Here is a 101686-nt window from a genome sequence, read left to right on the forward strand (position 1 = left end):
AACCATAGAATAATCTGCGTCCAAATAAACAGTGTGTGATTTATGATTCTTCAATGCTATTCTTTAGACAGCTAAAATGTCAGTAGAGGTTGTTCTAAATGGATTAATACATCTATTTAAGTCTGTTAGACGTGACTTTTTCAGTTTTATTTTGCTGTTTAATGAGCCAGGCCTTCTTTCTGATTGTTAAGGTGAGGTTTAAGCCTCCCCTCCCCAACTGTGAGAGCAGGGCAGTGCTGAGGTTGGAGTTGTGTGGATATCCTGACAGAGCCAATCCAATGCTTCTGTTGGTGCACCCACACAACCTCAACTCGCTTTCACCCTGACCCATTCTAACCCCATCCAAGAAAGTCACAGTGGCTGGCGTTGGAAGGGAAACTCCGCCCTACCACACTGGCCACCACTAGCCAAAGATTCGGAGGCTTTTGTTTGTTTATTGACAGTGAATTGCATTGACGTGTCTTTGTAGAACATCTTGGGCGGCTTGTAAGATGTAACATTCATACTGAAAATGCAATTTTCTCCCCCAACACTGAATTCACCAGATCTGGTGATTTTTTATTTATTTTAAATCTTCTTCTTCTTCTTCTTCTTCTTCTTCTTCTTCTTCTTCTTCTTCTTCTTCTTCTTCTTCTTCTATTTTATTATTTCCCCAGCCGCTCTGGGTGGCTTCCAGCAGAGATTAAAAATACATTAAATCTCTCTCATTTGTTCCTTAAAGTATAAACATATAGAGATACCCAGCAGTATTACTGGAGATATTTTGGAGTGAGAACTCCACTCTTGAGCAACCTCAACATCATGTTCTGCATTAGAAAAACCTCAATTCTGAAGTATTAAGTACCAAAGAGAGAATAAAAATCTGTTGCCAAGCCCCCTTTTGCCTTCATTTAATGGACTTGCTGATATGAATAGTTCTTTCTAAATCGGCAAATCCTGAAATGTGAATCCATACCTCCAGACACAATGAAATATACATTCAAAAATCTGCTATGAATGTTTTTGGGTTTAGTGCTCTTTCTCTCCCCCTCCCCTTTTAATAAACCTGTTTCAATCTCATTTGAGGGGGGAAGGCATTTGGTTTCCAAGGATAAAAACAAGCTACTATGAACAATAATGGAAAAGAGGAAGATGGAATTAAGCACCACTTGCCTGATCTTCAGTGAAATAGATTCCTCTCCCATCCGCAGATAAATTGCGAAATGCCTCTAGAGAGCACAAAACAAAGCTTCAATTTGCAAGAAAACAGAAGAGTTTGTAAAACTATAGGAAAAAAGTGGTGGCTTCTAGCATATATATAACCATAATAAAACATTAAACATTAAAAAAAAAAACTTCCCCATATAGGGCTGCTTTCAGATGTCTTCTAAAGGTTGTATAATTACTTATCTCCTTGGCTACGGGGTCGCATAACTCCAAACCCTCCAACATTTCTCCAATGAAAATAGGGATGTCCTAAGGAAAAGCGGGACATTCCGGGATCAATTCAGAAACCGGGACGGCTTCTATAAAACCGGGACTGTCTCTGGAAAATAGGGACACTTGGAGGGTCTGTTATTGTGGGAGCCTTTTTTTTCAGCTGCGCCATTTTGCTTAAAGTTAATCCAGCCCTGTCTCTCTCAGACATTCTTTCTCTCTTTCTCATTTAGGTGGGCCCGCTGTGCTGTGGAAGCTCCCATCACGCCTGCCTCCACCACCTGTCTCTTCAGGTGCTTGCTTTTTTGTGGGGAGAGGGGGAGCGGCTGGCTGTAGGGCCCTGGAGTTGGGCCCTGGACTCTGACCCTAATGGAGCCACAGGCTCATTTCAAGCACCACTGAAATGAACAGAAACCATGTAAGAGGACAGCTGTTTCCCAGAGACGTTGGCCAAGTTCGTTCATGATGCTAAATCATAGTTTAGTGGCAAATGAGCCTTGGCAAGCCATGAAAGCATAAGAAGAGCCTACTGAATTGCACATCTAGTCCAGCATTTTGCTCCCGCATTGGCAGCCAGAAACCTATGAGAAGCCCACAAGTAGGACCCAGAGTGCACTAGCACTCTCACTGCCCGGAACCGGGATTCATACCAGCCTTGGGCTTGTGTGTTTCCCCTCCCCTTTTCTCCAGTTCATCCACAAGGAGGAGAATGGAAACATTCCCCTGGTTGTTGGTTTTTTTTTTTTTTTTTTAAAAAAGCAGAGTTTGCTGTCATGTCCAAGCCAGGATGTGTCATTAGTTTAAATTATGGCTTATTGAAGAAAGCTAGGATCCGAAACCATGGCTTGGTTTTGATTTCGTTTCGATAAATCATCGTTTAAACCAATGTCTGAACTGGGCCACTGTGTCAAAGGAGATAGACCAATGTGCGTGTTGTGCAAGCTACCCAGTATCTCAACCCCCGCCCCCAAAAAACCGCTACTGTGTATGAATGCCACATGCTCTCTTTGCTAGTGTTTTGTATAACGTAATGTCCACTTATGCGCGCTGCAGAAATAATTTCTGCTTGCAACATCCTTTGTGAGAAGGGGGTGGGGTGGGGAGCGTAGAAAAAGGAGCAGCTGGCCTTGTTTGTTGTTTTCTACTAGTCACAGTGAGCTAGAAGGCGATACAGAAGATGGACTCAAAAAGAGATATTCAGCCTTTGCAGTAATATAGTAAGCATCCTTTTCCTGCCTCTAGCTAAACTGCAGGCTTAAGAGACCTAGAATTCTCAGAGTAAAATGGTACATTAATGTTATGGTCTTAACTGCGATTTAATCTCCACCTCCATTTTACAGCAAGTTATAAAGGGGAAGATGCTTTTGATTTAGGTGTTATTACTGTGGATTTCCAGGGAACATGAGTAATGGTCTAACGGGCCTCTTTATTTATTTAACTATCTGTCCTCAATTCGTATTATCGATGTGCTGCCCTTTATTTCCATTTATCAGTAACCATCTCTTGAGCAAATCCCACTGGCAGCGCTTTCAAGTGTTTGAAGAAATGCATAATACGTTTTTAAACTTTTAGTAAAATACAAATAGAAAGATTGTCGTTGGATTCCCCACCCCACCCCCACTGGTTCTTATTCTTGGAATTGTGATTTCTCTTCCAATAACTTTTAAAGGAGATATATTTTATTTTCCTACCGACAATGCAAGATGCTTTTATCAAACGTGTATCATTTAAGTTGGGATTGTATTAAATTTTAGCATCTATCTTGGAAATGTACTGTGTCCTGGCAGGGAAGGGAAAATCTCCCAGGGTGAGAGGCTGAGGGAAGAGGCAAATGTTCCCAGGTGAGAGATAAGAGGGTGCATCTTTCTCTGTATGGGATAAAAGTTAGGATACATCTGTGAGAGAAGACTCTGTACTCTTCTAGCTCTTTTCTTTTCTTCTTTTCTCTTTTCTGCTGTTTTTTGCTTAGAATCAGGGGGTTTTAATTGCAATGTGAAAAGTTTTAATACAACTTTAAAAAAGAAAATGAGAAAATGAACAGTATCCTGCAGTTTGATTTCTTATTTTTGAAGGTTTCTGCCAATAAAGCTTGGAGATTTTTCTCATTGGATTTCCAGAGGTATCTGGTAAGATCCAGTCAACGGCAAAGATCACTCGCACAGCTTGAGCATTCACTTTGCTCCTACATGCTCCTGTTCTAGAGAGACAAGCCACTTTCCAGACAGTGGCTTGTTTCTTTAGCAATATACAAATTGTCCATGTGAGTTTCCCTAGGCGCCTTCCAACCTCAAATTTCAGACTAAGAGAACCTTTTAATATACTGTATACTCTGGCGTATAAGACTACTTTTTAATCCAGGGAAATCTTCTCAAAAGTCAGGGGTCGTCTTATACGCCGGGTGGAGAATCTGCGGTCGAGTATATCTCAAACTCTATATTTTAACTGGAAAAGTTGGGGGTCGTCTTATACGCCCAGTCGTCTTATACGCCGGAAAATATGGTAGGTCTTCGTGTAGCTTTCATATGTCTTCATGTCAACATCTCCCCTTATTTTGCCTCATTATTGGAAGAGTCCACTTTTGAAGGAAGGAAAGGAAAGTTTTGTGTTTGGTAATCGCAAGCCAGCTAAGGAGCTCCAGGTGTGTAAGAAGACATACATGAAACTCCCCTTATTTTAAATTGTTGGCATATGACAGATGCGCGTTTCAGATGTGTGCAATAAAGCTGTCCAGTCCCTTTGAACTGGATGTGCAATCAAATGCACATCTCATCAACATCCTTACACAAATGTCACACTTAAAGTATTGTTTGTGCATGCCTAGAGCTGGGTCAAAGCTAGAAAACAAATGTGTGAAGGTCACTCTCTGCATTGGACGTTTCCATCCTTGGATTTATTCCTACTTTAAAAATAGAAATAATAGAGATAGCTGATTTGAAGTCAGACATTCAGGTGCTTTGCCTATCTATTGAAGGCAGGCAGGCAGGCAGGCAAACAAACAAACAAACAAACAAACCATGAGGCAGTTCCTAAAAAAAAAAAACCACACACATTCACACAAATAATAAGAGCTTATACTTCACAACATGTTTTAGGGAATGGGTTGGATTGGATTGAGTATTCCATTGCTTGAATTATGCTCTATTTTACAACATTTTTTTTTTTGTCATTGCTCTATTTAAATCTACATGCCAATTATTGTTGGACTCCACCTGCCCTCAGCTCCAGTCAGCATGACTGACGGTCAGGGATGGTGGAAGCCTATAGGCCAAAGTGCATTTTCTGATTCTCAGAACATTCAGTCAGTGAGTCACTTCCCCGACAATGGATGCCAAACTACTGCATCAAATGAAAATCTTTAAAACATATTAGCAACTAAGGAAATGTTTTTATGAACATTCGTTGTGTGTAACTTACTTGCCATGGTCTCAAGACGAACCATGCAGCACACAAAATCAGGAAAGTTTATCCTCATCAAGGAGTCACCGTATCGGACGGTCATCAGCTGGAGGGATGTGTCATCGGTGAACAGACCTGAAAAAAGCAACAGGAGAAGGCAAAGGAAGAGATTATAATATATTAAAAAAGGAAACATTGTCCAGTAATGTTCAACAACTGCAGAGAATGGAGTGTTGTCGACTTCCTCAAACATTCCAATCAGGTCCGCTTCCTTTATATATATAAGAAAAGGGTTTATAAAACAGCCCAGAATCTGGAAAGTGGGTGAACAAAGAGTCACAGCTTTACAGTACAATTGCAGGAATGCCTTCTCGGCCTCATTGATTTCCAGGTAACCAGGAATAGGATGCAGCCTTAGTTTGGCAACTCAAACACTAAAGCCATGGCAAGGGGCAGTCAGGTGGGCCCCTGGCTGAAGGAACAGGACCTCAGGAGGGCTCACAATGGCAACAGGAATCCCTGGGGGTGCTAAACTGCTGCTTGGTATTTCCTTTCCTGCCTGCTTAGAAGGCAAAAGGGAAGAGAGAGAGAGAGAGAAATGAATGATATAATCCTAGGCCTGGAAACAAATGTTTGCAATTCATTTGACTTTGGCATATCAGTAATTAGATGCAGGATTTATAGGGTTGAAGGAACTTCTTCAAAGGAACCTACTTGTAAAGCAGGAAGAAGCAGCACATCTTAAAGAGGGCTATGCTTTCCCCCGAATTCTGCTCTTGGGGCAAAAGAAGCTGACTTGGCCATATTTATTATATTCCTACTACTTACAAAGACACACACACCCCTCCCTTTCTTCTGTTCAGGGCCTGTACTGTTTGCTGTTTGCCTTCAAGGACTGCACAGCATGCATTTTTCCTTCCTGTGTTACACTTTATTGCCTTTATTATCACCATACCTTCCTCGCACCTTCCTTTATGCGGCACATTAGTGATAAATTCCAGATAGCGGCATTCAGAGCATCTGCCCCCACTCCAATTGCGCACCAGGAATCATAATAGTCTCTAGAGGCCACCCAACTACCCCTCTCCTCTCCTTTCTTCTCCTGAGCAATCTCACTTAAGTTTGCGGCTGTCGTTTGATCACACTTTCTTTTTCACTCCCCGCCCAGGGGAGGGGAAAAAGAATTAATATGTTAAGGGCACAATGCAGCTTAAACAGCTATCTAAAAAATCTGAATGCTCATCACTAAGGCAGTGTTATTGGATCGTAGCTTCCTCTGCGCAGTGTGATGGATTGCATATATAAATCTACCCGCCAAAGGACTCTGCTGCAAAACATCAGGAACTGGGGAAGCTAAGGGTTAAGGTTGGAGGATCGGTTGCAATTCCAGGATTGTTCAGCAGGTGTCATTGTGAACTCAATGGATTCTTGACTTCGTGAAAGAAACAATCTTCAGCATTCTGCAGAAGGCGCCAGAATTGGAATTCGTGATAGTAAGATCTCTAGTCTATCTTCCCCACTCTTGTCTCTTCCAAGGCTCGTGACCAGGGTTGGTTTGCTTTTTTTTAAATGAACTACACCTGTCACAGCAACCTGACACACACTGCAATTTAGTAGGTGAAACTTTTTTCCATTCCTAATCTCCATATCAGGAAAAAAGCTTCACCTGCTATATTTCTGTTTCAGAAATGTTCCCACAAAGATGTATCAAATTTCAAAACTTAAATTGCCCTTAACTGAAAACACATCCAGAGTTTGTCAGCCTACCTTCTTGCTCTATTACTTTTCTCAAATTGGAAATATATAGGAATCCAGAATTATTTTCATCCTCTCTTTCAAAAATGTCCTGGAAAATATTCAAACCCAAGATAATATTTTAGTACATGGCTAGTATATCGATTCAGTCACTGCCATATGAATTATCATAGCTAGGGATGAGATTTTCTGAACATCTTGATGTTGCGTTTATACACATAGGGTTCTCCCTACCCTAATTCCCATCTCATTTCTTAATCCTTATCAGAAGCGAGTTTCTGCCTGCCCCTCTTCAGTTAAAGCTATGAGAAAGTCTCACATGTTATATCCACTATTACACACAATCTTATGTATAATATTACACATGTATGCATTATACACAGATTCTATGTGCATATACAAAATTCACAAGGGTAACCAGCACATAAACAGATACATACAAAATGCTCATATATACTACTATAAAACTATGTTGCACAAATATAGTACAACATGGACCTTGGCTCTTATATACATATGTGACGTTGTTTTATAATATAATTTTGTATATTACACATAGTGATTTGGGGGGTTAAAAAATAAAAATAAATAAAAGAAACCCAACAGTACATAAGCAGCTTGGGTATAAGCGAAGCTCAGTACAAGAGGCAACTCGGTTGCATGTAAAGTTTGATAAGGTCAGAACCACAAAAATTGTTTATAAATCCATTTAGAACAGCGTGACACAGTGCAGTGAGGGTTTCACATTATTATAGGTTGAAAACCTCTCTTCTCGGGAAAATGAGATCATTAACTATTTAAAAAGTATGAAAAGGGAAACAACAGGAAAAGGCCAAAAGAAAGAACAGGGAAGCAGCTGAGAGTCTGGATTCAGACTGCTTAGTCGTACCTTATACTTATAGAGATTTCGCCGAAGCTTTTCAAACTCTTGCAGCGTGAGTCTTCCATTACCATTGGCCTGCAGATGTGGTCAAGTTTTAAATACGTTTTGATTGGGTTGCTTGTTAAAAGATCAACTTGTGCGCTGGCTGGTGGCCCAGAGTGGGCAAACGATCAAAACATTAGTATCAATGATTTGCCTCTCTAAGCTTTACGTCTTGCCTGGCTTGAGCAGAAATATGGTGCTGTAGGGCACTTCCGGGATCGTACCAAATCAGATGACAGGCAGGGGGGTGGCATATTTGATAGTTTCCTATATTAAAAAAGGAGAAATCCTCCCCACACAGAGAGATAGGACACATCAGGAAAAGGTAGTATTGGAACCTGTCTGACATGCCCAATTTGCATTTGCAGGCTGCTGAGAAATGTCACAAGTACATCATTACTAAAATCCATTAAATTTCAAAAACCGCGAAGACTAAGAAACTACAGTCCCACTTCATCTGATGTATAAAGTGCTATCCTGAGTTATAGGTAGGCTATATACCCTAATGTTTTGTTCTTTACAGGGTGTAAGGGGAAAAGAAATGCAGAAAAGTACACTGGTACCTCAGTTTACGAACTCAATCCGTTCCTGAAGTCCGTTCTTAAACCAAAACCGTTCTTAAACCGAGGTGCGCTTTCCCTAATGAGGCCTCCTGCTGCCAGTGCCCTTCCACTGTTTGGATTCTGTTCTTAGACTGAGGGACACTACTTCCGGTTTTGCAGAGTTCGTAAACCGAATCATTCGTAAACAGGACTGTTCTTAAACCGAGGTACCGCTGTACCTAAATTTAGTGGTAGTTCACAAAACAGTTTCTGATGACACAGGTATCTTGGCATTGGTAAGCCAATTCACAAATACGATTAATTGTGATTCACATTATTGTTTCATTTGCAGTTTGAGATTCCTTTGCTTCAGAATGGCCACTTTAAAGTCACTTACAGAATATTGTAGAAGGCTTTGTTCCCCAATTTGCTTTGGAATATTGTCATTTCTGAAGTCGGATGGTGTCAATTCTTTTGTCTATTATTTTGCACAGAGATTATTCTGGATTCACCTTTTGCAATCCCCCAAATCATGTATACTCCCCTATAACTCAGGATAAAACTTCATGTAACTGACGTGGTGGAATGAGTTCCACAAAAGCTTATACCAGATTATGTTTGTTAGTCTTTAAGGTGCCACAAGATTCTGTATTGTTTTTGCTGACAAAATCTAACACAAGCAATTTTTTTATTAAAAAAAAAGTTGCTACAATAAATTTTGCTTCCTGAATGTGAAACACCTGCTTTGCTTAGACAGTAAATACATTCATTTCCTATGGTTGAATCTCCTTCTAAATTTTAACAATAACGGGAACATATATTTAGCTTGTATCTCCATATATATTTCACACTCCATTAAAAAATGTGTAAAATCTGCCACTGCTAATTAAATACACAGACCTTAGCATTCCAAGTGTGGTCTATCGGGGAGGCAGATTCAAACCAGTTTGTTTAAAGGCAATCTTTAGTTCTCTATGCATCAAGTGTTCAAAATATTAAGGGACCGGACATGAATAATTGTGGAATATTAAAAACGATTTACAGAAATAAATAACTGTCGCAATTACTTTGGAACAGAACATCTTTCAAACACTGCAATAATGCCCTTTGGGCCTTGTCATAGCCCAAGAGATAGAGATGGGAAACTGAAAACCACAAATTAAGAACCACAAAAGGGGCACGATCCCTTTATTATTTGGATTTCTCTCCCCCTAAACCCCTCTCAGGTGCCACAGGAAAGACTTCCATCATTGCCTAGGGATGGGGGAGAAATTTGATCCGTTTGCATCTTAATGCAAAAGTATCTAATTAGCACTTCTCAAAACAATACGTGAATTGAATTTTGCCCTTCCTTTAGAATGCACAATCTGTCTGAATTTTGCAATGCAGTTCTCCAACTGAAAAATGTATACAAAAACATATATACAAAATTGCAATATACTAGGCAAATATGGGGACCAAAAATGTTTTTATTAGAAGAAATGCACACCAAAAGTATGATGAACTCCTCACTGCACTCATAAATCTAGCATATCAGGAAAAGACTGGGTTAGATTCTGTCTGGCATGTTGGCTTTCCATTTGCAGGTTGTTGCTTTTTTTCAACACGGGAGAATGTTCAAGCATGCAAGTTCCCTTCTTCTGATTCATACGCAGAAGTGTAACAGTCTGGTACTTTGGCTGTGAGAGCTCACACTAGATTAACAATGTGCTTTATTGCGTACTCCTTGTCCCAAAAGGAAATAAGCAGCTATGGTGACCAGTTCTAATAGGCAACTTACTCAAAGTCAGGCAAATGTAAAAGAGAAACATGCTTCACAGGTTTTTTGTTTGTTTTTTCGGGGGATGGTTGTGGTGGTTATTGACAATCTGGTGAACTATTATTCTTCCTGTGTTACCTGCGTCTTCTATTTAGATAGTTCACGCAGTGATTTTACTGTTAACAAGACAACATTGGAAATGTAGAACAAAAGGGATCTTTGGTGTGAGCATAAATTCTATCACATTTGCCTTCCCTTTCTCCTAGACATCGGAACAAGTCTGGGCATGAAATGTAGTCTCATAGTTAGGCTCTTCTATGCAACATAAAGTCTTCTTGGATGGAAGAGTGAAGATTGAACTGTATCTAGGTTCTGATAGGAAGTGATTTACAGGAGTGGGTGATATTTCAGGTGTTTCAGGAGAGGGTTGTTTTGATCTCGCCTTTCCTACCTGACATTTAATCGAAAAGTGGACCTTAGAGGGAAGAGTTTGGCCACTTATAGATTCCCTGCATATGCAGTGGGCAGATCTCGTGGCAAATATTTACTTGCGGGGCTCCTGCAGTGGGAAGCACAGCCATAACTCAAAGCAGGGAAGGGCAGCGTAAGGAAGGTTTATTGCATTTGTTGAAAAGATACATCCATCAGAGCTAAAAGGCTCCTGCACGAATCGAAGCTGAATCCATCTCCGCTTCCCCGACTGGCCATTAGATCTATAAACGGATAAATCAGAAAGCAACAGGGACAAAGAATAAGGAGGTTAGGGGAGGAGGCAGGCATGAAGCGGTCCACTTGTAACCCTAGGGATTTGGAGTCTAGGTACCACTACTGCATGCTGTTTCACACGTCACATTTTGCAAAATATACCAGAGGGGCAATTGGAAAAGGACTAGTCCTTGCTTTGGAGTATTTAAGGTTGATTGAAGAACAAGTGTGTGTGTTTGGACTCCTGCCTCTCCAAAGACCTCCTCCTTCCTCCAAATGTTTGCAAGTTATCCTACACTACACACATTCAACACGCCAGTTTTTAACCCAATCACAAACTAATGCCTGAATGAGATTATTTGAACTTAAGGTTGGAAAAAAATGAGAAACTGCAGGAGGCTGAAGTAAACAGATTTCTTCATCCTCACACCTTGCAGGATAGGATAGACTTTCACACAACCACCACCGTGACTTCTTGTTTAGATCTGTGACTCAGCTCTCATTGCAGAGAGTGGCAGACCTAACGGTTGCTGCTCTGTGACTTCAAAATAGGCACATTCACATTCCCGCACATTCAAAATATGCCCCTCTTTGTGTGTGTTTTAGCAACTGTTCAGGACACAAGACAGAAGAAAAAAGAACTTGAAGAAATTAGTTGGCCACCAGCCACGAACTTTACCTTTCTGGACTATTTCATTCAAAATTCCTTGCAGCTGTGAGGCATCCAAGTAAGAGGCCTAATAAAGAACATATGAGAAGGGCTTACAAATGCTACAAAATATGTATATATTTTTAAAAACAACAACAACAACAACAACAACAAACTGTTTCTTCATAGATATAGAACTGAGAGGTTTTTCTGGGCAACCTGACCTTTTCTTGGTAGTGATTCTTCATTCCCAGGGCTGTTGAGCACTTATATTACCTCTACCAAAAACAGCTTGATTCTGCTTTAATTTTTATTCTTAGATAATTAGAATCATAGAATCATAGAATAGAATCATAGAATCCTAGAGTTGGAAGAGACCACAAGTGCCATCCACTCCAACCCCCTGCCAAGCAAGAAACACCATCAAAGCATTCCTGACAGATGGCTGTCAAGCCTCTGCTTAAAGACCTCCAAAGAAGGAGACTCCACCACAGTCCTTGGCAGCAAATTCCACTGTTGGACAGCTCTTACTGTCAGGAAGTTCTTCCTAATGTTTAGGTGGAATCTTCTTTCTTGTAGTTTGAATCCATTGCTCCGTGTCCGCTTCTCTGGAGCAGCAGAAAACAACCTTTCACCCTCCTCTATATGACATCCTTTTATATATTTGAACATGGCTATCATATCACCCCTTAACCTTCTCTTCTCCAGGCTAAACATACCCAGCTCCCTAAGTCGTTCCTCATAAGGCATCGTTTACAGGCCTTTCACCATTTTGGTTGCCCTCCTCTGGACACATTCCAACTTGTCAGTATCCTTCAATTCCCAGCAGCTTATGAGATTTGGGGGTGGGGTGGGGTGGGGTGGAGGTGGGAAGTATTCTTATTATTTATTTCATTTATGAATGACTTCCCAGGAGGCATCCCATGAAAGCAAGTTACAATAGAACAACCTATTTAAAAGAGTTGCATTTATTTATAAAAAAAAACAATTTTAAACAACAGCGCACACACAAAATTGATTCAAATCCAAGACAGATACCAAATATTTTCAGTGTTTTAGGTATGCTGAAAGAGAAATGGCAAGTGCCCCAAAGACAAAAGAGAAGGCACTTGCTTGCCTGATATACAATGGGAAGGAGTTCCAATGGGTGGGTTGCCACCACACGAAGGGCCTGATTCCAGTATTGTGTAGGATGGTATCTGCAGGATGTACTCCCTTGCAGAATGTAGGGAACAAAGCAATCTTTTAGGTGTCCCAACCCCAAGCTATATAGGGCTTTGTACACCAACACCAGCAACCTGAACCTAGTCCAGTAACTAATGGGATACCAGTGAAACTCTTTTCAGAAGTGCCGTAATACAATGGCAATATTCCAGCCCAAAGAGAACAATTGAGCTATCACATTTTGCACTAGCTGCAGGCAGCTTCTGGGATTGTGGCGATCGAGGTGTTCATTGGACTACAACCCCCATTTGCCTATTGCCTATTTATCTTGTGAACTGCCCTGAGATATTTCTACAAAGGACGGTATAGAAATCTAATAAATAATACAAAGTAAATAAATGTTGGGCACACTGGGACACTGAGAGATCAATACAAGCTATGAGAGGCCACAGGTTCTCCATCCCTGTTCTAAGATGCCAGTAGGAAAAGATATACCTATATAATGCTTTGCACTGTTCTTTTGGTATCCGCAGACGAGATCGCATGGAGTTGTGCCTCTGCAACGCTGCCATAACACCATGGCGTAAAAAGAGCTGAGAATCTGGCCTATTGCCCCTGCAGCTCGGAGTTGCTTGACTCACGAACCATGGAGAAACTTCCTTCGTTGCCCTCTCTGCTCCCAGAGACAAACCTTGTGCATTATTCGCAGCAGGCAGTGTCATTTTCACCTTTTATGCATTGATATAACTATTAGCTGTGAGAGGTCTATTGTGCAGAGGCTTTTGGCAGCAAATTTTTCTCTTGACTAAGTCAAGGAGTCCTTTATAACAGTTTATTAAGCTATTAACAGCATCTCCTGTGAACACATGCAGCTCAGCTCAGAAAGAATGGGAATCAATTACCCAAACATTGACTGATGTCTGCTTTCCAAACGCAGCAAGTGCAAACTGGAAGTAATTCTGATCACAGTAAAATATGATATACATACCCACATATATTTGTAGCCAAGGGTTACTGCTAATTGCTTGTTTAAGGAACACCTTTCTCCCCTCAAGCAATCAGCCCTGAGCCATCTATTATGTTTTAGCTGGGTTCCTTGCCCTATTTGTTACAGCAGCTGGCAAATCAATAGAGTTTTGAGATACCCACCCGAGATCTGCATTTGCTAAAGCTGAATAAAGAGCAAGACGGGAGACTTTTATTTCCCAATCCTACATGCCATGTTGATGCAGACAATTTTTTTTCTTCCCCATTCAACGTACCTGATTAGCATATCTTAGGAAGATATTTTCATAGGAGTTGTCTTGATTCCACTTGGGCACAACCTGGATCAAAGGAAAGTGTGTGCGTACAAAATCAGTCACAAAAATCAGTCGGCATGAGACGACATCATCTTATTTTTATTCAAACGACCCACAGATGTTTCAGGCAATTTGGAGTTAGCAACATTTGCACAAAAGGAGATTCAGTCACCACCTCAAAAGTATGAAAGCGGGAAGAAATGTGATACAACAGAACTCTGTTCTCGGGTTGTCAATTATCCCTCCTTAATTACCTGAATTCACTAAATTCCCCCCTGTGGCCCCACGTTAATTCTGGCAAATGTAAACTACATCCCTCCTATATCTAAACTCAGATTAACCACAAATAATTTGGATGTGCAAGCTCTGGGTTGGGCGGGGGACAGAGAAGGTTGCTCTGTAGTATTAATCAGGCAGGGAGCAGAGAAAGAGAAATTGGTGTTAATTTTATGAAGGTTTTGCACAACAGCAAGGCTTCAAAAATGAAAGCCCCAAGGATGACTACAATTGGCAGTCTTTCACTGGCAGAATGTGCCAGGTTTATGGAGCAAAACAAAAGACAAAATGAGACAAAAAGGGTAAGACTGGGAACTATCAAAGCTGGGAGACTTAGGGCAGAATGCTTTCCACTGGCTGAGGGGCTGTAGGGTTTAATAGAAGCCCTGCCATGCCGGTGGAGCACGAGACATGCTGTTACCACACACACACACACACACACACACACACACACACACACAACACAACACAACACCGGTTCAACACCTCACTGGCATATTGACTCAGCGCAGTTTTGGGCATTTTATGGGTGGTACAGGGGAGGGGCATACTTATGCTATAGCCTGTGCCTCTTCAAGGCCTTGCCCCCATCAACAGTGGAAAAAATTCTGCTTCCCAGCCTGTGCCAGCCTTCACCAACCTAGTATCTTTCAGACATTTTGGACTTCAACTCCCTTTGGCCCTGCTGGATAAGGCTGATGGGAATTGTAGTCCAAAGCATCTGCAGGGCACCACAATGGCAAAGTCAGCAAGCTACTGGAGGCTGCTGCCGCCAATGTGTTTTTTTGGTTTCCCTTGCTGCATGCCCTGGCTCTGGGCTGCTGGGCAGAAGAGTCTTTCCCCTTCCTCGGGTGGTCCTGAACCCTCATCCTAGAAGGACTGTGTGTTCTCTGCAGCCATCCTGCCAAGCAGTTGTGTGGGTGGCATGTTGTATAGGTTCTCCTTCCTCCCCATTGTGCTCATAAGAAGGGGAAATAAGGGGCTTTGAAGCCAGGCCATGGGGATGGCTGAGGACTTCTGGTGGTGGTTTATTGCAATTTGGGGGCTTGGTAGAGTGGGACATTTTGGTGCCATCTCCCTACACAAAGATGCCCAGATGGAGCCAGTTGTATACAGTATACGGTAGTTTCCTTTGCTTCACCTAAATTAGATCAATCATTCAGTTTACCCAATGTAAATAAGTTAATTGGCATGTTGAGAACATGAGCTGAGTGGACTCACTGAGAGTTCAGCACATTGTGAACCAGACATGTGATTAGTAGCCATGTTTGTGACTGTCTCTCCACATGCCCAGTTCACAACCCACTCCCCTTTATTTATTGTGCCACATTTATTTCCCTCTTTAGACGCTTTAGATTACAATTTTATACCCACTGACCTGGCGATAAGTTCCAGCTTCCTTAGTGGGACCTACTTCTGAATACATAGGACTGTGCTGTAAAAGGAATTTAAATATTTTTTATCTTAAACAGCCCGTCATAGAGATCTGCAGAACAGCACATTCAACTAAGAATTAGTATGGCGAGAACCTGAAAACAGTTTAAGTGATCATCCTTTGAGGGTCATTTTGCTTTGCTTCAAGACAGATAAGGGAGCTGTAAGGCAATGAGAACAATTTTGGTGGTATGGTTCCCTGAGGCGCCCTCAATAGCTAAATTATAGGCATGATGTACCCAAAGTTAAGCACACAAGACCCTGTGATTTCAACTGAAGGAATTTGAGCATGTTTCTCCCACTGAAATCAAAGGGAATTAAAGGCCATGTTCAGAAGATCATGTATTGACTTATTAAATACTTCAGAATTTAAAGAACTGTGGCCATGACTTAATATTCCGGCTTGTTCCAAAGCTGTTAACCATTGTTCTATGGTTCCATGGTTTGGATGAAATGGGACACTACATTTAACTGAAGTCTTCTTGTTTTGCATGAAGGAAAGAGGTGAAGGGGCTGCATGCACACCCAAAAGGCTCACTTATGCCCCAGTTCTCTAAGCCAAGATACGATTGTCCAAACACAGCCATCATATCCTTGTCTTTCACTACATTCTGCTCTTTGGAAGAGTCTTGCTCCACTTCTAGTGCGAATTCTCCCTGTAAAGCAGTTTAAACAGCTATTAAATCACAGTTTGAACTTCTTCTGTTGATCTTAAGTCAGCTGTTTAACCTATTTTTCTCTCAGGGGGTGTAAATGCTTCCAAAGATGAAAAAAATGGATTTATTTGACATAAATTTGGAGCAGGTCCCTTGACATTAAATGGCATAAATTAGCAAGATCCAGACACTTGTGTTTTTCAGAGCAACCCCAATAATGCCAAGAGTGTTACAATTTCTTCTTAGATACTGAGTATCACAGATGGGCCTTCAAATACATGGCATTCAGCCTGTGGCTCTCCAGATGTTTGTGGCCCTCCAGATGGCAAATGGTCGAAGATGATTGGAGGTATAGTCTACCAACATCTGCAGGGCCATAGAATCTGTTTTCCTGGACAGGCTACTTGCCTCTCCTTCACTCCTGCCAGCTGACTGCTCTACCTTTTTACTGCCCTGGTGAGGCCAACCCAACGCAGGTTGATCTAGGGCTGTCTTGAACTGAACTATCCAAATTGGGCCAGATTGAGTCAATTCAGTTCTGGATCCAGGCTTTCAATAAGTGGAAGGCACAGCGTACGTAACTGCTTCACATTTAAAGGCAACACCACTTTCTACAGCTACATACCTCTGTTACCACTGGACTCAGCTCAGTATTTGGCGCCCTAATAAACAAAAGGAAGAAGAAAAAGAGAGAACTGCATTAGGATAGAACAAGATGTCTGTGTTGCTAGTTAAACACTGAATACTGAATTCAGGTTCCCTGGCAAGGCATCTTATCCAGGCCTGCAGCAGAGATACTTTTTTCTATGGGAAGAGAAGGTTGGAGGAGTCTGGAAATTGTGTTGTATGGTGCACAGTTAACTTACCATGCCAGAATGCAACACAGGTAGGCCTACAAATTAAACCCATGATTCAAGGGCATTCTTTTTCAGATAAAGGAGATGCAGAGGACCAGTGAGGGGGGCTCCTTCTTCCCAGCCATTTGGTGGCTCAAAATCACACACACACAAACACACACACCTGCTTTTCTCCCCAAGAGTGTAAAGATTCAGTGTGTGTATATATTTTCTCTTGGAAATAAAGCAGTTGGGATGGGTGGGTTTGGGGCAGACAAATGGCTGGGATGGAAAGTGTTTAAACAACCAGCTCTCTTCCAACAGTCTTCTGCTCAGTCTGAAGCTACTGTCACATTCTTGGGCCACAATCCACAACCTAGCTGAGAGGATTCATAGAAAGAGAGCTGGGGGAGATCTGGTCTTGCCCTACTCCTTTGGCTCAGAGCACCCTTCACCACCCCCATAAAAAATAAGACAAGAGTCCTTTAAACAGCAGATACTGTTAATGAGCTCAGTTTTGGGGACATATCTGCATGCATGGTGAAAGTGATCGCCCATAAGCTGGGGAATGGAATAAAAGAAAACATTGGTAAAGAGACACTGGCTCATGACGAGAACAGGCCTGAATGCCTGTTTACATACCTGTAGTTGTTTTGGTTCTTTAGAAAGATTCGTAGAATGAATTCTGACTCTTGGCCTCCTTGTGATATTTCTGGAATAATGATGTAGTTCCCAGGGCTCAACTGAAATATCTTAGTGACATCTCGTTGTTTTATGAATCCCTTGTCGTAAATGGTGGTTCTATCCTGAGAAGCAATATATGTGAGAAGAAATGAGCAGGAATTCTGGAGTAACTATCACAGAATGCCATCCTCTAATTTTTAAAATACATTGTGCAGGTCAACCAAGGGTAGAAATGAGTTGGAGAAGGGATAACAACTTGCTGATGATAGTACTGTTCAAACTGTTAGACAGAAGAACAAACTGCCTCAGAAAGGGGAGGATTTTAAATGGAGTTTGGATGGCCGCTGATCAAAGATATTGAAGCAGAGAGGATTTCCTGCATTGGCACAGAGCTACACTAGATGACCTTCAAGGTACATTTCAACTCTGTTTTTCTAATCTTCTGCAAGATCAGAGGCACCTAACGTAGTTGTTCTCCATCCAAAAATAAACAGCAGGAGTGCTGGTGAACTGAATTCATGGTCCTATAGGGAAAACACTCAACCAGGGATGGATGATTCAGTCTTGATTTATCTCAATTTCTCATTTTTCCATTTTAAATTCAGTTGGCCACATTTCAATATCCCTTTGTGTACTTTGTTGTTGTTGTTGTTGTTGTTGTTTTGTTTTTTTAAGTCCTCAGAAATGTACCATAATTTTGATGGGCATTCCTCCTGAAATTCACAATTCCGCAAGCCATTTTTCCTAATTTGGGATTGTTATTTCACAATGCATACTTTCCCCTAATATGCATATTTTTTTTTGTACTTCTTGGGGAGGGGATTGGGGTGGTGAATTGCACTGCAAAATTCAGACAAGCGTGGATTTCAAAGGGTGACTACATTTTTAGGTGTGCATTGCTTTTGGAAGTGTGAATTGGGTAGATTTGCATTAACATGAGAAGCAACCTGACTTCTTCCTCCATTGCTGAACTCAGGAAATCTTTGGTGAACAGAGATCCTATCTCCATATTTGGAACCCACACAAACACAGATTCCATGACCATATGCTTGCTACAGCTCTGGCACAGACTATGAACCTGATATCCATTCTCATAAGAAAATGTCATATCCTGTCACATTTGTTGCTGTTCCAATATTTTCATCAAGCTGGAGCAATAAATAAAATGCAACAGCTATTATTGTGATGACACATAAAGACAGCATAATAAAAACCCTTACTAAACATATTCTTACAAATACACTGGAGTGTATAAATCCCATTTAGAGTGGTTTCACAGTGTGGCACAATAATTTATGAGCCATGCCTTTGGAAAGGGTGGGGGGAGAATATAAACTGCTGTCTTGCAAAGAGAAAGGGGGGAGCCTATTTTTTTTAAAGGGGAGCATGGCAGGCATTTGGACATCAAGGCACGATGGATTAAAACTTCAACAAACCTAAATGGGGACAGTTCTTTCAGACTAATGGAGTCATTTATATTTAAGAATTTCTTTTGTCATGGAGACATTCAGAGTGCCTTTATAATGATGTTTATAACAATGTTTTCAACCAATCGTCCCATGTCTTTGTAACACGGGCTGAAGAATCATTGCTACAAACAGAAAATCTTTTCTCCAGGTCCCCAGCACTGTGCAACTGACAGTACATGCATTATCACACCTTTGTACTTCCCCCACTAACCAAATCTGCATGTCTTAGATCTTTTAGGCAATTGGAAAGATCAAGATCTTTGTCTAGGATGAAACGTGAAATAATTATTCATTGGACACAGTGTCCAATGTCATCCATTGTGTTATTGTCATCTATAACATCGTGGAGAAAGGCAATCTTTACAGCAACTACACCATGCCATTAGTTAGGGATGTGGGTGGTGCTGTGGTCTAAACCAGTGTTTTTCAACCACTGTTCCGCAGCACACTAGTGTGCCGCGAGATGTTGCCTGGTGTGCCGTGGGAAAAAATGTAAAATTCAAGAGAATTACTTTATATATAGTCAATATAGGCACAGAGTTAATTTTTTTTAACATTTTCTAATGGTGGTGTGCCTCGTGATTTTTTTCATGAAACAAGTGTGCCTTTGCCCAAAAAAGGTTGAAAAACACTGGTCTAAACCACTGAGCCTCTTGGGTTTGCTGAGTGGAAGGTCGGTGGTTCGAATCTACGCGGCAGGGCTGAGCTCCCGTTGCTCTGTCCCAGCTTCTGCCAACCTAGCAGTTCGAAAGCATGCCAGTGCAAGTAGATAAATAGGTACTGCTGCTGTGGGAGGAAGGTAAATGGCATTTCCTTGCTCTCTGACACTTGTCATGGTGTCCTGTTGTGCCAGAAGCGGTTTAGTCATGCTGTGGATAAATGCCGGCTCCCTTGGACTGAAAGTGGAGATGAGTGCCGCACCCCATAGTCGAATTTGACTGGACTTCATTTTTTTTTTACCATGCCATTAGCATTTTTCTCTATATAAACCTGGTAAGATTTGACCCACGGCACGACTAGAAGTGTATACCACTCCTTCCAGCCCAGTTCTTAAAGGAGTCTTATTCTCACATATACTGGTCATTGTACTACCCAAAACATTGTATGCATTATGTACAAGCAGGGGTGGGAAAGCTTTTCAGCACAAGGGATGCAACCTCTTGCAGGGAATCTTTTGGGAGCCACAAACGAGGGCAAGGCCAGATGGACAAGAGGGCAGAGCAATGGATGCAAGTCTTACCTTCTTGCAGGAAGTTATATTCCAGCCATGCAAGAAGGTCAGAGGTTTCTACTCACAGACATGCCACACACCTCTTCATTCTCCTTCCAGGCAAGCAAGAGGCATTAGACAGGGACACAAAAGTGCTTAAAGAGGGCAGGTGGCCTGAGGAGAGTCCCAGTGGACAGAAAGAGCTGGTGAAGGACCATCTGAACGACGGCCTCTCCCCATATAAACCGTCCCAGACTCTATGCTCATCATTTGAGGCCCTTCTTTGTGTGCCTCCTCCATGAGAGGTCCGGAGGGTAGCAACATGAGAATAGGCCTTCTCTGTGTCTGTGGGAAGGGAGGGGTATTGTTTTTTTGTTTCTCCTGTCCACCCACATTGATTCTAGCCAGATTGGGCACATCAACAGGGTCATGTGTTCTCATGATTGAATCATAACATAGCACTTGCCTCTTTGGTAAGCATGAACTCTAAGGCAGCAGGGGTTCTTACTATGGTTCGGGAGAGGGGGTGGAAACTAAATCTACGGTAAAATGCTCCTGAGACCCCCAGACATGGAACATTTACAAGAATGCTATTAGCACTAAATATCCTTCTCAGGGATAGTCCAGTTAAAATCTAATTAAAATCCCACATTTTTAATCTGTGCTTAATGAATAAGTTAATGAAATTGATTACTCAATTAATTATTTTAGTGCTAATTATACCTCTCTTGGATCAGATAACATTTCCTGTTTACTCTGTGCTGGTTCTTGCTGTTTCCTCCCCATGACTAGCACCACGCAGACGTGTTTAATATACAAACCTACAAAATTATAGATGGATGTGCTAACACCTCACATGAGGATTTTAGAATTGTAGAGTTGGAAGGTACCCCAAGGGTCATCTAGTCCAACCCCAGGCAATGCAACAATTTTCAATTAAGCCCCCAAGACAGATGGACAAGGACTTTTGCGCAGAGATCTTAAGCTACCTCTTGGGTTCTTGAACTCATTTCTGTGTGCTGGAGACTCTCCTCAACCTTTCTTGTCCAAGCCCCTCTTCTTATGGCAGAGGATACTTCCAAGGTTCTCTCACATTTTGGAAGCACCTTATCAGCCACTGCAAGGGGCTACTTTCAAAGCAGGCCATAAGTAGGAATGAAACTGAGTTGTTCACAAACAAAGAACCTGTATTGATCCTTGGCATACCAACCCTCATGGGCTGTGTCTGGATGGTAGACTGCACACTGGAGCAGGAACAAGGGCAAGCTGCTCCCTCTCCTCTCCATGTGTGCCCCACATTTCCTCCCCAAATCTGCTACTTAGGGTTAGGGGAACTTCCAGAACAGATCTGGGGGCAGTACAGGGAGGAGGAGGAGGAGGAGGAGGAGGAGGAGGAGGAGGAGGAGGAGGAGAAGAAGAAGAAGAAGAAGAAGAAGAAGAAGAAGACGTTCCATGGTGTGGTGCAGCCAGAAGTCCTTTCACTAACAGAATTGCCTCATGGGGTACCACCCCTTGAAACTACTTGCATAGATTCAGCCACAGTAAATCCAGTTGAGAGTGCAACTGCCTGAAGACAAGAGTAATATTTTCTAAGTGAAAATAAATACCGACAGTGAAAAGTGGGAGAAGCTGGAGATGCACAACAGGAGAGACATAATTATTCTGAAAAAGATACCCCAAGAGCACTGTCAGAGGCTGATATATAATATGATCTCAAAGATAAGCTACAAACAGGCTACTTTAGTGTAATCCCAATGAGACGTGTGAAGAAAACATGCCTTTAACTGCCTTTTAAAGTCCAGCTTTGTGGAAATGTGTAGTTCAATGTCTCATGCCTGTAACCCACCATTATAGGCATGTTTTGGATTGGTTGCATATTCTAAACTAATTTTTTTCCCAACATCCTGAGCCAAGGGATGCTTACTTGGAAGCAAGCCCCACCAGTGGTCAACGAGGCCTAGTATTACAGACAAAATAAATTAGAACATTCCTATTGATTATGCTGACTGGCACTTTAAAATATTGGAAACAGGGAGTGTCAAGAAAAGCCTTTCTTCTTCTGCTTCTGCGTTGACCAAAGTTTGATTTCAGCAGGACTCCGGGTAGCAGAGAAAATTGGTTTTTGGCTCTTAGTAATGAGAATGAGATCATGGATTGACTGCAACTGTGTTATCTGGCAGTGACTAGTAGCTCAAGGTCAATATGGTGGCTTGCTTAATTAACAGCAACTGTGCAACTCTGAGAATGCCACATATTCAACTACTGGAAAGTTCCAGCCAGTTGAATTTCTGACTGGTTGGGAAATTCTGGCCTGGTTGCTTGGCCATTCCCTACAAGATTGGGTTATTATATTCCTCTATGCTTCACACATCCTCCCTAATGCCTGAGCACACATCTGTGCTGTTCAATCTTGTGGTGTGGGGTCAAGTACCTTGTAGATTAGACTAGGTTAATCTACTTAATTCCAATGTGTTGCCCTTTTGGCCAATGCCAAAAAAGGTGGTCACATATTACTTCTATTAACAAACTCAGGTGGTGAGTTCAGTCTCCATTTTAGTCAAAACCAGGACACTGAGAAGCAAGAGTCCCATGGTTTTCAGGACTTCAAACGTTCATAAACCGGGCTGTTGATTGTCTACATGCTGGCTACATGCTGTATTTATAACAATTTTGAATGCTTTAAAACAGGGGTCAGCAAACTTTTTCAGCAGGGGATCGGTCCACTGTCCATCAGACCTTGTGGGGGACCAGACTATATTTTGGGAAAGAAAAAAAAAAGAATGAATTCCTATGCCCCACAAATAATCCAGAGATGCATTTTAAATAAAAGAACACATTCTACTCATGTAAAAAGATGCTGATTCCCGGACCATCCACAGGCCAGATTTAGCAGGCGATTGGGCTGGATCCGGCCCCCTTTGCCTTAGGTTACCTAACCATGCTTTAAAATGTTTTAAATTTTGTTTTGTGGTTCTTTTAGGGGCTGTTCAATGTTACACTTTGTGTGTCACTTTCTGTGGTCTTTTATTCTAGAATGTGCCACAGTTTCCACATACAACTTCACTTTATAATTTTCAAGTTTTGTCAAACCAACAGAAACCAGAACCTCCAGCCAAATGGCTAAGGAAAGATTCTGCTCTGCCTTGCGGCTGCAGTGTATTCCTGAATTAACATTCTTAAGAGTGGAATGAAGTGCCCTCCTGAGGCTCTACACCCATCTTTCTTTGTAGGGAGAGAAATTACCTAACCTGAAGCTTCATCCACACTACGTATTTAAAACACTCTTGTACCATTTCAGCAGCCATGGCTTCCACGCAAAGAATCCTTGGAACTGTAGTTCGTTAGGAGTGCTGAGAATTGTAGTTCTATGAGGAGTAACTTCATTTCCCAGGATTCTAGGGGGCAAACCATGACTGCTAAAGTGGTATAAATGTGCTTTAAATGTGTAGTGTGAGCACCACCACTTCAAGAAAAATCCTCTCCCGAGGCAATGGTATACATTATTACTTCTGAATTCTTTAAAACTCAAGAATATATTAAACCTTCTCATGGCTGCAGAAGGGGACAGAAAGAGATAGGATGTTTGTAGCTAAGGGAAAGGGGGAGCAGATCAATGGCACCATAATTTATCAGGGTCTCTGTGTGTGTGTGTGTGTGTGTGTGTGTGTGTGTGTGTGTGCGCGCGTGTGTGTGCGTGCGTACACAATTTGTGTGATGTGTTAAGATCTCAGAAATAAAAATAATGGTATATTTCATACTAAAACTACCATCCTAAACATTTTTTACCTGAAACAAGTCCTATATTGATTAATTTAGGTAATTTCTTTTCTTTAGCATGTTTGAACCAAATCCAAACTGCGTAACTAAGTCACTACACATTGTGCAGTGGCTTGAATCCATACAAGTTATTCTAAGGATGGAAGCCGGGGGCGTGGTGGTGGTGGTTATTCTAGATTAATTAATGCAGAGTAAATGAGGCTAATCTTAGCTACATCTCCTGCCAAAATATCCAGGAGTTCTGCAGTGGGTGTCGAATGGAAGAGACAGAGCCAACAAAACAGTTCGGGTTCCAGCCTGTGAAGGACTCGAAAATGCAAAAATAGGTTTCGTTACATTTCAGAGACAGTGCTTAAACTATCATTTGAAAATAATTGGGGAAAGGCAAAGCTATCCTCAAGGGGGGAAAACAAAGAGAGAGCTGGGTGTGTGTTGCTTGTCATCTGGGAGGAAGGATGGTTTAGAACACTGGGTATGAGGAGGCAGCAATGTTCATCTCTTTCCCTCCCATTGCAGCCTGGAATTTCCCAGCCATCATGAGAAGAGTTTGGATTTGATATCCTGCTTTATCACTACCCGAAGGAGTCTCAAAGCGGCTAACATTCTCCTTTCCCTTCCTCCCCCACAACAAACACTCTGGGAGGTGAGTGGGGCTGAGAGACTTCAGAGAAGTGTGACTAGCCCAAGGTCACCCAGCAGCTGCATGTGGAGGAGCAGAGACGCGAACCTGGTTCACCAGATTACGAGTCTACCGCTCTTAACCACTACACCACACATGAGACAAAACAGGGCTGGTTTTCGGCTGAATCCAGCACATGAGGCTAGAGCAATTTATACAGCTGGCCAGGCTCAAGCATGAGCAGAACACCAGTTATTGTCCGGCGTTACTTACCTTGAGTATTACAAAACGGATGCCTGGAGGTTGTGGACTCCTTGTATCATTTACGAGTTTCTGTGTCAGTGATACCACAACATTGGAATTTTTCATGTCTGGCTCCTGCACCTGAATTAAATACCGAGGGTTTCTGGAAAAGGCACCTGTTGCAAAAAACAATGATTTTCTGTTATCAGACACATGCAACAGAGTAGTGTGGATCAAGTGAGACCTCCCTCCTTTATCTCTTCCTTTTACATCTGCCTGCTGCATGCATGCCTTCATATGCTTGTGGTCCTGTGGGAAAGGCAATTCCTTCAGCCTATCAATGTCTCTAGCAGGCACTTATCCTGCCCTGTTGCAGGTAGCTGTTGTTGTTTAGTCGTTTAGTTGTGCCCAACTCTTCGTGACCCCATGGACCAGAGCACGCCAAGTACTCCTGTCTTCCACTGCCTCCCGCAGTTTGGTCAGACTCATGTTGGTAGCTTCAAGAACACTGTCCAACCATCTCATCCCCTTCTCCTTGTGCCCTCCATCTTTCCCAACATCACGGTCCTTTTCAGGGAGTCTTCTCTTCTCACGAGGTGGCCAGAGTATTGGAGCCTTAGCTTCAGGATCTGTCCTTCCAGTGAGCACTCAGGGCTGATTTCCTTCAGAATGGATAGGTTTGATCTTCTTGCAGTCCATGGGACTCTCAATAGTTTCCTCCAGCACCATAATTCAAAAGGATCAATTCTTTGGCGATCAACCTTCTTTATGGTCCAGCTCTCATTTCCATACATCACTACTGGGAAAACCATAGCTTTAACTATACAGACCTTTGTCGGCAAGGTGATGTCTCTGCTTTTTAAGATGCTGTCTAGGTTTGTCATCGCTTTTCTCCCAAGATATAAAAAGCCCCGATCCTCAGTTCTACCAAATACAGGGAGGCAATAAATTCTCTGCATACAGTCAGAGATCACTGCTAAACAGAGATTCCTGAAGCAGTGGCATCATTGCAGGCTGCAATCCTTATCTACCAGGTGGAGGCAATCTGCATACTTGGCCTAATTCATGCAAGTGGCAAACAGGGAAAATGGGTAGGAAAAGACAACGCATTGGCAGAAAGATGTGAGAGAAAAGTCTGTGGCTCTGCCTGCAACCAGAACATGCCCCCCCAGCAGATTACACCACAAGCCTGTGCAGCATTATCTTCCACTCCTCCCCACCCTGCAGCCACCATGTGCTTACAAGATCTCCTCTGAAGGACCCCCAACTGCCCCACAGCAAATTTTGAAGAAGTAGGGGGCTCTGTGGGGCAGGGAGAGAAGCAAAGTCTTATTGTGCAATTGAACATCTATTCCACTTGCGCACAGACAACTTAGAATACAATTCTATACAACTACTGTATAAAAATAACAAGTCGCTGGATTCTTGCAAGTCTGGCGGTGGTGTAAAATAATGCTAAATTTCTGGATAGAGGAGGAACTTCACGTAAGAAAAATGAAAACATCTTATTTTTACACCACAAGTAGTAGAACTTTATTTTTTAATTTTAAAGAAGCACAACAATACAAAATAAAACACGTTATGGATAAAATATAGGCCCCAATGTATTTCTTACAAGACTGAAAATAGTATATAAAGGTTGTAAAGCATGAATATATATATATATATATATATATATATATATATATATATATACACACACACACACACACACACACACACACACACTTGGAGAGAAAATAGGAATTTGTTAGCAAGCCATAAAATTATGTTAGCAAATAGCTGAAGAAATTCTAAAGGAACACTGATTGAAGAGAAGTGTAAAGTTTCCATGGTTATGATTATGTGCAAATTAGCTGTACTGATTAAAGTGTGGTCTTTTTGAAGAACAGAGCAAATCATTCAGATTCCACAACCGAATGCATACACCAATTTTTGAAGTGACTGTTATGTTATATAAATTGTGAAGACATTTGCTGTTTCTATGTTTTCACATGCTGTATTTTAATTTTTGTTTTCATATGGTGAATAATAACGAGTTTAACGAATCTAGATTTCAGATAGAAACACTTTCACACAATTCATAGATAACATGCCCAGGCTGTAACCCTAAATTCACTTTCATGGAAAGAAGCCACATAGAGTTAATCCAAATATCCTAAAGAGAATCCATGGGCTATCATCAAATACAATTCAAAATGTGGTCAGTCTCCAGACTTGCCATATAACCAGGACATCCCTAAATAAACAGTTGACGCTGCTTACAGAAAGTGGCTGGAGATATTAGATCCTCACCGAATTAAGTACTGGGACAACTAAGCAGAAAAAGGATAGGAATATGTAAATAATATCATAAGACGTTGATTTCAGTGGGCTTAAGCATGCCTAATTCTGTGCAGAATTCTTCTGCGATGTGTATATTTCAGCTTTGAGATCAGACAAAGAAAACAAGGTCTGGGATTGAAGCTGTAGGTTCTGTTCTAAGCAGCAACTGCCCTGCAACACTGGACATTATTTGAGAATCCAATGTGGAAGAGGACATGGTAGCAGAACCTTGAGAATTGCAGTTAGTTAATTTCACAAACATGGATCAAAAACTCAATTAAACAAACTGGGTTTATTTCCAGATCAAGTGTTCTGCTGAGGCTTGATGGACCTCATGATTATAGCAGGACCGAGGTCATGGGCAATTGCCATTTACAGATGTCTGTCTCCAGAGTGTAAAATTCAAGATTTATATGTTACCACTCACTTTGAGCATGCAATATTTTGCTATGTCTTTATAATCAAGCCTGTGTTAATTAAATATTGGTGCAATATGGAGATATAAAACATTGCTATGTTTAAAATTTCACCTTTTCAGTTCAGGTCCAGATAATAAATTACTATTTTGAAACAAAATAGAAAATTCTTTTCAGTAGCACCTTAGAGACCAACTGTGTTTGTTCTTGGTATGAGCTTTCGTGTGCATGCACACTTCTTCAGATACACTGAAGAAACAGTTTGACATTTTGAAATAGTTACAGGTGGGTAGCCGTGTTGGTCTGCCATAGTCGAAACAAAATAGAAAATTCTTTCCAGTAGCACCTTAGAGACCAACTGAGTTTGTTCTTGGTATGAGCTTTCGTGTGCACGCACACTTCTTCAGGTATCTGAAGAAGTGTGCATGCACACGAAAGCTCATACCAAGAACAAACTCAGTTGGTCTCTAAGGTGCTACTGGAAAGAATTTTCTATTTTATTTTGAAACATACTGTTTGAAAAAAGAATAGGGAAATAATTTAAGGAAGAATACTTATTTTTACCTTCTGGGGAGAGCCCTTGAACCCATCTGTCGACATGCGTTTGCACAGACCACATGTTGCTTCTTTGCGCTCCAAAGTCTAGGAAGGTTGGCACATTATTGCAAACATGCAATAATAAAAAATGTTCTTGGAAATCTTCATATGACATCCTGACAGAAGATAAAATGAATTCTCAGACAGGCTTTGCATCGTTCTACTTGGTACAACAAGTACACATACATTTTCAATCCTGGTTTTCCAGCCCTGTGGACTAGAAATATTTTTGAAATGGAGAAGTGGAATTTGCATGGTTCTAGAAAACAAGAAGATCAAACCTATCAATTCTTAAAGAAATCAGCCCTGAGTGCTCACTAGAAGGACAGATCCTGAAGTTGAGGCTCCAGTACTTTGGCTACCTCATGAGAAGAGAAGACTCCCTAGAAAAGACCCTGATGTTGGGAAAGATGGAGGGCACAAGGAGAAGGGGATGACAGAGGATGAGATGGTTGGACAGTGTTTTCGAAGCTACTAACATGAGTTTGGCCAAACTGCGGGAGGCAGTGAAGGATAGGCGTGCCTGGCGTGCTCTGGTCCATGGGGTCACGAAGAGTCGGACACGACTGAACGAATGAACAACAACAACAACAGAAAACAAATTGCAAAAACAGCTTGCAGTTACCTGTGGTGAGCAGCCAATAGATTGCCAGCCCTTTTCTTAGAAAAAAAAAACACTTTACAGATTGTAGTCTTGGGTTGCATTCATCAACCTATCACTAAATAGCAGTTTGCAAGAGCGGAACAACTTCTGCATGTGCAGTTGTACTTTCCTTCCTCTCCTTTCCTCCCCAACCTGCAATCTGTTCTGAGGTTTCCCCCAACTCTCTGGAGCATTTTTGGGGATGGAATGGGCAGGGGCATAGCAAGGGGGGCGTAGGGGGCGGGGAGCCCCACGTTCCATAATGGAGGGGGTGACAAATTATCAATGAACAATTGCTGTCCTACTAGGGCGGTTCATAAAAAAATGTTTTTTAATGCCTGCTCCAAAGGTCTTATCTTACTATACTAGGGATTATATAGCTATATATGAAATTCCATGCACATCGGTTAATATCTTGACCCTCCACCACCAAAATAGCTGTTTACTTGGCTGTTTTCCTATGTCGCAAAGGCTGAAATTTCAGTTCAGTGGAGCACTTACTGTTCCCAACCCTAACCCTGTGGAAAGCCATCTAATTAGACTTGATTTTGATTTTGAGATGTTTTTAGGAGGTAATCTAATTATTGTTTGATTTTTATACCAATGTTATGTATCTGATGTTAGCCACCCTGAGCACAACTTTGGCCGGGGAGGGCAGGATATAAATTGTTGTTGTTGTTGTTGTTGTTGTTGTTGTTGTTATTCCTTTGTAAGAAAATATGAAATAATGTAAAACCATTTTTGCAGGGGAGGGATCAATGGGGGAGGGGGTTGACAAGAAATTTTCCGCACTGGGTACCACCTGACCTTCCTACACCTCTGGGCATGGGACATGTGCTGTGGGAAGAAGGGCAAAGGCCCCTTGCGCAAGTTGAAATTGTTCCACACAGACATTTATTGAGTTGAATACAGCCTCTTATATTTAATATAAGTATAGCAGGACCCTGAAAATAAGAGTGGCTCACTGCAAGAAGATTATTTATTATTAATTCAATTTTTATCCTACACTTTCTCCCAAAGCAGCCCAGATGGCAACATATGGAGATTATTATAGCTTGGGGGTCTAGAGCACAGAGAATCACAGAAAGACAAATTGTGAAAATACCAGAACTCGCCGTTATCCTTGTCTTCATACAGATATTTCTTGTATTGCTTCGGGACTCGATCCCATTCCATGGAACTATAAACGAGGACAAGACCATATGAAATATAAAAAAAGGTTCCTAATTTGCCCAAATGGATGAAATGGGTGTGACCAAGCAGGACCTGACAAGCTAGAATCCCTTTGGAAAGTTTCATTGTAAATACAGCAGCAGAAGAGCAGTGAACATATTTCAGTTTATGAAACACAGAGTCATAGAATCACAGAATTGGAAGGGACCCTGAGGTTCATCTAGTCCAACTCCCTGCAGCGCAGGAATATGCAGCTGTCCTATACAGGGATCGAACCTGCAACCTTGGCATTATCAGCACATTCTAACCAACTGAGCTCTCCACACCCACATACGAGCATAATAGAAATCAAGAGCACGTACACAAATAAGGGTTACATGCAAAACAAAATAGAATATGAATATGCAACTTAACTTTTAAACATTGCTCTAAACAATAAACAGCTAAAGAATAAACAGTTTAACCATTACTAAATCCTACATCGGCTCACCTAAACCCCACAAGCCCTCTAGTTAAAGCTTACTACATTTCCCCCAGCTGTCCTAACTACAGGGTGACTCCGTTTAAGAGACAATGTTGGTACAGTCCTGATTTAAAATTCCAAGAAGCAAGCTCCTGTGGTCTAAAACACATCTTACTAAAGATCAGTTCACAATCTTTCAGTTTGCGATTGAATCAGTTCATTTTTATTATTTTTTTATTTTTAAGAAAACTTCACGAGAACTTGCCATCCTTTTAAGGCATTTTTCTCCTAATATATACATTTTTTTGTATTCAATTCTCCCTAATGTGATGCATCCTTTTTGCTATTTTCACCAACATGTGCCTTTTTTATGCACACGTTTTCCTAACAGGCACATATTTTTATTTTATTTTTTGGTACATTGCTTGATTGGAGAACTGTAGCGCAAAATTTAGAGAAGTGCAAATTGCAAAAAGATCGTTGTGTTTTGGTTCACACGTTGCTTCAAAAAGTGTGACTGACAAAAGCTAACGGGCTGTATGTAAATTATAAACGTCTGGATCTGTATTACTGAAGCCTAATCTACAGAGCTGGACCATAAAGAAGGCTGATCGCCGAAGAATTGATGCTTTTGAATTATGGTGCTGGAGGAGACTCTTGAGGGTCCCATGGACTGCAAGAAGATCAAACCTATCCATTCTTAAAGAAATCAGCCCTGAGTGCTCACTAGAAGGACAGATCCTGAAGTTGAGGCTCCAGTACTTTGGCCACCTCATGAGAAGAGAAGACTCCCTAGAAAAGGCCCTGATGTTGGGAAAGATGGAGGGCACAAGGAGAAGGGGACGACAGAGGATGAGATGGTTGGACAGTGTTCTTGAAGCTACTAACATGAGTTTGGCCAAACTGTGAGAGGCAGTGAAGGATAGGCGTGCCTGGCGTGCTCTGGTCCATGGGGTCACGAAGAGTCGGACATGACTGAACGACTGAACAACAACAACAATCTACAGCAGTAAACCATTTTGGACTTTAAGCTGCCTCCGTGTGGTGACTGGAACTGGGAGCAACTTCCACTGTGTGGGTGTCTCACCCAGCGCTGTCTTTAGCATATGCGCCGCCGGGGTGCAAAGATCTGCCCAGTGCCCCCAAATTTAGTTTAGCCCCCAAATTAACACCACCACACTTAAACTTCTAAGTATTGTTTAGGCACCTACTTAGGAGAAACATCAGTCGTGTCAAAGGTGCTGCTGACCCCGCTGCTGCATAGCAGCTCCATACAATACGTAACATAATATTTTGATGTAAGAGTTAATTCCGTGTGCATGGCGCCGTTGAGAATGACAAGCGCCATTGTTGAGTCTGACAGGCGCCGCCGTTGTGAATGACAAGCACCGGCGCCGGCGTGGCACATCTTTGGTAAATGAGTGCACAAAGTTGAAAATCTTTTGTAGGTATACATTTCAGCAATACCTAGGTATATAAAGGTGAAACTCGAAAAATTTGAATATCGTGGAAAAGTCCGTTTATGTAAGCAATTATTTTCATTAGCTACTGGAGTTTAATATATGAGATAGACACATGACATGCAAAGCGAGATATGCCAAGCCTTTGTTTGTTGCAATTGTGATGATTATGGCATACAGCTGATGAAAACCCCAAAGTTGAAATTGTTAATTTGGGGTTCTCATCAGCTGTACGCCATAATCATCATCACAATTATAACAAATAAAGGCTTGACATATCTCGCTTAGCATGTCATGAGTTTATCTTGTATATTAGTTTCACCTTTTAAGTTGAATTACTGAAAGAAATGAACCGTTCCACGATATTCTAATTTTTCGAGTTTCACCTGTATGTACAGTATTTGTTTTTCTAGCTTGATCAAAATTATTTATTATTTCATAACAGGTAGATAGTTAAGAGCTTAGGCAGCTTCAGCGGCAGGTGCCTGGCGCCCCCCAGAATTTGGTGCCCAGGTGCCCTGTACCCCTGGCACCCCCAGGTAAAGACAGCCCTGGTCTCACCTCAGATTCCCAACATGCTTCTCCCTGCCACTCCATTTTATCCTCACAAACAGGTAAGTCAGGCTAAGACCTTAATAGCAGAGTGAAGATTTCAACTCTGGTCTCCCAGGTCCAAGCAAATTAGATTGACAGACTTGCATTGGTTTGCTATGTGTCATGCATTTGCTGTTCTTTTAGAATGTGTGATTCTATTTTGGATTAAAACTTGGCACAGATCACTTTGAACGTTCTGAATGCACCGAATCTGCTTGATGGCAGGTTGCTAAAATACGGTAAACAAATCTGAATCTGATGAACTCCTACACTGATAAAATTCTACAAAAAAAAGAAGCTTGATAGAAATGCTCAAACACATGAAGACTGCAGTATGTACATTACCATATGTATGATATTGTGATTGCTTTGGGGCAGCATTTTATCAATGTGCATATGTGTATCAGTACTGGGACGGGGGGGTCTAATGGCGGGGGGAATAAATTCATTAGTTTGTCTCCCGCCCCTGGTTCAGCTATGCATGAACGGATTGATAAAACACTGCCCCAAAAAACAATCATGTAGCTGAAAGCTGCAGTGCATGCACAGAGCTCAATATAAAATTCAGAAATTTAAAAAAAGAAAGAGAGAGTGATGGATGAGTACGTATGCATCACTTCTACTTTGGAAAGAAGACCAGAAATCCAAATTCCAAAGAGAAATTCAGATGGGGTGGATTTCAGAAGCATCACTCATTCCTTTCAATGCTTAGTTCTTCCCCCAAAGCTTTAAATTCAGCCACGAATGGGCACTCAACAAATTGCCAGGAGTAAGAAGCTACACACTTCATTCTTAACAAAATAGAAAATTCCTTCCAGTAGCACCTTAGAGACCAACTGAAACTCAGTTGGTCTCTAAGGTGCTACTGGAAGGAATTTTCTATTTTGTTTCGACTATGGCAGACCAGCACGGCTACCCACCTGTAACTTCATTCTTAGGTCCTGATCATGCACCTTTGTTGTTGGGATGCCATACAATGAAGAGAATGAAACAGTTTCTGTTGGTTTTGATAGTCTGGGCGGCACTGGGGCTGGCTGAAGGCATTTTGCTGCCAAAGTCAAAGCAAAACGCACTCAGGTGCAAGTGCTCTCTCTCTCTCTCTCTCTCTCTCTCTCTCTCTCTCTCTCACACACACACACACACACACACACACACTGCCCCCAAGTCAAAGTGCACAGTAGCCAAGACCTGTCAAATCATTTTGGTGCCTGAGGCAGAGACTCCTACAAGCACCTCTCTCCCTCTCCGAGAATAAAAATGCAACAATAATAAATAACTCAAAGTGTACTGACTTTTCAGGATACCCGAAACCAGCTGCCTGAGGTGACCATCTCACTATGCCTAATGGTACAGCTGACCCTGGGTGTACTTTAATAAAGAAATAATTCTTTGCATCTTTAGCTGCTGATATTACCTCTCCGCAATCCCACCACACAGACATTGCATTAGCTATCCAGCTGTGTTAATTCTCAAGCTGCAGTTTTATAATTAAGTGATAATTGTGATGTATGCATAGCATTAACCAAGCAGAACTCAAGAATTGTATTGATCCATGCAGTTTAAGCCTGCTCCACCAAAATTTCAACTGTATTGAGATTAGAATTAAACTTTGCAAAACCTGGGAAATTATGCTATGCTATGCTATGCTATGCTATGCTATGCTATGCTATGCTATGCTATGCTATGCTATGCTATGCTATACTTCGTAGCTGAGCTTCAGTCACACCAGCATGTAGATACTAAAGAACACTTCCCAGGAAAGATTATTTTAGTAGCCCAGAGGAAAAGAAGATGGCTATATAAAACCATAAAGCAACTAGTATACTGTTGCACGTATACTGTTCTTGTTTTTCAGTTTTCATTTGCAAATTCAATAAAGAGGGGGGAAATGAAAAATAAAGGATTATGAATACTGCACAGGAGCATATTTTCCAAATTTTTAGCTCCGTGGTAGTGGGTGAGGGCAAAATCATGGGACACCATCCAACCACTGGTAATTTCTTTTAAGTCTTATTGATCTCAATCATTTCATGCTTAAATCATTCAGTGGAATCGATGAGACATAAAAGTGCTTAATTTTGATAGACTGCACCTAGGGTAATTCGAGTGAATTGTTCTTAGGTGTGAGGAAAGAAGAAAGAGGAAACAGCATACCCAAAATGAGAGCCTGTTGGGAAGGGCCATAGCTCAGTTGCACAGCAATTGATTTTGCATACAGAAGGTTACAAGTTCCCTGGCATCTCCAGGTAGACCCGAGAGAGACCCCTGTCTGAAATTCTTGAGAGTTTTGGCTAGGGTAGGCAATACTGAGAGAGACAGTCGGATGGTTTAATTCAGGATAAAGCAGCTTCTTATGTTCCTATGACCAGAACATAAACGGTAGAAGATGAACTTTGGAGGTGTTGACCAGGGCCAACAGGGGTCCCCCAAAATGGAAAGCGGGGAGCTGACATTTTTGAAATGGTTTTGGGCAGTAGAGGCACAATAATATTACTTTGATGGCAGCCAGCAGAGGCAGCTTTTCTCCCCTTCCCTTGTTCATCTTAAAAAAAATAATAGCTTGGCCACTGCCTGTGGTGGTAGCAATAGCAGCAGCAATGAAGTCTTTCTTGATGGCAAGCGAGCAGGTGGAGTACAACTCCAGTGAGATCCAGCAGCCATCTTGCTCTGCTGCTACTTCCTACCTCACATGGATGTCACCATTTTGGCCTCAGCTGCATCAGAGGCCAAGGAAGGAAGCTGCAGCACAGCAGAACAGTCACTGGGGATCTGCCTCAGTTTGTCCTGCCTGTTCCTCTGAGGCTTGTCTGGGTCACAATCTGGGCAATCAGCAAGAGAGAGGGTGCACGGTTTGGATGCGCTTTAAGGCAAACAGGGAGGGGTTGGCGAGCAAAAGCAGCAGAGGCGGAAATAAAACATTTGAAATCATACCGATCACTCCAAGCTCCAATCCACTCCTTATGACCGTAAGGATTCCAAAGTCTAATTAGACGTTCCGTCATACCCATATAGGGAACCTATTAAGAAGAAAGAAAAAGTCACAGTGGCATCTTGTATATTGGGGGTGTTTTGGGGGGGGGGAGAGACGTGTAAAAGCTTCTTCTATTTTATTTTGGGAGGCTCACTTTAGTTCCTAACTTTGTCTGCATCTAAGGAACAAAGGATGTGACCCTCCACACAATGAAGTTGCTGAAATCATATTGCATTCAATGGCATGTAATAAGCCTTACTATGCACAAGATGGTAGGCAATGCAGCTTTAAAAAAAAACTATGTGGAAAACAAAAACTGCCTAGTAAAACATGGGAGCAAAATAAAAATAAGTCCTGGAGCACTTATTAATCACTAAATAAGTCCTGTACACTGTTGTAGCATGATTGAAACTACCATATTCACACTTATGGAAACAGTATGTGAAATGAAACACAACTATCCTTAGAAATCAGCACTTCTCTGAATTTTGTGATGCAGTACTTCAGCCAAATATGTGTATATTAGGAGAAATGTGTGTACAAAAATGTGTATATTAATAGAATTTATTGGTGAAAACAGGATATAAAAATGTGTGTATTAGGTAAAATGCGCACCAAAACAATGGTAAATTCTGTTTGTTTTTGTTTGTTTGTTTGCTTGCTTGCTTGTTTTAAATTACAAACTGATACAGAAATCAGGAGAACTGACACTAAGATTAAAGATAAACTGATAAAAACTAAAATTGACAGATTCATTCATCTATAACTGCATGTTACTTCCTTGTTAACATGGAGCATAAAGCTATTAATGGCTACTTGCCATGATGGCTATGTTCTGCCTCCAGAGGCAATAGGTCTCCGAATGCCCGTTACTAGGACTCAAATGTGTGGCAAGTGCTGTTGCACTCTGGTGCTGCTTGCAGTCTTCCCATAGGCATCTGGTTGGCCACTGTGAGAACACACTGCTGGACCAGATGGGCCATTGATCTGAATCAGCAGACTCTCCTTATGTTCTAATGATGCCCTTGATGGGAGCACTACTTTAATACACATGGAACATGAGTCAGCGAGTTTGGTCAGGTTCACAAAAGCATATATTGGCTTTGCGTATGAGCATTCAGCTTCCTAACCAGGTTTCTTCAGGCCACAAATAAAGCTGATTATAATCTACAGACACGAGCAGGAAATTAAGATCTTCACATAGCCCACATAGGAGGAAGGAAGCAGCATCAATATGTAGAAACTGTATCGTAGCTTTTTTAGGAGATGCTGCTTTCTGTGCTTCCAGTTGCAAATAAATTCGAAACACGAGAAGCTTCAATAAATCTTAGAAGGTTCTCACCTTGAAATGTAATCACTGAGTTCTGGATTCTGTTCTCAGCTAGATATTAACAAGTATTTCCGCCTCTAACAGCCAACTAAATACTATCTGTTCAGTCTTGATGTGCCTTTTCCTACTGAGACTTTACTCTTTCCCCATACATTTCATTTTCAAGTTGCCACAAAATCTTACAGCTGGTTTAAGTCACTGAACTCTCATCTATTCCCCCCCCCATAAAATGATGCCGTGCCAATGTTGTCTTATAGGGGGAAAACAGGCTAAAATTTCAGACCATTCAATAATTGGGAACAGGAATCATGAAATCCATTCTTCCTTCTTTTTTTCTTAGGGCCAAATCCGACATGCAGCCTGAATGCTCTCCTCACCCCGCTCCCTGGTTTTCTGACCTCACATTATGATATTGCATGGAGAATGTTCATGATACAAAGACAGTCTGCGGCCATTTGTGAAGTCCTGTTGGCTCTTGCTGCAGGTTTGAATGGGCTGCAGGATGTTTTCATGCATAGCCCAGGTCATGCAAAACTTTCAGTTTAATGGTCTTGAAGTTTTCCCCTGGAGGGCATTATGGAAAGTTAAAATGGCAGCTCAGACCCAGCCATCTGGTCATGGTGTGCCAGCTGTCACCACCACTCCCTTCCCCCCCCCCCAGTTAAGCCCACAAGTGTAGGAAGGGGCCTGGCACAGATCATTTAGTCGAGGGCCCTGCAAAGAGAGGCATCTGTATAGTAATGCAGGTGCTTAACAATGCACAAAGGTCTCTTGTTCAAAATAATGACCTCCAGTTTAGCTCTGCATAGGTACTCCATCACAAATCCCTTCTCTGTTTTGCAGAGTGTTGTAGTTCCCGGAAGAATTAGTGAGCATTCTCACTGCCGCCGAAGGAAGGGAAGCCAGAGGATTAGTCAAGGTCATTGTCCGCTTTGGCCATTTCTTTTGTCCTTGTTGATATGAGCATTGTAAGTGATGATTCTGGGGGATGAGCACTGCACTCACCTTGAAGGCAGACCCACTTACTGCAGTAAATCCTTTGCTTTCTTTTGCTGTTGCTGGATTATTACTTTCTGCCAAATTGATCTCCTTCCCCAGAAGATGATATTAAAATTTGGGGCAAGGGAAGGGTATACGCTCGGGAAAGATAAACGTGAAGAAAATGACTTCTTCATCCAGCTGTGAACTCTTGACCCTGCACTTTAGCATATTCTGAGCAATGTCTCTTTCACAGGGCACTTTCCCACAGCAAGTGTTTTGTGGACTTGAGGTTGCTCATGCATTTAAGTTTTGCACAACGCCACACGACACTTTCCGTATTAAAATGTTGCCCCATATTTCCTTCCTTATTTAATGTGGATTTACCATTTCCTTTTTAAAAATTATGTTTTTTCTTAACATATTGGATTATCCGCAGAAATGGTAAACTGTGTTTAATGCTATCTGGTGGTGCTCTTGCATCGATAGTTTATATCTCAGAATTAAATTAACTCCATGGATTCAACCCACAGAAGTGTCCGTTCATTTAATTTGTCTCGGCCTCTTAAAACTTGCCTGAGGCCCTTTTCCTGGTAAGTGGGTTATCTTCTGCCACATCACTGGCAGTGTTAATTATGGGCTCAGTGTTTCATCATTCTTGATAGTTCCCTTAAAAACGACTAGCTGGCTGTGTCACCTTGCTAACTTTATCATTTCTTTACTTCTACATAAAGCCACCGGGTTTCAGACATTTCAGGAAGGCAGGAATGAAATTATGTGATCTCAGTGACGCATGGAGGTCTAGATTAGATCAATGCAACGTTACCTTCTGGTCCTAAAAGCAATGAATTATGAACACAGGGATAGAGAACAGCGGGCCAGCTGCCAATTAGGAGAGAGGGCTGTGGGAAGAAGACAATTAAGAAGGACAGAAAGAAATGTTTTCTCTCTCACCTCTGCAGTCTCCACAACAGTGTAGGCATGGCCTTGAACAATTCCATTCTTCTCGTTTACGTCATTTTTCTGAATGGAGAAAGTATAGCTATAACCTCTCTAAAAGCATTAGCAAACATATTTTCATTTGATCCAATGAATGTGGTTTGTTTGATGAAGGGAGAACCAGGGCCAGGGCCAGCCAAAGACATTTTGCTGCCTGATGGCAAAGGACACAATGGTGGCCCTCACCCATTCCCATGTACAAAAGTTGACTGGAGTGGCAGTTGACTTTTATTTTCTTTCTTTCAACACTATGTCCTCCTCTGCACTTGAGGGCATCAGGCTAATTTAGTGGGTACAAGGCAGGCTGTGTGGTACATAAAGCTCAGTCATCCAGTCAAAGGAAACATTCAGGGGGGCTCAGGAGGAACAGTAATGTTCCAAACCACAGCCCTCCTAGCACCTGCCACCTGAAGCATTTGCCTGACTCTGCCAAATGGTAGGACCACCCTTGATGGAATCTCCTTTAATGGAAGGAGCTCAGTCACAACAGTTTTAGAGATGCTGCTGCTACACAACAGTCTGCACAACTTGTGACTGACATATACTCAGCTAAATGCAGACCAGTGGTCTTTTGACAGCCTCCCAGCTTTGTTGTCAAAGGCAGCAAAAACAAGAGGTTTACTGAGCTCTTCTTTTGCAGGGTCCAAGCATGGGCAGGGGTTAATGGGTACACTTTACTGAGGCCAAAGGGCTGATCCAGGGGGGAAATGTGGCTGGATTGTAGCTCACACTGTGTATCTCTGTATCTTAATGGTGCGTCTAGCTCTAGATCCCAAACAACCCAGGCCCCAAATACCTGAAAGAACGCCTCCTTCCCTACAGACCCCATTGGGTGCTCAGATCAGCAGAAAGGGACCCTCTTGCTTGTTCAACCTCCCTCAGAAGCTGGCAGGTTGGGGTGGCCCAGGAAAGGGCATTCTCTGTGGCACTCCTAGGTTGTGGAACTCCTCTCCCAGAGTGGTACGCTGGACACTTTCATTATATAGCTTTCGGCAAATGCTGAAGTCACACTTCTTTTGACACTTGAGAGATGTTTATTTTTAGGACCTACCTTATTTCTTCAATTTAAAGTTGTTCTAAGCTTTTTTGGTATTGTGTTTTAATTGCTGTAACTTGCCCTGGGACCTTGGGGGGGGGGTAACCCATATATATTGTACAGTGGTACTTCAGGTTAAGAACTTAATTCGTTCTGGAGGTCCGTTCTTAACCTGAAACTGTTCTTAACCTGAGGTACCACTTTAGCTAATGGGGCCTCCCGCTGCCGCCACATGATTTCTGTTCTCATCCTGAGGTAAACTTCTTAACCCCAGGTACTATTTCTGGGTTAGCAGAGTCTGTAACCTGAAGTGTCTGTAACCTGAAGCGTCTGTAACCCGAGGTTCCACTGTAATAATAAATTGTAATAATAATAAGAGCACCATGTTTTGTAAGAAGTGTTGCAGCCCATGACACTGAGCATTCAAACAGAGAAGGCCAGTGTGCCTGTTTCCCCGGCCCTCCTCCAGAACCATAGAAATGGGGGTGAAAATTGAGTGGCACACACTATCTGGCTTCCAGGTTTACTTAGCATGGCTGTATGACACTTTGCTTCAGGGAAAAGCATTACAGGTCTGGCCATAAACCAGCAAAGCACAGGGGTTCTGCATGCAATTTTGAGGGGAACAGGTGAAAGAGGCCGATTATTGCTGCATCTTCTTTACATTCCAGTTCCTAGGGAAAAAACAAACAAACTTCTAGCTTACCACTGGAGGAGTGACGCATCCCATGAGGCAACCTGACTTGGCAGCGGCTTTCACTACCTCATACAGATAAGAGGAAGGGCGAGCAAGGTCCAAAGATATCTGGACCCCGCCTGTGAAGTCCACTAAAGCCTCAGAAATGTAGCCCATGTGCAACTTCCGATAGGAACCGTGCAATCTGGAAGAAGAGAGAAGACTTTGAGGTTGGGCCATTACCAGGTTTAAGAAGGCCCTGGGGAAGGTGTCCTCTAAGACCAACATGCCCCCCCCCCTTTTAAGCTTGCCAAAGTTTTTTTAAAAAAAAAAAAAAATTGGGTGCACAGTGAGGTGAGGAAGTGGTCAAGACTATGGTCCGAATGCCCCTGTATTGGTGCCCAGAGGCATTCTGATGGGGAAAAGAGGTGAGCGGTTGAATACCTTCCAACATTTCTCCAATGAAAATAGGGATGTCCCATTCCATAATGATAATTTTACTATTTATACCCCACACATCATACTGGGTTGCCCCAGCCACTCTGGGCAGCTTCCAACATATATAAAAACATAATAAAACATTAAAATGACCTTCCATATACAGGATTGCCTTCAAACGGCTATGGGATCAGATAACTCCATACCCTCCAACATTTCCCCAATGAAAATGGGGATGACCTAAGGAAAAGCGGGACATTCCAGGATCAAAGCAGAAACTGGGACAGCTTCAGGGACGTCCCTGGAAGATAAGGAAACTTGGAGGATCTGTGGTTGCAGTCTCAGGTTCACTGCACTAGTTTTTTGGGTGTTTTTTTTTTTAGTTTTTAAATGAAAAGAAAATTGGCAGTACTACACACACACACACACACACACACACACACACACACACACACACCGGGACCCATTCTTTTCAATCATGGTGGGTGCTGGTGCCAGGGCTGGACAGCTGGGAAGGAAAGAAGGTTATTTCATTTTATTTATTTGTAAGGTCATAAAAGAAAGATTAGGTTTGATGGATAGAGAAGATGAGGCAGGGGGAAGATACATTTTTTACAGAGACATTTCACAGCATGTGATTTAAAGGCACAAAGGCATGAGGGAAGGGAGTATACGGCGATGGCTCCCTCCCCCCAACCATTTTTTTGTAGCATGTGAATGAGTACATCAGCAAGGTTAGTGAGTGAGGCTGTTTGAAACCTGCTAGAAAAAAATATATTCCCCGTCAGGAAATGAGTTGTAATCTAAAAATTGCAAATGGGAAAAGGACAATTTTGACATTTTCAATTTTTTTAAATAGGAAAACAGGAATGACAAAGATTTCTGGTTCAAAGCAATATTTATCATTAAATTGCCAATTTAATGCAGGCGTATTAGAAAATCTGGTTGGCAAAGGGAATATGAAGCTGCCAAAGGGAGCAGGTTGCCTGCAGCTGGTGGAAAGGAAGAAGGGGGAGAATGGGAGAAGGATTCTCTCACACAGCACCACTTTCCACAGCTGCAGAAACTCTTCAGCTACCAGATCACCATGGCTGTGTCAGTTTGCATTTCTTAGTACATAAAGTATTGATCTGATGTGTAGAGATCTTTCCTATTCTGCTATATTCAGAGGGTTCTGGAAGCTTCTCTGTGTGAAAGAAACAAGCAGAAGGCTCATGATGTTTGGGTTTTACCTTCAGAGAAGCTGAATACAGCTGGCTTGAACTGGTTCTTTTTATCTCTTCTGTCAAGGTCATGCTGAATATCAAAATAAGTCCAGAAGGAGCCTGGGCTTCACTTCTCTTTCTATCTCTTTTCCTTCTGGTGTGGTGTTCTGTATATAGTGTTAAGGTTTAGTCTTATTATAAGTTATTGTAAGTTTAAGTTAAGTCTGCTGCAACTGGATTTCTTAAGGACAGTGCCAATCCTGAATGTATTGGATTTCTGACCATTGTGCTCATTTGCCTTCAGTAGCAGTAAAGCTCTGCTGTATGAAATATAATCGCCTGTGGTCTATTTTTTTGGGAATCCTGCAATGTGTTTAAGTTTTTACTCTGCTAACTATACATCTGAGTTCTGCTCTGGACCAATATTGAGTAGAATTCTATGAGTCTGTATATCTGTGGCCACACCAGGACATATATTACATTCTCAATGGGATCATGGGTATGTGAGCAATTAAGAATGGCTCAAACTATGCTGTACAGAGGCAATATTGGCCCCATGAGCTGGCTCCCATGGAAATCTCAAATTTAGAACCAATACTTAAATTTGACACTTGCTTTTACATTTATAAATCCCTACCATTCACATTCCATATTAGTTTGTGATTATAGCATTTAAACATGCATGAAAATCCATATTTAAATGATATTGAAACAGTTTGAGATTAAATCCATTAGAAATTGTATTGTTTCTTTTTTGAGCCAAGAACTGCAAGACTGAGTGGAATTCAAAGGAAATTTGTATTCTAATCTGTGATTTTGTCTAGATTTGCGAATTTGGTTGGTTCTCTTAATAAAAATGCAAACTAAACAAAATTATCATTTCTTTGTGAATTAGGATACTAGTTGGCCTGATCCATACCTCATAGACAAATGTACGAATCAGAACATAAGTATCCTTCAGATCTCAAACTTACCGAGTAACTGAATTTTGCAGTGATTTAGCATCAAAACGCATATTTTGAGCTAAAATATGTATAAGAGAAAATAAATTTACAGATGCATATTTTGTGAGAAAGTACGTTAAAACATGCATTTAAATGAGAATTTTAAAAAAGCAGATAAATGTAGAAACTGGGACGGAATGGATTTATGAATGAACACATAGGAAAGTGACACAGAAGAAGTGTGCATGCACACGAAAGCTCATACCAAGAACAAACTTACTTGGTCTCTAAGGTGCTACTGGAAGGAATTTTTTTTATTTTTTATTTTATAAAAAAAAACCTGATCTCTTTATTTCTAACTGTTTTAAAATAACAATTCTGAAAAATGGGTAACTGGTCCTATGGTTATATAATACTATATAATACTATACTATGGTTATATAATACTTCATGAAGCATGAAGAAAGATAAAGAAAGCATCATAAAAATGGTCCTAAGATACACTGTGTTTTGTGATTGTTTTGTGTTTTGTTTTGCAGTTTAATCTTGAATTCATCCCCAGGCAGGCTTTGTACCATGCTGAAATTTTGCACACAAACTCCCCATTGCAGGCCACATTCTGAAGCAACCACCCTGGTGGCATATTTGCAATCTTCTAACTTCGAAAACCTTGATGGCAGAAAGTGAGGAGGAATTAAAGAACCTTTTAATGAGGGTGAAAGAGGAGAGCGCAAAATATGGTCTGAAGCTCAACATCAAAAAAACTAAGATCATGGCCACTGGTCCCATCACCTCCTGGCAAATAGAAGGGGAAGAAATGGAGGCAGTGAGAGATTTCACTTTCTTGGGTTCCATGATAGATGGTGACAGCAGTCATGAAATTAGAAGACGCCTGCTTCTTGGGAGAAAAGCAATGACAAACCTAGATAGCATCTTAAAAAGCAAAGACATCACCTTGCCGACAAAGGTCCGTATAGTTGAAGCTATGGTTTTCCCAGTAGTAATGTACGGAAGTGAGAGCTGGACCATAAAGAAGGCTGATCGCTGAAGAATTGATCCTGAAGTTGAGGCTCCAGTACTTTGGCCACCTCATGAGAAGAGAAGACTCCCTGGAAAAGACCCTGATGTTGGGAAAGATGGAGGGCACAAGGAGAAGGGGACGACAGAGGATGAGATGGTTGGACAGTGTTCTCAAAGCTACTAACATGAGTTTGGCCAAACTGCGAGAGGCAGTGAAGGATAGGCGTGCCTGGCGTGCTCTGGTCCATGGGGTCACGAAGAGTCGGACACGACTGAACGACTGAACAACAACAACAACTTCGAAAACAATTTGCCACTGTTGCAAGGAGATCTGATAGAGATGAGAAAGCATACAAGCAATGTTTGGAATTAAGCACGGCAGATATATGTACAACATGAGCACTGATCTCGGATTCCTTTTTGTTGTTGTTGTTCAGGTCATTGAACGTTCATCAGATAGTAACAAGTCTGGCGACCAGAAGGCATCTTTCAAGCCTTGTTGCCTTATCTTGGGCTTTTGATTGCGAACACACACAAAAAAAGAACAAAAGAACAAAAGCAAGGAAAAAGAAAGGAAAGGAAAAAGACAAATCAGAAGCGACTGTAGATAACAGGAGTACATAGCATTAAAACTCACAGTAAGCACACTATCTGAGTAACACAGAGACTCGGAATATGAAATCCATGGCTAATTGTATTTTAAAATAATGTCCTCCACCTAGACTGACAAGAAAGGAATTTACAGTATACACAGGGGAAAACTCTGTTGCTGAAAATCTCATAAACAGCATCTCTTGCCATCTTAATGAAATAGCGACCTGGAATGAAAATGCTGCTCAGCAAAGTGGTAACTGAGTCAACTCTTTCTAAAGAATGTTTCGGTCTCTCACAATCAGCATTTTAAGATCAGCTCATTACCTGACCTTCTGTGCAGCTGCCACACTCCCTGCCTTCTTGTTTTGCAGGGATGGGCTAATGGGAGCTGTAGACCAAAACCTCTGGAGAGCACCAGAGTTGGCAAAGATAGGAGATGGAGAAGGAATACAGGCATAGATTTCAAGAAAGCGATTAGGTGGTAATATAACCAGAAGCAAGGTTTTCCATCCCCATTCCAGTAACTACGGCTATAGTCCTACGCTCACATAACCTGAGATTAAGCCCCATTGAACTCAATATATTTGTAAACCACTAGACTACACCAACAACATGTGCAGCTAACTTTTGACTACAGCTTCTGCCACTTTGCGATTGTTTGTTACTTATATGAACCACAGAATAGTTATCTGTGATCCTCCTCAAGCATGGCACATTGGCACAGGTTCATTTTACCTAAAGCATCCATCGCTGGGAGGTCACAATCATTAAACAGAGCATGAAAGAGAGAAAGATTCTATGTGTATTTACTTGGCATAGGCTTTTTCAAGCAGTGGCGGCCAGAATTCATTTCTGCTCCGGGGATGAACGGATAAGTATTCTCCATTGATAAAAGGCAGTCGGTCATCTATCACCACATCCAGCCAGTCTCCAAGGTACCAGAACTTGGGAAACAAAACAAAACAAAACAAAAAACAAAAGAAGAAGGAGGATAAGCTTCTTTTATTAAGAAGATGGATTCCTTCTAGGCCAGGTGTGGGGAACCTTTGGTCCTCCAGATGTTGCTGGACTACAACTCTCATCACCCCTGGCCATTCACTATGCTTGCTGAGGCTGATGGGAGTTGTAGTTCAGCAACATCTGGAGGGCCAAAGGTTCCCCATATGTTTAATGTTTGGTTTTGTTTGATTGATTTGTATTTTTGTTGGAAGCCACCCAGAGTGGCTGGGACAGCCCGTCAGATGGGCAGGGTATAAGAAATAAATTTATTATTTAATTTTATTGTCTTAGAAAAGAGAAAGTGCTGTACAGTTAAGCTACCCTTATAGCATGTGTGGGGTGTCCACAGCTAGCACTTTCCCAGGCACAGGAAAGCTTTCTGACTGAGAACTCTACAGGCCAATCCAATGAGTACATAGTAAACCACTGAGTAGGAAGGACCATTAGTCCTTCCCACTCAATATTGTCTACCTCAGAGGTAGTCAACCTGGTATTCTCCTGATCCTATGGACTAGCACCTCCATCATAAGGTCAATTGTCACCCAGTTCTCTGTTGATCTTCCATTGCAATTAACTACTGGTTACATATAATTTGCTTTCCAATTTCCTTTGCTTTTTTGAAATTATTCGGGGCGGGGGTTAAACAATATTCCTGTACAGGTTTTTTAAATAAGAAAAAGAAGAAGAAAAGCCCATCAAATATTGATATCTACTGTAAAATAAGTTTGCTGTAGGAAGCTATCCTCTATGTGTTGAATGGACGGAACGGAGTCTGCTTGCCACTTAAGCAGCTGGATGGTACAGGTGCTCTTCTAGCAAATTCATGTGAATGAATTTGCTGAAGTGTTTCAAGAAAGAAAGCAAAGATAGAGTTCGCTGGGGACAAACCAAAAGATCCATTTTTGCAATCATTAGCAGGTTAATGTAGTGTGTCATGCCTTTGCTAACAGCATGGGACAAAATCTCCATAGTTGCAGTATCAAGATATAAATTGATGTGTCTGGGATAAATTTGTCACAGTTGTGGCTATAACTTCCAAGGCTGGGCCCTAGGAAAGGAACAAGGGTGAACAGAACATGGCCATGTTTCAGCATGAAAGGGAAATGAGGAATACTGGGGAAATCCTGTCAGATGCTTCATTCCTTCTTTGCTTAACAGCATGTTCCTAAGCGGAGATCATCTGAATAAAATGCAGTTTTGTGAATATTTGCCACAATATCCAAGCCATATTAAAATCATGGCTCTAGTACTGGGCTGTTTCCGAAGTACAAACGAAAACGGGATTGTAAGCTTCCCAGGGTAGATCATTGGAGTTGCTTTGGTTTTGAATCCACATCTGTGATTAATGTTGATGCTAAGTAATAATTTCCACTCCTTATAATCAGTGTTTTGTAGCATTATCTTCTTTTCCCCTTTCCTCTACTCCCTGTTAAAATGTAATTTTGGAGAAAGTGGCCATAGCTCAGTGGTAGTGCACATAGGTAGTACATGAAGGCAAACGGTCCCGGTTTCAGAGTCCTGTGTCTCCAGGTAGATCTGGATAGGTAAAGGTAAAGGAGCCCTGGATGATTAGGTCCAGTCAAAGGCAACTATAGGGTTGCGGCGCTCATCTCCCTTTCAGGTCAAGGGAGCAGTTGTTTGTCCACAGACAGCTTTCTGGGTGATGTGGCCAGCATGACTAAACCACCTCTGGCACAATGGAACACCGTTTACCTTCCTGCCTATTTATCTGCTTGCACTGGTGTGCTTTCAAGCTGCTATGTTGGCAGGAGCTGGGACAGAGAAATGGTAGCTCACTCCACCATGGGAATTTGAACTGCTGACCTTCCGATCGGCAAGCCCAAGAAGCTCAGTGGTTTATACCACAGCGCCACCTGCAGCCCAGAGATCTGGATAAGACCCATCTGAAACCATGGAGAGCTTCTAGACAATGTGAAAAACATCAAGCTACATAGTTCAAAGATTTGACTCAGCAGAAGGAAGCTCCCTATGGAATTATAATATATTGTTGTAAGTTTGGGGGGTGGGGCAGGTTAGTTGGTATGATACCTGCCGGGGTTCGGTGCTGGAGCTCCTCGTGCGTAAGCTTAAGCTGCCCACGCATGAGGTACCAGTAGCGGGGAAAAGCGGCCAGCGTTCCACGTGCTTATGAGCACGGGCGCCGGCCAAGTCTCACAATCTGAAGGAAGCTGAGTAAGACGGAAAATGACTCCGAAGGTGTGTGAGTTCTTGAATGCCTTCTAACTAAAATAATGCCTCGAAAACTGATGGATGCCTCGAAAACCAATGGATGCCCTGAATCTGAACCAGGAAAACCAAACTAAGGACGTTATCTAAGTTTTGGTTAAAGTTTTAAAAAAAATCTTTAAACCTTTTTCCTTTTTCCCCAAAGAACGACAGACACCGAGTATATCTTTTAGTGGCTTTGGCAAAACCCGCGTAGGCTCGTTTCTTGCCCTAAGCTAAGTTTCCCTAAGCTCTCAGTCCCTGCGCGCCCAATCTTCCGCGATACTAAACTAAATAATACTAAACCGAAATATCTTCCGCAAATCTAGCCCTAGGCTAAACCTAAAAGCCTAACTAAAGCTAAACCGAATATCTTCCGCGAACTAAACCTAACTAAAAGAAAAACCCATCCAACCCATCCAGCCCGCTCCCAAAACCCTTAAACTAAACTTGACCTAACTGAAAGAACTAAAGAAGAACGCAAATGAACGGAATGAACGTGCCTAAGCGGGGAGCCTCAGCCTTTTATTTGGGAACAGATGTGACATCACGATTGACACCCCAACCAATAAAACCACTGTTGCTGCCCTCCAAAAAGGCGGGAAGCAGGGTTAACGCTCATTGATAACTTTGAAACATTACCGGGACTACAAATTAAAGGCGGATTAATCTTATTGGCAAACCGACTGTTCATTCTTACTTTCACTTTTGCTTTCACGCGTAAGGATACAAAAAGTAGTTCTCAATAACCATTAAAATAAACAATTAACCGCGGATCTTTTAACGGATCCACGCAGTGTATTCCGACAGATACCTGACTCCCTTTGAATCCCTGGGGTCTTGGAGCCAGCAAGGGTTACAATCTAATGGAGATTCCATTGTTGAAGCAGCCAGGCAAGCTTCTTGGTGAGTTAAGGGCAATAGTTGCCACCTAAGTATGGTCTTTAGTATAACAAAGGAAGTTGCTCCATGCCGGAGCTCAAATGGGCAGGCTCCCTTCCTCACTGGGTGGGTAGTGAAAAATACAATAGCCAGAGTGTGTGTGAGAGAGATTTCAGCTTGAATTCAAGGCTGTGACTATGGGAGAAGCAAGAACTTTTGGGGGCATTTATGCTGTGAGCCCCTCCATTTTAGGCTGAGGTTGTATATACGTGTAAATAAACCATATATCATAAAGGCACCACAGTTTCGGTTGTGTTCCTCATTCAAAGGAAGCCGGATTCTAGGCCATAGCTGGCAACCTTCCCTTTTTTTGCGGGAAATTCCCCTATCGGTACTATAGTCTATAATATAGTACTGATAGGGGAATTTCCTGCAAAAAAGGGGAAGGTTGACAGCTGTGTTCTAGGCACATGCCTGGAACCCCTGGAATCTCACACCATTGGTGATTGGGGTGGCTTGTAAGAATATAGTTATGGCTGGTGCCACTGGTCAAGGGCCCCTGATCTAAGGGGTGCCCACTGCCCAAGCCTCACATACTGCCGTCACCAACCTAGGGTATCTGATTTAAATGTAGAGTGGGAAACCCTATTGAATAGTAAGAATTCTATTCTTGCCTGTATGCTATTTTGATTTAATACGCTCAAGAATCATCTACCAAAAATGGGTGGTTTGAAGTTTGAAACAAAAGGCAGCATTTGATGTCTCTCCAACCTTCTATACCTCCCAAATTATTTTTTAGCTTAAAAAGGTGATCAAGGTAGCCAAGTTTAAATTTTGCATAACAAGAGCGAGAAAGGTTTTGGATGCAACTTGCATTTATCTGAACCATCAAAGTGAAAGCACGGCTTCAAGCCAGGAAAAACAATCCAATTTGTTTTACCTTTAATCATTGCTGCTGATTGGCAGAGAACAAATGCATGGAGACACTTGGAGTACCATCTTTCCAAGCTCTTTGATGTAGGAGGGCTTTTTTTTTCTTCTTTCCTCAGTCAAAAGCTCATGCCAAATAGCTAGTAGCACAAGGCTGCTGGCCTATTGACTATGAAGGCTTAAGGTTGAAACTGCAATGCACCTTTGTTCAAACATCGCAGAAAGCAGTGGGGCTAAAGTGCAAACAAGAAGGTGTCTTTCAAGAGATTGCAGCCATTTTATCTGGATACTGGAAGATTTCCAAGGATCAAGAGTAAAGTTCACAATAAAACAGAAATCCCCCTTTTATTTGGTGATTAATTCAAGCTCTCCTGCTTAGCACAAAGGAAAGGAAAACCATGCTGTGGAGCTGTTAGGATCCCTTGAGCTACACAATTTTGTTTAATTTGTTAATTGCAAAACTTGTCACTACCATTCTTTGTTGTTTTTCAAAAGCACGCCATGTGACCTAGAAAAAAAAGGGTGAACCAATAAAATTACTACAATTCCACAAAACCCCAGAGGAAGAGGGGTTGAGAATTTGATAGGCTAGGCTTCTTTCAGCTCCTGGCCGGGCATAATTAACTACAAGCAAGAACAATGAAACCAAGCTAAGCAATGGCTTTGCCCCTAAGGCAGGGGTGGGGAATTCTTTGGTCTGGTGGGCCAGATCTCCCCCCCCCCAATCCCCAGGTGAGAAGGGCTGGCACAGCAGGGGCATTTCATTGACTTTGCCGCCATGTCTCCACCACATTGAGTTCCCTGCACCTTACCTCTTTCCCTCTCAGTAACTGGCATCTACACTTGGGGTTGGGTAGCCAGGTGAGCAATGCGACCCGGTCTGCACCTCACTGCCACCCGCCAAACATACGCATGAAAATACACCAGGTGCTTTATGACTAATCTCTGTGGATGGGGATGTTAAATCAGTGCTTTCCAATTTCTCAAAGTCCTTTGAAGTACAGTAATATAGAAATGGCAGGCACCAAGACTGAAATAGAAAATAGGCTTTTTTATCTCTTTGTGGGAGGAAATGGTGCATTCTTTACCAAGTTGCATAAAAACTAATTATCAAGCTGTGCTGCGCTAGCAGCGACTTTGAAGAGATAATTTAAGAACATTATGGACAAAGATATTTGATTCAGGGGTATGAGTGTTTGGGTTGGTCTTTGTTTGGTTTAGCTTGATCTTCTTGTCAGAAGAAAAGTAGATGCAGGTGTACCAAGTTCCTGATAAGAGGGTAGTGGGAAATATTTTCAAATACCATAATAAATTCTACTTCTTAATAAGAAGACTGGAATGCTCTTAAATAACGCGTACAAGCTTTTCATGAAGTAATTCCAGAGTCTATTTTAAACCTTTATTGGAGAGAGTAATTCAAAGTCGTGTTGTGCTGAAATCTCTGGTTTCTCAAAAGTTTTTATTTCCACCCAAGAGAGGCTACTATATCTTGGAAGCCACCCAGAGTGACTGGGGCAACCCAGTCAGATGGGCAGGGCACAAACAAAAAAGTTGTTGTGGTTCTGCTTCATTCACAGGGTGTTTTAGAATTTAATAATTATTTTGGTGAGTTCAAGGTGGAATGCACCTTATCATTGTGAGGTAATCAAAGATGGTGCATGTGTGTGCCTTTTAATTTACATTAAACCAGGTGTGAGGAACTTTGGCCCTCCAAAGGTTGCTGAATTACAACTCACACCATCCCTGGCTATTGGTCATGCTGCCTGTGGCTGATGGGAGCTGTAGTTCAGCAACATCTGGAGGGCTAAAAGTTCCCACACCTGCATCAAACATTTCCCAACTGCTCTGCAGCCTCCCTGGCTGCTCAGTCTTCCTGATCTGAAAAGACCACCACCATTACTGGTACATCATGACGTCTTGATTTACCTAGCACAGGGTGCCAGATACCAATTGCCTGAGATCGCTGCACTCACTAATTTTGTTTTTGAAGGAACTCCTTTCCACACTGATTGTAATAAAAGTTACAAGATTTCATGTTAAAGAAATGCAGGAATAATTAACAGCTGTCAGGCACAAGGCAGGCAGACTCCCTGTTTTCCTGTGCTTACTGGAAAGCCCACCAGAAGATTACATGAGGTCCATCTGGGATGGCTGTTGAACGCTGACCACTGGAGAGGTCTTGTTGAATGAAAGAAAAGGGCATTCACTAAAAGGCTCAGCCATCTTGAAAGCAAGGAATTAAAATTCTGCAGCAATTTGTTGTTGCTCTTTCTCTGATAATTTTCTACTGCATTTATCTCTCGCGTTAATTGATGGATAGTGGGAGTGGTAAAAAACAACATTTTTTTTAGTATGGCACGATTGCAAAGCCACATATTAAGGCAAAATGTATACAATAGGTTATCCAGATGAATCAAGCATCAACAGCTCTGCCCTATCCAGAGTGACACTATTACTTACAGTAGCTAGAAAGATTTGTGGCAAATGCATCTAGTCCATAGCTGTGTTGACTGTAAAGAGGGCCAAATGACTTAAAATTCTTAGCATTTTCATTTCCCTAGAGGGAACTGTTAATTAATTATTTTATGTATATTTAACTTTTACATAATTTAATTAAGACATTCCGTATTCTCTCTATATGTTATGTTTTAGCTCTTGCGCCTACATTTTGATTACTGACTGTGGCAAGGATGAAATAAAACACTACTTTTAACCACGAGCAGCTCTAGGTTCTGGAGTTTTATCTGAAAACATAATACAAAATGACACAATGCCAACATACTGTTTTACATACCCGGAAATGAAAAATCCCTGCATAATCGTGTCGGAATCCTTGGTCTCTTGGAATTACGTTTTCCAGGAACCGTGGTTGTAAGGTCAAAGAACCAAGAGCTGCTAGAACCCAACAATCACCTTGGAAAAGATAAGACAGAGGTTGTAATTAATTCCACAATCAATCTACTACACCCTCTCCTAGCAGGCATTGATTTTTCCAAAGTTCATAATTACTTGGTTCAGAACATAAATTGTACAACTTGCAATGGTTGTCTATATTTGTTAACTGAGAGACATTTCCCTCAAATGTTATTCACAGGAGTTCTATTCAGTTCTAATTAGGCCCAGAAGATATCCTAATTTAGTCCATGAGGCTGTTTCCCCCAAGCCATGTCCTCCTGCCCTATGCCTGTTGTCATACATGAAGTCCACCATGGGGCAAGTAAGGACACGGTTCCTTGCCAAAAAGAAGGGTTTGATCAACCAACTGGCAGTGCCTAAAAACTCCTGTGTCCAGGGGCATAGCTAACTGCTCTGGCACCCGGAGTGGTGGGGGTGGGGTGATCCACGCACGGGGGCGGCGTGGTGATCCACCCAGGGGGATGCCACACCGAGCTGCCTGTGGAGTCCACCTGGCAGACGCAAGCCCCACACTGCCGTTTTGGGCAGCACGGGGCCCCGGGTCACCACTTCACTCCCAGGAGAGATGTGTGCCATTTGATCAGCCCCTCAAGGATGACACCCGGGGCAGACCGCACCCCTGCACCCCCTTCCTATACCCCTGCTTGTGTCTTTCCCTGCGTGGCTTGATTTCAAACCACCCAGGTTTGCATCCTGCATCCTGCATGTTTAAATAGGGTTTAAAACTGATTAAACATACAGTGATGGGGAAAGAAGCACATCCCCATCTCTTCCTATGCACAAAAGGGCCAGACATGTACAGTAAGGGAACTAGCACAGACAGGCTGCAGATCACCACCTGATGATTCACAGGTTTATTTTTCATTCCCTTCTGGACAATCCTTTTTAATCACTAGCTCCCTCACTGACATTTCTGTCTGAGCACCCCAGCAATGTGTCAAAGTGAACTCTCTGTCTTCTTATCCAGACATTCCCTCTCTGCCACACTTTTCTGTCACTGTTGAAAAATCCTATTATCCCCCCTACCTTCACCGAGCACAACCATGGGGCCATCTTTGGCTACTCTTTTTCATTTTCTTCCCACCTCCAGGCTGCTGTTAAATCCTTCCACTCACTCCTTCATTTGCAGCCTGTACAAAATTTGCCTTTTCTTTTCGGAACCGGCTGCTAAAAACCTTTTGCATATCCAGGTCATATCTCATGTAGACTTTCTCCATTTCCCGCTCTCTAGTTTCTCTCCTCCATCTGTTGCAATAATTTTCTCTTCCATCACGGTGACCTAATGACCCCTTACTTTCGGTCTCTGCACTGACTCAGTCAGCATCACTTTGCAGGGCACAGGCTCACCTGTTTCCTCTTAAGGCAACTGCATTAACTTTATCTGTTCCCTCATCCCAACTTACTTCTCTCCTCTCAACCTCTGCTCTTCACAAGCCTGTTATAATTAGAGCGGAGCTGAAATTTCTCAGCAGGCTTTTTATTTCTCCGAGACCATTTCAGATATTTTTCTTTTTCTCATCCCTGTCTCTGGAAAATGGTCACTTTGCAGTATTTTCTCTGAATAGTCTCTACCATTGTTTTCGTGGTGGTGTTGGCTGCCATTTTTCTCCCACAATGCCCCAGAGCTATACAAGGACTGGGTCATGCGCAGGATGCAAAACAACCTCACAGACAACAAACAAACAAACAAACAAACGAAAACGGAAAGGGGGGGAGTTATGCTTTGACCACTTCTCATAGTGAGCACCACCCCGGGAGGAACTGTTGGAGAATTTCTCATTTCCATGAAAAAAATAAGAGAAATGGTTCTCCCCACAGATAAGGTAGACATAGGCTATCTCAAGACACAGATATCCCCTTCACAGAATTGGAGGTGGAAGCTGAGTGGTCACCAAGTCCTAGGGGCAGCTAAGTCTCAGTTGGCCACCAGGCCCCAGAGTACCAACCTGAGGAACAAGGATACCTCAGGAGTAAAGAGATGCTCCTGAGCTAGCAACTTTTCATGAACAGACTAAGTCCTCAGCCAACACAGATGGACTGTAGTTATGCTGTGGCCTTCAGTGCCAGGCACAAAATACAGGGATAATGTTTTTGAATCAGCTTCCTGACTTGTGCATCTAGCTACTGGAAATCCCTGTGTTTTGACTTTGTACTGTCTTTGATCTTGCTTCTCATGCCGCCCCTGGATTTGAGTATTGGATTGCCATCAGACTGCGATTCCCAATCTGTCTATTTCTCAGCTGCTCTGCCTGCACATCGCCCGCAGCAAGACCATGTCCTCCTTGAGCTACTCACCACTCTCACATCCCACAGCTCAGGGTAGGTGACCCAGAGGAAACCCACCCTGGACTACTGACGGCTTCCCCCGTACAATTCTTCTATCTGAGATCAACCTAAAGCATAGTTAGCCACAGGACCCCCAGCACAAGCTGCCAACCAAGTTTACTCCTTGATTAATGCAGAGAAGAGGGAGGAAATCCACAAGCAATAGCCGGTTTGCTTAATTGGGGAGGGGGGGAATCCTATTTGGTCCTCAGGTGACCAGCAAACCTACACTAAGACTGAAGATAGTAGTAGGTAGCTATCCCCAAAATACAAAGATGCCCGAATGGGGGCAGCATGGGCTTATGTAGTCCCTTAGGCCTCATCCTCTGACCACCTGTGGTGCAATGTGCAGATACTCCTCCCGTTGACATGGCCTATGTTATGTATGCAGTGGTCTATGCTCTCCTGAGCTTGAATCTGGACTAAGATCCTGAGCCCTGTGTTTTGATTTGATACATGATATCCAATCACGTAGCATTGTCAGGGTTTGGGCTACTGGCATTGGCTCTTAAACTCTAGGCTACGACTCGCAGCTTGGGGGCTTAGACAGTCAATCACATTGAGAGTGGAAGTGGCCCAGGCTTTCAGAAATACATATAAGCATTTGCCCTTGTTTGATGGTTTTGTTCTGTTATCCATTGTCTAAATAAAGTCTATTGCTGTTGTCATTGTGTCTTTCCTCATAGAGGCCCAGGTACACTTCACCCCATCTCCATTTGAAAGTGTCTTGAAAACCCACCTCAACCAGTGGCTGGGCAGACACACTTCTGATTGGCATGCAAAGACTGGAAGGGCAACTCTGAACCCTCTAGCTTGTTCAGTGTACATTCCATGTCACCGGAACAGGGCTATAGTAAGAAGTACTTGTTCAAGAACAATTAAATATAATGCAGAAAACAATTAATGCTTTCTATAGCATTGCAATAAAATAAGTAGGCCTGCAAACTCCCAAGTACCAACATAGAATTTGGATCTTACCTATAGGCCCTTGAAGAATATCAAATCTGCTCACAGAATCCACAATCAAAAGCGGGCTCTGGTATGAGAGGATCTCCTTTAAAAGAGAATAACACACATTTCTGTTACTTAATAGAATGCTGATTAATAGCTGCTAATTACGTTCATTTCTTTATACCGTTTGATGAACTTCACTTGACACCTCCTTCCTTGTACTCATGTTACTCTGTATGTCTGCTCCCCTATAACTCCAGTTGAATGCAATTGAACTGGCTCCCATGTAAATGGAATTAGAATTGCAGCCTTGGTTTCTAGTAGGTGCATTTAGATCTGCAACCTTCAGTAGGAATGTGGCAGCTCCTATGCATGGCCTGAACTTGCTTTGCTCAAATGAAAAATCTTAAACATTTTCACCCTGTCTGCAAATATCTTTTCCCGGGTGGCTAACTTAGGATCAAAGCCAATGTACATGTGGACAAATGCTTCCACTTTTCACCATAATGTGCTAAAAGGGAGCACGTGCTCTTCCCTTCTATAAAAATATACCATTGCAGATTGAGGAAGAGCTCACTCATTGCTCCTATGGAAAGTGAGCACAGATATGAATGAATCGGTCCATTTCAGTTTCTCTTGGTTTCTCATTTTTCCAGTCTTAAATTCAGTTCTCCACATTTCTGCAGAATTTTGCATTTTTTAAAATAACAGCATCAAATTCTCTTGAATATTATATTAAAGAAAATTTGATAGCGTTTTACTGCAGATTTTTCCAATATACACTTTGGATGCAGTTTTGACGAATATACATGTTTTTACTAATGACTTTCCCCAATGACGCTTTTTTGCATGTTATACACGGTGCTTTTTTCCATCCAGAACTCGCTGGAACTCAGTTCCTTCACCTCTCAGGTGGGCTCCATTGCCATTTTAAGAGAATGAGGGAGGTGTTCACGGTGAGTTCACGGTGAGCTCTGGTTGTACACATTTTATGCACATTTTCTTGCAGACTTTTCCCAACCCACTTTGAATGAAACCCTGGAGAGCAGCAGTTCCTTTATGGCCAGGAAACTCCAGAGAGGAATGTGTTGTTGGTTTTTTTTAGAAAGTTCTCTTCCTCTGATGTAACCTGTAGGAGATTGAATTTAATCAGAATCTTGTTCTTTTTCCTTTTAATTTAGATGTGTCATTTTCTCTGAGGAAGGTTCAAAACACATCAGGAAATTTGGGAACCAACTCCTTAATGCATTTTTCTTGCACACATTGATTTTGCTGTCTCCTTCACAGGTTTGACTGATAACTTGTCGCTCTTTTCATTTTCATACTGTATACACAAGCTGATGTTGAAATATGGCTTTAAAGCTTCGAAGACATTTAGATGCATACATGGTCCAATTGTCTGCAAAGACTGATTTGAGACCAAACACCCTACAGAGGTGTCAGTGAGCTGCATATTCCAGGTGTTTTGTGACTGGCTTCCTTTTGGCTATAGTCTTTTCTCCAACAACATGTACAGTCCAATTTAGGAGAAGGATGCTGCAACTGAGAATCAGAAAAGCCTAAGTTCTGTTTTAAGGTCATTTCATTATATCAGAAAATGGAGGGCTTTGCATGCCTCTTAACAACTCAGTTTATTAGAACTGAAAGAGACTTCTGGGGTTATCATCTAGCCCTGTTCTCTAAGGCAGGAAATTCTTTATGTACAGCAGCCATGGCAAATGTCAATCTGCTAAAAAAAAAAGCAAACAAACCTCATCCGCAACCCCTCACCCTCAGGGAAAAATATTTTAATGCCTTACCACTGGGCTATGGTCCTTCCTAGAAGGGGAATAATTGCCACAGGTAGCACAGCCATATGCACCAGCCTAGTGTTACAGGGCAGAAAACTCCACTTGGGCAAAATCTATTTTGTTCTTTAGATATAATAATAATAATAATAATAATAATAATAATAATAATAATAGAATTGTAGCGTTGGAAGGGAACCAAAGAGTCATCTTGTCCAACCCCCTGCAATGCAAGAATCACAGCTTAAGAATCCTTGGCAGATGGCCACCCAACTTCTGTTTAAAAACCTCCAATGAAGGACTGCCGACAACCATCTGAGGTTCTTTCCACTGTTGAACACCTCTTACTATCAGAAGAGGTTCTTCCTAATGGTTAGTCAGAATCTCCTTTCTTGTAACTTGAATCCATTGGTTTGGGGCCTACCCCCCAGAGCAGCAGAAAACAGCCATGCTTCATCTTCCATATGACAGCCTTGGTTTCCAGAACCTTGATCATCTTGGTTACCCTCCTCTGCACCCATTCCAGCTTGTCAATATCCTTCTTCTTTTACTGCTATTCCATTTCTTTGCTGCCTTTCTTCCCTCTTGGAATCCATACCTCCCAGGTGATCACCCCATCATAGAGACCTTGGGCATAAACTTCAGCAAGGTGGTGACCTCTTATGCCTTCAGTCCATGCCCTGGGATATCAGTGCTTACATTTGAGAACATTGTGCAAGGAATCTGAAGACTGGACTAATAATAACTACTCTGCGTGATTCACAGCTCTTTGGCACCCAAAGTTGCTATTTTTCAACACCACTGGAAGCTGCTTTTCCTCTTGACAGTGTTGGCAAGAAGACTGGATGTGTTTTTATGGAGGTCGCTGGGGATTTGAACCCTAAGGCCCTCCCTCACTCAGTATTACTGAAAAAAGTCCATTTGTTTGCTTGTATTCAATCAGCTTAATGAAATGGAAACAACATTTCCTGCCTGTGACTGCTTAATAAGAGAAGTGTCACTGCCTAGTCAACTGATTGAATTAGATGTAGATTTCGGCAGTAATTGATGTGTGCCAAGGAGAAGCGACATTAGTTACCATTTGCACGAGTTCCGCATCTGTAGCATAAGACCTTTAGGAAAGGGCATGACTCATTGCACTGGAGCCGATTTTCCTTTCCTAAGGCATAATCCAGAGAAGGAAGAAACTTCTCCCTTAGGTTGATTGTCAGAAAATCTCTTGTGATTTTGTTAACCTTTCCCTACAATATGCAGCACAGCAAACTTGACTGAACCAACTGGAGCATGATTGTTAAATCTCTTTGTTTTGTCTGGTATGGTGCATGTTCCTGTTCTTTTGTTTTTTAGACATCTGGGTGGTCTCTGCTACATTGTTAAGGATGGTGCATCAGGGACAGGGAATGTGTCATCGTTCGTTTATTGCTGCATCATCCCTGGCTTGTTGGATATAGGTCCAACAACATCTGGGGAGCCACAGGCTCACCCCCTTAATGTATATGGTGCATGTTTTTGTGCAAGATCTTAGACTCCAGATCCGTAGAGACCTTGTTATGTACTGAGCTGAATAGGATCCAAACTGCAGCAGTCTGATTGGTCCTAGAACAATAGGATTGAGATTGCAGCAGTCTGACTGGTCCCAGAACAATAGGATTGAGATTGCAGCAGTCTGACTGGTCCCAGAACAATAGGATTGAGATTGCAGCAGTCTGATTGGTCTGCAGGAGCCACCCAATCCAGCTCCAGGTGGAAGTGAATCCACACTCTGATTGGCATACAGGAGTATCCCGGAATTAGCCAATCACGTGGGGCCCATTGTGTAAATAGTGTATATAAAGCAAACGTTTTGGGGGAACTGCATTCCTCACTACGATGAGCTGAATAAAGAGCATGAAATTCACACTCGACTCTGAGTATCTTTCACTGGCGAGTATCTTTCAGACCTACAGACTATGCTCTTGCTTCCTTTCATTTGAGAACCTAACTAAAAGGCATTACCAAAAGATTGCTTGAGTTCGCCTTGCTTGTGAGCTCTTCTGGCACAAATGGATTGGATGAGCTTCAGGCAGAGTTTCTGGTTGATCAGAATGAAAGCTGCTCCTGTACTTTTAACAGTGATTTAATTTACAGAAACATTGGCGAAACTTTCCATGGCATAAATTTCAGTATTATCATCTGCTAACATCAGAAGATCAAGCTGTTATTTAACAGTGCAGGAGTAGGAGCCAGTAGAAAGCTGGCAACCCCTATCTCTCCTAGCCCTATATTCCCAAACCATACTGCAGAAGAGGCTAACCTGTAGTCCTGTACATGTTGTTAGACTCCGGTTCCCATTATCCAGAGTCAGCATGGCCAATGGTTAGGGTGGGATCAGGGGAGTTGTTGTCCAACAACATCTGGAGGACCACAGGTTCCACATCCCTGCCATGAAGACTGACCAGAAGCTCAGAGTGTCATGGAAGCTAAATAGGTGTGAAAATGCTCATCATCACCTGGCTAGGATTGCTCTGAGAGCCTCAGAAAATCCATTCTAAAAAAGAAAGAGTGGGATTTAAGTAAATTCAGCAACAATGCATTCAGTAATTTGCATCAAGTGGCAAAAGGCATGGATGTCAGGTTCAAGAAGGGTGTCAAAGATGAGACAGTTTTGTGCTCCAACCCTGTTCCCCTTCAGGGACTCTCGTTATCAAATTGGCTCACTTTACAAGTCAAAACAAGTTGTTTCTAGCTGTCAGCACTGCCTGGCATCTGCAAATCAAGCTGTGTTCTCTCTGCTTTATGCATTACCACCAGCTATAAAGATCCCAGACTCCGAACGTAATTGGCAATTCTCTTGTTGATGCCTGAGATAAAATTGAAGCCCGCTTCACTCCTCAGCTGCTATATTGGAACTGGAATGGTGACAGCAGGGGGGAAAAGTTATCTGTCACTTAAATAACCAGATACTGCATGACTCAGAGGATGCAAAACAAGCAGAGACATCTTGGATTGAGGTGCAATTTTTCTTTACTGTCAGTTTGCTAAACCAACCATTAACGACTGGCAAAATTAGGGGGGGGTGAGAAAAGATATAGCCATAGGGCAAAAGTGTTAGTCTCACAAAAGTGGGCTCATTAAATTGCTTATTGGGGCTTGCAATTAAAATTAATTTCAAGATATTGCTAATTTGTATAGATTTACATACATAGCCTTTGAAATGTGACATAGTCCCTTGACTGTTACTAAACTTCAAAAAACAAGCATACCCCACACTCATAGTCAAAGCAAAACAAAACAAAAAATTATTCCAGTAGCACCTTAGAGACCTAAGTTTGTTCTTGGTATGAGCTTTCGTGTGCATGCACACTTCTTAGAAAGCTCATACCAAGAACAAACTTAATTGGTCTCTAAGGTGCTACTGGAATATTTTTTTTTATTATTATTTTTTATTTGACTATGGCAGACCAACACGGCTACCTACCAGGTACCTGTAACCCACACTCATAGTTACACTATAAAACAAAGGGGAAATGACTCTTACATCCTTAAAAAAAAAACCCACCTACCCCCCCTGCCCCCAGTAGCACACATTTCAGTGATGTCAACAACTTGGATAAAGGAGAGGAAGGAGAAGGTATTCCATGTCTAAGCAGTGTTGTGTAGTGGTTAGAGCAGTGGATTAGGACCCGGACCCTTGTGGCTAGGGCACAAATCCCCACTCATCCATGAAGTTTGATAGTAATCTACCGCACAATGTTGTCTGAGGATAAAGCCTTTACATGCATACAGAGGAAGGACCATAGCTCAGCAGTACAGTGGTATCTCTGTTTATGAACTTGATTCATTCCGGAGGTCCATTCTTAACCTGAAACTGTTCTTAACCTGAGGCACGCTTTTACTAATGGTGCCTCTCGCTGCCACCGCACTGCCAGTGTGCGACTTCTGCTTGCAAAGTTTGCTACCCGGAACACCTACTTCCGGGTTAGCAGAGCTCGTTACTTGAAGCGTTCATAAGGAGGACGGTACATAACCGAGGTTCCACTGTATTTAGCATTTTCCCTTCCCCCCTCATCTTCTGTGACAGGTGCAGAGATATGGTGGCAAGGGGTCTTCCTCTCTTTCCCTCTTCCCTCTCCTCCTTCTTATTCTCTCCTCTGAGGAACACTGGGGAACCTGAGGAGGAGGAGGAGGAGGAGGAAATACCCCTTTCTGACTCAGAATTAATGAAAGCCCCTTTTTAGCATTCTTTCAGTGTATGATGATATGACCTCAAATTTCCATTTGAAAATTGGAACAGGGTCTATCATGTCCATGAATATAGATCTGTCTGCATGATCAGAACTCTATGATGGCCACCAACGTAGAGGATTAGACAAATTCATGGAAGGCAACCCTTATGGCCAAGTTCTACTTCTACTGCTGGAAGCAGTGTTCTTCTGAATATCAGCTACTGGGAACCACGGGAGAGATTGCTGTTGCTTTCAGAGCCTGCTTATGGACTTCCCAAAGGCATCTGGTGAGAACAGGATGATGGACTAGACTGACCACTGGCCTGATCCGATAGGCTCTTACATTCTAATGTGCATACTGTTGTGTGCACATAGGTACTGTTCTAACTTTCAAATGAACTTGAAAGTTCATTTCTGGACATATACAATCTTCTTTTTCCACTCCACTTTTTAAAAGAATGCTTGGCAAGGGCTAATCACACCAGAACTTGCAGTTAAATGTTGAGTTACTTTACTTTACTAGGAACATGGAGCTGACAGTCTGCTGTAAAACTTGGTGTTGGAGAAAGGCAAATATATTTCCTTCTATTGAGTTCATAATTGAGGGCACTGTTTGTGTAGCAAGCTAGCCAGCACTTGTTTGTAGCTCTCTGTCTAAGGTAATGCCACCTCTAAAAACTGAGCAAAAAACTGCTTACTGTTTATTGTTGAGACAAGATGTCTGCTTTTCATCTCTGCTCATCCTGGAAATAGTTCCTGCATTAATAAAGCCATTGAACTCCAGAAACTATAGGTGGTTATTCCACTCTAATTTACCAACGCTGCAATGTCTGCTAACTCTTGGTAGCTACTCACAGTTGGTCTCCGCCACTCGATTATATACGGGTTCTCTAGAAAGGGCAAGGGTCCGATAGAACTGAGGTTTGCAGGGAATGTCTCATCTTGAAAAAGAACACCATGATTCAGGCACTGGTATCTCAACTGAGCAAAGTCCTGGTTCTTAAATTTCACAGGGGAATCCACATTTCCTGCTCTCTCTGGCTTTGGCACACCTGGCTCAGGTTTCCTCGGGTACATCTCAGGAATTGGGTTCCTGTTCCTTTCCTGAAATAAAGAAATGATAATGGTGAGGAATATCATTAACCACCATGTCTGAGGACTGGATCCCAAGAAGGTGGAACTCCCAAAGCATGGGGCAGTGAGTGAAACCTCGTTATCTGGAAAGTTATGTGAATATGTCTGGAATTCCACAACTGCTACCGATGTATCTGTGCCCCAAAATTTAAACCTTCCCGGAGCAGAAAATTAACAAAGGCTCACCGAGCTGCTCCTCGCTCTTGCTGTCTCAAGGCATATTAAAATCTCTCATGGCTCTGTTCCCCATTATTTTCACTGATAAAATCCCAAGTTTCCAAACAAAGCCCTCTTGACGCTGCTGATTTCAGTAACTCCACTGTTATGTACTGAGCTGAATCCTAGAACAATAGGATCCAGAATGCAGCAGTCTCATTGGTCCGCAGGAGCCACCCAATCCAGCTCCAGGTGGAAGTGAATCAGTGACCTGATTGGCCTGCAAGAGCAGCCAATCAGGCTCCTGGAGGAAGTGAATCCGCAACTTGATTGGCCTACAGGAGTAGCCCGGAATTAGCCAATCACGTGGGGCCCATTGTGTAAATAATGTATATATAGCAGACGTTTTGGGGAAAGACTCATTCCTTGCTACTATGAGCTGAGTAAAGAGCATGAAATTCACACTTGACTCTGAGTATATTTCATCCACAGAACATTGTTTTGATCTATGAGATAGCCAAGGCCCAAAATTCAATAAAGGAGGCTATTATTAAAAGTATGCCTGAGATTTATGAGAACATTTGCTTTCCAGTTCCTTCCTCACATTTTATAAGCACACTGGTCACCTCTTGCTATCTGCAGTCACACCGCATCCTGTAATTCTGATTGTCAACATCTAAGGGACTGATTAAACACAAAGCTGTGGAGCCTTTGTATATTCCAGGTTCCTTCCATGAAGTTTAACTCCCATTGAAAAGAATTGGACAAAGGAGAGTGTGATCCCACTTGGTGTGAGTGTGGACTGCCATATGGCTCAGAGGAGCCTTCCTGCTCCTCCTTTGAACTAGAATAATTTCCCAACTGGAGAAGGGCTTGATGGGGAAACAGGTAGCGTGCCATTGGAGGAATGGCTGACATGCAAGCCCAGAAGGAGGAAGAGAGGAAAGCTTGATGGTTTCTATGGTGCAGATATTTCAGCTGCAGAGAGAAGAAGGAGGAGGAGGAGGAGGAGGAGGAGGAGGAGTTTGGATTTGATATCCCACTTTATCACTACCCAAAGGAGTCTCAAAGCGGCTAACATTCTCCTTTCCCTTCCTCCCCCACAACAAACACTCTGTGAGGTGAGTGAGGCTGAGAGACTTCAAAGAAGTGTGACTAGCCCAGGGTCACCCAGCAGCTGCATGTGGAGGAGCGGAGACACAAACCCAGGTCACCAGATTATGAGTCTACCGCTGTTAACCACTACACCATGCTGGCTCAAGAGGAAACCTGCTCTATGTATCCTGTTCAATTGCTCCATAAGGCTCAATCCAGCTCCACCTTTTTAATGTCCTGGCCAATAAAGGGAAAGGCATTGGGATGCGTGACAAGCACGGAGCACACAGTTCTAAATATTTGATTAAAAGGTTCCCATAAATTAAACAATTTTGTTTCGAATATATTTGAATAAATTGTGCGTCTTCAAAGGGATGCAGAGCACCTGGTGGGATTTTATTTCTTATGCTTCGAACTTAGATGCCCAATATTCACCATCTATACCATCTTGGGAAATACGGATGCCTTGATTTAGATTAGGGTGTTACCATTTATTTCTCTTATTCCTTATTTTTTGTTTGCTTTGTATATGGAACAATGTAATACCCTGCTACTGCACCTTTGGGTTGTAAAATGATAATTACAAAAGGATTTTAAAACATAAAAATATAACTGACTGTGAAACATGTTTGCATTTTCACATTGACGTGTGATACTTCCTCACAGTCTTAAATCCTCCCATCATGATATTTCTAGCCACAGCTGTGGAACTCCCTGCCCACAGAGGTGCATACTGCTTCACTGCCCCAATTTAAGAGGGCTACTTATTTCCATTCCTCCCAGTTTCTCTTTTTCCCTTTCAAAAGATGTGTTAGTCATGCATTTCAGCATCAGTTTATGATTTTTCAAAGGCTCATCACAAAGGAATTGTCAGTGCTTACTGATGTTCACATTTCTGTATGCAATTTTTCCTAAAATGATGCATTTTTCTGGTGTTTTCACCAAAATATGTGCATTTTTTTGCAAACATTCCCTGAATACATACATTTTTTACACTTTTCTTTTTTGTTTGCAAAATTCAGAGCTGTGCGCATTTTTGAAGAAAGGCTACATTTTCGGTTTGCATATTCGGTATGTTGATTGTCCCACTAGGGGGGAAAATACTTTAGATCGAGTATATAGTAACATCATGCATGGATACAAGACCAAGCCCTTGCCCAATTTGGGACAGTCAGACCACATATCTTTGCTTATGATTCCATCATACAGACCTCTCGCACGCAGAATTAGACCATCAACCAGAGAGATACGAGTGTGGCCAGCAGGTGCATCTGAGCAACTTCAAGATTGTTTTAGGAGCACCGAATGGTCACTTTTTGAGGAGAATAATGTGGATACATATGCTTCAACAGTACTGTTCTATGTTAAAAGCTGCATTGATGTTGTCACTACCACCAGACAAATACGGGTGTTTCCTAACAACAAGCCCTGGCTAAACAGGGATGTGCATCTTCTGTTAAAGGCAAGAAATGCTGCTTTTCACTCTGGTGATGCGCAACAGTATAGAGAAGCCAGAGCCAAACTGAAAAGGGGCATTAGGGATGCCAAAGCTATGTACTGCCGGAGGATCGAAAAGCATTTTGAAAGCTCCGACCCTCGTCGAGTATGGCAAGGCCTGCGACAAATTACAGGGCAAAATATTAAAAACGAATTGACTAGCAGCAGCGAGCCCCTGGCTGATCAGCTGAATCAATTCTTTAGTCGTTTTGAGGTGGGAACTGGAACTACCGTCACCACAGCATTGGCTACCAGCACATCATCAGAAACTATTACTGATAAACAACCACTTTTATTACAGACTTCTGACGTACAACGTGCTTTTCGGAACATTAATATCAGGAAGGCAGCTGGACCGGATGGAATCACGGGACGAGTTGTTAGGGACTGTGCTGCAGAATTAGCTGGTGTATTTACGGACATCTTTAATCTATCCTTGTTGCAGGGTTCTGTCCCTACCTGCCTGAAGACATCGATTATAGTGCCAGTCCCTAAGCAGTCAGTGGTGGTATCTCTCAATGACTACAGACCAATAGCCTTAACATCTATCGTTATGAAATGTTTTGAGAGATTGGTGCTGGATTATATTAAGGCTGGTCTTCCATCCACTCTAGACCCGTTCCAGTTTGCATACAGAAGTAATAGATCTACTGATGATGCTATCTCTATTGCTGTTCATACTGTACTGAGTCATCTAGAACAACAGGGAACCTACGCAAGGCTGTTGTTCGTGGATTATAGTTCTGCTTTTAATACAATTTTACCAGACAGGTTATTTTTTAAAATGACCAATCTGGGTATACATCAGAAGATCTGTTTGTGGGTAAGGAATTTCCTGACTGATAGGCCGCAGACAGTGAGAATGGGATCTTACTATTCTTCTACCCTAGTATTAAGCACAGGAGCTCCTCAGGGATGTGTGTTAAGCCCTTTTCTTTATTCCCTGTACACATGTGATTGCACCCCACTGTATAATTCCAACACAATCATCAAATTTGCGGATGATACAACAGTGGTGGGGCTCATTAGTGAGAATGATGAGTCTGCTTATAGGAAAGAAGTACAGGGGTTAATTCAATGGTGTAAAGAAAATAATCTTATGCTTAACACCAAAAAAACCAAAGAACTTATAATTGACTTTAGGAGAAAGAAAAGTGTATTTTTACCATTGCACATAAATGGCGAGGAGGTGGAGAGGGTTGGCAGTTTTAAATACCTGGGCATTTACATCTCCGAGGACCTCTCATGGACTGTAAATATTAATATGGCTGTGAGGAAGGTGCAGGGGAGGTTGTATTTCCTGAGAATGCTCAGGGGATTGAATCTATCTCAGCACCTACTCCTGTCCTATTATCACAGTACCATTGAGAGTGTCTTAACCTATAGTATACTATCGTGGTATGGGAACAGCTCTGTAACGGATAAAAAAGCTTTACAGAGAATAATTAAAATTGCCCAGAATGTTATTGGGCTCCAACTACCAACCCTGGACAAGATCTTCACGTCTCGCTGTTTGAAGAAGTCACACAACATCCTGAGAGATCCCACCCATCCTGCTCACAACCTTTTTGAACTGTTGCCTTCGGGCAGAAGATACAGGATAATGAAAATTCGAACCACAAGCCTTCTGAATAGTTTCTATCCAAGAGCTTTGATTGCACTTAATAATGATCTCAGGGTCAGTAGTAAGTAATAGTAAGCAGTGAGTAGTAAGGAATGAGACAGGCTCTTAGGTTATGCTATGCTTTTAATAGGTTATGTTATACTCTGGATTATGTTATGTTTTAATAGATTATGTTTTAATAAGGATGAGAGTGTTGGAGATATGTGCAAATGTGTATGGTAAATCTGGTCTTTGGGTGTTTGATTTTCGTTGTTGTGTATACTGTGTATATACGGACAATGACAATAAATAAATCTTATCTTATCTTATCTTATCTTATCTTATCTTCTGTGGACTGGACTGAATTCCCCCCTTTTCCTAGCTCCTGGCCTTGCATCTCATCTTAATAATAAACCCTATAAACCAAGAGCATTTCTGCACATGCTGTTTAATTAAGAGAGGCTGTTTCTTTTTAAAGAGGGAATCAGATGAAATTCAGAAATAACCTTCCACTGACACGAAGAACGAGTGTTCCTTTTTGGCTTCCATTTCTCCGCACAAAGGAAATAAATCTTACATAATGTAGCATAACATGACAAGAGAATGGTTTCCCCTTAACAAATACTCATTTGCAACAGTGCTCAAGCCCGCCACACGCAAGGATCTATTTCCTGCAACAGTGTTCCAGCAAAACTGATTACTAATTCCACAACTCAAATTAAAACTAGCAGAGCTTGAAGGCTGGGACTGACACATGCGTTCGTTCTTCTCTCTCCTTCCCTCCCTCTCCTTCTCACCCCCTGCGCTGATGGGGAACAGCAAAGAGTTTTTATCATGTGAGCGTGTGTGTTTAATTACATTGTTTAACACATTGGGAATAATTTAGCAAGTCGAGTGAAGAAAATAAGGCACTTAGCTCTCCTCCCTTCCGCAGAACAGCTTTGTCAGCTTCATCAGAATGGTGTCTGGGTATGTACACGGACAAATGTAAAAGCAGTTGTTATGCATGATTAAAATTCACTGCTAGGGGGAGAGATATGCTTCACAAAGTGTGTGCTCAAACATCAGAGCAATGCGTTCTTTTGTGCTACTTGTGCTTAGGTTCATAGGAAGCTGACTTAGATTTGTCTGCCTAGCCCAGAATTGTCACCACTTCCCTCGAGTCACAGGCAGAGCTTCTTTCCCATTGTCTACTGCACTGCCCCTTTCTGAATTATATATTTTATATGTATAATTGAGCATCTTGTTTTAATGTGGACACCTGTCAACCGAGAATGCAACAAATGTAAGAGCCCCACTGGATCAGACCAAAGGCAACGTCTAGTCCAGCATCCTGTTCTTGCAGTGGCCAACCAGATGAACTATGAGATTTACCTCAGTGGGATTTTGCTACTAGCACACAGTGCCTTTGCTGTGCCTTTCCTACCACTCAGGCTCCCACCTGAGCTCCGGTGAGCTCCAGCTGAATAAAAGCCCTGTGTTCAAGAATAAGTAGAAGTAGATTGTCTGAAGTGAGCTAATGAGCAATAAGGCCTACATCAAAATTTCAGCAAAGCTCACAATACTGGAACTGAGAAGAGGGCCTTCACCATGGAAATAACAGCATATTAAAACCAGCACTTGGTGTGTGCCAGGGAACTGGTTGTCAGAGTCCACACACACACACAATATCATGTCTGAGATCAGAACAATTGCTATAACATATGCAAAATTAATACTGGAATTGTATGGTATTACCTGAGTAAAGGAGTTGGTTAAGAAAGCCCACCATCTATGCTGCCAGATAAGGAATATTTGAACACTGCACAGGTCAACATGTTGTTCAGATGGGTGTGTGTCAGATTACATAATGAACTAATCATTTTAAGATGCCAAAGTAAATTTGGAGAACACAGACATGAGAGATTATATTGTGTTATGTACAGATCAGCGGCTTAAGCTGGGAGAAAAAGCAACCAGTTCCCAGGGATATTGTTAACACAAGGCGACTTTGCACATTTCAACACGCTTAGTGCTTCTGCTGCCTGTTACCACACAGGGAATCCTATAGCATTGTATCTCTGAAAGTTGAAGCCTGAGTGGCCAGGCATAGTCTGAGAGCACAGGAGGCCACCAGCTTGCCAAAACTAAGGAGGCCTGGTCAGCGACTAGATGGGAGACAGCCTGGGGACCACATGTACACAGCCTTGGGTGCCACAATGGAAAAAGGTAATATATCCAGAGATAGAAAGAAGACAAAGTCCCTACCAGAGAAGAATGGCAAACTAAGCTGTTGGGCTATGCCGAAATGGCAAAACACACTGGAAAGCTCAGAAACCAAGAAGAACTTTAATAAAGAATGGGGGGAATATACAATTTACTTGAGAGACCATTGTAAGCAGATGAAAACATTAGCAGGATTGCAATAACACCTGTAATGTAAAAATTACTATGAACAAAATGGAGAGCTGTAAAACTTGGATGATGAAATAATATGCAGCTGAAAAGGTGGATAGCAGGATCCATGGAGGAGAAGGTGGGAAGTCTAGAGATTCGGAGAAATCTCTAAATATGGATATGTATTTGCTAATGTTATAATTCTACATTTATAAAATCAAATGAAAATTATTTCAAGAGATGAGGGGGGGAAAGGAAAAAAGGTAATATATAAAAAAGAAAATGAATATATATCTAAATACACAAACACACCCTTTGCCTCAATATGCAATGAGCACAGTCACCCATGGGTTGCAACCTGCAGGAAGGCTTGATAAGATCATAGGCACCTGTCTTAGACTGAGTCATAGGATCCTAGAATTGTACAGTTGGAAGGGACCGTAAGGATCACCGAGTCCAACCTCTGGCAACAGAAGGAACATGCAGCTGCCCAGTGCAGAGATCAAACTTGCAACCTTGCTGTTATCAGCACCAAGCTCTAACCCACTGAGCTATCCAGGTTGACTCTTGGTCTATCTAGCTCAGTATTGTCTACACTGACTGGCAGTGGCTCTCCAGGATTTCAGGCAGGGGTCTCCCCCACCCCTTATCTGAAGATGCCAGGGATTGAATCTGGGACCGTCTGCATACAAAGCAGATGCTCTCCCAAGGCCCCTTGGAGCTGAATTGGCAGAGGAGGCAATTCCCGTCTGTTTCCTCACCCCTAGTCCTATCATATACTCCTATCCCTGTGACTTGAAACACAACGGGGGAATAAGGTAGAATCCCCAAGTTGCAAACTAGGCAACAATCCTATTTGCAGGTGATTGCTTTTCACATCCATATTTTGTACTGAATAGCGTGAGTGTGAACCAGCGCATCTTACGTGTATACGTATGCACAGACACGCACAACTGAGTCCATCATCACCCATATGCCATCCCCCCTCCGCCACACACAGCCTTTTTATTCTGCTATTATAGCAGTTTTTGCAGGTGCCGGGGAACCATCTGCTATATATCCAATGGATTGTTCAGGTCGTTTTCGACGTGGCAGTGGAAATGTACAGCAAACAAAGACTGAGAAGTTGTTTCTATAATTATAGTTATACAGCTCAATCCCCTTTCCATCATTCTGACAAAATTCTTCTGATGGTTCTTCAAATTGTATATTGAAGTGGTCCTCCCCTCTCCAATTCCCATTCCTAGCTGCTCACCCTGGCCTCGTCTATATTACTCTTACAAAACTGTAGCCAATCTAAACAAAGCTATTATAGCTGAAATAAATGAAAAGAGATGCCCAGTTGTTAAAATGTTTGTTTGTTTATTGCAACCCAAAGTGCAAGTCAGCAGATCTGTATGGCTGGGAAATCCCGTGGAGAGCAGCAGATAAATTTCAGAAGACATCTGGAAATTGCAATTATAAACTGGAGAGTTTGATGCAAAAACTCTGCTGGGCAGAAATCAAACATGGCTGAAGGACAACGATGGAGCAGACACTTAACTTCTGGAACAATCATCAGAGCTAAAAGTGGTGAAAGAATCTTTGGAGACAGCTCCATTAGGGGTTGATGTTAAAATTGTGACTGAAAAACAAGTGTCTTGCAATAACTGCAAACAACTAACAAACACACTGAATTGTGTTTAGTTTGACATAACTTTATATGGGCAGGAGCAGATTGATGCCACAGTAACTGTACAATCCTACCCAAGTTCACTCAGAAGTAGGTCCCAATGAATTTCATGGGTCTTACTTCATGCCCCTGGTAAGCATGTGTAAGCTTGCACCCTAAACTGATTAGTCTTAAAGGTGCCACACAGAACTCTTAACAAGGGAACTAATAGGCTCCCCCCCCCCCGCGCACAGAGGGTGGGGGTATAATAGTCCCACAAACGGCCTGTTGTAGAATAAGCTGAAATGGTATTAAGTGGACTACGACCTAGCAAACAAGGGTTGAAATTCCTGGGTGACTTTGGACTAGTGACTGTCTCTCTGCCTAACCTTCCACAATGGAGTGTTGTGAAGGAAATATGGGGAAGAGGAGAACCACGAATGCCCTTATACATTCCTTAGAGGAAAGGTGGCATACAAGAAGTTTACCGTATATACTTTAGTATAAGCCTAGTTTTTCAGCACACTTTTTGTGCTTTAAAAGCTGCCCTCGGCTTATACTCAAGTCAACCATTCCTTAAGAAGTGTACAAGAACAGTGGTTCTTTACTCTCCCCAGGCAGCTTGTTCCATTCCTGAACTGCTCACATAAATGCAAACTTTATACCCCAGAAGGCAGAAAGCCTATCAGTTAAGGAAGTATTAAAACCCCACAGGTGCTCACTTTCCCTGGCTCCTGCTTAAACAGGACAGGATCCCAGCCTTCTCTGTATAACACAAGGGAACATTGCGCTGTGAGTTAAACCACAGAGCCCTAGGGCTTGCTGATCAGAAGAATGGCGGTTCGAAACCCTGCGACAGGGTGAGCTCCACAGCAGCAAAGGAGGAAGAGGAAGGAGCAGCCCAAAGGGCTGCTTTGGGCTGCTCATTCCTCCTCTACCACAGTGGCAAAGGTGAACCGGCTTATACTTGAGTCAATAAGCTTTCCCACATTTTTGTAGGGAAATTAGGTGCCTCGGCTTATATTTGGGTCGACTTATGCTCGAGTATATACGGTATCTACAGTCTGTCAATGGGCTAGGCTTTGGTTTCAAAAGGCAGAAAGGGTGAAAAGTTGATGAGAAGGCAGAGACAGGGAGAGAGAAAATACAATGCTTTGCAAAATAATTTCACTGAGGTGGAAAATAAAAGCTGCCTAGAGGAGGGAAGAAGAAAGACCTTATAATACCACGATTATAGTGGCTTATAGACACACCGGATTTAAGAAGGGCCATAGCAGGCAGGAATTTTTAAATTTTAATTCTAGTTTTGTTTGTTTTTAAATACATCTCTGATTCCTCCCTTGAACAGATCCTATTGATCCACTGAAAAGGAACCAAATTATCTCCCCTGCCCCCACCCCACCCCACAACACCTTGTCATGCACCTGCACTTAGTGTGTAGTAATATTTGCAGAAAATAACTTCTAGGGAGTACCTGATCTCAGACAAACATACCAAAGGAAAGATGCACCCTGGTTCATAGGGTAAAAAAGGGCAAACTATGGAGATGCCAAGGACTACTAGAAAACAAGACACAAGCAGGAAAAATGCACCAAAGAAGATAATATAACAGCACCCATTTAGGACCTGGGGGGTTCCTATTGCCTGGTGTCCAAACAACACACTTTTCAATCACATATCTGACTTCCCTGACAGGCTGAAGTAGCCAGACTGACTCATTTCACAGAAATGGCTCAGAAGGATACCTGCACATTTTGCCTCATAACTTTCTTTCTAGGGCAGCTAGAGACTTATTTAAAAAGAAAAGAGAAGAAAGAAACTCAAACTCTGACTCGGGGCACCAATGGAGCCCTTTGTGGGCACTGGGTTGGCAGCCCCCAAGATACAGGATTACAGCCTTAGCCCATTGACTTAAAAAACAAACTTAAGGAGAAAACGGTTCTGCTTCAATTTAAGTTATGATTCCTAAGCATAATTACTTGAATTAATGCCCATTCAAATTAACTGAACATCTCCAATAAGCATGGTTATGAGTGGACTGTCCAGGTGTTTGTTTATCACAGTTAGTAAGGAAGTTCATATAAGGTATATGTTCTAAATAATTCTGGAGAGATGCTCATTAAAGCTTGACACAACATTTTTGTACTTTGGTTCTGTCACACCCTGTTTTAAAAACAATCTTAGTTCTAATTTGCAGTTTTAATGTCTATTTTGTTTGTTAAAGCTATGCTATTTCACCCAATTATCTATTATTTGGTGAAAGCTGTAAATAACCCACTGCTCCTACAATTACCACTTCATTAATGCCTCAGGAGATCAAGATCAAGCAAAAGATGTGGCTGCGTTGCTGCCATGCATCCCACTTCAGCAGTTCATGGTTTTAATCCTATTAATTTAGAAGGGATTTTCTCCTGATTTTTATTCATTAGATGTTGCTTGCTACATTTCATATGCAAAACAGCTACGTTTCCTCACAGCATTTAACTGAAAAATTCAATAATTGTCTTAGAATGTTATTTCATTTGGGCCTCCAGTGCTTTTTATTTTGTTTATAATGGAGGTATCCAACACAGAACCCGACAATAACATGTACCTGCCAGTATCTTCTATGGCACACTAAAAAGGACCCAGTAAATACCCCCTCAAAAATCCAGGGGATGACAGAGGATGAGATGTTTGGACAGTGTTCTCGAGGCGACTGGTATTAGTTTGGCCAAACTGCGGGAGGCAGTGGAGGATAGGGGTGCCTGGCGTGCTCTGGTCCATCTTAAATTCAGTTGTACACATTTCTGTAGCAATTTGCAACTTTTTTAAAAAAACCAAAGCATCTTCATTAAACCCTTCAGCATTGTTGTACAAATTTCCCCAAACACATTTTTTTTGTATGCAGTATTGACTAATGTTCATATTTTTTGCAAGCAATTGCTAAGAAAATTCAATACTGTCCCGTTTGGTTTCAAAAGAGGAAACTTCCTCAAAATGAGCGAAGAAGGAGGACTTCCGGCGAGGTCGCCATCACGGGCGGTCGTGGGTTGCCTCGGCAGCGAGGCGACCCAGTCCAGCCCGGGGGTTGGAGCCCCGCTACCGCTAAGCGGGGCTCCGGTGAGGCGCGGGAAGAGCGTCCTGCGCCTCGGGCTCCCCGGCGGGCCCGCTAGGCTCCGTCCCCTCCCCTCGTTCCCCCTGTAAAGGGGGAGTGGGGGTGAAGGGAGCGCGGAGCTGGGCCATTAGGGGAAATGCCCCAACCAGGCGGAAAAGCGGCGAGCACTGGCCGTGACGAGCGACGACGTTCTCCCTGTAAAGATGAAAGGAAACGAAGCCCGGTGGTCGTGAGTACTTGATTGGATTAACTTGTGAACTGAACGACTTAACGATCCGGGAGGTTTTAGAGAATGGAAGTCTGCCTCCCTCCCTTCGGTGGCAAGAAAATAACGGTCTATGATACTGTTGCTACTGAGATGGTTACAATGTTAAGATTTTTTCACAAGTGAGACTTTATAGATCTCCCTTTGGGGAGGAAGAAGATGGAGAATATTCCTTTTGAAAGTTATGGTCTTTGCGCCCCGGTTTCAGAGAAAATGGCTGCGAAAAGTCTGAGCCGAAGTGGAAAATTACTGCTATAAGATGGATAACATTGAAATAGAAACTGAAATTTGATACCTATGCCCGTCCTCACCATGTTGGGCTTTGTTTTTGAAATTGTTTTGAACTCTGGACTAACTGATGAACAAAGGATTATTATGTTGAAACTGGAACTGCTTAATCAGAAATTGAAGGTTTTGAGTGGGGATATGAAGAAAAATTTACTTCCCACAGAGGAGACCTTTCAGGTATTCGACACTATGGAAGAGAGCCTTGGCAAAGAGCTGAAGGAGATGATTGAAAAACTGAGAGAGATGGCATGGCGACTCCCGGAAAAAGAAACGTCCTTCGGTGGTGGCAGCCCGGGGACGGCGAGGAATGTTATATCCAGCCCCCGAGGTGAGAGCTCGGGAGCGAAGGGCAAGAAATTAAGATATTTGCAAATAGAAGAAGAATGCAGCATTGAATGGGAGAAGCCGAAAGAAGATGAACAGTGTACCCTGATGCTCGATGCAAGGACTGTTGGGGACTGTGTCTGGTTCTGTGGACGCACAAGAAAAGAGGACAATTTGAGGAGTGGTTCCGGTGTAAGATGGAGAAGGACATTGGACAGAGGGGGGATAGGGTGAAGTGTGTTAAGTGCAGAATATAAATGCTTTGTTATGGTAATCTGAAATCGGAGGGTTAAGACATTAAGTTTTATTTTATTTTTTAACAAGAAAAGGGATATTTTGAATTTTTTTTTTGTTATTAGCAGCAGTTTAAGGGAAAGAAGAATAGCTTAGATTTGTTATAAGAATAATTTGTTAAGTTATAAAGTTATGTTATCAATTATTATGGATTAAGATGATTTGTTCATTTAAGATGATTGTTTAGATCTGAATTTCTTTTTGAAATGAATTTAATTTTTTGAGAGATGAAGTTATTAAAATAGAATCTGGATTTGGAACCGAAGGAGAGAAGGCAGGGGAAGTCAACTGTAAAGATTCGAAACTAGAATTTTTTTCTGTATGTGTGTAAAAAAGAAGAAGAATCGTGGTTATGTTTGTTTTTGTTTTGTATAAATGTGGGTGGGTGACGGTATTCTTTGTTATGGAAAATACCAATAAATTCTTTATTAAAAAAAATGAGCGAAGAAGGATGTTGAAATTCTTAGAAATTGTTTAAAACCACATTAGAAACTCAAAAGGTGTGTGTAACACAAATCAGAAAAGGGACCATGAGGACCAAGAGAATGCCAGAGTTGTTTATGAGCAGAGCCAAATAAGCTGTAAGAGGCAAGAAGGCTTCCTTCAAAAAACTGAAGAGAACAAAAAGGAACACCAAGTTCGGCAAAAAAAGAAGGGCAAGCAGACAATAAGGGATGCTGGGGGAAAAAGAATGTGAGAAGCACATTGTTCAAAACATGAAAACCAACAACAAAAAGTTATTTGACAACGAAATCAAAAGAGTAGCACTAAAGAAAGATAAGGAGATTGCAGAGAAAAGTGAATTAATTCTTTGCATCCATTTTCACAACAGAAGATGCGGGACAAGTCTCAGTGCCTGAACTAACCTCTGCAGGAAGTGGGTCTGAGGAGCTGAAGCAGATAGTGGTGGTGAGAGATGAAGTTCTAGGCCTAATAAACAAAGTCAACAAATTGCCGAGTCCAGGTGGTATCTGCACAAGAGCTTTCAAATAACTCGAAAGTATGTGGCTTGTCTCACACCAGCTTCCATACCTGAAGACTGGAAAGTAGTAAATGCAACACCAATTTTAAAAAGGGATCCAGTGGGCACCCTGGAAATTACAGGCCAGTTAGCCTAACACCTGTCCTTGAAAAACTGGTGATTGGTCACTGTGAGAACAGGATGCTGGACTAGATCCAGCAGGCTCCTCTTCTTATGCAGTTTGAAACAGAAAAGGAAGCTAGATAGATGGAAGGAAGTACCAGACCGTCCAACATTCCCTATTGCTTTCCCTCCTCTACATGCACACACAGAGGATTGTATCCCTTCCAATTTCTTCAGCAATGCCCAGTTACTTCTGAAAACTTACCATTACATGGGAAGGTTCTTTACAGCAGACTAGCCCCATCCAGATCCCAACAAGTCATTGCTTTTTCTTCTTTTCTGTACTCAAAAGTCTCTCCAGGCAGCACAGTTCCCAACGGCCTGCCGTCTTTCAAAGCCCAAACACTTCCAGTGCTTCTGTGAAGGTGATCTTCCAGTATCCGTGCTTCCGAATTTTATGCTGTTATCTCTTCAAAGGCAGAAGGGCAAACTGGTTTCCCCCCCCCCCCATGAAAACCCTGTCAAATGAATATTTGCTAGCTAAATCCAACGAGATGACTTCAGCTTTGTTATATTGATTTGTATTTCAGCAGGCATGCTGCACCCCCTTAAGTAAACACCTGCTGGAGTGAGCGTGAAGTCAGAGCCAAGCCCGGGACCAACAGTATACAACTTCCTGCTTCTCTCAGGTGTTATCTTACCTGCTTTCAACAGGTAGATCGCCCCTCCTATCCTGTGGTGGTTAATGTTTCACCACTCACGATATTTTGTGAGTTTAAGATGTTGTTAGCAAACACCAGGCTTTATTTCATATTCGTTTTCATGGTACTCTCAAAGCTCTACCAGGAAATGAAGAAATATTTATGGATCTGTTCACTAAACAATGGATTTATCATGTCATTGGACAAAAGAACGCACAAGAAACACCCCCACCAATTCCACCAAATACACTTCATAAATAGACATGTTCTGACAAAGAAACAAAAAGACTAGGACCTAGGAGACCAGTGTTCAAATTCCCACTCAGTCAGGAAGCTCACTGGGGGACCTTGGGCCAGTCACAGCCTTCCAGCCTAACCTACCTCAAAAATTGTTGTGAGGAAGAAAGGAAGAAAGGAAGGAATTGGACAGCTGGTGATATCCACCTATGAACCTGGAATGTAAGAACCATGAACCTTGGTAAGCTGGATGTGGTAAAAAATGAGATGGCAAGAATAAACATTGACATCCTAGGCATCAGCGAATTGAAATGGACGGGAATGGGCGAATTCAGTTCGGATGACTATCATATCTACTACTGTGCGCAGGAATCCCGTAAAAGAAATGGAGTGGCCCTCATAGTCAACAAAAGAGTGACGAAAGCTGTACTGGGATGCAATTTCAAAAATGATAGAATGATCTCGATACGAATCCAAGGCAGACCTTTTAACATCACAGTAATCCAAGTTTATGCACCAACTACCAGTGCTGAAGAAACCGAAATTGACCAATTCTATGAAGACTTACAACACCTTATAGAAATGACACCAAAGAAGGATGTTCTTCTCATTATAGGGGATTGGAATACTAAAGTAGGGAGTCAAGAGATATGGCAAGTTTGGCCTTGGAGTTCAAAATGAAGCAGGGCAAAGGCTAATAGAGTTCTGTCAAGAGAACAAGCTGGTCATCACAAACACTCTTTTCCAACAACACAAGAGACGACTCTTCACATGGACATCACCAGATGGGCAACATCGAAATCAGATTGATTATATTCTTTGCAGCCAAAGATGGAGAAGCTCTATACACTCAGCAAAAACAAGACCTGGAGCTGACTGTGGCTCTGATCATCAGCTTCTTATAGCAAAATTCCAGCTTAAACTGAAGAAAGTAGGGAAAACCACTGGGCCAGTAAGATACAATCTAAATCAAATTCCTTATGAATACACAGTTGAAGTGAAGAACAGGTTTAAGGAGTTAGATTTGGTGGATAGAGTGCCTGAAGAACTGTGGATGGAGGCTCGTAACATTATACAGGAGGCAGCAACGAAAACCATCCCAATGAAAAAAAAATGCAAGAAGGCAAAGTGGCTGTCCAATGAGGCCCTACAAATAGCAGGGGAGAGAAGGCAAGCAAACAACATTATTATTATTATTATTATTATTATTTACATACCACCCTTCATCATTCGATCTCTGGGCGGTTCACAATAACCAATCAGAGTAGAAAGTGCTTGGCTTGAACTAGTATAAGCAACTTTCTTAGTTTTCCAAGTTGACCCAACATGTGGTTTACCAGAAACCATATTTGTTGTTGTTGTTCAGTCGTTCAGTCGTGTCCGACTCTTCGTGACCTCATGGACCAGAGCACGCCAGGCACGCCTATCCTTCACTGTCTCTCGCAGTTTGGCCAAACTCATGTTAGTAGCCTCCTGTTAAGGCTTCCAGATCACCTGTGCCTTAAGAGAGAAGCAGCATTTTGGCAGTGCATCTCCCACATTGCTGCAGCGCTCTGCTTAGAGTAGTTGCTTCTCTTTAATTCCTCCCTTCCATGAAAGGCATAGGAGTGTCAACTGACAATAAATATGCCAACCTTTCCCCAAGCTCAAATTTATTACATGTGAATTACCTTTGGTGAGCTGGATTCTTCCTCAACACTGTAGTGTCTATTAAGCATTTGCTTGGTTCTAGTGGGGCCTATATCTGAAAAGCAGATTTGGGCCCCCAGGGTTAAACCAGGTGTTTCTCCCCCACACTCCTGCAAAGAGCTGTTTCACGCGAATGCAACATAAATAAAAGCTGATTGCACCAGGAGCGTGAAAGCCAGGCCTCCTTCATTCCAAGCAAGGAGCTCTGAGGTGATAAACACCAGAGCTGCTGCCAGCTCATCTTGACAGCATGTGCGCTCTGTTAATCACTGGCTCTCTGGGGAAATGGCAGGTATATTCCCCTCCAGGTGCTGTGATTCATTGTCTGGAACCGATATCTCTGCTTAAACGGTGGATTAACATGATTTAAGAAATATTCATTGCAAAGTTGATTAGAAAGCCCTATCAGCAGCCTGGCAGGGGATTCACTTAGTACAGCATGACTCCATTTTGTGATTGTCAGCAATCTCCATAGATGGTCCATACAGACGTGTCCATTTACATGGTGGTTTAAAAGTACTAGGGCTGCCAGTATAGATATATACACTCACAGTTTGAGTTTGGGGGTGAAGGGGAAACTTTTGGAGGGCCGAAATATGCCCTGAAGCCTACCCCTTCCTCAAATGTTGCAATATGTTCTTTGCTTGCATCTGTGCACTACCATTCTCTGCTTCATTCATTCATTCATTCATTCTTACTTACTTACTCTCACTTATGCTCTTCCTTTCTTCCATCATGAAACCAAGGCAGTATGCATGTGGCTTCCAGGTGATCACCTGTCCAGACACTGACCAAACCCAGAGTTGCTTAGCTGAAGCAAGCTGGTCCTCGTGGGCCTTCAGGCAATAAGAAGTCTTCTGCCTGTGATATGATCCCAACCAAACTAGAGAGCATGTGGTCATGATGGTACTAACCTTACTTTGTTTAGCCACGTGTGTGCGAAAACATCTCCCCACCCCCCTCACCCCAACATTTTTATTTATTGGACCAGGGTGAAGGGCTTCAAACAACTTTCATGGGGATGCCACAGGGAGGGATTGAATGTTGCACTCATTATGTCAATCATTTCCTCCAGGCAAGCATTTCAGCTTCCAAGTCAGAACGGTCCCCATCTCCAACCCCTACATGTTGTTCTGGGGGCTCTCCCAGCCTACCTAAGTCAATTTCAGGGGGCACGAGGAGGGCAGGACGAGGGGGAGCCCCATCGCTCAAGGAGAAATCCTTGCATGGGCTTCTGCTGATGGGACTTGGTTGAATCCTGCCCATAGTTCTTACTTTAATAAAAGGCAATCAAGTTTGGGTATTTTTTTATTTAAAATGTTAAAGTAAACCCTGCTTGAAGTGGCAGCTTAGCTACTCGCAGCAGACAGGGGGCCCTTAATGTAACAAAATGCCCCAGAGGAACAATTCCACATCATGATGTTGCATCATTGCAAAGGGAATTTTTGGAATGAAATGTGGATTCTCCCAAGTGCACCGCATGCTGATCTCAGTAAGAAAATATCCACTGGAGGCTCTGGAACCAAAATAGCTTTTGGGGTTTCAGAATCTTTGAACAGCATCTCCAAGTTCATATACCCACTACTGCAACCCAGATTTCCTTCCTTACACGAGAGGCTCAGGTGTGGGCTACTACATATTATGTGTTTAATGGCCATTGTATGTTGAGTGCTGAAAAGGAGTGAAGGTATAGATGTTCAGGAGAGACTTTTAAGAAATGTATGAGGCTTGTGTGCCTTCCAACAGGGTGAGAGGTGGTTCCAGGGATGAAGGAGAAATGGAATGGCAGAAGAAGTCTGGGAGGAAGTCAAGGGAGCAGGAAGCAACTGAGCTAGCATAAGGCAGAGACCAAAAGACGTGTAAGAGTGCTTCCAAACAGGAGCTTGATTTGCAAATGGGTGATTGAGAAAGACATCTTTGTATCACAGAGTTGGTCTGCCAATGGGCCTGGTGCCTGAAGATAGCTCCCTGTAGAGCACATCTTTGGGGATTCTGCCATCTTCCATTCTGTGGACCTGACCAAGTTCGTGTAGACATCGCTGAGACAGCAGTGCAAACATGCTGCGAATGTGGGCTTGGCAGACCACACCTTTGTTTGGAACTCTGTCTTGCCATGTGATACCCAAAATCGTCCCAACACAGTGCATGTGGAAGGCATTGAGGCATTGCTTCTGGTGGTTGTAATTTGCCCACAACTCACTTCCATAAAGCAGTGTTTTCAACATGCAAACCTGGTAGACCTTGGTATTGGACATCGGCATCACATTCTCCCATAGCTGTCTTACCAATATGCTTGTCCAACTTTGTGTTGACAGAGAGGTTGCTGGTTGTGGTGGAACCCAGGTAGACAAAATCCTCTACCACCTCAAGCATGGGATTACCAATGCTGTTGCGTGGAGTGCTGGCAATGTCCTGACCCAGAATGTAGCTCTTCATCAGGCTGATAGTATGGCTGAACTCCCTGCAGGAAAAACAGTTGATAAGTCTCTGTAAACTCCCTGAATTTGGAAACATATAGAAAAGAAATGAAAGGAGTTGAGAGCTGGCGCAGGCACACTACTGCTACCTTGTTATTCCAAGTGCAGACTATGACTTTTAAAAAATATAATTTACACTCACAATTAACTTTCGCAACCTCTAGGTTGCAATGTGACAGCTGTTTAACTATGCATAAGGAAGGCGCACAGCACATTTGAGCAGCCAGTAATGGATGCCTTTGAAACTGCAGTGACAATCTGGTGTGTGAAACAGAGCCTTTGAGGATTCGTCATGTCATCTGTTTTCATATCCCAACTGACTTGTCAACCTCATGAAACTATTAATGGCAACTAAATGGTGGTAGATGCATTCATGTCACCGAGTTTGACTTTTCTCTCACTGTATACTAATATTATACCAGCAAAACTTTGGGGTGAGAAGACAAGAAAACAGTCTTTTATACTTTCAACTTTCACAAAAACTTTCAGACTATAGTTGTTGACACAAAGGCCTGTAACGTAACTCAGCTCTGTTAACACCAAGGTTTGTGTTGTGATAGCTGGCAATAGATAATTTATTCTACAAATACTTTTTTGGTGGCTTAAATACAAATTGCAACATTATCAAACTCCCCCTGCCCCCGCAGAAAAAATCCCTCTTTCCTCAAATTAATTACTTGCAATACTGAATAACACAGTCAATTGTGAACACGAGAATAAAAATTTCTAAATCCATGTTTGTGTTTGCTTAGGGTTTCCATATTTCAAAAGGTGAAACTCTTGTTAGGCTTTTTTTTTTAGTTTTACCTGAAGTTGTTCAGCTTTTTTTTCAAAATCTCAAAAGTAGAAGAATTCTTTGAGCTATTTTAAGGAAATTAGGCAAAATCTACATTTCCAACATGGATTGCCATACATCCGGATTTTCCCGGACATTCTAGTGATTTCTGCCCCGTCACTGCTTCCGACTGCCTTATTCCAGCTATGTCCAGGAAATTCCAGACATATGGCAACCCTACGTTTGCTAGATGAATTAGCATCTGCATTTCCTACATTTCACTTTAAAGTCTTATTATCCAAATAGACTGGGTGAAAGGAGGTTCCACACTAATGATCATATATTCAGATAATCAAAAGCATAGTTTAAATGGTCTTAAAACTGATATGTAGGCTGTGCAGAATGCAGAATGCACACTATAAATTCAGACAGCTTGGAGTGTGGGATGACTGATGTTAGGGTAGCCGGAGGTTGTACTGTATATAGCACAGAGAGTGCAAATTTGCATTCCATACTAGATGCTATCTGGACATCATCCATTTCTTTTCCTTTTTTCATATATATTTTTTATTTTCAGAATAACAGAAAAGAAATAACAAAATAGAAAATTCTTTCCAGTAGCACCTTAGAGACCAACTGAGTTTGTTCTTGGTATGAACTTTCGTTTGCATGCACACTTTATATTTTGTTTCGACTATGGCAGACCAACATGGCTACCCACCTGTAACTGGAACTATAGAAAAGAAATACATATTATTAACATATATTCCAAAAGTCCATTTCAACTCAATTGCTCAAAAATCTATTCTATTTTTCCAAAAGGCAAAGAGCCTACTCCTGAACCATCCACACTACTTTTTCTGAAAGGGAATGTCTGGATCTTCTAGCTGTAATATGGAATTCAACCAGTCTTGCCACCCACAGCTGCTAAAATAGTGAGAGTACCGGTATATCTAGCCATTAGTTCTTGCAAGCAAACAGTGATCGCTTGCTAGTGCAAGTACACCCAAAGATGCAATTTACACAACTGACCTGCCAGCACAGTTTCCTTACCTTGCTAAACCTCTGCTTTTTTGCAAACATACAATTTGCATTCCATTAGCATCTGTGTAGGTTCAGCTCAAATAGTCAGGCACCATCAGAAAGCAGAAGCACTCCATCAAAAAATCTGCAAGAAATGTGTTCAATTATTCTCCCAGATTTGTTTACTGTCTACTCGCTTAGTGGAAGCTGCCATAAGGTCCTTAATGCATGAATGCTTTTCGGAAGAGCATTTAATTCAAAAGATGACACCTGGGGAACAAGTATGTTTGACAGCATGCTGAAATACCAGCAACTTTCCCCTTGATGATGGGATGAAGGGACTCTGTCAGGGGTGCAAAGAGTCTGATGCCAGATTGGAGATATGCACAGCACTTTGCAAGGAAGCCCTGACAATCAGCTCATCCTTGGACCTTGCATAATGCTGTGCATCAAAGCCCCAGCGATCGCCAAGGCTTCCATGTTGGGACTCTCAGCACAGTGGAAGTTTCTGCCAGTACTAGACACCACACGGAAGCAGCCAAGGTCCAAATAGTTTACTGTTGCAGAAGATAAGGCTCAGTGAAACAGTTCTGTATGTATACACATTTCGTAGGTTTTCCAGAAGGGAAGAAGAAGAAGAGTTTGGATTTGATATCCCACTTTATCACTACCCCAAGGAGTCTCAAAGTGGCTAACAATCTCCTTTCTCTTCCTTTTCCAGATACAGATACATACAGATGCATACAAGATATATACAGATACAAGTATACCCCGCATTGCTCGAAACAAACTCAAGCAATTAAAGACATAATGCTGGACAAGTAACAGACCAACTCACACTGTTGAGCTGGCATGCATTAATCACATACATAGTTAAGGCACTGGGCTGTTACCATAGCAACTGTTTTGGCAGACCTTGCACCTGCAATTAGCTCATCCATAGGGTGATTTATATTCATGAAGGTTGAGTAGACGAAGGATACTCTTGAACTCTTGTCCAGTTACTCCAACATTCCATGCACAGTGCTATACAGAAGCAGGGTTGCCTGATGTCATTCTGATGTCAAGTGGTTGACAGGTAGGTAGGCACAGCCAACAGGGGTAGAAGAGATAAGGATCTGGCTTGTTGGCTGGATCTAGCTCTACACCTACCTGGGTGCAGACAATACAGAGTTGGATGGACCAATGGTTTCACTTAATATAAGGCAGCTTCCTATATTCCTATGTCAATATGATCTCATGTCACTATCCTGCTTTTCTCTATCTAGGAGAATGGAAATGACAACACCCCCTCCCCATAGGAGCAAACAAGCACCCCATTCAGGGCTTCAGCCTGAATCCATGAGGGCAAAAAGTGTGTAGAAGAGTAGTGGGACATGGCCAGGTCCCAACCTCTCCCCTCCCAGGCTTCATAACTTATCTGGGTTTCTGATCACGAGGACATGTCTAAGCACATTCAGCCAAACACACTTAGAAACCCATTCCTACTCAATGTGGGCAGGTCATGGGTGAAGCAGGTGTGTCTGTCGCACATGAGGACATGGGTAGTGGGCCCAGTGGGTTTGTCTCCTACTCAGTTCACCCTGGTCTTTGATACCCTAGAGGCATATTTTCAGTATCCACCCTGTTTTTTGTGATCATATTTTTTATTGTAATTTTTTAAGCTGTTCTGAACTGTATTTTAAATTGTCATATGCTGTCCTGGGACCTTGGCGTAAAGGGTAAGAGAGCAGCAGCAACAACAACAACAACAACAACAACAACAACAACAACAACAGCTAAGGGAGCTAAGTTTTGAAAAGGGAAGCAGGGGCTGATAATTGACCAAGAAGAATGTGCCTGACTAAATGATGCTGTGCCATCATCCAGGTAAATAGGGTTAACAAGGGATCTTCTTACGAAGGCAATATGAAGGAAACAGGAAGCCTCTGTAGCTAAATGGTTTTGTGGTTCCCCTGAGACAGTGTGTAACATTTTTATTAGTTTGAGGAAGGATGATAAATGTTTAATATAATCCATTGAAAAACAGGTTCAGAAGGAAGTGGTCTAGAGCAGAAAAGTGGGTCAGAGGGGAGAGGAAATGGCCTCTGCATGATAAGTAGGAATACTTCCAAAGTTCTTGTCATCTGAATTTGTAGCTCGATTCAATCAGGTCTTACTTCTGAAGTTGAATTGAGATGTTTGGAACTGGTACTGAACCAAAGTAGCTGCCCTGACATTCATCATTGGCCAGGAAGTTGGAGACAGCAATTTTGGGGTGCACAAAAATGGGTGAGCTTCCACATTGCTGCTGGCTGCAATTATGCACTTTCAACCCAGAAAATGTCGGAGTGAGGGCAGGAAGTGTTGCTTCCTTCTCCTACCCTCATTCCAAATTGGCTAGTCTCGTTTTCTTTTTGTGTCATACTTTATAAAAGAGTATGTCTTGCAATGTACCTTGAGAAACAGGCGTCCTGATTTTAATATCAAGCTTGTCATTTTTAGAGGAAGAAACAGGATTTGCACCTTTGTACTACAGTGACTTCCCCTCCAGTGATACAAGGAGACTATGCCTCCGCTTTCCCATTCCACATGTGGCAATCGAAAAGACACTTAAAACCTTATTTGCTTCCCTTCCTGAATGTAATTTACTACATTTGTTACATTGCACTGAACCTGAGCTCCTGGAGCCATTAACCAGAGAGTCAAGCTGTAATGTGTTTTCCCCCAATGCATGTTTTAATGAGTGACGGGGAAAAGGTATTGAAGAAGAAATACAGCAGCCTGAGATGGATCAGATTCTTCCAGGAACAAAGAATGACCTTCCTCCTCTCCGGCAGAGCTTTCTGCTTTCCTTACAGCCTGCTAGCAAAGCACAAAGACTCTTCTTATTATCTCTGAGCTATGAAGACAACGGTGAATTTACCTGAGACAGGCAGCCCTGAATGGCTTTATACCGAGTGGATTTTTCTTTACCATTGCAGAAACAGAAGAGTATCCATACTCCATCCAAAAAATAACCTGTTTCTGGGAGTGACCAAATTCAGGATGCTTTAACAGAACAGGAGATTATCAGAGTAGTCTATTCCATGCCATCCTTTCCTGGTCTTCCACAGTTTGAGATATGCAGGTTGCTCAGTCCTAAACATGAAAGAAGATGCTTGAAAATGCCACGTAAATAGCCATTGTTTTCCTTTCTATTTTGTTTGTTGGACAGATAGCGTGTTCCAACAAAACTAATCTAGGTAGTTGGAACTTGGTTTCTTATAAATGGGACATTAAAATTGATGCCAAGAGCATATTCAATTGCTTCAGCCCCACAAATTATGTATTTGGAGCTAATAATCAATTCTGTACATAGGAGCCAACTCAACCAGTGTGCTGCGGCACCCTGGGGTGCCTTCAGTGGTGGTCAGGGGTGCCACGGGCAACACTAGCCTCTGTTGCTCTTTCCTCCCCCCCCTCCTCTGATGCCTTCATGCATCTCTGCCTCCCCAAGACCTGCATGGCTGTTTGTTGCAGCAGCCCTAGCTACAAGCTCCCCAGGCGAAAGGTGCCTCTGGGCTGGCCAGGGGGTGCTGGCTGCCAGGAGCTGAGATGGCCTCAGAGTAAGCAAGTGAGCAGGCGAGGGAGCCCAGCCAGCCAAGCCTCCAGCCCTTGCTGTTGGGAATGGACAGGCAGTCCCAGGCCCCTGTGGGGCAGTGTGAAGCGGCACCTCTCTTTGGGGTGGGGGCGGTGTGGGGCACCAGCTCAGAGACCAGGAGCAGCAACAACAGCTGCCCAGAGGATTCCCAGGAGAAGGGAGAGGAGACTGGGGGAACACTCCACAAGGGAGAGTGTTCAAAAAAGGGTGAGAGGCTGCCAGCTCTGCAGGCAAGGGGTGACATAACAGGGCTCCTGAGCTCCACAGAGATGCCACAGAAAACATGTGGTTAGTCAAGGGAGCTGTAGACTCAAAAAGGTTGAAAACCCTCTGTGCTAGGGGTTGAGGGTTCTTTGCCCACCCCAATAAATGGGGTTGATGTTGTTCCATTCTAAGGCCGGCCTGTTCTTCCAGGAGAAGAACATAGGAGAAGCCTGCTGGATCAGGCCAAAGACTCATCTAGTCCAACAGTCTGTTCTCATCACGGCCTACCAAATACCACGGGAAGCCCACAAGCAAGACCTGAGTGTGACAGCACTCTCTTCCCTTGCAACTCCCAGCATATTGCCTCTGACAGCATAGCTAGAACATCACGGCTAGTCGCCATCAATAGCCATATCTTCCCCTGAAATATTGGCATGGTTGCTGGCTTTTCCTTATCAGCACTCCCTCTGGCGCTTGGCTGTGCCTAACACCGAGATCTTTGCATGGTATGTGATCCTCAACGAGGTTACATTTTAAAACACACATACAACATCCCGATGAATGCAGATAGCAGAACAAGTCAAATGCACATAAAGACTGACATGCTTGAACGAGAAGAGGGCCAACATGCCGAATGCTGAAGGAAGGGTGAATTCACTCAGTAAAGCTTCTTGTTATGAATTATTCACCTGGCACTATTATCACAGGTGAAGCAAAAAGGTGTTCCATCCTATTACTTCTCTCCTGCTACATCCAGGTATGACACAACCGGACCTTGTTTTAGAGGTCATTGAGAAAAGGCTGTCCTAGAAACTAACCATGTATTCTATGCATTGGCAAGTGGTAAAGTTCCTATGCTATTTTCCCTCCCTGTAAGTAAAAGCAGCTTGGGAAAGGGCAAGGCTTTTCTTTAGCCAGAACTCATCAGAACTCAGTTCTGGCACCTCTCAAGTGGGCACCATTGCCATTCTAAGAGATCAAGGGAGGTGTTCATAGTGAGTACCAGCACTTTTTCTAGAAAAAATAGCACTGGGAAGGAATATGATTTTGCACCAAGCATATGTGCTTCCCCCCACAACATTTTTTGCCCCAAATTATTCCCCACCACTTAGAAACGCTACTTCCCTCCTGCAGGTTTCTGAAGGTAAACATACATTTGAGCATCGTTGTGTGTGAGAGACAGCTTTGGTGGGTTCAGAGGACCGCGTCAGTAGGGAAAAGGTTAAGCAACCACTGTTGCTTCTCTGTTTAAAATTGTCCTCTTTCGATGTTGCTAGGGTTGTGTACCTTAGTTAAGGTACTTTTAGGTGTAATGTGTAGTTTTCCTCACCTTTTCTACACACAATGGAAGGGCCTCTCCAGAGAGTTTGTGTGTGTGTGTGTATTGTGTGTGTGTTCAGGATGACAGGTGCTCATGATGATGTCAAGGTGCTTATACGGATGCCTGTTTTGACACTGTTTGTACCTGAAGGGGAAAAAAAATGGGATGTTTGTATCGCTTTGTTTCCAAACAGTGTATACCCTATACCTTTATGCTGAAATAGCTTTGTTCCATGTTGTTGTCTTCTGTCTTGTTTTTGTTGTGCTGTAGCACAGAGTGCCCCTCCTGATGGCAAGAATGCGGTAAAACTGGGGAAGCATTGCAGAACAATTAATAAAGCAGAATGATGTGAGAGTAGTCAAATATAAATCCACCACCGACATGCATCAATGACATGTTGCAGAATACGCCCACTCCCACAAAACCAACCAACCAACCACCAGTCTGGAGGGGCTCATGCTTTCCTTCCTGGTGAAGTCATCGCCTCCTTGTCAACCCGTGGTTTAGAGCAAAGCTAAGAAGCAAATGGATCTGCTACGTTGCTGCGTGTGTCACGCGGAAGTTGCCTGAATGTTTCCGCATGCTCACAATACTCCCCAGATTGTTATCTTTCTGCCTCTATTAGCTGGAGGCAAAAAGCCAAACCACCAACCGGTCTCAACATGTGATATAAAGCAGAGGGAAAGGAGCGAGATAGGGCAAAGAATTTGAATGAAGCCAAGGCCTTCCTGGTTGCCTTAATGTTCTCTTTCAAGGGAAATTGTTGGCAAAAGCACTTTTTTCTAATGTGCTCCTGCTGATTGCCCTTAGTTATGGTCTTTAAGCTCAATTTGTCAGTTGTTTGTGCATTAGGCAGGCAGCTGATATAATGCCTTTGTTGCTAAGAATAGGGCCTTTCTTATTCTCAGCTGGGCTATCAGCCATCTCTCAGCATCTGCTCCCTTCCTTCATTAGTATATTAGGACAGGAGTTCTCATGCACCATATTCCTGACTAATGCGGTCGACAAGAAACTATCTTGTCAGGCACAATGCACCTCTCCACCCAGCAAACTGTGGCAAGGATTTTGTTGTTGTTTACATATTGAGTTTTGGATCTTACATTGGTCAAAGATGCAAGGCTGGGACCCTCGGCCCTTTCTTCTAACTCTCAATCTTAGCCACCTGGCTTTATCCCTGGTGTGGGGTTCGTTCACACAACCATATGTGTCAATTGAATGAGGGTCGGATAGAACAACGTAGAGTTCAGCATACGCCAATATGTGTATCGTATTGTTTATTTATTTATAAAAAATATTTATATACTGCTGAGCCATAAAGAATATCAAAACAATTTACAGCAATGAAACATAAAAAACGGTACAATAAAACCAATGAAAAGTTTAACAGCATTAAAGTCTCACATTGAATATAAGTGATCTGCAAAAGGGACTTTATGATCTGAAATAGAGACGATGGCTGGATCAACACTAGTCCTGGCAAAAATGCTTTTAAAAAGTAATACAGTGGTACCTCTGTTTCGAACATCTCTGTTGACGAACATTTCAGTTTACAACCGTAAACCCGGAAGTAAATGCTTCAGTTTTTGAACACGCCTTGGAAGTAGAACATGCCACGTGGCTTCTGCTGAGTGCAAGATCCTGAGGCCTAGCTGTCAACTGTTGAGTTTTCGGTTTTCAAAAGTTTCAGAACTCAAATGGTCTTCCAGAATGGATTACGTTCAAAAACCGAGGTACTACTGTATAGCTCTAAATGCAATTTCCCATTGAAGATGGATTGATGCTCGACAACTCCCACTGGTGTCACATTTTTATAATGCATTTTTAACGTTATAACCAACCAGTATAGAGTAGCCTGATGTATGTGCTTTTCTAACCCATAAATATTTATAAAACATTTTTTCTTTTTAAAAAAGAGGCATCATTAGCCACTATTGAAGGGTGTATTCTTAATTTCCTGCATAGGCCTGATGAAATGGGAAAGTTTTCAGCACAGAAGGCACCTGCTGAATCTCTAGTGGCAGAGTGTTCCACAGGACTGGGCCAACGGCACTAAAGGCTTGGTTTCTTTTTTTTTTATATATATAATGATTTTTATTTGCATACTTTAAGGTTTCCACACACAATTCCAACAACTCAAATACGACAAACAACAGTCAAAGAGAAAGAAGAAAAATAAAAACAAAGACCCCGACCCTTCAATAAAAATAAAGTTATTTACAATGAGTTATATTTGTCCATGTCTTATTTTACACTATATCTAATAATAATAATAATAATATTTATTATTTGTACCCCGCCCATCTGGCTGGATTTCCCCAGCCACTCTGGGCGGCTTCCAACAGAAACCAAATACAACAATATCAAACATTAAAAACTTCCCTAAAAAGGGCTGCCTTCAGGTTTTTTCTGAATGTCAGGTAGTTGTTTATTTCCCTGACCTGTGATGGGAGGGCGTTCCACAGGGCGGGCGCCACTACCGAGAAGGCCTCTGCCTGGTTCCCTGTAGTTTTGCTTCTCGCAGTGAGGGAACAGACAGAAGGCCCCGGCGCTGGATCTCAGTGTCCGGGCTGAATGATGGGGGTGGAGACGCTCCTTCAGGTATACAGGACCCGAGGCCGTTTAGGGCTTTAAAGGTCAGCACCAACACTTTGAATTGTGCTCGGAAACGTACTGGGAGCCAAATGCAGATCTCTCAGGCCGTGTTATGTGGTCTCGGCGGCCACTCCCAGTCACCAGTCTAGCTGCCGCATTTTGGATTAATTGCAGTTTCCGGGTCCCTTCAAAGGCAGCCCCACATAGAGCGCATTGCAGTAGTCCAAGCGGGAGATAACCAGAGCATGCACCACTTTGGTGAGACAGTCCGCGGGCCAGGTAGGGTCTCAGCCTGCGTACCAGGTGGAGCTGGTAGACAGCTGCCCTGGATACAGAATTAACCTGCGCTTCCATGGACAGCTGTGAGTCCAAAATGACTCCCAGGCTGCGCACCTGGTCCTTCAGGGGCACAGTTTACCCCCATTCAGGACCAGGGAATCCTCCACACCCTGCCCTCCTCCTGTCCCCAAGAACAGTACTTCTGTCTTGTCAGGATTCAACCTCAATCTGTTAGCCGCCATCCATCCTCCAACCGCCTCCAGGCACTCACAACAGGACCTTCACGGCCTTCACTGGTTCTGATTTGAAAGAGAGGTAGAGCTGGGTATCATCCGCATACTGATGAACACCCAGCCCAAACCCCCTGATGATCTCTCCCAGCGGCTTCATATAGATATTAAAAAGCATGGGGGAGAGGACAGAACCCTGAGGCAACCCCACAAGTGAGAGCCCAGGGGTCTGAACACTCATCCCCCACCACCACTTCTGAACACGGCCCAGGAGGAAGGAGCGGAACCACTGTATAACAGTGCCTCCAGCTCCCAACCCCTCTAGCCGGTCTAGAAGGATGTTATGGTCGATGGTGTCAAAGGCCGCGGAGAGATCCAGCAGAACTAGGAAACAGCTCTCACCTTTGTCCCTAGCCCGCCGGAGATCATCGACCAGCGCGACCAAGGCGGTTTCAGTCCCATGGTGAGGCCTGAATCCCGATTGGAAGGGATCCAAATGGTCCGCTTCTTCCAGGCGTGCCTGGAGTTGTTCAGCAACCACCCTCTCAATCACCTTGCCCAAGAATGGTAGATTTGAGACTGGGCGATAGTTGGCCATATTGGCCGGGTCTAAAGATGTTTTTTTAAGAAGCGGTTTAATGACCGCCTCTTTCAGCGGGGCTGGGAAGGCTCCCTCACAGAGGGAAGCATTCACCACCCCGCGCAGCCCATCGCCCAGCCCCTCCCGGCTAGCTTTTATAAGCCAGGATGGGCAAGGATCAAGGAGACAGGTGGTTGGTTTCACTCGTCCAAGCAGCCTGTCCACATCCTCGGAGGTAACAGACTGAAATTGATCCCACGCAACTGGACTAGACAGGACTCTGGCACTCTCCCGCCCTGGCCCTGCTCCCACGGTGGAGTCTATCTCTTTCCGAATCTGAGCAATTTTATCTGCAAAAAACTTTGCAAACGCATTGCAGGAGATCTTGGGGTCCCTACCAGGCCCCGATGACGAAGGTGGCTCCGATAGATTCCGAACCACCTGAAAGAGTCTCCTGCTGCTATTTTCCGCAGATGCAATAGAGGCGGTGAAGAAAGTCTTCTTCGCCGTCGCTATCGCCACTTGGTAGGCTCGACGTTGAGCTCTAACCTGTGTTCGGTCGGATTCAGAATGGGTTTTCTGCCACCGGCGCTCTAGCCGTCTCAACGATTGTTTCATCGCCCTCAGCTCTGGTGAAAACCACGGGCTGTCCGGGCTCCATGCAACCGGAGAGGGCGCTTCGGAGCCAAACAGTCAATAGCCCTGGTTAGCTCCACATTCCAGCGGGCCACCAGGGAATCGGCTGAAAGGCCATCAACATGGGATAAAGTATCCCCTACCACTCTCTGGAAACCATTTGGATCCATTAAGTGGCGGGGGCGGACCATCCGAATTGGTCCCACCTCCCTGCAGAGGGGAAGGGTTGCGGAGAAGTCCAGTTGTACCAGGAAGTGATCTGACCATGGCACTTCTTTAGTTTCACTTTTTTTAATGTCAGATCACCAACATCCATAGAGGTGAATACCAGGTCTAAGGCATGTCCTCGGCTATGAGTGGACCAGACTTATTCAGGGACAGCCCCATGGAGGCCATGCTTTCCACGAAGTCCCGAGCGGCCCCTTGTAAGGTCGTGTCGGCATGGATGTTAAAATCCCCTAGGACGACCAAACTAGGTGACTCCAGGAGAACATCCGCCACGACCTGAAGCAGCTCGGGCAGGGAATCCTTGGTGCAGCGGGGAGGTCGGTACACCAAAAGGAATCCTGTACTGCCCCTATTGCCCAACTTCCAGAACATGCACTCAGAGAACTGGGTCTTCCCAATAGGACGCCTGGTGCAAACTAATGACTTCCTAAAAATCACTGCAACCCCCCCTCCCCGCCCAGATGGCCTGGGTTGCTGTGCGTAAGAGAAACCTGGTGGACAAGCAGCGGCAAGGACAGGCCCATCCGCTTCATCCAACCAAGTCTCTGTTACACATGCCAGGTCAAGTCCACCATCCACAATCAAGTCGTGGATGGCAGTGGTTTTATTCAACATTGACCTGGCATTGCACAGCAGCATCTTCAGGTCATGTGGGTATCCCTTGCTGAATCCAGTATCCGTCCGGTCAGGACCAGACCCGGAGGCAGGAATAGTCCTCAGACAACGACTAAACCTGCCTCCTCGGCAATGACATGGTCTGGTCTTAGCGTAACTCCTCCTCCTGCCCGTGATCACTGAGATCGGTTGTCCCAGTGCATCCCACCCTGTGGAACCTGCCCCAGCCATTTTGTTGGCCGGGACCCCCCCCCCCAGGCAGCCCTGACCCCACCCCTTAAGAACAAAATTAAACCTATATAAAAACAGAAAACAAAACACAACAATACAAACCAAAAACTATAAAAATTACAAGTAACCAAAATTATACAAAACTCAAAACCCCACTAAACATCTATCCCACCCCCACAACAAGAAAACTTAAAAAGATGAAAAGAAATAATAATAATAATAATAGAAACATTTTAAAACATTTAAGAAAAAAAAGAAAAAAGAAAAAACATTTAAAAAAGAGCTGGACAGCAGCAGCACTCAGGCACTCAGGCAGGGGGGTCCTCCTGGGCAGCAGCAACCAGCAGCAAAGCAGAGGCAGCAGCAGTCCTTTTGAGGCCTTACCAGGCCCCGCCCTGGGCCAGATGGTGAGTGGCAGGAACGGGGCCCTCAGGCACTCAGGCAGGGGAGTCCTCCTGGGCAGCAGCAACCAGCAGCAAAGCAGAGGCAGCAGCAGTCCTTTTATGGCCTTACCAGGCCCCGCCCTGGGCCAGGTGGTGAGTGGCAGGAACGGGGCCCTCAGGCACTCAGGCAGGGGAGTCCTCCTGGGCAGCAGCAACCAGCAGCAAAGCAGAGGCAACAGCAGTCCTTTTATGGCCTTACCAGGCCCCGCCCTGGGCCAGGTGGTGAGTGGCAGGAACGGGGCCCTCAGGCACTCAGGCAGGGGAGTCCTCCTGGGCAGCAGCAACCAGCAGCTTATTGGTATATCGCCTATTAAACACTACCAAGATCGTAAAGTAATACATAATCTGAGTTATAATAACAACAGTATTAATAATAACGATATTAATATTGATATTGAAAAATAAGGAAGAAAAAAAAAGAAAAAAAAGGGAAAAAAGAAAAAAGTTAATACAAAATTAAAAATTCCAAAAAAAAAAGACCTAAAAAACTAAAAAACTTTCCAGACATGATTTCCGACTTCCTGACAAACCCTTTAGCTTAAACAAAGGTTAATATGAATGCTTACAAACCCTTACTATCCCTTATACCACTTCTCAACTACATTCTTAAATATATCCTTGCTCCTCATTCTTTCAACGACCTCTTTCTGTACCCTTCATCCCTCGAATGCTGGCATGGTAGAAAAACTCTTATTATATTTCAACATATATCTTTTGTAGACCTCCCATTTGCCTGCAAATTCCTGCTTAGTGTTATCTCTTAGGTTATGTGTTAGTAAAGCCAACTCCGCAAATTCTTGTAGTTTGACCTGCCAGTCAGTGACTTTAGGTGCTTCTTGATCCTTCCAACCCCTTGCCACTACCATCCTGGCCGCTGCGATCGCATACAAAAAAACTTCTTTGTACTTATTCGGTATCTCCTTGCCAACCATACTGAGTAGAAATATTTCTGGTTTTTTAACAAAAGAGACTGCCATCATCTTTTTAATTTCTTCATAAACCTGTCCCCAAAAGACTTTAATCTTTACACACCTCCACCACATGTGCATCAGATCTCCATTCTCTGCTCCACACCTCCAGCACACGTTTGCAAGACTTTTGTACATTTTAGAAAGTCTGGCCGGTGTGAGGTACCACCTATGGGCCATCTTTAACATATTCTCTCTAATGTTATAATTTACCGTGAATTTTAGAGTAACCTGCCATAGTTTTTCCCACTCTTCTATGTTAATTGGATACCCCAGATCCTGCGCCCATTTAGTCATGGAATCTGTTATCATTTCGTCCATCACTTCACAGTTCAACAATATCTTATACAAACTTGAAATCAACTTGTTCTTATTGTTTAAAACTTCTTTTTCAAATCTTGAGCTTTCTTTACTAAACCCCGTGGTCCTATCTTGTTTGAACCTTTCTTTAATCTGGAAGTAATCCAACCAAGTTGGGAGGTATGTTTTGATTTCCTCATAACTTTTCAACTCCAGGTTCCCTTCTCTCTCCTTTAGCAATATGTTATATGTAATCCACTGACCCATTTCGTTGTTTTTCCTTTTGAATGCTATAGCCTCCAAGGGGGAAATCCATCTAGGAGTTTTCGCTTCGAAATATCTCTTATATTTGTTCCAGACGTTATAGATTGCATTCCTTATTATGTGATTGGTAAAGCCTCTGTGTACTTTAGTTTTGCCATAGTATAAATATGCATGCCAGCCGAAACGTAAGTCGTATCCTTCTAACTCTAAAGTTTCCCAATTGCGTAGCAAGCACCAATCTCTTAACCATAAACAGCAGGCGGCTTCATAATATAACTTAATATCTGGTAAACCAAAGCCACCTTCCTCTGTTGTCTTTATTAATATCTTATGTTTAATTCTAGGCCTTTTACCTCCCCACACAAATTTTGATATCTCTTTTTGCCATTTATCGATATTACTGGTTTTACCCATAATTGGCATCGTCTGGAACAAGAACAGTAGCTTTGGCAAGACATTCATCTTTATGACCGCAATACGACCTAGGAAAGAGAGATTTAACCTGTTCCATGTCTCCATTTGTCTTTTGATTTCGTCCCAGCACTTGGAGTAATTATCCTTATATAAATTTATATTCTTTGGTGTTATATATAATCCTAAATATTTTATCCTAGGATAGATTTTAATTTGTGTTGACCTTTCCAATTCTTCTCTCTGAATCTTAGATAAGTTTTTGACAAGTAATTTAGTTTTTTCCAGGTTAAGCCTGAAACCTGAAACCCTGCCATATTCTTGGATTATTTCCAAGGTTTTTCTTAGGCTTTCACATGGTTGCTCCGTAGTTATGATTAAGTCATCCGCGAAAGCCCTAAACTTAAAGCTTCTCTTCCCCAGCATTATACCTTTTATATCCTTTTCTTCCCTTATTCTTTTAGACAGAATTTCTAGTGTTAAAATAAATAATAATGGGGATAGCGGGCAACCTTGCCTGACTCCCTTTTTAATCTCGCATTCTTGGGATGTATTGCCATTTATTATAATTTTTGCCCTCTGTTTAGAATATATTGCCTCAATCCCCTTTATATATCTTTCTCCAAAATCCATGTGATCTAACACTTCCAGCATAAACCTCCACGACACCCTATCGAAAGCTTTTTCGGCATCAACAGCCATGAAGGCTGCCTGTTTCTCCGTCCTTAACTCCAAATATTCCAATAAATTTATGATGTTTCTTGTGTTAGAATAGATATGCCTCCCTGGTAAAAAACCAGCTTGGTTCTCATGAATTATTGACTGGAGTATTTTTTTTGATCTTTCTGCCAAGATCTTAGCAAACAATTTATAATCATTGTTCAACAGGGCTATCGGTCTATAATTATTCATCATTTCCAGATCACCTCCTTGCTTGGGGATAAGAGTTATGTAGCTATGTCTCCACGATTCTGGCATTACTCCCTCTCTCAATATCTTATTCATAACATTTTTTAGGGGTTCCGAAAGGATGTCCTCCAGTTTTTTATAATATAATGCCGAAAGGCCGTCAGGTCCAGGGGACTTCCCTGGTTTTGCTTCTTTAATCGCAACTTGGAGTTCGTGAGATGTTATAGGAGTGTTTAACCTCTCTCTTTGTTCTTTGGTAAGCTTTGGGAGGCAGTTCTGTTTTAAATAATCCTTTATTTCCCTTCTAGTCTCACTTCCCTCACTGTACAATTTTCTGTAAAAATTTTCAAATCTTTTTTCTATCTCCTTTGGGTCGGTTATTATTTCCCCATCTACTTTGATTCTATTTATAATTTTCTCTGCCTCTCTTTTTTTTAATTGCCAGGCGAGTAGCTTCCCTGGTTTGTTGGCTTGTTCAAAAAACTTTTGCTTTAAATATCTTAGTTTCCACTCCATCTCTTCATTAACTATCATTGCGTATTGTGAATGTAGGCTTGGTTTCTTGTTGTTGTCAAATGAGCCTCACCAATTCAGGGAACAACCAGAGATGCTCCTGCAGGTGGTCTCAGTGACTGAGCTGGGATATAAGAGTTCAGGCAATCCCTGAGTTGTTCAGGCTTTTGTAAATTAATACAAGAACCTTGAACCTGGATTGGTGCGAGATGGTAGCAGATATTGTTAAAGGTACCCCAGTTCTCTGAGCAGTGAAACATTTCAAGGGCACAGCACTTACCCTGGGTTGGTTTCCTTTGAAATGAGGTTACTGGAGGATTGTGGCATTTTATAACATTTGCATCTATTGATGAATCTACAGCTTGAGCATAGGAGGAGGCTCACAGCTCCACACCTCAACAGACACCTCCAAGTCTTTCAGACATGTTTATTCTCTGGCCCTCCACCTGTATCATGCCTCCCTCAAAAGTACAGGCTGCTTCGCTTTTCACAGACACAGCTGTGTGATGTCATCTTCAAGAGACTGGAGCAGATGGAGAAAGAAATGCCATCTTTCTAGAAGGAGTTTCGGCTGTTTCCTTAAAGTTTATGAAAGCTAATCTCCTTTACAAAGGAAGGTTGTTGGCTACAGCCTTTAAGATAACCCCCAGCAGTCCCCCCCCCCCAGTAATATATGCTCACTTTACACATCACTTGGCTGGAAAACTGTACTGCAAAGTTTGGAGAGGTGTGCATTTTGAAGGATGTTGTTTTTTGGTTCTCATGTTGTTTCAGAAAGTGTGAACAAGCGTGATTCACCTTTGAATGCAAACAGAATCGATCATCTCCTCCATCCCTAATTCATGTACGGCTGAATCTCACACACGGTTCCTTGCCATTACAGGGATGTAGCTAACCAAGAACGGAACCTAGTTGCTTGTGTGAAGAAGCAAGTTGTAGCTGTATGAATCACTCCCAAGACAGCCTCAGTAATATCATTGCCCAGTCCTTCGCGTCTGAATGGCTTGTTGTTTCAGAGTCTGAGAAAGAAGGAAACATACATATGAGCTCAATGTTCAAACCTCATTTGACAGGTGTTCCTCTCATGTACACTTCTGATCCACTTCCCATTCAGGGTTAATTAAAAAGAAAAGACTCTTCTGCTTGCACCAATGGGATGACGAGTCCAGAGAAGCAACAGTGTTTGACCCCAGCAATGAAATTTAGAGCCATCAACCATTTCATCAGCAGAACACTGGGTTGTTTGTTCCTTTTCTTCTTTGTGTTGGCAGAGCTCTGCAGGTCTCCTGGGCGTATAACTCATGTTGTAGTCAGTGCAAGTCACAGATGGAGTGTTTTCACTGGGGTTCAATGTAATTGCTAGCATCTATCACTTTAATAGCCTAATGAAGGTGAGATGTAATTAGAAAGGGTGTCAACCGGAATATGGAGTTTGTTCTGCAATTATCTGTACAGCGGGTAACCACTGTCACAGAACAATGGCGGTTATAAAGCTGGTAATGTGTGGCATAAATGTTCATCACCGGGTGACTTAACGCGACAACTTAAGTTCCGTAATTGCTGCTTTTCTTAGGAACCGCTTTCAAAGGAGAGGGGCAAGTCCTTCCCCGCAGTGCATGACAATGCTCTGAAATGGCGCCTGTCGAACCGCAGTGACATCATCAGGCCAAACGGCTGATTGGCAGCGATGCCGACTGAATGTGTGTTTATGCAAGCACGCTTCTAATGAATTCAACAATTGTAATAAGAAGAATTCTCAGCGGGGCAATTGCCAGCAGAAAGCAACCTCCAGCCTAAATGTTTGTTGCGCCGTAATTCGCAAACCGCAATTAAAAAAATGTTTGCAAATGAGAGGAAGAGTCCTTGACTTTAAATCAACGACGCTACTTTCTAGGCAGACAGAGAGCATCTCCAGACAGCTGGATGATTGACCCTTATTTAAGAGATAATGGCAATGGTATAAAGAAGATTGCCACCAGATAATGATCTCCCGCAGCTAGATAAATGCCGTGGTTTTATGCCTGATGGATGCAGTAGAGGGAAATGGCAATAGGGGTTCCGAATGGGATGCGGGAAAGGCTCAAACTGCACTTTAAACAGTTAGCAAAACAGATATATATATTTAAAATCTTAATTTTCACTATTGTATTGTATTGTATTGTATTGTATTGTATTGTATTGTATTGTATTGTATTGTATTGTATTGTATTGTATTTCCATCTTTTTTTCTGTTCCCTGTTGCTGTGCTTTGAACAGCAACTAGCTCTCCAGGCATTAGTTGGTGTCAATGCATGACTAGTTAATATTCCTCCTGGCTACATCCAGTGATTGTGATCTCCTTTGCACAAACTTTTGCTATGTACCTATCGTTCCCCCACCACTTATAGAGTTTATAGACAAATAAATATCAGAAAGACAACTCCTTCTTGTAGTTTAAGCTGGCAGATGATCAGCTAAAATGTGAATGCATAAACATTCTGTGGAACTTGTAAAGTCCCAGTCCTTCAGATCTAAGTGATCAAGTGGTCATATATGTTTACTTGAAGCTTAAGGCTACTTTTAAGAAAAATCAGTAAAATAATTTCCCTTTATATCATTGTGTCAACAGCACCCCTCCAATGTGTTTCTATGCATGTTTATTTTAGAATCTGTACCTTGAATGATCAGTTTTAACTCTTCAGTTGTGCCAACTAAAGTCCACCTAACATCTGCAAAATAAATATTCTAATTCCCCTGATAATTTAAGTATTTGAAATATTTATCACCTGCTCTTCATTGCAATAGCAATCCCATAGCAGGGTACATGGAAAGTTAAAACACAACGCATATAATAACACAAGAAAAACAGACAACAGTCTGCTCTTAACAACCAGAATGAATGCAACAATAATCAGACTGGCTCAGGGTCTAATGGTCAGCAATATCTGGGAGAGAGAGGTGTGTCTTTATGTGGCATCAGAATCTCACGCGAACCAGCAACAACTGTGTTCCAGAAGGAAATGAGTCCCATAGCTGGGGTGCCACTACTGAGAAGACCTTTTTGAGGCAATGGCATTGCTTAGAATTGATCTCTGTTGTCCTTGACCCCAGTTACCCTTCAGGTGCCAATGTCAAAAAGCCCTAAGCACAGGTGTCAAGATTGCACGTGACACTGGCAGGCTTGTAAAGTGCGGCACAATTTTGGAAGAGTTGGGTGGAATATTGGGAGCTGGCTCTTATATAAGCAGGCTAGTTTATCAGTCGAAATTAGGTCCATTTCTGATGATGAACTGCTAATAGGATCACACAAATGATGGCTCTCCTTGCTTTGTCCTTCAAGGCTGTAACTCAGGGGTCAGCAACCTTTTTCAGCCATGGGCCAGTCCACCATCCCTCAGACCATGTGGTGGGCCAGACTATTTTTTTTGGGGGGGGGGAATGAATTAATTCCTATGCCCCACAAATAACCCAGAGATGCATTTTAAATAAAAGCACACATTCTACTCATGTAAAAACACGCTGATTCCCAGACTGTCCACGGGCCGGATTGAGAAGGCGATTGGGCCGGATCCAGCCCCCAGGCCTTAGGTTGCTTACTCCTGCTGTAACTCATCGGACACAAATTAATTTCTCCCCTAGTTGATGATTACTATACAGTATTTACTTTTATTATATTGTACACCATTTTGATAGCTT

General features: G+C 42.5%; 1 protein-coding gene across 1 annotated transcript; it reads right to left on the bottom strand.

The window, feature by feature from the left end:
- Window positions 1-1040: 1040 nt before the first annotated feature.
- LOC117044644 (calpain-13-like) lies at window positions 1041-77223 on the bottom strand. The gene is made up of 23 exons (XM_033145452.1): window positions 77029-77223; window positions 62755-63003; window positions 55935-56010; window positions 52510-52628; window positions 45489-45622; window positions 40508-40682; window positions 38721-38819; window positions 35419-35504; window positions 29903-29977; window positions 28122-28270; window positions 24847-24992; window positions 21167-21304; window positions 17457-17620; window positions 16604-16640; window positions 15861-15978; window positions 15010-15029; window positions 13574-13636; window positions 11178-11235; window positions 10433-10506; window positions 7457-7525; window positions 6580-6658; window positions 4831-4947; window positions 1041-1208 (listed from the first exon to the last, which is right to left on the bottom strand). The coding sequence occupies exons 1-23, from the start codon at window positions 77065-77067 to the stop codon at window positions 1138-1140; spliced, it is 2355 nt and encodes a 784-aa protein (XP_033001343.1). The 5' UTR covers window positions 77068-77223; the 3' UTR covers window positions 1041-1137.
- Window positions 77224-101686: the final 24463 nt, after the last annotated feature.

The sequence above is a fragment of the Lacerta agilis genome, chromosome 3, assembly GCF_009819535.1.
Source record: "Lacerta agilis isolate rLacAgi1 chromosome 3, rLacAgi1.pri, whole genome shotgun sequence".
Taxonomy (NCBI): domain Eukaryota; kingdom Metazoa; phylum Chordata; class Lepidosauria; order Squamata; family Lacertidae; genus Lacerta; species Lacerta agilis.

What these genes read in the sequence shown, in the direction of transcription:
- LOC117044644 (XM_033145452.1), bottom strand. Translation starts at nt 77,067, where the DNA reads ATGGGGCTAGTCTGCTGTAAAGAACCTTCCCATGTAATG. An exon ending in TCGAGTGGCGGAGACCAACT is followed by an intron (nt 56,011 to 62,754) that starts GTGAGTAGCTAC and finishes TCTCTTTTAAAG; the next exon opens with GAGATCCTCTCATACCAGAG. An exon ending in GATGCGTCACTCCTCCAGTG is followed by an intron (nt 38,820 to 40,507) that starts GTAAGCTAGAAG and finishes TAATGCTTTTAG; the next exon opens with AGAGGTTATAGCTATACTTT.